Source organism: Ptychodera flava, chromosome 9 (assembly GCF_041260155.1).
Source record: "Ptychodera flava strain L36383 chromosome 9, AS_Pfla_20210202, whole genome shotgun sequence".
In the NCBI taxonomy this organism is placed as follows: Eukaryota; Metazoa; Hemichordata; class Enteropneusta; family Ptychoderidae; genus Ptychodera; species Ptychodera flava.
The window spans coordinates 12,806,603-12,950,781 of record NC_091936.1 but is presented as its reverse complement, the minus strand read 5'-3'; the positions used below and the strand labels follow the sequence as shown (position 1 = coordinate 12,950,781).

General features: G+C 38.7%; 4 protein-coding genes and 1 long non-coding RNA gene across 5 annotated transcripts; all 5 read right to left on the bottom strand.

The window, feature by feature from the left end:
• Nucleotides 1-27,266: 27,266 nt before the first annotated feature.
• LOC139140881 (uncharacterized) lies at nt 27,267-31,025 on the bottom strand. Its single transcript, XM_070710353.1, has one exon. It carries the CDS (start codon nt 31,023-31,025, stop codon nt 27,267-27,269), a length of 3,759 nt encoding a protein of 1,252 aa, XP_070566454.1.
• LOC139140034 (uncharacterized) lies at nt 30,899-91,809 on the bottom strand. Its single transcript, XM_070709026.1, has 3 exons — nt 91,681-91,809; nt 31,761-32,360; nt 30,899-31,183 (listed from the first exon to the last, which is right to left on the bottom strand). The coding sequence occupies exons 2-3, from the start codon at nt 32,358-32,360 to the stop codon at nt 31,166-31,168; spliced, it is 618 nt and encodes a 205-aa protein (XP_070565127.1). The 5' UTR covers nt 91,681-91,809; the 3' UTR covers nt 30,899-31,165.
• Nucleotides 42,946-85,857, bottom strand: LOC139140033 (uncharacterized). Its single transcript, XR_011553933.1, has 5 exons — nt 85,742-85,857; nt 74,853-74,989; nt 64,850-64,981; nt 48,526-48,630; nt 42,946-48,054 (listed from the first exon to the last, which is right to left on the bottom strand). It is a non-coding gene; the product is annotated as an uncharacterized lncRNA (long non-coding RNA).
• Nucleotides 91,810-97,271: 5,462 nt separating the features above from the next.
• On the bottom strand, nt 97,272-98,000 carry LOC139140843 (uncharacterized). The gene has a single exon (XM_070710292.1). The coding sequence runs from the start codon at nt 97,998-98,000 to the stop codon at nt 97,272-97,274; it is 729 nt and encodes a 242-aa protein (XP_070566393.1).
• Nucleotides 98,001-100,427: 2,427 nt separating this feature from the next.
• On the bottom strand, nt 100,428-101,828 carry LOC139140824 (uncharacterized). The gene has a single exon (XM_070710261.1). The coding sequence runs from the start codon at nt 101,826-101,828 to the stop codon at nt 100,428-100,430; it is 1,401 nt and encodes a 466-aa protein (XP_070566362.1).
• Nucleotides 101,829-144,179: the final 42,351 nt, after the last annotated feature.

Below are 144,179 nucleotides of genomic sequence, written 5' to 3'. Positions count from 1 at the left end.
GTAAAGTAGGCCACTGGACTCCCTAAGTTACTCAGTTATACTCCGTAAGCGACTGTCCACGCTCGTTAGAGTACGACAGTTAGGAAGTGACAATTTCCCCAAACTACTAGAAGAACCGCCAGGTGCAAAACAACCAGAAAAAAGGTTAACCAAGTATTGAGGGGGTGCAATACACCCATGAACCACAAAATCAGTGTAACACACTCCCCCAGGTTATACAAAACACCAAGTGGGGAGGCGGGCGGGTGTGCTGGGTGAGTATTTCTACATAGCAGAAATTAGTTTAGGTATAAACTACAATTCTGCTTATTTGAAATACTCACCCAGTTACTATCGGGAAAAACACAGAATCCCACAGACCTTAGGAGGCGGGGAAACTAGCTATTATTACCTGTTGGCCTACAGAAAGCGGACCAGAGAAAACAAACCGTCCGATTCTGATGCCATGTCCAGAAGATGAGTTAGGTGAACGCCATGTACCTGCACGAAGGACATCGTCTGCAGGAATACCAGCCGAATACACCAAGGAAGCAGAGAGAGCACATAACCTCATGGCTGTTACTCTGGTAAGGCGACGGTCAGTTTCTGAACTTTCATTTTAAGTCCAACGGACCGTTTTTGTAATCCAATTTGAAATGGTCGACTTGGAAATGTCTTGTGAGGAAGCGGGGGAATAGGTAGAAAAAGTCTAACTCTCCCCGCATCGAAAGGACTCGGTTCGTTTTAAATACCAACGAAGACAACGAACCGGGCATAATCGGCGCTCTTGAGGGTCTGGGCCTGTCAGTGAGTCAAGAGCTTTAATAGTAAACGGGATGGTTTTAGCACCCAGTACTTGATTCTTAGCCAAGAAACCCGGTCTAGTACGCAAGACTGCTTCTGTCTTGGTAATAGTCAACAACCTATCTGTGGCACCAAAAGCATGAATTTCGCTCCTGTGACTGCCAGATGCTAATGTTACAAGAAAAACAGTTTTTAATGGTAAGTCCCTTTAAACTGATAGATTCCATGGTTCAAAGAGCGGCCGCTGTAGGCCACTCAGAACCAAGATAAACTCCATTGAGGACCAAACGCCGCGAAGAGGGTCTCTAAATTTTGAACTTCTTGAGCATTGCAGTTAAGGCTGCATTGTGACTAAAATCCGGCCCCTACACTTCTGATCGTTGCTGCGATGGAGGTACGATAAACCACCGTCCCTCCACCCACCGGTCTGGAAACGCGACACGTGCGCTATTGTTTAAAGGTGTTAATTGCTCTACCGTTGGTACGAAGCGCGTTACGGATGTAAATGCTTGGTGGGACGCCATCAGTAGCGTTTGGCAACATCTTGCGGTGCGGAGTATTTTTATTTATTGTCATGTCTTTGCTCCTCAGGTAACTTTGTTACCATAGCCAGGATTTCTGCTACAACAGAGAAACTGTGTTTATTGAGAGTAATTTCTTTTTAGATTTTCGTCTATGATTTTCCGTGTTTTTCCGTCGAATTTTCGCCCACCAAATTTGACCTCGCTAGGTAGGAAGAGGCACCTTATAGTACGAAAGTTTCCCCCCTTTCACTTGTAGAAATAAGAATAAATCGAAACGAATTTGGCGTGATCAATCAGCGATGGGGATTTTAAAATTGGTAGTATGCGTTTTTTTGTCATTTACTCTGTTCTGTTGTTAAAAAACGCCCGAGTTTTCGACGATGCATTTGTTGTTAAAAATCAAGATGGCGGCCACCATACGTCGGCCACGCGTTTTTTGAACAACGAAAATTGCCAATCAACCCGTAAAATTCCCCGTGAATTTTGACTTGCGAGGTGTATACCTTCCTAAAAGTTTATTTTCTAGAATCGATTTTCATCCTAACATTACTCGAAATTTATGCTTTCGATGTTTCGGAATGCTGTTGAGTTTGCCGCGACGCCATTTTGAAACTTTGATCGCGCACGTTGGTTCTTCGGTACGAAGTTTTTTCCTCCTTCCATGTTTGAAGTCTAATCACACTCAGCATATTTCAGTCATTGAACATTAAATTTACGATATTTTACGAATGGTGAGACACTTATTTTGATGTTTTTTCGTCCGAAACGATGATTTTTGGGCTAGTGATTTTGTTTGTGTCTTTGTTTATCTGCTTTTAAGACTTGAGGGTACAATCGCGTACAGTTGTGTAGCGGCAATTCCTTGCAAGCGTAATCTGTTTTGGAGGCCAAAAGAGTACGCACACAGCTTTGAAAAGAAATGTATTTTTATGTAAAAAAATTTGAAAGAACCTTGAGGCTCCCACTTGAATATCAAAACGTTTGTGTTACAATATCGACAAGTTTATTCAGCAAAATCGCTGTAGTGAATAGCGCAGTGCATTCTGGTCATTTTGGTTAAAATTAGCATATTTTTCATGCAAATTCACGTACTTGTCACCTTTAAGGTGTCAGAGATTCACGGAGTTTTTTAATTGATATGTTTACCCGTAACGCGCATCGGAACAAAGAAACAGGAGCTGTTTCCAGACCGGTGGGTGGCGGGGACGGTGGATAAAACGACAAGGGGCTCGGAGGAGAATTATATGTCATTATGTAAAAAATAGAAAGAATTCAGCTAATTGGCTAACAGAGACTTTGAGCGGATCAACACTCTGTTTACCACACCAATCACAGAATTTTGACCACTTGTCCTCGTAAGTTGCCAAGGTGCTGGCTCTCTGAGGTCTAGCGATGGTGGGGCAGCTGCTCGAGAAAATCCGCTCGCAACGAGGGATTGCTCGACAACTTGAATGCATGAAGTTTGAACACGCCTGGGTCGGGATGACCAGCTGTGGACCCTGGAATAGTAGGTCCTCGCGGAGGGGTAGCTCCAGAGGGCGCTCTACTAACAGATCCAGCAGCATCTGATACCTGACCGTTTGGGCCATGCTGGTGCTACTAGTATCACGGTGGTGACCTCGTCTGCTATTTTCCGTAGAACTAGTGGCAAGAGAGGCAATGGAGGGAACGCATACAGGAGCAGGTTCCTCCATGACATTGACAGTGCGTCGACCGCCAAGGCTCTGTGGTCCAGGGACCGGCGACACAAACAGAGGTAATTTGCGTTCATGAACGTCGCAAACAAGTCTGCCATGGGTGTTCCCCAAATTGCGAAAATCCTGTTGGCAATTTCCTGGGGAATTTCCATTCCGTTGGAATCACTTTCGATCTCGAGACAGGGTCGTCGGCAATGTGATTCCGTTGCAGGCAGGTGACGAGCCCGAAGGCGGATGTTGTGTTCCTTGCACCACATGAATAAGTCCCATGCCAGGTAACACAGCGTTGGGGATCTGGTCCCTCCCATCTTGTTTATGTAGGCAACCACTGTAGCATTGTCTGTATTGACCAGGACATGCTGGTTGGTTACTGACAGCTGAAAGCGTTTGAGCGCCAGGAACACCGCTTGGAGTTCTAGCCAATTGATGTGGCGCTCCCGTTGGTTTCCAACTGCCCGATGCTATCAGTTCGTCCAGGTGCGCTCCCCACCTGGTGGTGGAGGCGTCCGTAAACAAAAACTAAGTGAGGGGTGGTACCTGCAGGGGAACGCCCTTCAGCAAATTCTCTGTGTCCAGCCACCACCCTAGGTGGGCACGGAGAGCTGGTCTCACACAAATAACGTGAGTAATTGGCTGTCGAGTGGGGCGCCAAAGTGCGAACAAATACAGCTGAATTGGTCGAAGGCGAAGGCGCGCCCAGGGGATGATTGCCAGCATAGAGACCATCATGCCGATAGCTTCCAGCAGGAGCTTGACCGGGATAGATGGACGGGGCAGGATAGAGTTGATAGCAGCTAACAGTCTGTCCCCTCGTTCCTGGGTTGGGCAAACAATCCCTGATGAGTAATGAGCCTCATCCCAATAAACACCATGTCGCATAAAGGGTTGAGAGTTGACTTCTCGACACTCAGGATGAACCCAAGGCGGAGGAGAATTGACCAGACCAGGGTGCTCAATGTGTTTCGAGTACGTCTCTTCTTTGATGGGGTATTAACCAATCGTCGAGATACGGATGTGTTCTGACGGAATGGCAGGGTGAACCCTCTTAGCTCCAGCACTATTCTGGTAAACACGAGAGGTGCTCATGCTAGGCTGAATGGGAGAACTATGTACTCGTAAATAATTCCGTTTATTGAGAACCGCAGGTACTTTCGAAAGTCCTTGTGAATTGCGATATGAAAGTACCGTCATGAGGTCTATGGAGACCATCCAATCGCCGGGCTGTACCGCGGCTAGAATGGACTGAGTGGTTTCCATGGAGAACGATTCTACTTGCAGAAACCGATTTAGTGGTCTTAGGTTGAGAATCGGCTGCCACCCCCCCCCCCCCCCCCAGTCTTTTTTGGACGAGGAAGAAATGGTTGTACGGGCTGTCTACAGAGGGATTTACAATTCGCAAAGCGTTTTTTGACATCAGCCCTTGCACTGCTTTGGCCATTGCCGACGAGTATGGGCTTGTCTGGCAGGCGAAACACAGAGGGTCCCAGGCCAGAGGGGGGTTGGTCGAAAGAACTGGTTTGTACCCGTCTTGGACCACTGACAATACCCAATGATTGTTTGTCACTTTCTCCCACCGAAGTGGCTGAGCGACGGAATGGGTCGGTAGTGTTATTAGGGTGTCAGGAGCAATGACCTTTGGGGCTCGCATTCAACGAAGTTGACGTTGAAAATTGCTTCTCAGCCTTATTTACTATTGTCTTTGTTGTAGGGTTGGGCACGAGTATGACTTAGACTGTGCCTTACCCTTGGGCTTAGACTTCTTTGAGGACTGTTTTGGGCATGTAGCCCCAGTGCCGTCCAACTTTTGCCTGTCCCAACCAAACAGCCAAGCGTTACTCTGAACAGCTTTAGTGGCCTCTTTGGCAAATTCAGCGAGCTTGCCAGCGAATAGAGCCTTAGGATCCAAGGGCACGACACGGGCCCTGCCTTTAAGCTCGTCAGTTAATCGGACCAAAGGGCGATTTTGAAACGCATCACACTCCAATAAGGGACTGGTCAGTTTCTTCGCCTGGGGGGGGGTGCTGGATTATTTTTTGCCGACGTCAAAAAGTGGCTGACCCCCCCCATGCCAAATTCTGAAAACAGGGTGACCCCCCCTATTCCAAATTTCAAAAACAGGGTGACCCCCCCGGTGCGCGACATAGGTAAACAAAAGGTGGACAATTATATATATATATATATATATATATATATATATATATATATATATATATATATATATATATATATATATATATATATATATATATTATATATATATTACATTTTAAATATATTTATATTTTAAATAGTCATTCTATGTTTTGATGAAATTGTTGACATGTCAGTTGTAAGATAGGAATTTCAAAGTGTCAATCTTAAAGTTTGAATACAGTATAATATTTTGAATGAGCTGTATTTTGAATGAGTGAATGTCTTTCACACTTTCTATGCTTAACCAGATGTCCTGAACTGTTGTACAGAAATGGATGTCAATCATTAATATCAAAGAGGAAAAAGCAGTGAATCAAAAACTTTGATGGGTGTTAAGACTTGCCAACATCCAATAAATCTCCTGAGGAGCCATACAGAGCTTTTTTAGCCAAATCTGATGTGTACAGTGTCTGAGAGGACCTTTTCTTGTAACATTGAAACCATAAAAGCACAGCTAATAATGACAAAAACTGCCCTTTTTAACTGTTATTTTGTTCATAAAAAAGCATCTTTCTACAGAAAACCTTTGACACAAAGGAAAATAATTGCATCAATGAGAAGGAAAGATATCTTGTCATTTTTCTATCTCTAAAATAAGTCACTGTATCAAATATATATTGTGAAATATTTGTGCATGTTGCTTTCTCATACTGAATTCTCATAGAGAGAACAGAAAAGTATCAGGAAATTGTCATCCTTTTCATATGAAATGCAGATTTCATAATGGTACACTTTCACTTAGCAAACATCAAGATATCTCTGATTTATTAAAGTATGGCGCCCGAAGGGCGGGCCGAAAAATATGAAACATCCTGATATCTCTGATATACATGTATATGTCTTGTATATTAAAGTCATGCACCTGAAGGGCATGCTAAAAAATGTCTGATATTTTAAAGTAATGAGCTTGAAGAGCACGCTGAAAAATATTGAAAATTATACAGATATCTCTGATGTATGTATGCTTGATATGTTGAAGTTGGTTGTGCTGAAAAATATGACTGATTATTAAAGTTACGCGCCCAAAGGGCGCGCCAAAAAATACAACTGAATGATGAAATTTGTGGCTGACACTAGCATTTTAGGCAATGATGAGCCTTGTCAAAATTCAAAAACACACTGACCCCCCTATTGGGCATTTCAAAATCATGGTGACCCCCCCTATCACCAAAGTCAAAAACAGGGTGAACCCCCCCATGAATCCACCGGCCCCCCCAGGCTGAAGAAACTGACCAGTCCCTAACTGTACATAGCATGACTACATATGGAAAACTCAGTCCAAGCACAAGGTGTTTCCTACGGCGCGAGTCAAATCCGAAAATTGGTCTGGGTGATCAGTGGACTCTGCAATACGTACCAATTGAGCAGCAAGCCAGTCCAAATGAGACAGCGTCCTTACTGTCGCGTTGACAGACTGACCTACTACTTGCAATAAAGTGCGGTCAAACGCGACAGATTTAAACGAGCCAGCTTGATTATCAACCTTACTAGCGTCTGCATCCAATTTAGGGAGGCCGGCTGTGAATAATGAGTCATGCGTCTTATATCTTTTATTGCGCATGAGGTGGGACACTGCTGGTAACATACCAATAGGTAATTGCAGGGTGTTAGCATTGTTTCCCGCAATCTTGTTCTGAACTTTTGTTATTGCGGTTTTAAAGCGCGAGAGAGTTAGGCAAAGAATGAGGTTCTGTCTGTTTCTCTGTTGGGTTGACATACGACAACACGTGAGATTCAGGCCGAGGTGGCGGGGGAGGTGGAGGACACTCCTCCCAAAATGTCTCATAGATATATCCGTAACAACGACTGAAATAACTGTCTGATGTCTTTTCAACGGTATCCTCGACATAAAACTGCGATTCCTCTGCGTCCCCTTCCCCTCGAGTTGACCTAGCATCGCTTGCAACTGTTATGTAGGTCATTTCCCCCACACTCATCATGACCTGAGTTCAATTAGTCTAGAAAATTCTCAAGGTCACTGCCCTTAATGACCTCACAACCTTGAATTCAATTAGTCATGTTTGGAATGTTCTGGAAAGTTGATTAGTTGTGTAAGAGAGATAATTTTAGAACAGTAATTAGCATGTCAATAAAGGTTCTAGATTGTTCTTATATCCCTTATGTAAGCACATGTGTATAAAAGGGACGTACACAGCTTCCAGTCAGACTTTTGGGATCGTGTCTCTTGTGTGTTACTAAACTCCAGCAGTAGTCATTCTCAAGACTTTCCAAGACCTTCACTGCCAACGCTGGATTTATACTGTGGACTTTGTGCAGCTTCAAGCGTGCAAGCCAAAGGACTGTTCATTCATCCGACTGACTGTTACAACTCTGAGACTGGAGCTTTGCCGTCCCAGCTGAGATAAGTAGTCTGTACACTTTTAAAGCTTGTACTCTATCCCTGACTTAGCAATTAGTTTTATTTTCGTAATAAATTTTGTTTAAAACGTTAACTGCTGAGTTCACCCTTTTGTTCGTTTTCTCTGCACGTAACAAAACTGATGGGGGTGCGGCTGCGTCAGACTCGTGACTGTCCAATTCGCCATCCTCAGAGGGAGCGTGGACGGACACACTGTCAAGGTCGACGCCAATATCACGAGAGTGCGACGTGGGCAGTAAGCCATCCTCGCTTTCTTCATCGCTTGACGCTTGGGTCGAGTGGCGCTTATGAGCGTCATGAGATTGAGACTTGCTCTTTCTTGCAACAGTGGGCACCGCCTGAGAGCAGGTTCTAACCGCTGGAGGTTGCCCCACTGTGCTAGGCCGCCTGGTACGCATCGACCCGGTGGTCCCGTCACAAGGGACACCAGGACAACTCACATTCGCAGGAGACGTATGTACGCGTTTAACACCAGGACGTTCCCTGCCAGCGGAAACCGACTTATGCGTCGAGCGAGAGGCAGTCCGTTGGCCTGTCAACCGGGGGGGGGGGGTAACTCCCATAGATGGCTATACGGGGAGGGTCCGCGCGAAAGGGATCGTTTTTTTTGCACTGTTTGGTATCAGAAAGGGTATACTTTTTCACGAGGTGTTTGGTATGAGAAAGGGTCCGGTTTTCAACACAAACTGACAATGTTAAAAAATCATGCTGTCAACACTGGAACCCCATGTATCTACATCCCAGATCTACCATCAATATTTCCGATCTGTCGGTTTGACTGTTGGTACCCCTGGTACGCAAGGCGAGTGAGTCGTATCTGTATACGTATGGTATTGTATGGTATCAGATAGCTGTGGGAAACGCAGCTATCTGTTAGCGGGGTAGCGTGAGTTGCTATGCAGGTCAAAGGTCACCCCGCCACTCACATAGCAACTCACGCTACCCCGCCAAGAGATAGCTGCATTTCCACAACAAGGTATCAGAAAGGGTAGGTTTTTTTTGCTCAAAACTGGTATCACAACAGTTTTGGGTTTCCATGTTCGTGCGGAGCCCCCCCCCCCCCCCCCCCCCCCCCGTACTATTAGCCATGGAGTTACCCCCCGGGCCTGTCAACTGTGGCGGTTCTGCACTGGTGTAGGCCCCTTGGGGTAAGTGCGTTCACAGGAAGCCCTGTACCCACTTTAGGTTCAAGTTGTTGAAACCCTGGCTGCGAACATCATCCTGACTGGGTTATGATACGGTAATAGCTGTTGCCCAGGGACAACTGGGTTAAAGTAATTCCTACCCCGGAGGCTGGTAAAGTGCTGGTTTGTTGGAAATTCCCTTGTAAAGGCCTTGATTTTGACCATTAGGGGCAAACATCAACCTTGGTACTGTGTAGAATATTGGTTGATGTTAGGATGGCCCATCTGATCCCTAGGTTGGGCAGAGTATGATTGGCCTGCCCCACCCTGTTGTAGTAAAAGTCCTTGGTTCACTTGAGTAGCATACATATGACCAGGGACCCCACCTACTGTAGCCTGGTTGAAATTAGGATGACCTAATTGTTCTACAGCTGGTGCTATCCCGCTCTGCTGTGGGATTGGTCCTTGGACAACCTGGTTAGTATGCATAGTCCAGGACCCCCAGCACCGGAAGCGGCTTGCCCAGAGACAGGCTGTGTGGTCTCACTTGGCACGAAAACGGCCTGGCTAGAACCCCCGGTAGAAATCAATTGCGCTGTTTCACCGGGATTAACCATGCCTTTGGTAACATTCAATGACGAATGGACATCACGTACCTGTTGTGGTCAGACAAAGCCTCCGTTGTCTTAGGAGGTCTTCCACCCTGAACGGAAATAAATTTCTGTGTTGGTGTCACCAGCCGTATGAGCACGGTGCATTCCAACCAAAACTCGCGACTCAGAAACTGAGGGTCACCCCAGGGATGTCCGGGGTGACGTTCGTCGAGCGAGGGGGAAATTAGACAATTCGTCCTGTGTCCAAGTCAAACAAATGTCACAAGGTTGACTCCTTGAGCATTCTCGACAACGTGAACACAAATCATGTCCGTCCTGCAGTGAGAACTGCTGCTTACAATCACAAGTTCGATAGGAGAAAGCCATGACAAAAATCGGAATGAGTGTGACTCAAAGAACAGTTAAGAATTTTCAAGGAACACTGAAAATAGGAACGCTAGAAAACATACACTGTACAACCACTCGGACGTGAAATAAACGCCGATGAAACAATACAGTACAGAGTGTCTAAGCTATACGGAACACGTGGCGTAACACAATAGCCCAAAAGGCTGACACGTGAAAACGTTCAAGAACTCGTTGAAAAACAAAATTAGCGGAAAAAGCTAACTGGAAAACAAGGGATAAGGTCCCAAAAGGGAAATAGTCACTTAGCTGTCAATCCTGAGCGGAATAAGGCAGCCACGGCGACGACAAAACTTGCGGGAGCCGTACGGAGCTGTCATAGACAGTCGTGCAAGAATTATAACTCAGTAACTTAGGGAGTCCAGTGACCTACGTCACAGGAAGTCTAGGCAGGAAGTTCAAGTTTTTAATCTTGCATAAATGGAGCCCCAAGGGTTATTTCCTGATAGTAACTGGGTGAGTATTTCAAATAAGCAGAATACAGGTTTCAGAGTAAAGGTTTAATGCTAGGTCATCTTTAATTTTCCCATCAGTTGACATTAAATTTTCATTCCAATTTTCATTCCCACTCTGGATAATGTTTTATAGTTTCTACATTTTTTTGTGTTTCTAAAATCTGTAATTTCACTGCTTTGCAGACAAGCAACTTTACATATCAGTTGCTAATAAAGTTAATCATATAATTGTTTCTTCTGAAGCACCTTTCCCTGAAAGCTCTTAATCATTTCAAAACCATCTCTAAAGTGCTGGGGTGAGCAATAATTTTTGACTCACTAGCCCCCCCCCCCAGCCCCTCACCCCCCGCTAGTAGCCAAAATAATCGACTAGACCAGCCACTAGCCCGCCATTGAGGCTGTGAATTTCATGAGGTTTAATGATGGGTAAACTATCTATGGTGTGCAATATACATGCACTGTTCCAACTGCATTTTTATTTTTTAACACTTTCACGAATAATGTCCTCTAGGTGTGATTCAGCTGTGTTTTTAGTTTTGTGTTCACTCAAATGTCTCTGCCCTGTACCATGAGTCAACCAATGGTTAACTGCTGTATCAGCATTGAAATCAACAAGGCTAGAGCCTTCATATACAATGTGGAACTAGTGGGCAAGTCTGTCGATGCATCCATTGCCAGTACCGCTGGGTTCAAAGTAGAACAACACACTGTAACATCGACGTAGGGTGGATCACATCACAAAGATTGGGCGTCATTAGAATGATCAGCCTTATCAATGTTCTGGAATACACTATTCTTCACAAAATCATGCTTCAACAAGTCATCGGTCATTGCAATAGGAACCAGCTGGTGGCCTGACTACAATAATTTGTAAACAAAGCCTGTACGTGCTGTGTGGCTGTAGACTGATATGCACTTTTCAATTATCTTGGCAATGCTAAGGCCCCTCTAGGAAACAATAATGTCACAGGAAGTCACATTGTGTCAGTCACCTCATTAAAGGTCACTCTTGCTTTTAAAGGGTCATAATCATCATAGTTTCATCCAGAGGTGATTGATTTGAGTCACTCGCCTGACGGCTAGTAGACGCCAAAAACTACTTTTCTGGTGGTCAAAATCACTACTCTGTGAGCTCAAGCTAGTGGATTTGCTCACCCCAAGTGCATAACAGGGCCGTAACCTGACAGAATCTTGATAAGCTAAGGTGTAGGTAAATTACTAATCTTTTGCTTTCACTATCCTCAAACATATTTAGGGACTGGTCAGTTTCTTCAGCCTGGGGGGGGCCAGTGGATTCATGGGGGGGTCACCCTGTTTTTGACTTTGGTGATAGGGGGGGTCACCATGTTTTTGAAATGCCCAATAGGGGGGGTCAGTGTGTTTTTGAATTTTGACACAGGCTCATCATTGCCTAAAATGCTAGTGTCAGCCACAAATTTCATCATTCAGTTGTATTTTTCGGCGCGCCCTTCGGTGCGTAACTATAATAATCAGTCATATTTTTCAGCACGCCCAACTTTAACATATCAAGCATACATACATCAGAGATATCTGTATGTTCAATATTTTTCAGCGTGCTCTTCAAGCGCATTACTTTAATATATCAGACATTTTTCAGCATGCCCTTCAGGTGCATGACTTTAATATACCAGGCATATATATCAGAGATATCAGGATGTTTCATATTTTTCGGCGCGCCCTTCGGGCGCCATACTTGAATAAATCAGAGATATCTTGATGTTTGCTAAGTGAAAGTGTACCATTATGAAATCTGCATTTCATATGAAAGGATGACAAATTCTGTTCTCTCTATGAGAATTCAGTATGAGAAAGCAACTTGCACAAATATTTCACAATATATATATTTGATACAGTGACTTATTTTAGAGATAGAAAAATGACAAGATATCTTTCCTTCTCATTGATACAATTATTTTCCTTTGTTTAACAGGTTTTCTGTAGAAAGATGCTTTTTTATGAACAAATAACAGTTAAAAAAGGCAGTTTTTGTCATTATTAGCTGTGCTTTTACGGTTTCAATGTTACAAGAAAAGATCCTCTCAGACACTGTACACATCAGATTTGGCTAAAAAAGCTCTCTATGGCTCCTCAGGAAATCTAATGGATGGTTGGCAAGTCTTAACACCCATCAAAGTTTTTGATTCACTGCTTTTTCCTCTTTGATATTAATGATTGACATCCATTTCTGTACAACAGTTCAGGACATCTGGTTATTTATTATTTATTTATTTATTTATTTGTTGCATCCCTTTTTAGATCAGGGGCTCACTAAATAAAAAATTAGGAGCTGCAAAACACTGATGAAAAATAAATTTCAAGTACAGAGATAAGAAGCAGAAAAAACAAAACAAAACAAAACAAAAAACACAGCAACAATAATAATAAAAACTAGAATGCTAACAGCTAGTACAAAAATTCCTTCTCTTGTCTATAGCTTCGACTAAGAATTGTTTAAAAATAATATCAATTTTGTAGCTTAATTCAGGGTTGTAGTTTTCAGTTGAATCTCCTAAATACAAACAAATCAACCCTTTTCTTTCAATGAAATCTTTATATAATTCACTTCTTTGTCATTCAACAGAATTTCTTCTGTCTTAGCCATTAATTTATTTCTTTCAGTTGAGAAGTGTTGACATTTAAACAAGAAGTGTTCTAATGTCTCATCTTCTTTACCACAACATGGACAGGTATAATCATCCTCTCCATTTTCCCATCGTCTCGTTTCACATTTTAACCCCAGAGTACATGACCTTGCTTTGAACTTTAATTGGGCACCTTTAAAATCATTCATAGTTTTCAAATATGATTCACATTTTAATTTCTTTTTAAATTTTTGGTAGTGAGCTAAGGTGGATTTTTTGGTTGTGTTGTCTCTCCATGTCTTTTCATCATCATCTAAAATGATTTCTTTAATGCTTTTGTCTGTGAGGTTGTGGATAGTTGTGATATTTAAATTAGTTTGTATATCGCTGACAGATTTTGGCCAGTTCCAACACAACTTCTCATTCTGCCCTGCCTGTGAATTAATTAAACACATGTGATTAAAAATTTGTTTGGTCCATCTGGAGTTGACCATATTATGTAATCTTTTGTAATATTTCAGTTTCATGATATTTAGTTTACTTCTCATTGTATTCCAGCCAAGGTCACCAAGTACTGCTTCATTAGCAGTGTGTCTGCAGGCCTTTAAAATAAATTTGCCAACCAAGCGTTGCATTCGCTCAAGACTTTCTAAGTCTGTTGTGCTGAGAACGAGTAGTTCCCCAGCATACTCAATTGATGGACGCATTATGTGATTCCACAAGGAAAAGCCAAAATCAATTCTATTTATATCTCCATGGTTACCAAGAATTGCCTTCATCAGAGGAAATAAATTATCAAATTTTTCAGAGATTTTCACAAAATGAGTGTGGTCAGATAGGTTGCGAGATATCCAGTAGCCAAGGTACTTATATTCAGTTGCCTCTTTTATCTTCAACTCCCCAATCATCCACTCTTTCTGTTTATCAACTTTCTTATTTACTATTAGAATATTAGATTTTTCTTCATTGATTGACATTTTCCATAATTTACAATATCTATTTGCAATACATAACATGGAATTCATTTGTTTTTCATTTGGCGCTAATAGAACTACATCATCAGCAAAAAAGAGGCCACAGATAAGTTCAGAATCAATACTGACACCAAGAAATGATTCATTTAATAATTTCTTGAATTCATTGATGTATATTGCAAATAGAATTGGTGCTAAAACGCATCCCTGTCTGAGACCTTCATTTTGATCAAAATAATCAGTGTCAATATCACCAAAAGAGACTTTGCTTTCAATGTGATCATATGTGTGTTTTATCACACGCCAGAGCTTCCCTTTGATCCCATTATTCCATAGTGCATACCAAAGTCCCTCTCTCCAAACACTGTCATATGCTTTTTTGAAATCTAAAAAGCCATGTATGTATGTTTATTGTTGTGTTTGCGAATTGAAGCTATTCCCTTTAGGATGAAAATTTGATCAGCTGTTCGTCTATTCTTTCTGAACCCTCCTTGAACTTCACCTAGGGTATTACTATTTTCAACTATATTTGTTACTTCTTTCTCAATTATTCTGTTATATATTTTACCAATTACTGAACTCAATGAAATTCCTCTATAGTTATTCAGATTCCTTGAGTCACCCTTTTTGTGTAATGGTATAATAATATTTCTTCCCCAGTCTCTTGGCACAACCTCTAAATTGATGCATAAATTAACAGTTTTGTTAAGGAATCAATTATAACTTCTCCACCCCCTTTAATGATTTCATGGGTTATTTCATCAGGACCACAAGCCTTATTATTTTTTAGATTTATGATAATATTACTGATATTTTCTCTAGAAATCTGTATTTTATCCATATTTTTTGCTGAGTCTTTCTCAAAAATATCCACAGACTCAATTACTTTCGTCTCAAAGGACTTAGATTCTTGGTACAATTTATCATTTTGATCTAAATTTTGTTGGTTCCGTTCACCTAGATGTTGCCAATAGTTAACCAAAACTCTTTTAACTTTGTCTTTATCAAGTATAAGATTTGATTCTTGGTCAAGAACTACAGTTGTGTATGATCTTTGTTTTGTTCCTCTCAGCAATGACCAGTACTTGCGATTAGATTTACCCCCTGATTTTGCAACATCCACACACTGTTTTACTTTAAATTCAATTTGTTTCTTTTGGATTAATTTTTGAGCATTCTGTTTATCTTCTAAGTATTGCTGCCACAGTATCTGACCTTCATTATCATTATTATTATCCCTATCATTATTATTATTATTTACCCACTGTCTATATCTGCGGTTTGACTCCTTTCGTTCATTTATTGCAGTTTTAATTTCTTTATCAAACCATGGCCTTGTAGTACTTTTGATAATTTTCTTGCCAATAGCTTTATGACAAGCAGTGACAGTATTATCTAACCAGTGCTTCCAAATTTTATCACAGGCAGTCTGTTTATTGTTTTCACTAGTAGCTAACTTGACAACATCATTAAAAGACTTAAAATTTAATGCAAGCTCATTTTGAAAATAATTCCAATCAGTATCACTGTTTATTTTCCACTTTTCAGTAATGTTAGATTTGACATCTTTCTTCATGTTAGGTACTATGATATTTGTACAAATTATGTTATGGTCACTACCTATATCAAAAATACGTTCATCATCAACAAAAAATTCATCTATAGTATACTTAAAGTCATTGTTTGTTAACATATAATCAATAACAGATTGTTGTGTATGTCTTGACCATGTCCATTTCCCTGTGCTAATATTACTATTATTGAGAAGTGTCAAATCAAATTCGTCAATCATGGACATTAATTTTTCACCATTTTTATTTGAAACCCTATCTCCTGATCGATGTCCTATTCTACCATTGAAATCCCCAAGTATTAAGAACTGTTCATTAGATTCTGTTAAGTTTATGATATTACTGTGTAATTCATGATATAGGTCATCTACTGTGTCTTTCATTGTGTTTTCAGGAGGAACATAAACTAAACCTAAATTTAATGATTGAGATTCTTCAGTTCTTACTTTTATCCATAGTCGTTCAAACTCATCATTTTGAGATTGAAACAAATTAGGATCAATCACTTGTACAGTATTTTTTATAAAGAATCCTATCCCTCCCCCACCTTTCTTAATATTTAATTTACGATTTTTCCCAATCCATTTGAACGCTCTTAAATTTGGCTTTTCATTATTTTTTAAGAATGTTTCTGTCCCTCCAAAAATCTGTATATTTAGTTCCTTAAATAATTGGCCAAGCTCATGTTGTTTTGATTTAAGACCTCTGAAGTTGACATAGCCAATTTGAAGATTTGTTAAGTTAAATAGCTTGTGTGTTCTGTTTTTGCGTCTCACCTTGTTTTTGCATTTTTGGTGTTGGTGACCTTGGCTAGGATCATCACAATATGGTAAAATAAAATCGTTATTTTGAGTCTTGGAATCTCTCACTTGTTCAATGATTTCATCTGATAGTGTCCTGGTACGTGTGTTCACAATCTTGTCCTCTGTATTTACATTTGATTGCTCGAGAAAATTAATTAAAGAGGTACAGTCTTTACTGTCACTGTTTTGTTTGGCTTCTAGTTCGGCACTCTCTTCCTGGCCAAGACATTAATAGCTTTGGTTATAGTTTATATGGCACATTTTAGCTTTGTGTCCTGGAGACCCACAGTTGTAGCATTTCAGCTTCATTCCATGGCGACAGACGCGTTGTGTGTGGCCTGGTTCTCCACAGTTAAAACATCCCTGAAGTACTTGATTCTGACGGCATTCATTCGGTGTATGTCCACTCCGAATGAATGCCGTCGAATCAAGTACTTCAGGGATGTTTTAACTGTGGAGAACCAGGCCACACACAGGTTATTAAAGCATAGAAAGTGTGAAATACATTCACAGCTCATGCAAAATACAGCTCATTCAAAATGTACTGTATTCAAACTTTAAGATTGACACTTTGAAAGTCCTATCTTACAACTGACATGTCAACAATTTCATTAAAACATAGAATGACTTTTTAAAATATAAATATACCGGTATGTAAATGTAAAATATAAGACATACACACATATAAGACATATCTATCTATCTATATATATATATATATATATATATATATATATATATATATATATATATATATATATATAATGACATGTCCACCTTTTATTTTACCCCTATTATATATATATATATATAATATATATATATATATATATATATATATATATATATATATATATATATATATATATATATTATATATATATATATATATATATGACTTATGTCCACCTTTTATTTTACCTATGTCACGCACGCCCCGGGGGGGGGGGGTCACCCTGTTTTCGAAATTTGGAATAGGGGGGTCACCCTGTTTTCAAAATTTGGAATAGGGGGGGTCAGCCACTTTTTGACGTCGGCAAAAAATAATCCACCGCCCCCCCCCCCAGGCAAAATAAAACTGACCAGTCCCTTAAATATGCACCTCTCGGTGCATTAAACTGTTACGGTTTTTGTTGATTAAGCATATGATGTTGTCTCTCCTTCACCTTTAAAAGGTCAATATTTACAGCACCACAAAGATAAAATAAGGTTTTTAACCTTTACTGGTACATGGTGTAAACTATATCAGAGCAGTGAAAATTGCAATAAAATGTATTTATTCACTGCTATGAAATTCACGTTCTTCAAAATATCTGACAGCACATCTGTATTTGTCAGTTTGATGATTGTTTTACAATGTTATGGTTGAACTTTTTTTATTATTATTAAGCGGACAAAGGAAAGATACAGAGACAAAACAGCTACACGAAGCTGACAAAAAAAACTAACAAGCAACAAAGAGAGACAAAGGACAATGGTTGAACTTGAGTGATGCATCCCTTAGAGGCTGCTCTATTATCTGTCAATATATTCTTGGAGCTCTGCAATTTTAATAATGAGCATGTTATATACATCTTTGGCCAATGGAGGAATAATAGCAAGGACCAGTAAACAAACCACAAATTGTGAGAAGACAGTTTCATAGAAGTAAATGTTAACAGTAGCGATGTTCAAGTCTACCCAAACCACCATATACCCTCCTTTAGAATAAACACTCATGACATGTTAAGTAAAATTGTGAATTGTGATGAAAGCTATGTTGCTACATTATTATAGTATTACATGTGTGAAAAATTCTAGGATAGTGTGCCCTCTAAAATACACCATTTTCAAAAAGTTTTAGTCAAACAAGGATTCATAAAAATATTTTCCATATCATTGCTATCCGTAGACCTGTACATGTAATTAGATAATTTTCTTGCTTCACAAGTGGGTTTATTGAGACTGTGGTGTCTCATATTGCATCAGAATGCACACTGTTCTAAATTTACTTGCTGTGCCCCTTTCACGCTACGGCCCTGTATGCAAACATGCACACAAACAAACACACCTACACACACACACACACACACACATATGGGGACCCGTCTACACCTGCCTTCCCCATCTCTCTCTTTCTTCTTGTCATTGGACGGGTTAGCTTTTTGATATAAACAAGCATGTCAATAACCTATTTTAATTCTAATAGCTTCATGAAAGCTGAAGTGGTTTAGCATTTCACTACAATATCTAATTTTACAGTTTCAATTATTTTTATGTAACATGGTCAATCAGAGTCCAGATCCTCTATCTTTATGCAGCATTATAGTACATGAACAATCTATATTACAACTTCCTCCTGATGATGTCATGAACTTTGGCATATTGGACAAGGCAGCATCAATCTTGTCATTGCAGTATATAGCTGATTCTTGGAAATCAGTTATCGTCAGTCCACTTACAGATTTTACTCGACTTAAAGCTACATATGCTTGTCCTGGTGAAAATATTTTGTCTAATGACACAACAGCTTCTTCTATGGTCAAACCTTGTACTTTATGCACTGTGCTTGCCCACGCAAGCTTTAGTGGATATTGACGCCTGATATTGCCACAGTTATTTATCCTGTCTTCCTCAAACTTAATTGGTGTGCTTTTTTCAGGTATAAATGATAATCTCTCTGTATGACTTCGAAGTTTTGCACCAACTTTTTCATTGTCAAAACAAACATACACAGTAGATGGAAAGCTTTCACCAGATTTCACATGTATGTAGGAAACAATGCCAAAAACGCCATTCACAAGACCATCGGACACATCAATATTCTTCGTCAACATCACACGAGCACCAACAGCCAATGTCACACTCTTTGCCAAATTGGTATTGTACACTTTACGATGCTGCCCATTCACTTTGACTAATTTCTTTGTTTTGGGATCTCTGCAAAAGTCCTGTGCCTTAATACATATTGCATCTGAACATAAAGAGTGAAGTTTTGTAATGTTACATTCATCAACTTTTCGGTTCGTTGCAAAAATATGAATTCCTTTACCCTCCTCACCAGTTTCACAATTTCGAAGCATGTTAACAACATGAGCATCTAAATCCTCAGATTTCTTTCTTTTTCTGATTACATTCAGAGCTTCAGCAAAGTGAGAGTCTTGCTGTCTCACTATATCAGTCAGTTCAGCAATGGAGAAATAATCATTCCAAAGGTCAACTCCTTCATTGTTGGCATATAATGCCTTTCCCTTCACTGGTGGTAATTGGTAAAAATCACCTACGCCAATCACTGCTACACCACCAAATGGAGAGTGATCACCAGTTTGTTTGATTTGTCTGAGTCTTCCATGCACATAACCAAGTAGTTTCTTATCAACCATAGAAATTTCATCAATAATGAGAACGTGAAGACTACCAAGCTTGGATCTCAGCGTGTTTACACTGAGGCGACGGGTTCCCACAAGGCCGATCACAGGTCCAGTAGGCAAAATTTGTGATGATTTTTTCCTATTATTATCATAAAAATAATTATGAATATTAATAATATGAATGTTACAGAATATTAAAACTTTTTACACACAATGTCGTCTAGTTTGTGTAGATGCCATCTGGAAACTCCATTGTTTTGATAATTATGATTATGAATAAATTATGATTATGATTTATAAAGTCATATTTTACACATTGTAATGTGCTTATGTGAACAACCCTCTGGAAACCCTCATAAAGTTTCACAATCTATGCCAAAATATACAAGTGACACCATTGCCCAGGTTTAGTCTACGGCGAGAGTTACCATTGCCCAGGTTCAGTAGACGGCGAGAGTTACTACACAGTGTATATAATGAGAGGTAGCCAGCTCCACTCGACAGTAAACTGACATACCCATGAATTACCTCCGTTTTCTTCACGTCTGCATGTTGATTCTCAAAATTTCTCCTGGTGTTGGCAAGTCCATAAATCAGCCATCAAATCTACCTAGTTTTGGCCACTTAGACGGAAAATTTGTGAAGTTTGAGGCTGCGAGAAGGTATATATCGCCAATGAAATGATGCTGCCTTAGCGGAATCGACAGCATCCGGGATCTTTTAGGGCCGTTTGCGAAATTTGAATGTAGCCGCCAAGCGGGGCCGAGGGCGGAGCCATGATTTAACGTTATTAGATATGCTGACATAATTGATCGTACGGCCAATGAACGCTCGTGACCTTTTTTACACATGAAAGTTACACTTACACTGTACGATTACTTCATGGTCTGTCCAAGGATGGAGGTGTCTCAAGTCAACGGTCCAAGCTATGTATGTGTGATTACAAACGGATGACGGGTTGCAGATGCGTTTGTTTATGATAGATACCCGGTTGACATTGTGAAAATATGTCAAGTTCAGCGACTTGGCGAGGAGACCTCAAAACAGCGTACGTACGTACAAACACGCAGTCACCTTCCAATTGAACTTGTGATTTTCAGAGATTTACAATGAAAATACAGGCAGCGTTGACTGTCGTCTATTTTGCTGCCCAACAAAATATTAAAAACACAGTCACGGACGTGTTTTACAGACAAAGCACAGACAATGTACCTTGAAATCGATATCTTTTTTATTGAAAAGGCGTACGCGTGCTGGCGTTACGAGGACCTGTTACTTTTTTATGAATATGTTAGACAAATATATCCATGTCTTGCAAAAAATACTGAGAAAAAGTAAAATTTTAATAATATTATCAATAGTTTTATTACAGAGCTTCCGTTAACGCAACATCCTGCGTATTTCAAGCATGTTATTACTTTGAAGTACGCAAAGTAAAATGACGTCTGCGTAATCCGATACGCATTAAAAAGCGCAGTCTCTGTAACAAAGACATGAGCACACGTAGTTTCCCTTCAATGTGAAGTTTATCCAGGACTAAAAATAAATTGTTTGCTGATAATTAGCAATATTTTGTCCTACATCCTGTCAATCACGTTTTCCTTCAAGTCTGTACCAATAAAAATGTAACAAGTTCAATAGAGTTCGTCGTTATTGCAAAAAAAATGTTTTTTTTTTTCCGCTGCGCCCAATGCATACTTGTAAACCCTGAAGATCTCCTAGTCGAATATCAAGTTTAAGTTAATGCTACGCAAACTTAAAAATAATAGTTTTTATGCCGGTCTGCAAACTTATTCCAGATTATTGCAAAATTGGCCATAATTGCAGCCGTGATTCCAGTCTCATCTGTCCTGTGTGAGCGCGTGGGTTCAGTACCCAAACAGGATTACAAAATCGAAACGTAGCTGTCTAAGTGACTATGCCTGATCTAAATGATCTGATGGTGATAACCATGGAAGGCCCGAGCCTAAGTGAATTTGACTTCAGAGCAGCGATGATAGGTCAAATAATTAGGCTTAGTATTGGTAAGAAATGAAAATCGTCGACAAAAATAGAACAGAACAAATTGTGAAACTAATATCAAAGAAAAACATTGTCACTGATGTTGTTTATTGAACACTTATTCATTGACTTTTGAACCGGTTTTCGATATCGCGTAGACAGCTGTTATATATAGGTACTTACATGTAGTCATGTTGTACGCATTTTTGGTACATTTTACGCAAATAGAAAAACAATTTGCGAACAGCCTTACGCAGATTTGGAAATCCTAACCGAAGCTCTGCAGTTTTATCACACTCAGAAACTGAAGCGAGGACTTTCTGTCTTCGGGAAAAAACAATTGACGCTACATACGGATGCAGCAGGGTCTATGGAAAAAACACTAAAATTTTGAAACGAGAACGGGCAAGAAAATGTCAGCACGTTTGTAAGCCTGGAAGTGTTAGTCGTGTTCCTTGCTATTCAAGGTATTTGTGGGTACGGTGTGCACATGGCGGAGGTTCTTCGGGAATAGGTGGATACCGTGGAAACCTAGCTGTGATATCGCAGCGGCGAACGTGCGGAGGAGGGGCAGAGGAGTCGGTCACAGTTGATGACGGTGTGCTCACTATCGTCGGAAGTTCATCTGGACGTTTGTAATGGACGTACGTGATGACGGTGTCATCAAATAATATGGATAAGGTGTATATATTAAAATGCTGGCAAACACGATCGCAGCAATCTATATTGAGCTGCCTGCTGCGGTGTTTGTTCAGTTGATGCTGTCCCCGTTTCGCTGAAGCTACCACCTCCATTGATCGCATACCCAGTAAGCTGCTTTGGAGCAACCTTACAACTGCTATAAAGTTCGAAAAATACACCGTCCGACTAGAGAAATGAAACTCATTCCACGTTTTGATGTTGATCAGACACATGTACATTCGGGTCAACTGATGAGAGGTCTAATCAAAGGTCACGAGCGTTCATTGGCCGTACGATCAATTATGTCAGCATATCTAATAACGTTAAATCATGGCTCCGCCCTCGGCCCCGCTTGGCGGCTACATTCAAATTTCGCAAACGGCCCTAAAAGATCCCGGATGCTGTCGATTCCGCTAAGGCAGCATCATTTCATTGGCGATATATACCTTCTCGCAGCCTCAAACTTCACAAATTTTTCGTCTAAGTGGCCAAAACTAGGTAGATTTGATGGCTGATTTATGGACTTGCCAACACCGGGAGAAATTTTGAGAATCAACATGCAGAAGTGAAGAAAACGGAGGTAATTCATGGGTATGTCAGTTTACTGTCGAGTGGAGCTGGCTACCTTCTCATTATATACACTGTGTAGTAACTCTCGCCGTAGACTGAACCTGGGCAATGGTAACTCTCGCCGTAGACTAACCTGGGCGATGGTGTCACTTGTATATTTTGGCATAGATTGTGAAACTTTATGAGGGTTTCCAGAGGGTTGTTCACATAAGCACATTACAATGTGTAAAATATGACTTTATAAATCATAATCATAATTTATTCAAATCATAATTATCAAAACAATGGAGTTTCCAGATGGCATCTACACAAACTAGACGACATTGTGTGTAAAAAAGTTTTAATATTCTGTAACATTCATATTAATAATTTATTAATATTCATAATTATTTTTTATGATAATAATAGGAAAAAATCATCACAAATTATGCCTACTGGACCTGTGGGCCGATCTCACGTTTCCATGTTTGTCGGTCGGCAGCTGTCAGTTTGAGCAGTTATGGTCTGAACTACCCTGAGCTGACATGTGATCTTTACTGTGTTGATGTATTCGAGGTTCGTACAGCCTAGGGAGCCGTATGTAAATGTCGAATACTATTTGCATAATAAAAATATTTTTATTACAAATTTGAGAGATTACAGACCGGGAAATTGACTGTTAGATACTCAGATGCATTTTTCATCGCACACGACTCGCTCTCTGCCAAAACAGGAACTGCTCTGGCTGAGACCTTGTCTTGCGATTGTCCGATGCAATCAACGTTGTAACTCGATCTTTACCCCAAACGCAAACGTGTTAGACTCAATCATTCACTTCACACAACCACACACAAAAGTACATCGTACTCACCGATAGTTTGCGAGTGAATGTTTTTTTGTTTCGATGTCAACTGTGTAATAAAGGGTTGTAATACCGACAAATGTTCAGTCCGTGCATAGTCAGTTCTGCGGTCCTCTGCAAACGGCATTCACACATTGTGCTCTCGCCAGCACACTTGTCTGTACCGTGGGTGACACAGTGGTAACTGGCAAGTGAGGCAACAGTTGATTGTCTCATGAACACGATTGGGACGAGTTCCATGGCCTACTATCCGTCCTGCACGTCGACACATCACGCAACTACGTCTTCCGTCCGGATTGCGACCCATTCGATGACCAACTCTTTCCACATTGGTAGGAATGAGACGTAGTGCCGTCAGACTAGTTCCTCTTGGGGGACGTTGCCGAGATGAGAAATTACCGATCAGCTGTTTTGCTACTTGGGCGCGAAACATGAGCTGATATCTGTATCTCGATCCACTTTGACCGTATCCATGAACTGATGCCATGTTGTGGAAAGCGTTCATGAGTGCCTTGTTCAGCTCGTGGTAAAACACAGCTCTGTGCCACCGTGGCGATGATCGACCTGGCGTGTAGTAAGCCAGCTGTTGATTGGTCAAGTCAACACCTCTGAAGTACTGATTGTACATTACAGCAACGTTCGGGCATAGTACTTCAATTCGTTCAAAAGCACCGGTTCTTTATTCTTTACATCGGCGCCTCACTAGTGCTCGATTCGGTCTTCGTGCAGAGACTGCAGTGCTCATAAATTTCACCATTTTTGTGTCTTTCCAGGCACATACTGTCATTGCGCCGTCTTGAAATACCAAGAAACTATCACGTGGTTATCGCTCTTCGTCGTCAGCATCAGGCGGTACGACTTGTGGATCATAGTTTGCGGCATTCTTTACTTCATCGGGTAAACCTAAGGTGTACATTCTGCAGGTTCCCGTGGCAGCAATATTATGCACGTAGAGATGGTCAAACAACGGGGCAGAAGTGTAATATGAGTCCATAATGACATGATGTCCTAACTCATAGTAAGGTCGAATCAGCCGGGAAACAACTTTCCCAGGTCTATTTCCCCTGAAAACTCGGGGGTCGTCTGCAGCATCGGGATCAAGTGGGTGATGACAGTTATCAGCGACAGGTTGATGGACTTCGTCCTTGAAAACGTAACCTAGCTGTGGCGGACTCACTGAGAGTGTAAACTCTCATTCCACATTTGTGCGGTTTGCCTGATTGTAGAGAACATTCTTTGAGCTGCCCCAGTAGGGGATGACTCCTTCGTCGATTGCCAGTTCGCACATCGGGCTCCGGTGCATTCGGCTGTTTGCATTCACTCGATCAATGACATTTCGTACTTTCAACATCCTATCCCGTTTCTCACTTATTTTTTGGGCTGTATACATGGCTGTGTTACGAGCACAGTAGGGCTGTGTGCTGTAGTATAAATATCGCATCAGTAGCTTGAAGCGATCACGGGAAAAAGTTCTCTTGACGAAATTATGACCGAAGCAAACATGGTCCGACCAATACAGCTGGATTTCAGGCTGCCAGCAAATTCCGAATAGCACCATCACTCCAATGAATGCTCTAATTTCGACAACCTTCAGTGTCCAGGCCAATCTTTGACCTTCCCTTGCATTTGCCCTTTTTCTCTGTCTGGCGTAACGATTAGTGCATTGGGTAATGATTCTTGTCAGATCCTTGTCGAATATTTGCACAAACCATACCACTTTTGAAGCATCGTCTGGCAGCAGGTTATTTAGCCCTGGCTCTGGACCAATGATCTCCGGTTATAGATCGAAATTAACAGTTTGTTGGTCTGTGAATGGTCTGTTCACGGTACCACCGGCAATACTTGTTTCATGTAGTATTCCTGTCTACCCTCGATTTCTTGTCGCATCATGGCCTCTCACTGCCTGAAATACACAAGCGAGAGAAAGAGATGAGCTTTAATAACGCATGTTTGACGTCAGCGACAACAGATGTGCCGTCTAAAATTACTAACGTTTGCATACAGTGTAAACACTTTGAGGTCACATGAACGGACGCATGTTTCCCAGGCAGAGAAATAGTAAACACCGCCGATGACAAATAACATTCACTCGCACTTCATTTTTCATATGTATTTCATGATTCTATTCAGATAATAAATTCATGAAATGCATTTTTTCTTTGATATGTAAATAACGAACACCCCAGGTTGCTACACATTGAGGTATTTTCTCACTTTGGCCAATATTTTATGGATCGTTCTCGAGAGAACAGATTGTCTGGTTATTGATAAAACCAGATGTTCGCGCGATCCGACGGCTGAGCGAGGTCGTGCAAACCTTAGTAGAAAGGAAGCAGTCGCCGCAGTGTTAAAGGTACACTAGCACCTGTTCCAAATTTTCCACAGTTACCATGGAAAAAGAAAATCTAACCAATCACAGATTTAAGCGGGTGGCCGCTTTTTAAAAACAGCGCCCTCACATTGGCATTTTGAATACCACGGAACGCCCCTTTGACCATATATGGGCATATTTAGATTACAGGTGGCTGTATACCTTTTATTTTTTCATCTCCAAGTGGTTGGTATGGGAGTTGTGCATCAATAGCTATAGAGAAGGTACTGTGTATGGTATTTGCCCCTATATTAAACGCAGCGACACCAGTTGGTGCTGTTAACAAAACTGATACATCATCTGGATTTGGTAGAATACGAGCCAAAATTCGTGATGCTTCATAGTACACTGCTTTGATTAAATGCGATTTTCCTGTGCCTGCACCTCCTGTTAAAAACATGTGAAAAGCTTCAACACTATTTCCATTGACTTTCTCTAGACACCATTGTCGCACTTTGTAAAATATCTCTCGTTGTGTATTATTTAAAGATCTTAACAATATTACAGCTTCATTCCTTGACATTCCACACTGGTTAAACACTTCCGAACCTGACACTTTGTTTTGTTTCTCCAACAAGTCAGGTATAGATTCATCATTTTCTCCTTCATCTGACACATAATTGTCCTTCCTTTCTTGCAAACATTCTAATCTATCCATTTCAGACTCTGGATGAATTTGAGCCCATGCATCTTCCAAGTTATCACTTGTTCGAAGGATCTCCTCAGCTGAATCTAGTACATCAGCCTCTTTCTCAAAGAGTAATCTATTCCTTTCAACGATAGCCTTCACAGTTTCTACAGGTTTGCTACCACACTTAACTGCACCGGTGTTATAAAACTGTTCATATGAATTAAAGTTGTCAGGTTTTAACTGGACATCACCACGATAAGGCAAGAACAGTTGAAGAATACTTTGGTAATACTTCTCTGGCTGTTTCACAGCTGAAAACCTTGCATATCTCACAACAGCTGGCGCAGTTCGAGTTCTTTTCTTCATGTGACCAAAATCATTTTTCAGTTTAACTACATTCTTCTTAGAAAATGTATTTGTCACCTCTGATAATGACATTATTCTGTACTCAGATACAAAACTAGCTAGGCACATTTCATCAAATTTCTCTTCATCTGGTCTGTTCTTATAACGATCTACAATACTGGTCATCCAGATTTCTTCTTCATCAAGATCACCTTCTTCACTTCTAATTTGTAGAACTTCAAGAGGTAAACTCATTTTGACAGGGTTGTCCCCTATTGGTATAAACTGTACTTTTCTTGATCCTTCTTTCAACCTCAAGTTGCATACTCTATACACAGCTTCTTGTGCACTCACCTCTCGATTATTAAGATATACAAATCCAACAATAAGCCCATTTCTCTTTCAGCTTTAGAAATGTAACTGATGATGTAAACAATGCAACTATATGCATCCACAACAAATTGAATATCCATATTACCATTCCAACATCGCAATAAGTCCTCATTGTATTGGTTTACCCATACATCACTTGATTCCCTTTTCAAGACCACACTGGTTTTCTTAGTTAATACACTGCAAGCTCTCTCAAACAAGTCTTGTGTAAGTCCAATGCTAGTAAACAAAGAGACTTCAGGTAACTGAGCATCAGCATCAGGTCGAGCAGAAGGTGGTCTGGGAAAGTTGAATCTACACTCAGTACCATGTTTTCTACAAGATTTTGAATGCCGTTTACTGTGTTTTTGAACACTGTTTACAATTTCGTAAAGTTCTTCATCATTTTCTGCTGACGGCATTTCACAAGTCACATATGTGTCTACAAATGAAGTGACTTCAACATCATCATCTTTATCTACTTTTGGTGCATCTTTCACCCAAAACAAGCAATGTGTATGTGGGGAACCACGTTGCTGGAACTCAACTCGATAAAAGTAATCTTCAATTTTACCTATAGGTTCTGCTGGTGACATAATGACATGCCTCAAAAAGTAATGAAATCTCTGATCAAACATTCGAGCAGCTGTTACAGGGTTATTTCTTAAGACAGCACATTTCTCTGACCAATCTAGCTCTTCTGCTGTGCGACTATCACCTTCTGCTTCAAGAATACTATCAATCATCTCAGGCCATCTCATATCAGCTGATGAAAATGAGCAAAACCATGTTGGAATACCCAGCTGTCTTACCATTGCAAAAAGATCTTTCTGTGCACTTTGCCAAAAAGGTGGTGTTCCACGGATTGGTCTCAGAAATTTGTAACCCTCATCATAATTCAAAATCTTCTTTAGTGACTGTTCATCAGTCAAAGTTGCTGCTGTTATATTTTGAGTACATGTTTTGCTAGACCCTTTACGCATTGCAATGGACACATTTGACAACACTTGTTGTACCTCTGATAAAAACTGAGAATAAAATATGAAATCTGTGTTTCTAGCAAATCTGCTATCCACATTCATCAAACGACTGTGAAGATATCTAGCAAGTGTGATTCTCACTTCACGATTGTCATGAAAAGTTGGTGACCCAGTGGGATACAATACAGGAAAACACTTAGCTTCATTACTTTCATCCATCAACATTTTTACTGGATGATTTCCTTCTGCAGGAGCAACACAGTAGATTTTGTCAAAATGCTGATCAAGAACTTCCTGTGCTATGTCAACAGGTTGAAGACATGTATCAACAAACATCCCTTGTTGTTCTTCCCTACTCTTTTCGTCCTCTGCATCTGTATTCCCTGCACTATCCCGTGATTCTGTATTCTCTGCATTATCTCCTAACTTGCTATTTGTAGCATAATCATGTGATTCTATATTAAGAGCATCATATTTTGGTTCTGTTGTCTGTCCACCACTCTCATCTCCTATACCATCATCATCAGAAATACATTCATCTACTTCATCAATTCTGGACAAGGGATTCCTCCAATCTTTATTGAAAGAAATACCACTGTACCACTTATTGTTCATTGTTAGGTACTGAAGTGCAGTTTTGATTTTCAAGTCATTCACATACAGATATTGATAGTGACCTTTGTAACTCAGTTTTCGTTTCAATTTAATCCTAATCATTTGATCATCTGACTCCTGCCGTGGCAAAACAGATGTACCTTTTTCTACACTTGATGGAACACATACAACAGGTCCATGCACACCATTCTGACCACCTTTTGGTAGAGCTAACATTTTCATAAATGGAATATGCAAAGCAATCAAATGTTGCTCTAGAGAATTTAAGCATTTTAATTCCTGTGGAATAGTCATTACATGAAGATTATTTGCTGCAGCTTCTGCAGGCATTTTCCCATTCAGCAATTTCCGGTGACAGGTGTAACATATCCATTTTAATTTCTGTTGTTTCTGTCTCAAATACAAACAGTCATTATCACATATATCAGAGCATTCGTGAAAGTCAAGACACCTCTTTGCAGTCTTTGCTGTCATGCCTCCTTTCTTTGAATATACTTCTCTTTTACACTGTATAACTTGATTTTTAAAAAGTTGTCGATAGCAAACTGAACATACGTAGTTTGGGCCATGGACTATTTCATTCCGAAACATAGTTATAACACTTTTGATGTTCTTCTGTTTAGTTGCTTTGCACTGCCGAGAAGCAAATACTCTACATTTAGTGTCATCCCTGTATCTTTCACTATCTTTATACTTTTTAATGTACCTTGCCTTCACTATCTCCCTGTGATTCTCGTTTTCTTTATATTTCTGGATACTTTGTGCCTTTACTACTTCTCTATGACACGTATTCACTGCGTACTTATCAATACTTCTTGCTTTGACAGCTTCCCTATGAGATTCATTTACACTATACTTTTCAATACTTTGAGCCTTTACATACTCCCTATGGCACTCATCTTTTCTGTACTTCCAAATACTTTGTGCTTTTACATCTTCCCTGTGACTTTCGTCGTTTTTATACTTCCAAATACTCTGTGCTTTTACACCTTCCCTGTGACTTTCGTTGTTCTCATATTTTGCTATACTGTGTGCTTTTATAGAGTCCCTATAACATTCTTTATCCTTATACAATTGTTTTGCTTTTGCATTTTTAACTACAGCATTCTGTATGTAATGGGTATTCACAGCAATTTTCTTTTTAGCATGGAACTCCAAGTCACTCCAATATCGGTCTTGCTCGTTTTTTCTTTTTCGCTTTTGTATCTTAGTACTATGTTTAGTAACTGTACATGGTCGTTTTCGCATCAAGAGTCTATTTGCTATCGATGTAGAAATCTCCTCAACACATACTACATTGTCGTCACACTTCTGTTGTTTACCATCTCTTTTTCTACCATCAACATGTTTACAGTCTCCTACATCATTTACATCAGCAGTTAAACTCCTCTTAACTTTACAATGTCTACCCTTTCCTTTGACTATGATTGTATTCTGTGATGTACTCCTCAAATTATGGCTGCATTCATATAGCGAAGTACTGGGAGGCTTAACACATTTCACAAATTCATAATGTACTTCCATACAGTGTTTCAGAAATATTGATTTACCAGTAGTTATGTTGTTCTTGTTAATCTGAGTGCTTGAATATTTCAACCATTTACCTCTACTAAAAGTGAAAATATCTGACTTTAAAAGGTTTGCAGTTGCTAGTATCTCTACTTCAGTTGCCCATGTTCCTAAATCTTGCATATGAGATTTTACAAGGTAATCATCAACTGACTGGTATCCAGATCTTAAGTGGGAATAGAACACTGCACCATTCTCTTGAAGATGCTTAACAATGGCCACTCGCATTATATTGTGATTATTCTCTGTACCAGACAATGCATATGATACAGCTCTAAAGAAACAATTTCCATCCTCCTTGATTGTCTTAGTTCTACAAGGGTCACCAATTTCAACACCTGGACCACTGTATAAATGTGTATCATTTTCATTCTTAATACCGAGTTCACTGCACAACATCTCACAAAGCTCAAAATCCAAAGGACGATATAACTGTGGTGTCTCTTCAACTCCAACAACAGCCACTTCGTCATCACTACTACTTTCTCTATTACTTACATTGGCAACACAGTCAGATTCAATATTCACATTAATTCCAGTCACTTCAAACTGTTCATTTGTATCAACACCCATAGAAACAGCTAAATTACAGCAATGTTCATACACTACCTCAATACTGCTCAATGGTATCAGTACGCTTGTCCCATCAGGTGTAACCATGCCATTTGAGTCTCTTGAGTGACTGTCAAATGCATAGAAAATGTTTTCTTTCTTCAATACGGCAAATACAGCTGCTCCAAAATTAACAAAACATGCATCATATTGAGTTAATGTCACTACTAAAGCATTGTACAAAGACATAACAAAACTGTCTACATTGACATCTTGACCTATTAGACCAGTGACAGATTCTCCAAGACTTGACTTAAACTGTGTGTCAAACAACTCAATAGACTGTGGTAGTTCTGTGACTAAAAGATAAACATCCATCACTGTTGGTGATTGCTGCAAACAACCATACAATTCATTACCTGTTTGCAGTATTGTATCCATGTCACATGTATTCCACATTTGCACATTTTTTATTTTACTGTACAGTACAGAAACATAGCTATTAGCAACACACTGTCTCCCACTGTTCTCACCAAATTGAGCATGACTTTGGTTAAAACTGCCCTGCACTAAATCTGAGCATTCGATCTTTATCTTTACCTTGTCACTGTCAGTCATTTTATCAACTTTAATGTCACTTTCATTTACTCTCACTTCATATTCAGTATTACTTGCAGTTTTCAATGCCATATTACTTATGTCTTGCTCTGTCTTATTTCCTTCCTTATATGAAATAGGTCTTTCCCTTGTACTTACATTGTTAATTATAAATAGCTTTTCCTCTCCTTGATCATTAGGCACTATCTTCCTGTCCAACGCAGCATCATCAATGTTACTAACATCAGCAATGGCAATATCTCTTATGTGTTTGTCATCCTTCTTGGAGTCCATAGCAAGTGTATTACAAGTGTCATTAGAATGTGCAGATAAACTATTGTCATTCATAACATCAATAATGATGTCATTTCCAGGTTCATTTTTAGTATCATTCATAGCTTTGCTACTTTCAATGTTATTTTCAAGTTCATTTGCCATGTCATTTGAGTCCCGAAGGACATTTCCAGAGCTATTTTCCAAGTTATTCAGGTCCCGAAGGACATCATTTTGGTCAAATAGGACACGTGGGCCCTGATTGACAATGGTGGTGGTTGGTGGGATGTGACCCGTATAATCAGAGTCCCGAAGGACAACATTGCCAGAGTTATTTTCCAAGTAATTCAGGTCCCGAAGGACATCATTTTGGTCAAACAGGACACGTGGGCCCTGGCTGACAATGAAAGTGGTTGGTGGGACACGACCCAAACCCAACCTCTTCTTCAGCGCATCACTCCTCTTCCAATTCTTCTTGCGAGGCATCTGAAAGATATTTCAACATAATATTAGCATCACAATACACAACAAAGACTAATAAGATTTATGCTTGATAAAGAATTTGCACGTTTTGCCACTTTTTTTCACTTTTACCTCATTTAGATATTTTGACCCTGAAATGACAATTTTAACAAATTAACATCTTCAACATTGGGTGCACCTGTATACCAAATACTACAATTATTGATGCTGCGGTGTTTTTAAATGTTCGTGTGGACAGACACACATTCATACATAACAAAATAGACAGCCCGACAAAGAGACTCCACAACTTTTCATTTTTTAAATACAAACCTCAAATGTCACCAAAAAGTGGTAGTCTTAGCTAGTATCCACTTTGGTACAATGCACTGATTGGTTTGCAAATGCTACAACATGAAAACCAGATGTACACTGACAAGCTTAACATTATATTTATAAACATTTTTTTCTAATATTATATTCATAAACATTTAATTTTTCCAAGTGGATACTAAATTTACTATCTACTGAATATAAAAGAGACCACACACCCCCAGGCTTGGCAGTAGGGTTTTCAAGTTAATGGCTACAATTTCTCAGTGTGGCTAATTTGGTCTTTTTGTTGTTAGCCACACACACTAAATGCTAGAAAAACATGTCATTGACGATAACCCAGTCCTCACTTGTAATTGGGAATTTGTCACTGGAAGTTACTAAAAACTGAAGTTGATATGATGCACATGACAATAGAAATACGGGTAACAAAGCCACTGTCTGTGACTGATGCCCATATTGGATTTGATTGTAAACAAGTAGAGAATAGTAATAGTATGAATGCCATTAGGTTTTGTCATTTTAACCAAGTTTGACAGAATGAGGTATGTCATGCCCTGCCTCTTGAATGTCCGAATTCGACTAACCTGTAAGAAACTGGTTCAGGTATGTCTGAGTACTGGTTCTTGACATCCAAAAGTCAGAACACTAGATGTGAAACAACAATGCCCTTATGTACATTGAGAAGAGAATTCCTATAATTAGCTATTGGTACTGCTAAATGTGCCTTCCTTGACTGTAGAAGCCTTTGTATAATCAACATCTGCAGCAAGTGTCACCATATTTTAAGTGCGGTCATTCAGGATAAACATCTCTAATTACAAATCCCTATACATAGATCTCTATAAACTTTTACGTTACTAGAAGATCAATATCTGTATCATGTTTTATCATTTTTGATGCAGCATTTCTGAACATGTCACACTAATTAGGAAAATTCATTACATTTCCAAATTAGACATTAATTAACCTAGTACTGATAAATTTCTTTATACACTGCTAAAGCAACATGAGCTAAACATCTATACCAACTTTAAACAAATGTGATAAAGTACTTCTTGACATATCAGCCTAATTACAAAATTACTATTATTAAAGTTCATTAAATATGCAAATTGTACATATGTACATACATATATATATACATACATACCAAGAGAAATACATACAGTAATACTAATTACATAAAGAAATACAAACACACATACAGACGTACATGCATACATGTATAACAAACTTACATACAGATTACAGAAGCACTCATGCATACATACATAAAGTATATATATATATATATATCTATATATATATATATATATGTGTGTGTGTGTACAGACAGATAGCAGACATATAATATATACAAATGTACATATGTGCACACATACATTATATGTATGTACACGTATAAATGTTCACATACAGAGATATATACATTCATACATACATATATACATACATACACATACAGACAGGCATACATAAGGACATACCAGCAGACAGACTTACATACATACATACATACATACATACATACATACATACATACATACATACATACATACATACATACATACATACATACATACATACATACATACATACATACATACATACATACATACATACATACATACATACATACAAACATACATACATACATACATACATACATACATACATACATACATACATACATACATACATACATACATACATACATACATACATACATACATACATACATACATACATACATACTACATGTTAGCACACATACATTATAAATATGGCACGGCAGTGATGTAGATAATAGCCGGTCACTGGTCAAAACGCCCGGCTGAGCTCAGCTTGTGACCGGCTATAAAACACACGGAAAAATGACAGAAAAATCATGAAACAAAGCTTGTGCATTTGAAAGAAAAATCTTTACCCATTCACATTTTTATGTAAGTTTAGGTAGTTTGAAACAAATTAAAGAAAAGCGTGAAGAAATTTTGAGTAAAACTAATCTACAATGTTACAATCCCGATCTAGTGGAGCTTTGCATGCAATAGCTACAGCATGAGCTGAAGTAATTGTCGTTGCATATCCGGTTACCTCGGATAGGGTTTGGTACAATCGGAAAGCAATCGACAACTGTTCGTATTATGCAAATGTACATGTGACTATTACGTTGTTGAAAAGTTGTCGGTAATTCCATATGCAGGCACATTTGAATATCAATATCCATGATGTCTAAGGCAGAAAACTCCAAGAAAAGGAAACCAAACGACCAGCAAAGTATTTGGAAATATGTGGTGGTAAAAAAAGCGGATGAAGCTGGTGAGTCCCTCAGGGACAGCTGTGCAGGGCCGTCGTCTTCGATGAGTGTGGATGATAAACATCGCAAATGCAATGTTGATATAGCCAGTGCTAGTGAGAGTGGTAACGATGTCGATGCCGAAATTTCAAGTCCAGTAAGTTCGTCTGATATAAACAGTGATGAAACCGGTAAAACCCAAAAATGTGAGAGAAAAGATTCAGTTTCTCTGTCAGAGGGAAGGAGGGAAATTTTGAATGCCTTCCAAACGTGTGAAGACTCTGATGACTATAGCAACATTCTTAACTTTTACATGTGCAGTGGCCTGTGTAATGATGTTAGCAAAACTGACGAGTTGTCCAGTAGACGCGGTAAATAAGATTCACAGTTTTGTCATCAGTGGACATTTGCAAGAGATATCGCTTTTGATTACATGACAGATCTGTTGTGGTTGGTTTACATCGAAAATGTTGGATTGTACTGCTTGCTCTGCAAGAAACATGACACTTCAAATCCTAAGAACAAATCAAAGAAATGGAATATCACACCTTCCGTTCGTTTAAGAAGGGAGGCAATTTTGGAGCATGTCAGCACAGAGCAACAAAAACATGCAGTACACAGAGAAATGTTGCAAAGAGTATTGGTCTTTCAAAAGCAGATTGATGAGAAAAAATATGTCAGTGATACTGTACTTAAAAACATTCACAGCAATCTACTGGCTTGCAAAGCAGGAAATTTCCTATAAGAAACTGGTTCCGCTTATTAAATTACTTGAATCACTAGGAGTTGATGAACTCAGTATTTTAATCACAGGAGCAGGCCATTCATCAGGGAAATCCCTTACAAAAATATCCTAAACCAGTCCTATAGGGTCTTATAGGACATCAGGCAGTAGTAGTCTTACAGGATTTTGGAACGCAGTCTTACAGGGAACCCTATAGGGGGTCTATAGGGAGCCCTACAGGGAGTCTTATCGGGAGCCCTATAGGGGTCTTTTAGGGAGCCCTATAGGGGTCTTATAGAGAACCCTATAGGGGGTCTTGTAGGGAGCCCTGTAGGGATCTTGCAGGGAGCCCTATAGGGGGGTCTTGTAGGGATCCCTATAGGGTACACAATATGCTTTACATATTATCATACTTTCTAAGAGATTGAACTCGCACAAGGCAATTAAACTTCTGTAAAAGAGTGCAGAAATTTTGTTAACTAAGGAATAACTCCTTCTGATTTTGCTATCGGTACCAATGCAATGAACTGCAAAACTCACAAAAAGTCAGTCAACTTACAAAACAAGTAATTATAAACATGTAGTTTATTTCTAAAGGAATTAAGATTAACAATCAATCAAAACAGAAATCAATGCAACATACAGGGAGTACAAAATATACAGTAACCTATACATATGAATGCACGGCCTACCTTTGACTTGTCACCTCAGCGAAGTACATTATTAACTGTATAGATGTGTATCTTAACTCACGTAATTTAGAGGTCAGTTAAGTTGATGCTGCAAAATCGATCCTTGCAGTTGTGACATATTAGTGAGTTCCCTTCTCCATAACACTGTTAAAATCTTGCTAATGAACCTTGGATCCTAATGTTCCATGCGATTTGGAGTTGAAGTTTAGTACTTTACATGAACAAGAGCCATGCATGTTCACTGTTGCACTGCCTCAAGTGCAAATGGATAATGCGTGGCTGTACTATTATGTAATCAGCCCATTGTAAAGGCAGGGAACTATTTCCATAACAAAGCAAAGGCTAAGCTCAGTTGACCTTGGATCTAACAAAGAGAGTCTGTACAGTCATGACATGTACAAATGGCAAAAGTAATGTGGTATGTTACTGGCAGGTGTGTAAATGGAAATAGCTTTTGAGAAAGGGTATATGACAACGTGTGAAATTCTACAGACATTTTTTCGTAAGGGAATAATTATAATTATAAACAGTACTCAAACATTACCTGTTCAGTTTTACAGTCCTAAAAGTCAGGCAGAATCATCTTGTAGGGTGTCCTGTAGGGCACAAATATGAGCCTATGGGACTAGTACGAACCCATAAGACATGACACTTAAATCCTACAGCACAGGCATTGTCCTATAAGACGAGTGCTATAGAACGGAGGTAGCCCTATAGGACTCCTGCAGGGATCCTTGGGTCCTACAGGGATCATGTAGGGCTTTTTTGTAAAGGATGTTTATTTCTCTCGGGGAAACAGTGAAAGAGATTGTCTTGAACCAAATTAGGAAGTGTAAATCATATGGGGTTCCAGCCGACTTTGATGAGGATGCCATAATTGCTAAAACTGACTTTCTTGGCATGGATCTATTTTGGAATCAGAGTGTGCAAATGCCAAAATTGTCACTCAAAAAACTAGAGGAGTGCAATTTACTTATAAACAACCTCAAAACTTTTGTTAGCGATGGTGCTAGCACCATGGTTGGTAAACATAATGGAGTGGCAGCAAGACTCCGCCGCTTAAATGCATTAATATTGAATTTTCATTGTATATGTCATAAATTGGCTTTAGCTTGCATGGACACTGAAAGGATGTCAGTTACATCCGAGAGATTGCAAACACCTTAACTCATGCCTGAGCTTTTTTTGAACATTCCCCCAAAAGAACAAACGTGTTTGTGAATGTTCAAACAGAATTGGCAAACATGAGTTTATCTGAAAAGTGTAAAAACTATGTTGGTAAAAATATTAAGGAAGCATGTGCAACAAGATGACTATCCTTTGAAAGTAGCGTAAAAAGTGCATATGAAAACTATGTTGGTTTGTTGCATAATTTAAAAGCCCTCGGTAGTGATCCTACAGCACTTGGGTTGTATAAAAAATGAAGAAACCAAAGTTTCTGGGTGCACTCAACATTTTAAACTCAGTTTTACCTGTTTTGAGTAACCTAAGCAGAATTTTTCAGACTGGGGCTTTAATTTGTTCTCATGTTTCGCCTGCATTAAGTATACACTAACCAGTCTATCCTCAATTTCATGTCCAGTACACAAACTGGATCAAGATTTAAAAGACAGGTTGTCCTGTCTTGACCTGGAGCTTTGTGACTTTGTAAAAAATGAAATTTCTTCTCTGCACACAAAATATATTGAGTGTGTAGAGAAAACATTGAACTCAGATTTAATGATAGTCTGAATATTCTCACCAGTTTCCACATATTAAACCCACTTGAGCTGCCAAACCCTGATTCATTGTGCAATTCTGAGTTAAGAAATTATGGAATAAGTGACATTGAGACTTTGGCCGACCATTTCTACCACGAAGAGCCAAACAAAGATATACTAGCCCAAGGACTTCAAGCTGAATGGGGAAAATTTAAGTTTGATATGCACAGTATGCAAAAACAGACACCCAGTGAGGTGAAAAACAAGTATGCAGTGAATCAAAATGACAGTAACAGTAAAGGGAAAAAAGTACTTGGTCCAGGTTCTAGCCAAGGTTATGTTCCAACACCAATTGAATGGACTTTAAAAAAGTGTTCAACATAAAACCAGAGTATGGATACTTTTATCCAAAGTTAGCGGAAATAGTGGAACTAGCTCTTTCTGCACCCACCACTAATGCCTGGCCAGAACGTGGGGCAAGTGCTCCGAAAAGAATTAAAACCAGGTTGAGAAACAGACTTTCAAATAACATGGTGAATTCTTTGCTGCACACAACTGTCAATGGACCAGACTTGCATTCTAATGAAGCCAGAACTGTTGTGAAAAAAGCTGTTCAAAAGTGGCTAAGTATTAAGCCAAGGAAAAAACTAAAACAATCAAAACTTCATAGGGAAGGAACAGAGACAAATGACATGAAACAGACAAAAAAAAACACATGTACAACAATGGTAGATCAGAGTGTTCAGGTTGGGGAAGAGGATATCCTAGAGAATTTGATTGATGAAATTCAACAAGCTAAAGCAGTATTTAATGATCTGTGCAATGCAGATTCAAGTGATGAGTCTGGATTTGAGGAAAGTGAGGGAGAATATTGACACTTGTCTTCAATAATTGACAGCATAATCACAATGAGTGTATCTGGCATGTCTGTAATAGATTCACTGTGAAATAAAAATTGTTACTCCATGATTGAATGGGTTGATAGTACTTTAAGTTAATTTTTTTTACCCAAAATGATCAAAAAAAGCTTTAAAATGAATACAAATTTGATAATTACAGGGTGTAAAATAGTGTCATTTTCATTGGACAATTTCAAAAATTTCCGAATCCGTGGGAGGGGGGATACCCCCTCCCACACCCAACCCCCGTGGCTGCTTCGCAGCCGCTTATGACCGCCTATAAATTTTCCTTGCCCACCTATCACAAAACATATCTACATCACTGCCATGATATGTACATACATACATACATACATACATACATACATACATACATACATACATACATACATACATACATACATACATACATACATACATACATACATACATACTACATACATATATACATACATACATACATACACATACATACATACATACATACATACAAGCAAGCAGACAGACTTACATACGTACATACATACATATACATAATACATACATACTCCTAGTTGATCTCATATATGCAAAGGTTAACAGAGTATAATGCATCTTTACAATTGGTATAATTACTTTTCAGATCAGGGAACCATCAAGGGATGTCAAACATTTGGACATGGAATTTCCCACGACAGCATTAAGAGGAAAATGGCACATTTATTCCATGGTCTACATGTATTTTCACAGTCTTGTGACATAAATATAGCCTAAAAATGCAGACATAAATATCCTCCTCATTATACGAGAGAATCATATTCACTAATATTTTATTCTACAAAGACATATTCTTATCTTAATATTTATTCTCATATATACAACAAATTCTATGTCTTAGGACTAAATGTCGTCTTCAAGATTACCAAAATACCATAATGCCATGCAAACCACAGGTGTGAGGGGTCACTGTCTGTGTCAAGCAGGGACAGATGTGTGTAAAGCCACAAGACTGTTACATGAACTAGACAACTCCTACAATCTCAACTGCTCCCTGCCTTCTAACTCAATAACCAAGATTTCACTGTTAAAACACAAACACAAGTCTATTATACACACAGACAAGCCTGTGCTGAATCTGTTCACAGTGTCAAAAAGACAACAAACAATTTAGAACAAATAACACTGACACCCATATTGCTGACAAGTGTTGTTTTTATTCCCATACCCCATCTTTCTTTGAGCTATGGCCAGTAGTTGGTGAAAATGCATAATTCATATATTTGAAGCTACACATGTAACCTAAACATGTAAGCCAAACATGTGTGACTATACACACTAAAAGTCAACACATTGGACATTTCAGATGCATTAGCGTAAAATAAAATGTGACTTGAGACCCTAAAGCGTTAGGTCCATAAAAGTTTGGTCAGCATCTTTCACATGATGGATCTGCACAACTGGCAAGATACAATTTGACTTATCTTGAACACACACACACACACACACACACACACACACACACATACACGTGTACTATGACTTGTGAGACGCCAGTTATAATGACACTTATGGGACCCCTATGTTGCTTTAGTGTTAGAACCACAAAAACAAAATAATTCTAAAGTATTCCAGTCAGACTACACATAAATCATAAAAGTTTTTAGAAATAAGCATAAATGACATTTCTGTAGCAGTGTAGATTTATGAAGCCATCCTGGGCTGACCTGAATTGTGGATCCAATGGGTGTGATTTATATGCACCCCATAAGCAGTAAAAGTGTGGCCATTTTACAATATAGTACATAGTAAGGCCTTTGAGAGTTTATTTTTCTGCATATGTCAAATTTGACAAGAACCACATCAACTTCCATTGTTGTTGCTATTTCCTTGGCAAAATATTTAGGAACTTGATTGGTTGTCATCCACTCTCTTACTTTATCATTTTCCTGGAGTCTCTTAGTACCGCCTTTCTCTATATAGTCAGAAGAGTGAACATAGGGACATAGATGAAAAGAAAGCACTGCAGCAATGACTAGTCAATGTACATCACCAATTTCACCAATCTACTTTCTTAGAATCCTTGCCTCACTAACTTTTGTGCTAACAGTCCGTGTCTCACTCAAAAGTCTTCATATGCATTGAATGCTCTGCTGTATCTAAGAAGTTATGAAATATATATATCATAAGCTGGAGATGATGGTATATTGGTTGACAAAAAGGAAAAGTTTATAATTTCAAAATTGAATGTGATATGCAATGAATTTAAGAGGAAAAGTGGGGACATTTATACACTCATGGTATTTACAGTACGCAGTAAGACCATATGTGTGTATTGTAAGAGGAAAAGTAGGGCCATTTATACACTCATGGTATTTATAGTACACAGTAAGACCATGTGTGTGTATCTGTAAGAGGAAAGGTGGGGCCATTTATACACTCATGGTATTTATAGTACACAGTAAGACCATGTGTGTGTATCTGTAAGAGGAAAGGTGGGGCCATTTATACACTCATGGTATTTATAGTACACAGTAAGACCATGTGTGTGTATCTGTAAGAGGAAAGGTGGGGCCATTTACACACTCATGGTATTTATAGTACACAGTAAGACCATGTGTGTGTATCTGTAAGAGGAAAGGTGGGGCCATTTATACACTCATGGTATTTATAGTACACAGTAAGACCATGTGTGTGTATCTGTAAGAGGAAAGGTGGGCCATTTATACACTCATGGTATTTATAGTAAAAAGTAAGATCTTGTTGTGTGTTTTAAGAAGAACATACCAGATTAAGAATAAAATGTCACTTCAACCTTAGACAGCAACCAACTACACACATGATGAATGATTTGTTGGTCTTATTTTTGATATCAGTTGATATGTTATCGTTGGCAGAAAAAAAGGTGTTTCATCCTTGACATCTTTCAACCAGATATGAACTGAAAATGCTCACGTTTGATCACAAATACAAATAGCAAATTTGTTGATAGGAAACTTTGGAGAGTCTCTTCATACAGTTTTAGATAGGTACAAACAATATTCTGGCGTTTTCTGGAGTTTGGAGCACAAACTCTTGATTTGCAATGTGAAAGGTCTCTCATATAGTTAACTATGTACACAAACAATATCGACAGGAAGTTCATGGCGTCAGAAGCAAGGGTTTTGATTAAAACTGTGAAAAGTCTATTGGTACAGTTTAATAAGTACACAAATAATATCTCAAGCAAGTTAAATGGAGTTCGGAGTAAAGGTTCTTGATTTTAAGTGGTAATTGCTTAAACCCATTTAATATGCAAATTAGCTTGTAGTTGATAAAAACCTGTAACAAAGTCACTAGATACAGTTTAATATTTACACAAATAATATCTCTAACAAACTTCATGGAGTTCAGAGGTTTTTGATTTTGAGTGCTAATTACATAATCCCATTAAATATGTAAATTAGCTTGAGGTTAATTATAAACTATGAAATGTATCTTGATACAGTTTTATATGTACACAAACAATAGCACCAGCAAGTTTCGTGGAGTTTAGAGTACAAGTTCCTGATTTACAGTGCTAATTTGTTAAATTGATTAAATATGCAAATTAGCTTGTAATTAACATGATACTGCCCAATGTCTCACTTCTCAATAAGAATTTATTTGGCATGATGCTTCTTGAGCTATATTGCTATTCAGATAATAGCTGGCATGGTAAGTTTCAAGGTGATTGGTGCAGTAAATCTTGCAATATAACACTATAGTCATCATGCTTCCCATACACAACCACGTATCAGAAAAATTAAACTGTGATAGCTTCATTAACATGAAAACCACGCCCATCAAAACCTTGTAAGTTTTAGCCATTTTGGTTCTGAACATGTGTACCAAGTTTGGTTGAAATCTTTTCAGCCGCTCTTGAGATATCGTGTATACACACAGACAGACATAGCTAAACCATATGCTCACGTGTGAACACGTGAGCAAAAAATGATGCAGCAACATAGTTTTCTAACTTTTTTTATTTTTCAACCAACAAGAACGTACAAAAAGCATGAAAACAACATAGGAATGAATGCAGCAATATATGCACAGCAGTGATGCCTAACGGGATTTTGTTGCACAGCAACAGTTCTGTGGTTTGATTTTTTGTGCACTAATGCATAATTTTGACAACTCAATATAACAGTGAGATATCTGTACAGCTTTTTTTCACTTAAATTTTCCTCTTGAGATGAAGAAATAAAAGGTTCACCGGGCAGATCTATATTGACATGAATGAGGATGAGAAACAAACTTTTCTTTTGGCTGTACTTGAAAAACAATATCAGGATATACTGGTATAAACATGAATAACTATTAATCATATATTTTTACTGCAAATTGCCGACGAAGAAAGAAATTTTCACAGCCGTAATTTTTCTGTTTTGGAACAAGTCATCGTTGATGACACAGTCCCCACTTGTTAATGGGTACTTTGATTACAGGTCCTGTGATAAAAATACTTTGATACAGATGGCACTCAATGGCCAAGAATGAGTTCCATGGTAATGAAAAACATAAAAACAATGAAGGCCACTATCCTAAGGTCATTAAATGAGTCAACCGGGAATTAGTTGACAGGATGTTGCAAAACATTTTTTCATACTATCCTAACACTAATAGATTATCACCGGTACCATATTTCATAAAGTTTAATGCAGTATTTACAACACTATGAGATAAACATCTGTATCAAGTTTCATCTAATTTGACGTTGTATCTGTGGATATATCACTCTAATTAGGAAAGTTCATTACATATGCAATTACAAACTAATTAAAATGACACTGATAAATGTCTTTTTCACTGTTAAAGCAATGTGACCTTAACATCTGTACAAAGTTTCATGAAATTTAATGCAGTATTTCTTTACATATCAGCCTAATTATGAAACTTCAATAATTGACATGATACTGCTACATGATGTGAAACAAATTGACGAGCATGTATGAAATATGTCAATGTCCTTGTACCAACTTTGAATGATACTGGTGGAAATATGTCTGAGTTATGGCTCACTACATGAGAAAATCGTAACCGCCGCCACGCAGCGATATTTGATCTTACTGTTTAAAAAATCAACACGTATATGTATGACATAAGTCAATGTCCAGGTAGAAACTTTGAATAAAATCAGTTGAGACTTGCCAAAGTCATGGCTCTCGACATGAAAAAAACCATAACAAAATTGCCACCATGCGGCCATATCGGACCATATCGAGAAACAAATCAAAGTACATATTTATATCGAAGTACATATGTATACTATAAGTCAATGTCCTTGTACCTACTTTGAATAAATTTGCTTGATACATGTCTAGTTTAGTTCAGGACATGGAAAATCGTAAATAAAATGGCCGCCTGGCGGCCATATTGGATCGTATCACAAAACAAATTGATGTGCATATCTATGACATTGGTTAATGTCCTTGTACCAACTTTGAATAAAGTCCGTTGAAACATGTCTGAGTTATGGCTTTGTACATGAAAAAATTCTAATAAAATGGCCGTCTGGTGGCCATATTGGATTGTATCGCAAAATAATCTATGTGCATCTGTAGGTCATAGTGCTATGCCTTTGTGCCAAGTTTGAACAAAATTGGTTCAGCAGTGTCTGAGAAACTGTTGATGACGGACGGACGGACGGATGCACACACGGACGGACGCACACATGGACGGGACCCAATCTATAAGTCCCCGCCGGACTTCGTCCACGGGGACTAAAAAAATAGTGTCAGGGACACTGTGCTCACATGTTTTAAATTGGTACATTCGAGAGTGAGATAAACCAGCAACCTAGCTTTTGTATCCTGAAAAGTTCTTGCAGACACATCAAAGTGTGGGTACTGATGAACGTTCACTAGCTGATTTGAACTATTCATAAATATCTATAATAAGATAAAGATGACATCCGGCCTAGAAGCTTAATATCATTTATCCTTGGCACTGGGCGTGGGCGGCACGTCACATTGGAAGGTGTTATCAACTATCAGTGTACATACTTAAGTGGACAAGCGGCCTTGGGACCAATATAGACCCTTTGTGATATATAGGACAATTGAAATGATGACACCCCCCTAGGAACCTCCATACCAAGTTTCAAATGAATTGGACCAGTGGTTTCAAAGAAGAGTTTTAAAACCACAAATTGGAAAGTTGCCCAAACATACAATTATGCAAATTTCATCACACTTCAAACAAATATGACAGAGGTTACCCCTATGAACCTACATACAAAGCTTAAAACCAATTAGAGTGCAGTTTCAGAGGAGATGATTTTTTTTTACCAACAATGGGAAAAATTGCCCCAAAACTACAAATATGCAAATTTCATCACAATATCATCAATTCCGACTTAAGATCACCCGAAGAAACCTCCATACCAAGTTTGAAATAAATTGGAATTATGGTTTCAGTAGGAAGATTTTTTTAACAAAAATGGGAAACATTGCCCAAAAAATACAATTATGCAATTTAATCACAATATTTGAACAAGTCTGACTGATGTAACCCCTAGGGACCTCAATACCAAGTTTCAAATGAGTCAGACTTGCGATAACAGAGAAGAATCTTTTTTACCAAAAATGGCATTTTTAAAATCTAATTTGCATATTTTTGAAGAAATCACCAAAACGAAAATATCATCCGGGCGTTTACACATCTTGCATTCACACTCCAAATATCAAGTCTATAGGTACTGCGGTTCTCATATTATTTGAGTGGACAGACATGACATACATACATACTGATGCCAACTTCAGCCTATACAATAAGCTCACATTGGTAAAGCAAAGTAAGCTATAAAAACTTCATCAACTCCATGAAAACTAATACATAAAAATGAAGGAACAAGAATTCGATAAGGCTAAATGTAACTCTCAAAACTGTTTTACATGTGAAAGACAACCTATTTGAAAAAAAAGTGAAGAGTATGGTACATCATATATTTTTTGTCTATGTTATCAATTGTGAGTTACCACATGAGGGCTCATCACATGCTAAATTCCTGAAAACGTTGGTTTTGCTGTGTTAAAAGACAAAGCGTTTGAACAATTTTGAGAGAAAAAATTGAAGAGTACAGTACTTAATTTAAACATTTAATCAGAATTCAAATTTTGGAGGTACCTCATTTTGTTCATCACATGGTTAATTCCTAACTCTGTTGGTTTTGCTTTGTGGAAGACGAACTGTTCAGACAGTTTGAAAGATAATAAATGTAGAATATGAAGAAGATGGTATTCACATATTTTGTTTTTCAAACTTAGGATTTTGGAGTTACCTCATGAGGTATATCAGATGGTAAATTCCTAACTCTATTGGTTTTGATGTGTTCAAAGACAAACTGTTTATAATTTTTTGGAAGATAACAAGTGAAGACTATAGTGCCACTGGTAAACATTTTCTTTTCAAAGTTAAAATTTCGAATAACCTCATGAGGTTCAACACGTTGTAAATTACTAACACTGTTGGTTTTGCAGTGTTCAATGACAAATCATTTGACCTTCTGAAATTTGAAAAGATAAGTTGGTTTTGATGTTTTCAACGACAAACTTTTACAACATTTAAAAAAAACGAGTGAAAAGTATGGTACTTCATGTAAACATTTTAGTTCAGAGTTAAAATTATTGAGTTACCTAATAAGGTTATCACATGGTAAATTCCTAACTCAGTTGTTTTGCTGTGTTCAAAGACAAAGTGGTGGGATTTTGAAATTTTGAAAAATAACAGGTGAAGTGTATGGTATCTGCTGTAAACATTTTGTCAAGAATTAATATTATGGCGTTACCTCATGAGGTTAATCACATGGTAAATTATGAACTCTTTTGATGTGTTTAAAGACAAACTGTGGACATTTTTGAAAGCTAACAAATGTAGTATACGAAGAATATGGTACTTCATGTATTTTTACCCGAAAAATAATAATTTTTGAGTTACACCATGAGATAATCACATTATGAATTCCTATCTCCTGTTGGTTTTGATATATTCAAAGTCAAACTGTTTGGGCATGTTTAAAAGATAGCAAGTGAAAAGTTAACATATTTTTCCAAATAAAAATTATTGAGTTACCTCAAGAGGTTCACCACATGGTAAATCTCAACTCTATTGGTTTTGCTGTGTTTAAAGACAACCTGTTTGGACATTATTGAAAGATAACAAGTGAAGAGTATGGCACTTCACATACTTTTTTTTCAAAGTTACAGTTTTTTCATTACCTCATTAGGTTCATCACATATAAAATTTCTAACTTTGTTGGTTTTGCTGTGTTCAAAGAGAAACTGTTGGGAATGTTTGGAAGATAACAAGTTGAAGACTAATAGTGATTCATGTTGACATTTTTTCAAAGTTAAAATTTTGGAGTTGCTTTAAGATATTCATCACATGGTAAATTCCTAACACTATTTGTCTTGATGTGTTCAAAGACAACCTGTTTGCATATTTTTGAAAGAAAAGAAGTGAAGAATATGGTATTTCATATCCTTTTTTTCAAAGTTACACTTTTGGAGTTACCTTATGAGAGTCATTGCTTGTCAAATTCCAAATTTTGTTGGGTTCTTGATATGGCCAAAAAGAACCTTCATGAGGAAACTCTAAAAAGTCTAATTTCGAAAAGAAAAATATATATGGTACCATATCTTCACTTTTTATATCAGAAAAATGTCAAGTTTGTCTTCGAACACACCGAAAGCAACAGAGCTAGGAATTTACCATGTGGTTAACCTCATGGGGTAACTCCACAATATTAACTCTGAAAAGCATTTTACATACAGAAACTCAGTGTCAAGGTAATCTAACAATCTGAAAGCAAAACAGCTATCATATCATCATTATACGTCTTCTACAATTTTTTCTTTGCTTTCCTCTTATATGCTATTGCTCTGCTTTTTACATGCCATTGCAGCAATTTCAAATTTCTGTTGCTGAGAACTTTCTCATTTGCTAAGCATAATGTTCAGCTTCGGCCTTTGTGACTGTTTAATTATCTCTGATGTGAGACATGAAATAGCTGTCAATGGCGGCTCCTTCTGCTTCAGTTCACGGTACTTACTGGCCAACAGGCTTTTTTCGAACTATAGTGAGGAAATATAGAGAAAATGGTTCATAAAATCAGGCCTCAACAAAATTCAAATATCTGTATTTCTCTGAAGAATGGGACCCTTCCTCACTAAAATGTTGTAGGGGTCCTAGTGCGAAATCGGGAATCTGTAAAGCAAAATGTGGGGTTAACGCAATCCCTACATAAATACAAACAAACCCCACAAGGCAGCTCAATATGTTGCACACCAGTATCTGTTTGTCTTTAGCTGATTTAACGGTTGTGGGGTCACAGGTTCATGTGGAAAGCTATTTTCCCCCTAGGTATTACACAAGGAAGACAATCAAATAATATTAAACTCTATGCTATGCACATGATGTTCTGTTGATCTACTGTTACATGCTCAAGGAACAGATTTGTGATGTCACCTTCATGGCAAGTCATCCAATAGATGTTTACTGGTTACAGGTACATATATGTCAGTATATCATTGACTATCACTGACCTTCAGAAGTTTCATCATGTTCACATTGCTTCTTGTTCTTTTCTGCAGAGGACTCCATATGACTCCCTGGGTGGATAGTGTTCCTTTGCATATTCTCACCCGCAACTAATAATCATAGGAAAGAGCACCATCATGTAAGACCATGCAACACATAATACTGAACTTGCTTTTTGCAGATAATTTGCACTAGCGAGCGGCTCTCTCTGTGGCCTCTCTGCTAGGTGACTGATGCCGTATGTTGTGGGTTCGGACCCGATTGAAACTAGCCGTAGTTGACCCGTAAATAGCTATACAAAGGATATTCAAGATGAAATCTTAATTTCTTATTGCCATCTTTCCGACAGTAATCATAAATATCTGAGAGTGATAAATCATACTGTCACAAATTAATTTCCAATTATATGACTGCCACAGATTCTGTATATCCCTGTATTTTATGGAAGTATTTAGCTGTCAATTGATATGTCAATCAATCAATCAATCTATCAATCAACCAATCAATCAATCAAAGCAATTTATAAGTGCTAGAATCAGTTACACTGTTATTTTTGAAGGCACTGAAGTTAAAATACGTGAATTCTGTTACCATTGGAAGCAGATGGCGCCTAGTCCTCACAAAGTAGAGCACAGGGCAGCACTTATTTTTCTTATCAAAGTTAACAGGCAGGCCACTACCTTTAATTGCTTGGTATTTTCAGTTTTTGTGGGTGTGTGTGGCAATGCCATTTTCTTGTTCTCCTCCATAGTGAATTCCAACATACCCAATTTTTTACAAGTCAACATATGTTGTGTCAATGTATTAGTTTCGTTGTTCTCATTTACAAATGCCATCAAATCTGGAATGATGATTTTTCAGACCTGATCTGTGTCAAGAAGATTAAAGCCCAGTAACTCTTGAAAAACTTTCAAGGTGTATTGTCTCAGTTTTGTGTGTATTATAACAGTGGCCTCTTGTTGTATTCTGCAAACAATTGCTTGATGTAATTTATCAACACACCCATTCTGTAGTAATCACCATTGTTATTGTTGAAGTCATTGTCAATGACATAGTCCCCATTCAGAATTGTGACATCAGTCTTCATAGAGCATTCAAATGAAGTCTGTATAAGGTGTAGCAATGTACTGTGAATCCAGTGATTGTTTTCATGTCGAGGCATCAATAAATAAGTGTAATTGGATTGTATCAAAAAATCCATCAATGTGTATATGTATGACACAGGTTAATATCCTTGTACCAATTTTGAAAGAAATCAGTTGAGACGTATTGAGTTATGGCTAAAGGCATAAACAAATCATAACAAATGGCCAGCTGGCAGCTATTAATTGCATCATATGACAACAAAATTGACAGGTACATGTATTACAAAGGTTAATGTCCTTGTACCAAATTTGGAAGAAATCAGTTGAGGCATGTCTGAGTTATGGCTTAACCCTTTTCCTGCCAGACAGTATTAAGACTAAATATTACTTCCCCATCAGCCAAGTCAGTAAAAAGCGGTATTGAGCCAAAAACATGAAGTATTTTCACACACTTGGCTTGGTCTGTTATAGCATCTTTAGTAAAAAAAATCAAGTTTATAGTATTGATGTTTTCAACAGCTTTCAAATGTACAGTATTATGTTAAAATACACCATAATGTTGTGTTTCATTAATTTTAACCATCTTGACCTGATGGTGAAATATGGACTAGGCAGGAAAAGGGTTCTGACATGAAAAAATCGTAACAAAATGGCTGCCTGGTGACTCTATTAGGTCGGATCACAATAAATATCAACATGAACATGTATAACATAGGTCTATGTCGTTGTACCAACTTCAAAAGAAATCAGTTGAGACATGTTTGGGTTACGCTGTGGGTTACGGCTGGAAACATGAAAAAATCGTAACAAAATGGCTGCCTGGAGGGCATATTGGATTGTATTTTAACCAAAAATAGAGATGCATATGTATGACATAGGTCCATGTCCCTGTACCAATTTTGAAAGATATCAGTTGAGACACACTGGGTTATGGCTCAAGACATGAAAAAATTGTAATGAAATGGCCACTGAGCGGTCATATTGGATTGTATCAGAAGAAAAATCTACAAGCATATGTACGACATAGGTTAATGTCCTTGCACCAAATTTGAAAGAAATCAGTTGACACATGTCTTGGTTACGGCTCAAGACATGAAAAACTTGTAAAAAAATGGCTGCTAGGTGGCCATCTTGGGTCATATTGTGAAACTATTAAATCAACGTACATCTGTATGGAGTCTGGTGCTATACTTGTGCAAAGTTTGAAAGAAATTGACCAAGCCTTGTCTGAGATATCTGCGTGAACAGGGGAAGGCATGCATGTGTGCGGACTTACAGACGGAACTCAATCTATAAGTCCCTGGAGTTCGTTTGTGGGACTAATTAATGAGGTATATGATAGTGTGCCATTAGGTGCCTTAACCTGCCATACCGGTATATGAACCATTTAGTCCTTTTAGTTATTTAATTATTCACATTTATGTGATATTAAGGCTAATGACCTTTGACCCCAGCATAATTGATGGGGTGTATGACAGTTCATCATAAGGTGCTATAACCTACCAAATATGAACCATCTAGCCCTTTAAATTACCTAGTAATTCACATTTATGTGATATTTACGGTCAATGACCTTCGACCCCAGTTGACATATTGGCGAAATGGTTTGTCCATCAACGCTTCCGCACTCTCGAAGTTGGGTCCTTCATTTCATGCATAATAAGGGATTTCCTTCAAATGAAGGGCGCCCTCTCTTTAGTTTCGATGACCGTTACACCATTTTTCACGGCTAAATCGGCGAAAAAACTCTGCAAAAGGTTAGTATTTATGGAAATTTTCCATATCCTTGCCATTTATATTGCCTCCAGTCGTGACCTATGTAAATTTTTTCAACAATCAGGGCAAATCTTTTATAGAAATCACCAGATACGATTTTTGTAGACATGTTGACCTCGCCTTATACAGCACTACGTCGCTTGCGTTGGCAAGACATTTAATTCAATTTGCAACCAGGTTTGGTCGGATTAGAATCTCATGACTATGATTTTCTGCAAAGTTTTGGTGTTCAAAACAGACAAATATGAACTTAACACGCCTTTGAAATGAGGTCTGTTTGGTGTTAAATACCGTTAAATCCAATAAATATGGTGGCCATGCACACGCAAACAGCTTGAGACGCGTTGGTATCACATATCATTGCGTATTTTCAGTATCCCAGTTGTTGTAATCTTTTATTTTTTGAGCAAAATTTGTGATCAAGAATATATATAATGATGGCTTTGTTTGTTTAAGTATGATCCAGTTTCCGAAATACAAGTGTCTTTACATTTTGTTGCAGATATACTGTGGCTGCTAACCTACCACAGCCCGTTCTGGCAATGGCACATGGCTTACAATATTCACCGGTATTTTGTACCTGTATCTATGTTTACTAACAGTTTGAGTTTATGGTAAAGTTTGGCCACAAGAAATTCACGTACTTTGAAATCATTTGTCATAGTTTTGACAAATAAGAAAGCAGTGCAAGTAAGGATGCTTTATTGAGAAGTTGCATAAACTACGGTATGCCATATGCCACAGAGCATGGAAGGTTGCCCCTGACAGAAGTAAAACTTGCGGCAGCAAGTCTTCTTAAATGGAGGGCAACTTAATAATATTACAGGCCAATCGCAAAAGTGGCATATTAAATTTTTTGCCAATTTTGTGACTCAAATACTGCAATATGCAACAGCACAAAGGTTGAACCATGTGAATATTTCTTTGTCCCTGAAAAAACATCTAAACAGTGTACACAGAGCCTGGGTCAAGATTTCAAAAGCTGTTTCACATTGTCAGAAACTCCATAGTCAATGGGTTTTAAGTTTCAAACAGGATGCTCAGTGCACAAAAAACACATTCATTGTCAACGAAATGATACTGTTGAAAAAAGATTGATGCAGTTATGTCATGGAAAGTAAAAGTAACATTGGCCTGCTCTCTGATATTGAAATACGGTTGTCCAGAATTGGCCAGTATGTGCTAAAAAGATGCCACAAGTTTGAAAATCACCATGTAACTGTTGTGCTAGAAGGCAACGAATTTATTCTTCCTTTAAAATCATCGCTTTCATGTGATATTCAGAAAGAGGTGGCCCACAGTCTCGGTTTACAGGAGACTACCATAGTTTTAAGTTATTCTCAGAAGACCAGCCATTGTATTGCTGTTTCAAGTCACACACATTGCACAAGAAAGTGTTTTTGATCAATATCTCTGGACTTGGAGGTGTGAGGTCACATAAAGCAAAAGCTCATCCAGATAAGAATAAGTGTGGTCCATGTGGTAAATGTGGGATAAAAAAACAAACAGATGGTACCATGTTGTGGGAAAACCAGAGGAATATGTCCGAGCTGGTTAAAATCTAGGGGCATGAATGAACAGTATTGTTTCTGCAATGCGTGTCGCCTAGCTTTATATAGATAAAGAATTTTCTGGAAGAGATGGAGGGGATGATGAGAAAGCACCAATAATTGATGTCACAGAGGCCAATTGTTTTATCTGTACTTTAACTGGCCCAGGTTTACACTCCACTGATGTTGATGACAAAAACCTCTTTCTCACACAGTTTAATCTCTACTCCAGTGATATCGATACTTCTGTTCCTGACATAGTGTGTCTTTGTCCAGAACACTACAATAAATGGATGGAAAAAAACTGAAAATACTGCAGCATGCCAGATTGTAGAAAGCGCATTACATCGAATGTGCGGTTTCCGTCAAATGTTGTCTTAATCAATGGCTTCACCCATGATCATGGTGACTACATGAATTTTAGTTTTGATGGAAAAAGTCAACTGTGTGGAAAATGTTACATGCAACTTTACCACATTGTTGAAAAAATGAAAAAAACATCAAGTGCAATCTCTCGAGACTTATAATGACCTTTAGCAAGTCATTGAAGACATTGCCTCCAGTATCAAAAATACAACTGATATCACTGATATAGCCCTGAACAAAATGTCACTTTTTATTGGGCCAAAGTTATTAAAAAAGAGTCTGTCCTTCTTCAAGAGGCTAGAGATCTCTATTGTGAGATTGTAAGATAAATGTATGGATCAAAGGTGATCATGAACAAGATTTGCAGTATTATACTAGTAAATCAAATACATTCTTCAGAATGGAATAGGCAAAAATATTTGATGGCCATATTCAATTTACATCTCTACGTACTGGGTATAGGGTAAATGCAAAATATGGCACTCTAATTCTGCGTCTGGGAGCAAATGTAACTGACATGCTCCATATGCATTGCACTACTTTCACACAAAAAATTGGTTGACAAACATGAGGACACATGCAAGTAAATGGAGCAAAATCTTATAAAGACAACAAGAGATCAGTCTCCAAGCTTTACAAACATGTTACTGGCTGTAGCTGATGACATTAATAGCAGAGTATACAAACAGGCTGACAGTTTCTGTGAAAAGTATGAAACTGCTGATTTATCACAGCTTCAAATCAATGATGCTGTTACCAGCACAAATCCAGTTTTGTAAATTTCTTATTTTAGATTACAATGAACAAAAGTGAAAGATCTGATCTACATAGGAAATCATTCAGCTTGGGTAACACTATCTTTGATTTATAGTCCAACATCATTAAACAAACATAAGCGTATGCTACAGGTGTTCTATAATTTGTGTCACCTTTCATATATTGCAACAGAATGTGTATATCCATTGCACTTCATACTGGCAGACTATATTGACTCATATAGTGGCTCAACTACACTAAGGGAGCCGTCATTATTTACAGCCTGGGGGGTCGCAGGAATTGCTTTAGAAACTCCAAAATTTCGAGTAACCCCCTGCCAACCATGACATGTATGTTTGAGTAACCCCCCTCTTTGCTACAGAAATTTTGAGTGACCCCCTCAAAAAAAAAATTATAAAAAAGAATGGGAAAGTTAAATATCTATACTGTAAAATGGATTGCTGCTGTGACAGGCCCTGTACAGACCCTGATTAAACCCTGTGATACAGGTCTGTGTTGGAAAGAGGTTCCTTGGCTGTGACAGGGGCTGATGTATATGTCTGTATCCAGTGCTCTGATGACATGCAATGTTCTCTCTAGGATTTTTTAAAAAGAGGGCGAAGGTGTGATGCGAAAGTGCCACAAGCGACAGCAAAATTGGTCGCGGGGAGGTCAGGGGGTGTCCCCCCTCCTGCCGCAGGAGCTTTTGAAAAAAAAAGATTAAAATGGTGTTATTTGGTGGCACTTGGGGATTACTTTTCCAGGTTTTTTTTTTATAAATTAAAATCTCAAAGGAACAGAAATCTAACACAGTATTCAAAAACCTATATTCCAGTTCCCTGATTTCAATTATATTTTTTTGAAAACAAAAAAGTAGCAACAGACATACATTGATTCAAATTCAATATTTATTATTATTTTCCTGCAATAAAAGATGGGTTTGTTGTCAAGGCATTCCACTGGTTTTAAACTTTATATAGAATCAGAATTGGCTTGCTTTACACATTTTCCCCTATCGGTAACCTATGCAATGTAGAATATAGAAAGCAGACGTTTCTCATGATGATCAGGCAAGTATATCAATCTTTAATCAGGAAATACTGGAAAATGTACTAAATACTAGCCTCTAACATAAGGCTTGCCACGTCGAATAACTGATCATTCTCGTCTGAAGATCACAATAATGTGAAACACATAGTGTAATGACATTTTAGTTTCTACTTGAAACCACCCGTATTGTGTGTGTATATATATATATATATATATATATATATATATATATATATATATATATATATATATATATATATATATATATTTTTTTTTTATATATTTATATATTTATCACATGGCCCGTATCTCCACCTGTGTGATATATATATGTATGTATGTGTTTATATATATATATATATATATATATATATATATATATATATATATATATATATATATATATATATATATATATATATATATATATATATATATATATATGACCAAAATTTGGTCAAAAATGAGTGACTTTGTCCTTTAATGGCCAATATGAAAATGGCTAAATTCCATGTTTGCTGTTTTGTTATTTTTGCCTGTCAGTCACTGTTATTTTAAACAATGGTGTGCACAAGATGTTGGTTTTGTTGTTTACTTTGCAGTTCTGAGTTACATAAATTCATAAGATTTCAGAATTTTTTAGTATTATAGCTGCTGTATTTTAGCATGATATGCTCAATATTGATTCAGTTTGTCAGCCTAGCCTGATGACACTTGAGCAGTGGTGTCATTATTTGTGTCCAGTGAAGTCTTAAACTGTTTTTTTTTTGTGGTTTGTTCCACATTTACAAGTGTGCTGACAACATGGAAAATTGAGAATTTCATCAAACTTGTGCAGTAAATCAAACAATGAATTAATTTAATCATAGAGTGTATCCTATGGTGTTCCCCAGAACAATCCACCCCTACAAAAATGGAAACAAGAATACCAGTACTCAGTTATCTGGTGATTGGTTTACTAAGTTTAAACAGTGTAAGAGTTAAACAGTATATTAAACCATTATCATAACAATCAAAATGCATATTGTGTAGGCAGAGAAATCAGGGTTTCCCTTTTATTAAAAGTACTTATCTATAGCATAGAATTATCCAGATTTTTGTCTACAAGATTAGTTTTACCCATGCTGGTCAAATGTGACTGACACATCATTGAAAGTATTCTTAGGTAAGGCTGACATCCATATCTAGACTTGTTCTTGTCACAAGCAGAAGCAAATAAAAAAATTTGCTGACATCCCTTGCTGGTGTCCATCTATATTGCCCTGTGTTGTAAATTCCCAACTAATTTTTGAACGTTGAAGATCCGATCAATTTGTAATATTATATTTTTTGAAACTTTACCAAGTCCTAAAGATTTGGAAAGAGCACGTAGAGATGGTAAAGCAAAAAAATGTACAGCATATATGAATCAATTGACCTGCAAACAGTACTTCCAAAAGAAAGTTGGATGTTTTTTTTTGGTGACGAAAAACTAAGCGGTTATTGGTGAATTTTCTGTGTGGAGAAATTCCAGACTTTCTGAAGCCCTACCTTGGAGTTGACAAGGAGTTTGTCATTGCAGGGGGTTTTGATGGGCAAAAGAAAGACAAAGCAATAATTGTGAGTGGAAATTACCCTTCTCATGAATACCCTGCATATTTTTCAAATCATGAAGAAACTGATACACGTATATGGCGCCATGTCCCTGTTTAAGTAAAAAATAACATACTCATATACTCGCCAGATACAGATGTTTACCACATCGGATTACCTCTGATGGCATCTGAGCTATCAGACAGAAACATCTTTATACAGCTCAGTGCACGTGCAGGTGATCAGTCACATGTACATTTAAATAAATTAATTAAAGCCTAAGCAAATGATCCAGATCTTGCTTAAATTGATCAAGACATAAGAGCAAAATGTCTCCAAACTCTCTATATCACATCCGGTTGTGACTTTTTTGTCATTTTTGTTGGCTGTGGAAAAGCAGCATTTCAGAAAGAATTTTTCCAATATTCAGAATTTGTTTCTGGTGCAATTGCCTCCGCGACCTTAGGCACTCTTGCAGACACAGAGTGTGGCACCTGGGAGAAAGACCTAGCTGTCTCTCTTTCTTTTAATTGGAACTATTTACTACCAGAAACATCACAGTGAGTTTGAATCACAACATGACAGCCCATATGACCAGTTTAAAGCCATATGACCAGTTTAAAGCCATGAAACGAGATGAAACATTTGACACTGAATTGGAATTACATATTCAGTGGCTTGAAAAAATCAGAAATACCATCCAAGTTAGAATTCAGAGGGAGGAGGATCTAATTCCAAACCCAACAGCTTTAAAATACCATTGGCTCAGAACTTGTTTCATCTCTGATTCATGGTCACAGTCAGAAAGGGGCCAGATTGTCTTATGTGGATATGACAACTCTGGCTATGTTGTCAATGGTAACAAGTTATCACCCATATGGGATTCACCAGAAAATTTGTCCCAAGTACAGGAAAGGATGGCATTCTATACCAAAGGGTGTAATGTTAAAAATCTGGGTGCAAAAATAAATTTTGCAAATGTACAAAGTCAAATAATGCCTGTGGCCCAGGGTGCAATTGTTTAAATTGTGCCAATACTGGAGATCAGAGTGACAGCTTAATTGATGACATTGTTTTTGACAAAATCAACAAAGGGCAAACCACAGAAGCATCGGAAATCAAAGAAATTGATGAGATCAATATCAAATATGATCTTGCTGAAGAAAACATGGTTGAAGTAGTAGAATACACAGATGAAGATGACAAAGAAGAAGATGGAGACAGTTCCGATGACTGATGTATATCCTGATCAATTTTCTGTCATTCACAAACTGTTGTCTGTACAATTACTACCATGGATGTACATCCATGTTACTACCAACACCAAGGTGGCTGATCATTAAAACAAATGATACACATGTGTATATACATAAAGTTCAACTGCGTTCTCATTGAATTTAAACAATTTTAATTTAGACTGAAAAATGACTGCTTCTAAGCTTAATAAATTCATATGTGTAATAGGTATGTCATCACGTATTCACGCATGGAGCCGATAGTCCGGTACGGTATACCAACACAGCGTGAAACCCACACAGTACATGCTGTACTGCATACACTTCCCTCGGCGATGTTGCCGTGCACAAATGGTATAAAAACGGGTTTCATGTTATAAATTCACTAATAATTCCTACCAAGGAAGTAAATAGCAAAACAAGTATCATTGTGAAGAATGATAGCCTGGTATCTTCAAATAAACAGTCGCTAGAGCAAAATACTCGTCGACAAGTTACTTCCGCATTTGCCCCTTCTCAGTGCTGCACGCCAGCATTAAACACTGCGTCGTTTTCGTTGGCAAGGTCAGAAAGCATTCAAACTTCCAATCAGAATGCAGATATACACTATGAATATGTATACAAACTATGAACTCTGCACAAGACGATTTTACTTGGGGATATAAACCAAATTTACATACCCGAGTATGTAGCCGAGTTCAGCTGAGGCAGCAGCGAGAGACCGTACGCAAAATTCACAAGATAGTTGGATGGTTAGGTGGGGAGCCTCTTTCACAGTTTTACATAAAAATGAGACTCAGTAACGTTTGGTCGCTTTACTTTTGATCAAAAACCTACCAAACCCATCAGACAAGGCCCTACTCTTACGCAGAAAACCAAAGCTCTCAAGCGTCGACTTTCTCTTCCGCGTTTGAGACTCTTTCTTCTCTTTCGCGTTTGAGAGAAACAAATGTCGGCTTTATTCAGCAATGGTCGGCTATTCGTGGGCGTAAATTGCTAGACTACATATAGCCACATCGGCACTTCTGAAATGTTATCTCCGGCTTGCAAGACAACAAAAATATCAAAATATTATCATCAAAACCAGAATTTCGGGGCTAGAGAGCGAAACATCGCTGAAAAGTAGCTGGCCAAAATACGGAAGTAGCCGGTCAATTTGGCCGGCATCTGGCTAAAAATGAACACGCTGCAAACAGAGGGGCTTGTTGCGATGGACAAGTAGCCTTTGGCTCTTTGACCAGAAAAATAAGTGAGTGTTCATTGATAATTCAAAGACTGGATCCGTTGACACCAAAGTTTGCTAGTGACTTTCATTGCATTGCATGCACCTTTCCGCAATGCCACTCATTGAGTCTGAACTGAAATTGAAAGAGTACGTTTTAGTAAAAGTCCTGTTTTGTTGTGCTGATTTTCGCTACCGTTCTTTCTTTTATAAGGTTATAAACATTCATACAAAGCGAAAAATCTTCAGTTGTCTACTTTCGATCGTACAGAGATATTGTGCGACAGGAAAACTTTAGTTCAAAGGGCAATGATCTTTGTGAATGTACCCTCAACCAGCTAAAATAGCTTTCTATTTGCAAAATCAGCGTACATTAATTAACAGCATTTTATTGAAAGGGATTCTATAGTACCATTGTTTTTGTAAACTCTTAATGCAATTTTATGAACTAAATGATGACCTCAAAGTAACAGCAAGTGCTAGACGGCACTTTTAACGCTGGTCGGAAATCCTGAATGCCGGACAGGGGAGCCATCATCAAGTCAGGCGCCGACTGGCATTGGCCATGCTAAAAGTAGTTCCGGCAGTGCTAATGTTCTGTTTACTCTAAAAGGTAATCTGTTCGCATATGTTGACATAGAGATAAATCCTCTGGTACTTCTAAGTTAATGGAGCGTTCCCCTAATGCTTGGATTGTACCTGCGGATGACCAAACCTCATTAACATATTATTTGCATAGTTTAGAAATATGCAAATTTCGGACCCAGATTCGAGAGTGTCTGCATGTGCACCAAAAATTAGTGCACTAGCCTTATTGGTTTGCCTAGAATTAGGTATGTACATAATCTATGAGGTATATGTTAATTTGCAATAGGTGCTTTAACCTTTGAAATATTACCCATCTAGCCCTTTAAAGGTATACAATCACCTGTAATCTAAATATCCCCATGTATGGTCAAAGGGGCATTCCTTGGTATTCAAAATGCCCATGTGAGGGCGCTGTTTTTAAAAAGTGGCCACCCGCTTAAACTCTGTGGTTGGTTAGATTTTCTCTTTCCATAGTAACTATGGCACAATTGGAACAGGTGACAGTATATCTTTAAGTTACCTAGTAATTCGCATTTTTGTGATATTTAGGGTCATTGACCTTTGACCCCAGTTGACATGTCGGCGAAATGGTTTGATCCCATGCTTCGCACTGTGTACCAAAAATAAGCACTGTAGCCTTATTGGTTAGCCTAGAATTAAATACCATATGCATAATAATTAAAGGGACATTATTTGTATCTTTTGACTTTTTTTTCATTTTTTCGATGACTGAAATCCCCGGTCAAATCAATGGAAGACCTAAATTGTGACTATGGATGGCTTCAAGGATATGTGAAACCACATTCTTGCTCTTTACGGCAAGGTTCAATGTTGGTAAGGGCGTCAGCGCGATTTGAACCAACCGCCATGATTGAACCCCTGCACATAACCAATATTACTACGCATACGTCAACCATCAAAGTACAGCTGGAACATAAAAGGCCTGTGACCTACATACTAACTTCAGCACAATGGATATCGAGGAGCACACGGCGCATAAACAAATGCACGTATCACAAACTACTGTCAAATAGTGAAACTAAGCAGGGCATTTGCTTTTAAGTTTCAATTTAGTATCGATGACACGGACTGTGAAACAAATGAAACCATAGACGCAATTGGGTCAATGGTAAAACTAAAACGATCGATGTCAGATTGCTGTGGTAATAGTGAAACAGGTACAGAGTAATGCATTTCCTGTGCATTTGATCGTTAGCAAAACTTCGTCAATTTTTAAGGGTTTTAGGACATTTTCTTGCCAATACGTTGGTTCGTTTTACAAACACGACATGATCACTTGTTGAACCTGGAAACATCGCACTCGGACTGAACACTGCACGGTGTGTAGCATCAGTGACATTGTGACACAAGCGCCGGGCGAGTACTACAGTCATTGATACTGCTCGCGATTGGAGTCATCTCTCGACACACAAGATCTGTTTGAAAGTTGTTATTCTCTGTGCATCGTGTAATTAATTGTATCAGTTGAATCGCATTTCGAACCAAAAGTGAGTACATCACAGTTACAGTTGCCTAGACCCATTCGCTTACGGCCTCTGTGCCTCCGACCCACTCCAAAAAGTGGACTTTACGTAAGAAGCGCAGCTGAGCACATCATGTACCTACACGAGTAAAGCCCTGCGTACGGCCTCCACGCCCTATAACGCTGGGAACACACAGACCTGTACGCAGGGCTAATCATGTACCAAGGCGAGGTGGGTATGCTTGAAAACAAAACTCAATGCAAGTTTTGGATTAAAATGGGTTGTTTTTGGTGGAGAAAACTGCACGCCGCAACCGAGGTGCTGCCAGCGGTTTGGCACAGCCCTGCCACGCAGAGTTAGCTTTCACCCAACAATGTACCGGTACATAATGTAAGTGTCAGTCGCCAAAGTACCGGTACATTGCTCAATTTCGCGATCACCTCGACAATAACCTGACTGTCTACTGAAGTTAATATCCCGTCATTTTACTCTGTTTTCACATTTCTATGCACAAAGGCTTTGGGCAAGTCTACATATGCATATGGAGGAACAAACGAGATGAAAAAGATCCGCAATTATAGGCCTTGTCGTTGTCAGCTGGTACTGGTAGGCATTTGAAATGCCCATTCTAAAATGTGCTCTGTAGCAGTAAAGAATGGTGTATCTAAGAGCAGGATTGGCCGTCAAGATCTCCATCAAAAACTGACCGTCAAAATGTAACTGAGCAAACTGGATTAGTAATAGGGAATCCCGAAACTGCAATACTGCACTTTTGACTTTCACTTTGTGTGGTTTATTTTTTTTACACGCGGATGCTTACAGCGGCCCAGATAGCAGTTTGCAGTGTGGTTACTGATCGCAGGTAAACCTGCCAACTCTGAGGTTAACAGTAACCTCCATAAACCTCAGACCCAAGGTTTTTCTATAAGGTGTACGCAAATGGGATTGAAGTTGTCTATGGTCGGCTACTGCTTGTTTGCAACAATATGAGGTCAAAGATACAAATAATGTCCCTTTAATAAGGTATGTGACAGTTAACCATTAGGTGCTGTAACCTACCAAATATGAACTATCTAGCCCTTTAAGTTATCTGCTCATTCAAATTTGTGTGATATTTAAGGCCAATGACCTTTGACCTCAGTTGACATGGTGGCGAAATGTTTTGACACCATGCTTCGCTATGTGTACAAAAATTAGCACTCTAGCCTTATTTGCTCTAAAAATTGAGGTAATAAAACTGTGTCACTGCATCATTTTTCCAATATGAATACGATGAGAAAGTAAATTTTTATTTTTTGTGGCCCTTATACAAGGAAGTCTACAGAGAACTGTCTTATACATAGAAGTCTATGGAGAACTACCTTTTACATAGGAGTCTATGGAGAACTGCCTGATAAATGGAAGTCTATGGAGAGTGAAACTAAAGAGTCCTCTAACACGGCCAAATTTAATTCCATATTCCATTGTGAAACAAATTAATTGACGTGCATCTGTATGGGGTAGGGTAATATCCTTGTGCAAAGTTTGAAAGAAATTGACCAAGGCATGTCTGAGATATCTGCGTGAACGGACAGACGCATGGACATTACAAGATCTAAAATGAATTAAAGTCTAGACTAAAATTCATTTGTCAATAATAATAGTGGCCATTACTCATGTACAGGCTTTCTTAAGAAACTTATGATTGAAGCTTTTGTAAGGTATCAATAGTAGAACAAGAAAATGGAGTTGAAACATGTAAGAAAAATACTGAGAAAATAGCAAAACGTTGGCATTGCTTGGGCTTGAAGACTAATATGCCTTCAAGTCTGCTTCAGGGAGCAGAACAAGAAACTGGTTTATGCTACGTAGAGAAAAAAATATACCGCCAAGGGCATGCAGTGTGATGCTCTCATCAACAAAAAAGGTATTATATGAAAGGTATTAACTGTTCAAAATCCCAATAATCCTCACTAGAAACCAAGTCAAAAGTGCTACAATGTTAGCAGAGATTAGGTAGCTTTTGAATTTTAAATTGTTACAGTTGAATCTGAACTACTGAACACACAAACTACCCTGAAACTTGGCTGAGCACTTAGCAATATGCAGCAGAGTTGCCTAAACCAAAGTCTGTTTTACTGCTTCAGAGTTTTAGACAACTCAGCAGGTAGCCCTACTGAGTCAACTGATAAGCGGCTGTTGCTATAAACCATTTACCACTTACACAGTCCAAACACAGTTGACCATTGAATGATGTACCGTATTCTCAAAGTAACCACAAATTATTGTTTTACTCACAGTATTTACTTCCCCCTTCAAAAATTCTTCCATTTACATTTGTAATATTGCCAGTCAAAAATGGTTTGACCAACATAAACAGATCAGTTTACTCAGTGGGGCTGCCTACTGAGTTGTATCAGACTTCCCACACCCACACACTAGACTTTGTTTTGGTAAATGTCTTGGTATAAAGCTGAATGCTCTGCCAAGTTGCTAAGTAATTACTAACTTTGGTGTTCAGATAACAAGGGCAAATGCTGCAAGCCGCGAGTTCAGATAGAACACAATCTTTCAACTTGCTGGTGAAATTTTTTGCATCAAAAGCTGAAGCTTTAGAGTAATTTTAAAGTGTATTTTTAAAAAATAGCGTCATGGACACTGTTCCCACATTTGTTTTGAACATTTGTTCACGAGTGTTATGAATTAGAAATGTAAGATGAGAATAGCAAACAAGATCTTGAATGGAAATTCATGAAAATTATGTACATTTGCCATTATGTTATTGTGTAACTTTATAATTTATATAAATTTCACTACAATTTTGACAAATCCTACTGAGATCACCCCTATGGTCCACATTACCAAGTTTTAAATGAATTGGACTTGCACTTTCAGAGAAAAGACTTTTTACCAAAATCAAGAAAAAACCATTTCACCATAATTTCAGGCAATCTGACTGATATCACACCTAGGAACCTCTATACCTAGTTTCAAATGAATTGGACTTGTGGTTTCAGAGAAAACAATTTTTTGACCAAAAGTGGCAAAAAATTGCCTCAAAAACACAATTATGTAAATTTCACAACAATTTTGACAAATCAGACTGAGATCACCCCTATGAACTGTGATAACACATTTCAAATGAATTGGAATTTGGACTTGCGGTTTCAGAGAAAAAAGGCTTTTTTACCAAAAAACAGGGAAAATTGAGCAAAAATTACAATTATCAAATTTCAACAACATTTCCTCTTGTCTGACTGACATTATCTTTAGATACCTCCATAGCAAGTTTTAATGAATGGGACTTTTGGCTTGGGGCCTGAGATGAGCAACTGATAAACAGTGTGACCATACAGTACTGAACATCACACCAGGCCTACATATACACATTTAATTAACTCTACATGGTGTTTTTATACACATAACTGTTAGTTGTTTAATTACATGATGAAACTCCAGTGAGATAGAAATATTATTTATGTGTCGCTGTAGTTGTCACTACTATTTATACACAACAATGACATAAAATTATACCTTTTAACAAACATGTGTTATTCCAAAAAATTTTGATCTTACAAAATCATGCGAGTTTTTGAAAGATATCACTTTACCTTCATTTCATTGTACTCATTAATTAACAGAATCAAATTAAACATTTATACATACCTTAATTCTGAACGGAGTATTGGGATGACAAATTGTAATAACCGGATGATAACTACACTGGATTCAGACAACGACACATCATCCAATACAGTATCTACACTGTCAACCTGCACAGGAAAGGTTGCGAATAGCCTTCCCGAGTAAAAAGCAAAATCAGTGAGAATGTACTGGCCTAAGTGGGTAGCTGTAAATTTCACAACAATTTTGACAAATCAGACTGAGATCACCCCTATGATCTGTGATAACACATTTCAAATGAATTGGAATTTGGACTTGCGGTTTCAGAGAAAAAAGGCTTTTTTACCAAAAAACAGGGAAAATTGAGCAAAAATTACAATTATCCAAATTTCAACAACATTTCCTCTTATCGGACTGACATTATCTTTAGATACCTCCATAGCAAGTTTTAAATGAATGGGACTTTTAGCTTGGGGCCTGAAATGAGCAACTGATAAACAGTGTAACTTGCCAATTTATGCATGAACAAATGGCTCTGACTTTTTGCCTGATGAATGGAACAATACCTATCTCAAAAATCAAGTCTCACTTAACCGATAATGTTGATAAAACAAAATAAATCATTGCATGAGTAAAGCAAATACTGTACTACAATCACTCCAACTATCCTGTACTTTGAAAGTACAGTCATGGTCTCTTATCTACACTTATTGACATAACTATAGATCTATATGCACACTACAATCACTCCACTATCCCATATTTTGAATGTGCAGTTATGGTCTCTCATCTACACTTATTGAAATAACTATCTACATGCACACTACAATCTATTCAAATATCTAATATTTTGAATGTGCAGTCATGGTCTCTCATCTACACTTATTGACATAACTATATACATGCACACGACAATCACTTCACTATCCCATATTTTGAATGTACAGTCATGTTCTCTCATCTACACTTATTGAAAAGTATCTACATGCACACTACAATCAATCTAACTATCCAATATTTTGAATGTAGAGTCATGGTCTCTCATCTACACTTATTGACATAACTATCCACATGCACACTACAATCACTCCACTATCCCATATTTTGAATGTGCAGTTATGGTCTCTCATCTACACTTATTGAAATAACTATCTACATGCACACTACAATCTATTCAAATATCTAATATTTTGAATGTGCAGTCATGGTCTCTCATCTACACTTATTGACATAACTATATACATGCACACGACAATCACTTCACTATCCCATATTTTGAATGTACAGTCATGGTCTCTCATCTACACTTATTGAAAAGTATCTACATGCACACTACAATCAATCTAACTATCCAATATTTTGAATGTAGAGTCATGGTCTCTCATCTACACTTATTGACATAACTATCCACATGCACACTACAATCACTCCACCATCCCATATTTTGAATGTGCAGTCATGGTCTCTCAACTACACTTATGAGACATAACTATCTACATACACACTATAATCTATCCAACTATAGCTATCTTATATTTTGAATGTACAGTCATGGTCCCTCATCTACACTTATTGACATAACTGTCTACATGCACGCAACAATCACTCCACCATCCCATATTTTGAATAAACAGTCATGGTCTCTCATCTACACTTATTAAATAACTATCTACATGCACACGACAATCACTCCACTATCCCATATTTTGAATTTACAGTCATGGTCTCTCATCTACACTTATTGACATAACTATCTACATACACACTACAATCTATCCAACTATCTAATATTTTGAATGTACAGTCATGGTCCCTTATCTAAACTTATTAACATAACTGTCTACATCACACAACAATCAGACTATCCCATATTTTGAATGTACAGTCATTGTCTCTCATCTACACTTATTAAATAACTATCTACATGCACACTAAAATCATTCCACTATCAGATATTTTGCATGTGCTGATATGCACTCATCTACACTTATTGAAATAACTATCCACATACACACTACAATCTCTCCACTATCCCATATTTTGAATGTACAGTCATGGTCTCTCATCTACAATTATTGACAAAACTATATACATACACACTACCGGTACATCACTCCAACGATCCCATATTTTGTATGTACAGTCATGGTCTCTCATCTACACTTATTGACACAACTATCTACATCTACACACCAATCACTCCACTATCCCATATTTTGAATGTACAGTAATAGTCTCTCAACTACACTTATTGACATAACTATCTACATGCACACAACAATCACTCCACTATCCAATATTTTAAATGTGCAGTCATGGTCTCTCATCTACACTTATTGACATAACTATCTACATGCACACAACAATCACTCCACTATCAAATATTTTGAATGTGCAGTCATGGTCTCTCCATCTACACTTATTGACATAATTATCCACCTACACACGACAATCACTCCAACTATCCCATAGTTTGAATGTGCAGTCATGGTCCCTCATCTACACTTATTGACATAACTATCCACATACTGGCTACAATCTATCCAACTATCTAATATTTTGAATGTACAGTCACGGTCTCTCATCTAGTAGATCTACACTTATTGACATGACTATCCACAGCACGTTACAATCTATCAAACTATCTGATATTTTGAATGTACAGTCATGGTCCCTTATCTAAACTTATTGAAGTAACTGTCTACATGCACACAACAATCACTCCACTATCCCATATTTTGAATGTACAGTCATGGTCTCTCATCTACACTTATTGAAAAGTATATACATGCACACTACAATCAATCTAACTATCCAATATTTTGAATGTACAGTCATGGTCTCTCATCTACACTTATTGACATAACTATCTACATGCACACTACAATCACTCCAACATCCCACATTTTGAATGTGCAGTCATGGTCTCTCAACTACACTTATGAGACATAACTATCTACATACACACTATAATCTATCCAACTATAGCTATCTTATATTTTGAATGTACAGTCATGGTCCCTCATCTACACTTATTGACATAACTGTCTACATGCACACAACAATCACTCCACTATCCCATATTTTGAATGAACAGTAATGGTCTCTCAACTACACTTATTGACATAAATATCTACATGCACACAACAATCACTCCACTATCCAATATTTTAAATGTGCAGTCATGGTCTCTCATCTACACTTATTGACATAACTATCTACATGCACACAACAATCACTCCATAATCCAATATTTTGAATGTGCAGACATGGTCTCTCCATCTACACTTATTGACATAACTATCCACATACTGGCTACAATCTATCCAACAATCTTATATTTTAAATGTACAGTCACGGTCTCTCGTCTAGTAGATCTACACTTATTGACATGACTATCCACATGCACGTTACAATCTATCCAACTATCTAATATTTTGAATGTACAGTCATGGTCCCTTATCTAAACTTATTGAAATAACTGGCTACATGCACACAACAATCACTCCACTATCCCATATTTTGAAAGTACAGTCATGGTCTCTCATCTACACTTATTGACCTAACTATCTACATGCACACATCAATCACACCACTATCCCATATTTTGAATGTACAGTCATTGTCTCTCATCTAAACTTATTGACATAATTATCCACATACACACTACCGGTACATCACTCCAACGATCCCATATTTTGAATGTACAGGCATGCATGGTCTCTCATCTACACTTATTGACAAAACTATCTTCATGCACTAAACAATCACTCCACTATCCATATTTTGAATGTACAGTATCTACACTTATTGACATAACTATCTACATGCACACAACAATCACTCCACTATCCAATATTTTGAATGTGCAGTCATGGTCTCTCATCTACACTTATTAAATAACTATCTACATGCACACGACAATCACTCCACTATCCCATATTTTGAATTTACAGTCATGGTTTCTCATCTACACTTATTGACATAACTATCTACATACACACTACAATCTATCCAACTATCTAATATTTTGAATGTACAGTCATGGTCCCTTATCTAAACTTATTGACATAACTGTCTACATCACACAACAATCAGACTATCCCATATTTTGAATGTACAGTCATTGTCTCTCATCTACACTTATTAAATAACTATCTACATGCACACTACAATCATTCCACTATCAGATATTTTGCATGTGCTGATATGCACTCATCTACACTTATTGAAATAACTATCCACATACACACTACAATCTCTCCACTATCCCATATTTTGAATGTACAGTCATGGTCTCTCATCTACAATTATTGACAAAACTATATACATACACACTACTACATCACTCCAACTATCCCATATTTTGAATGTACAGTCATGGTCTCTCATCTACACTTATTGACACAACTATCTACATCTACACAACAATCACTCCACTATCCCATATTTTGAATGTACAGTAATAGTCTCTCAACTACACTTATTGACATAACTATCTACATGCACACAACAATCACTCCACTATCCAATATTTTAAATGTGCAGTCATGGTCTCTCATCTACACTTATTGACATAACTATCTACATGCACACAACAATCACTCCACTATCAAATATTTTGAATTGCAGTCATGGCCTCTCCATCTACACTTATTGACATAATTATCCACACAACACAACACACCCTAACATCCAACTATCCCATAGTTTGAATGTGCAGTCATGGTCCCTCATCTACACTTATTGACATAACTATCCACATACGGCTACAATCTATCCAACTATCTAATATTTTGAATGTACAGTCAGGTCTCTCTCTGTATCTACACTTATTGACATAACTATCCACAGCACGCTACAATCTACTCACTATCTGATATTTTGAATGTACAGTCATGGTCCCTCATCTAAACTTATTGAAGTAACTGTCTACATGCACACAACAATCACTCCACTACACCATATTTTGAATGTACAGTCATGGTCTCTCATCTACACTTATTGAAAAGTATATCTACATGCACACTACAATCAATCTAACTATCCAATATTTTGAATGTACAGTCATGGTCTCTCATCTACACTTATTGACATAACTATCTACATGCACACACAATCACTCCAACATCCCACATTTTGAATGTGCAGTCATGGTCTCTCAACTACACTTATGAGACATAACTATCTACATACACACTATAATCTATCCAACTATACTATCTATATTTTGAATGTACAGTCATGGTCCCTCATCTACACTTATTGACATAACTGTCTACATGCACACAACAATCACTCCACTATCCCATATTTTGAATGTACAGTCATGGTCTCTCATCTACACTTATTGACATAACTATCTACATGCACACAGCAATCACTCCACTATCCAATATTTTGAATGTGCAGTCATGGTCTCTCATCTACACTTATTGACATAACTATCTACATGCACACAACAATCACTCCACTATCCAATATTTTGAATGAGCAGACATGGTCTCTCCATCTACACTTATTGACATAATTATCCACCTACACACGACAATCACTCCAACTATCCTATAGTTTGAATGTGCAGTCACGGTCCCTCATCTACACTTATTGACATAACTATCCACATACAGACTACAATCTATCCAACTATCTTATATTTTAAATGTACAGTCACGGTCTCTCTCTAGATCTACACTTATTGACATACTATCCACATGCACGATACAATCTATCCAACTATCTAATATTTTGAATGTACAGTCATGGTCCCTTATCTAAACTTATTGAAATAACTGTCAACATGCACACAACAATCACTCCACTATCCCACATTTTGAAAGTACAGTCATGGTCTCTCATCTACACTTATTGACATAACTATCTACATGCACACTACAATCACTCCACTATCCCATATTTTGAATGTACAGTCATTGTCTCTCATCTACACTTATTGACATAACTATCCACATACACACTACTACAATCACTCCACTATCCCATATTTTGAATGTACAGTCATGTTGTCTCTCATCTACACTTATTGACACAACTATCTACATGCACAAACAATCACTCCACTATCCATATTTTGAATGTACAGTCATGGTCTATCTACCTTATTGACATAACTATCTACATGCACACAACAATCACTCCACTATCCCATATTTTGAATGTACAGTCATGGTCTCTCATCTACACTTATTGACATAACTATCTACATGCACACTACAATCACTCCACTACCAATATTTTGAATGTACAGTCATGGTCTCTCATCTACACTTATTGACATAACTATCTACATGCACACGACAATCACTCCACTATCCCATATTTTGAATGTACAGTCATGGTCTCTCATCTACACTTATTGACATAACTATCTACATGCACACTACAATCATCCAACTATCTAATATTTTGAATGTACAGTCATGGTCCTTTATCTTAACTTATTGACATAACTGTCTACATCACACAACAATCAGACTATCCCATATTTTGAATGTACAGTCATTGTCTCTCATCTTCACTTATTAAATAACTATCTACATGCACACTACAATCATTCCACTATCAGATATTTTGAATGTGACAGTATGCATCTCAATCTACACTTATTGAAATAACTATCCACATACACACAACAATCTCTCCACTATCCCATATTTTGAATGCACAGTCATGGTCTCCCATCTACAATTATTGACAAGACTATATACATACACACTTCCGGTACATCACTCCAACGATCCCATATTTTGTATGTACAGTCATGGTCTCTCATCTACACTTATTGACACAACTTTCTACATCTACACTACAATCACTCCACTATCCCATATTTTGAATGTACAGTAATGGTCTCTCAACTACACTTATTGACATAACTATCTACATGCACACGACAATAACTCCAACTATCGCATAGTTTGAATGTGCAGTCATGGTCCCTCATCTACACTTATTGACATAATTATCCACATACACACAACAATCACTCCACTATCCAATATTTTGAATGTACAGTCATGGTCTCTCATCTACACTTATTGACATAACTATCTTCATGCACTAAACAATCACTCCACTATCCATATTTTTGAATGTACAGTATCTACACTTATTGACATAACTATCTACATGCACACAACAATCACTCCACTATCCAATATTTTGAATGTACAGTCATGGTCTCTCATCTACACTTATTGACATAACTATCTACACGCACACAACAATCACTCCACTATCCAATTTTTGAATGTCCAGTAATGGTCTCTCAACTACACTTATTGACATAACTATCTACATGTACACAACAATCACTCCATTATCCTATATTTTGAATTTACAGTCATGGTCTCTCATCTACACTTATTGACATTAACTATCCACATACACACGACAATCACTCCAACTATCCCATAGTTTGAAAGTGCAGTCATGGTCCCTCATCTACACTTATTGACATAACTATCCATATACACGCTACAATCTATCCAACTATCTAATATTTGGAACATACAGTCATGGTCTCTCATCTACACTTATTGACAAGACTATCCACATGCACGTAACAATCTATCCAACTATCTAATATTTTGAATGTACAGTCATGGTCCCTTATCTAAACTTATTGACATAACTGTCTACATGTACACAACAATCACTCCACTATTCCATATTTTGAAGTTGGAGTCATGGTCTCTCATCTACACTTATTGACATAACTATCTACATGCACACTACAATCAATCTAACTATCCAATATTTTGAATGTACAGTCATGGTCTCTCATCTACACTTATTAAATAACTATCTATATGCACACGACAATCACTCCACTATCAGATATTTTGCATGTGCTGATATGGTCTCTCATCTACACTTATTGAAAGAACTATCCACACACACACTACAATCTCTCCACTATCCCATATTTTGAATGTACAGTCATGGTCTTTCATCTACACTTATTGACACAACTATCTACATGCACACAACAATCACTCCACTATCCCATATTTTGAATGTACAGTAATTGACTCTCATCTACACTTATTGAAATAACTATCTACATGCACACTACAATCTCTCCACTATCCCATATTTTGAATTTACAGTAATGGTCCCTCAACTACACTTATTGACAAAACTACAATCTCTCAAACTATCCAATAATTTGAATGTACAGTAATGGTCTCTCAACTACATTTATTGACATAACTATCTACATGCACACAACAATCACTCCACTATCCCATATTTTGAATGTACAGTAATGGTCTCTCATCTACACTTATTGACATAACTATCAACATGCACACAACAATCACTCCACTACCCCATATTTTGAATGTACAGTAATGGTCTCTCAACTTCACTTATTGACATAACTATCTACATGCACACAACAATCACTCCACTATCCCATATTTTGAATGTACAGTCATGGTCTCTCATCTACACTTATAGACATAACTATCTACATGCACACAACAATCACTCCACTATCCCATATTTTGAATGTACAGTCATGGTCTCTCATCTACACTTATTGACATAACTATCCACATGCACACGACAATCACTCCACTATCCCATATTTTGAATATGCAGTCATGGTCTCTCATATGCACTTATTGACACAACTATCTAAATGAACACTACAATCTCTCCAGTTGTCCTGTATTTTGAATGTGCAGTCATGGTTATAGGATATAAACTCAAGCCTACACAAATCTGACCATCTGTAAAATGTTTATTGTGTGAGTAAAATGTGTGTATCCACATAGAACATCACACCAGGCCTACACAAATGTAATTTTCTAGATACATGCTTACTGTGTGAATCCTACACAGCATCAATTATACATGTTTATTGTGCAAGTAAAGATAAGTGTCAACATAGGGCATCACACCTGGCCTACACAGCATATTATATTAAGTATTTATACATGTTTATTATGTGAGTAAAGATGTGTTTCAACATAGGACATCACACCAGGCCTATCGGTACACAACATTAATTATCTGTACACGTTTACTGTGTAATCAAGATGTGTGTCCACATTGGACATCACACCTGGCCTACACAATATTATTAATTATCTGTACATGTATACTGTGTAATCAAGATGTGTATCCACATAGGACATCACATCTGGCCTACGCAAATCTAATTTAATCTCTACATGTTTAATGTGAGGGTCAAGATGTGTGGCCACACAGGACATCACACCAAACCTACACACCATTAATTATCTTTCATGTTACTGTGTAATCACGATGTGTGTCCACATTGGACATCACACCTGGCCTACACAATATTATTAATTATCTGAACATGTATACTGTGTAATCAAGATGTGTATCCACATAGGACATCACACCTGGCCTACGCAAATCTAATTTAATCTCTACATGTTTAATGTGAGGGTCAAGATGTGTGGCCACACAGGACATCACACCAAACCTACACAACATTAATTATCTTTCATGTTTACTGAGTAATCAAGATGTGTGTCCACATTGGACATCACACCTGGCCTACGCAAATCTAATATAATCTCTACATGTTTAATGTGGGGGGTCAAGATGTGTACCGGTACATGTTTACTGTGTGGGTCAAAATGTGTGTCCACATAGGACATCACACCAGGCCTACACAAATCTCATTATCTCTATATGCTGTGTAAGTCAAGATGTGTGTGACCATACAGTACTGAACATCACACCAGGCCTACATACACATTCAATTAACCCTAAACCCTACATGGTGTTTTTGTACACATAACTGTTAGTTGTTTAATTATATGAGGAAACTCCGGTGAGATAGAAATATTATTTATGTGCCGCTGTAGTTGTCACTACTATTTATACACAACAATGACATAAATTATACCTTTTAACAGACATGTGTTATTCCAAAAAATTTTGATCTAACAAAATCATGCGAGTTTTTGAAAGATATCACTTTACCTTCATTTCATTGTACTCATTAATTAACACAATCAAATTAAACATTTATACATACCTTAATTCTAATTCTGAACGGAGTATTGGGATGACAAATTGTAATAACCGGATGATAACTACACTGGATTCAGACAAGGAGACATCATCCAATACAGTGTCTACACTGTCAACCTGCACAGGAAGGTTGCGAATAGCCTTCCCAAGAAAAAAGCAAAATCAGTGAGAAAGTACTGGCCTAAGTGGGTAGCTGAATTAGCGTGGTTGGAAAAACAGAAACTGAATAGACTACAACATACACAGAATTATTCAAATTCACAACACATGTAATTCTATCAGATGTGAGATTGTCCAAATGAAGTTTCTGGTGACTGTAATTATCTCAATAAACAAGATGAAATAATGGAAAATTTCAATTGGAATGTTTACATTAAGTTCTATTCTCTACAGAACCTCTCCCCATCCATATCGGGAGATATCTCAGATAAATATACAGCATTCATCACAACAATACTTCTCTATTAAACTTTGTACATTATTGGAGCCCTGGATGATATCATTCTATTCAGATTCTTCCAAAAAGTCTAGTGTGGTGCTTACATTTTGTCAGAGAATCTCAAGGAAACCACTTGTTTCTGTACCCAGAAAACTGCACATTGGTGGACGGTCAGACACAGTGCTATTTTTTTGGCAAAAGAAACTCCTTTAAGCCATGAAACAGATTTACAGCCACAGTAGCTGTAACTTTTGGTGATTTTCAGCATTTTTGTTCTGTATACCGGTATTTACTGAACTAGTTTATTGTTAAACGTATAAATCATGTAGAAATGTCCACTATATAGCTTATCAGCACAGCTCATATGTGTATAATGAACATTGTTATTGATAAATAAATTTTAGTCCGGACTAAAATTAAAATGTAAACAGTAACAATGCATTCTACACACATACACTTTGAATTCACAAGCTGAACACTGTGTATTTGTATATCTTTTGTTTGCATTGAGCGTCCGCTTAATACACATTACGGTTAATAGGACCTGTCTTTAGTTTTTTTCTTTTGGCATTTGGTCATTGAACTGTCACAAGGTCTTCAGTGTTTTTACCTGCAAGATAATGGTTTAGACCTGTGACATGCTCAATGGAGCCATTTTTCCCATGATTCAATTTTACAGGACGTTTAAGAAGCCCAGCAAAAGCATTTGTTTTTTATGATTTTACGGAAACCCTATGATTTAAAGTTGGTGGAAATGACTGTATTGGGTAACAGCCTCCCCTAGAGGACATTTAAAAAATACTGCCAATAAGACGGTGTCACTCCCATATGATCAGAGTTGTTGTATAATAACTGTGGCACTGGGTCACATAGCCCATGGTGAACTGCATTAAAAATCAGTCAATAGGATTCAGAGATGTTTGCTCAAAAATGGGAGAAAATGACCCAAAAATACAATCACACAAATTTACTTCAATTTGAAACAAAGCATATCTAAAACAAGGAGTTTTGAGTATTTACATTTCTTGATGGATTTCACAGAAATATTCTTCCAAAAATAAACTTCCAGTTTGAAGGAGCCACGCTGGCCCAGGAGGCGCCCTCTTTGTCCAATGTAAACGTCCCCCTATTTTCTGGCTCATGAATATTAATTAGGCCATAATGGCGCGCTCACTTGTCGTGCAGCGGAAGCAAAAACGACTCCGATTGTTGTGAGTGTTTATAATTATTGAAGCCAGGTATGTATATTTACATTGATACTTCAAAGAGTTTGTTAACTACATGTACTTTCCCTTGACAAATCTGGCAATATTCGATTCGGCAGGTTGCCAAATGTCACTATTTCTCACTGCTATTGCCGGTTACCAGGCAAACGCTAACTTCATAGCAACAACCACCTTCCCAAGAAAATCGTATCAAATTGATAGTTTTATCATACCATGATTCAAAATTTTAAAATCATACAATTGTTGTTTGATAATTTCTGAGCCTTACAACTATAATTTCAATCACTATTGATAACTTTTGTTGAAATCAAGTCAGGCTGAAACTGCCGTATTCGCCGTGCAGTCAATGAATATTGCTACTCCATTGACGGCTATGGCAGATTACACATCGATTTCACCGACTGTAGAAAAGATGGTTGTTTTTATAACGCGAGTGTCGAAATTCAAAATTCTGAAACCAACAGTTGTTTTTAAATTCCCAAATGAACTGAAGGACACTAAAATTTCGCCATTATATAGAGAAATAAAAAAACTGAACCTGAAAGAATTTTCATATCTTGATTACTGCGCTCGCGTCGAAATGGCCACGCGTATATGCGCTTACGGACCTGCATGCATACGCGTGTCGCCGTGTGTCCCTTGGGAAATATACTATGTTAATGGCAGCGATTATGAATAATGACATACCGGTATGTGCAGGGACTCTTTTTCCCGGCAAACACCTCGCATTTGATCGATGAACTGTGTGAAACATGCAGTTATTTTGAGTTTGAGTTCAGCCTGTCAGTGCGGGGTAGTATCCCTCTTTGACCAACGGCAATATGAAAAACTTCAGCTCCATTAGTTATTACAGGTTGACGGTCACCTATATAAAGGTTTAAATATAACTGACGATTCTATTATATAGTAGCAACCTTGGTTATTTACAACTTAGAGATGAAAGTTTAATACTTCATATCGCTTCATGAAACATAAAGCATGTTATTTTTTCCTTGTATGTATGTATGTATGTATGTATGTATGTATGTATGTTAGCTGTGCATGGCAGGGTTGTGTGTTACCATCATTATACGACCTCCGACCACAGGCTATGGTGGGAGGCCTCATAACGCCGGTAACACACAGCCCTGCCATGCAGAGCTACTATGTATGTACCAGGGGTATGTATGTATGTATGTATGTATGTATGTATGTATGTATGTATGTATGTATATTAGCTGTGCATGGTAGGGCTGTGTGTTACAGGCGTTATACAGCCTCCCACCACAGGCTGTGGTGGGAGGCCACATAACGCCGGTAACACACAGCCCTACCATGCACAACTAAATGTATGTATGTATGTATGTATGTATGTATGTATGTATGTATGTGTATGTATGTATGTTAGCTGTGCATGGCAGGGCTGTGTGTTACCAGCGTTATACGGCCTCCCACCACAGGCTGTGGTGGGATGCGATGTATGTATGTATGTATGTATGTATGTATGTATGTATGTTAGCTGTGCATGGCAGGGCTGTGTACGTGTTACCGGCATTATACGGCCTCCCACCACAGGCTGTGGTTGGAGGCCACATAACGCCGGTAACATACAGCCCTGCCATGCTGAGCTAGTATGTATTAATGTATGTATGTATGTATGTATGTATGTATGTATGTATGTATGTATGTATGTATGTATGTATGTATGTATGTATGTGTGTGTATGTGTGTATATATGTATGTGTGTGTATGTGTATGTATGTATGTATGTATGTGTGTATGTATGTATGTATGTATGTATGTATGTATGTATGTATGTATGTATGTATGTATGTTAGCTGTGCATGGCAGGGCTGTACCGGCGTTATACCGGTACGGCCTCCCACCACAGGCTGTGGTGGGAGGCCACATAATGCCGGTAACACACAGCCCTGCTATGCAGAGCTAGTATGTATGTATGTATGTATGTATGTATGTATGTATGTATGTATGTATGTATGTATGTATGTATGTTAGCTGTGCATGGCAGGGCTGTGTGTTACCGACGTTATACGGCCTCCTACCACAGGCTGTGGTGGGAGGCCACATAACGCTGGTAATACACAGCCCTGCCATGCAGAGCTAGTATGTATGTATGTATGTATGTATGTATGTATGTATGTCTGTCTGTATGCTGTGCATGGCAGGGCTGTGTGTTACCGTCGTTATGTCTCCTCCCACCACAGCCTCTGGTGGGAGGCCGTATAATGCGGTAACACACAGCCCTGCCATGCAGACATTAGGGGACGTTTCCATCTAAAAAACAATGCATATTCAATGCACATTCACCCTTGAAATAGGGGTTTGAAGGGCTATGGAGCTCCTAATTAAAGTTATTTGCCATCTCCTAAGCTGTTTGCAATATGTGATTAGAGATAGCAATTAAGTGGGTGTACAGGGAAGACATCTTTGTGTTACACACTTCACTCATACAGATAATCGTTCGCCTTGAAGTTCTTTGAACATTGTACCCTAATTTTCACAGAATAGGACCTATAAATATACTACACGCCATATGTTAGTTCAAATTAATAAAAGTGGGAACAAATTCCGATGTCCTGAAATGATAATACTGTTGTCAAGGTTTACACGAGACTGAGTTTGTGCCGCTTCGCTGTACAATATATACCTTGCAATGGCATAAAGTAGTACCGGCCAAGCTATTGGTATCTGAAGTTGTTGACTAAGCGTTATGTAATGTCTGATTATATCTGTTATCATATACCCATGCCCATATTGCTACATCTGAGTGACGTTCAATGTAAAATATCGGCCGTGATACTTCACTGTAAACGTCGAGATATGCACGATGAACGTCATCAGTTTTAGAGTTTTCCCGAACATTAGCAGTTTGTTGGTAAACAACGTAAACAACAAAATGGCCGCCGCTCCCCGCCTGGGAAGCGATGTCCCCGACGTAAAAACTTGAAGGGCTTCGAGGAACGCGGGTATTTCTGGCTGCAAAATACGGAAATATCAGGTTGAGTCTTGAAATGTTTTCCCATGGTATTTTTTTGGTCAAGTTCTAGCAAACATTCTGCCGTTCGCACGGCGCCGGCACTGCTGTGCACGGTCTCCACTGAACAGGTAGTGAGCGCGTGGCGTGACAGCGATGTCGCGCGTGCGACGACTGTTGACATTGCAACTCTAAAGGTAAACTAACAAAATGGCGTCCCCTCTCCGCTCGAGCTTCGTGCCGTACGACGATCGAAATCAGGATAGATTTAAAGCTGAGCAGTTTTTGATCGGTATACAGTTGTAATAGCATATTGCACCTTAAAATGTTTCTTCTGTATGACGATTTTTGTATCCCGGTGTCTTTCTTCTTGGGTTTCATTGAGATATGGACGACTTGCAGCGATGTCGCGCGTGATGTTGACATCTTCGTCGTATACTTTATGAATGAAGCCTGTTCACATAAACATTCTGATATTTATGCGCAAGGCGCAATAAAGTAAAGCCTCAAAATTAAAGGTTTTTCGTTCTATTAGTTAAAATTCCCTAAAATTATGGGCATGGGTATATGATAAATCGGTTATTACCCAATATCGCCTGTTCCTTGTGTCGTATCAGCATTCGTGTCATTTGTGCTGTGTCAGACACTCGACTTCGTCTCGTGTCTGACCCAGCACAAATGACACTCATGCTGATACGACACAGGAACAGGCGATATTGGGTAATAACCTCTAAATATAACTACTGTAGATTGCATATTATCAGTGCAGAAAGAGCTCAAAAAGTGCACAGTTTTTTAGATGCAAGCGTCCCGTCATGAGCTAGTATATATGTACCGGGGGTATGTATGTATGTATGTATGTATGTATGTATGTATGTATGTATGTATGTTAGCTGTGCATGGCAGGGCTGTGTGTTACCGTCGTTATACAGCCTCCCACCACAGGCTGTGGTGGGAGGCCACATAACGCCGGTAACACACAGCCCTGCCATGCAGAGCTAGTATGTATGTATGTATGTATGTATGTATGTATGTATGTATGTATGTATGTATGCTTGCTGTGCATGGCAGGGCTGTGTGTTACCGGCATTGCATGGCCTCCCACCACAGGCTGACAGGTCACATAACACCGGTAACACACAGCCCACACACAGTATGTATGTATGTATGTATGTATGTATGTATATGTATGTATGTATGTATGTATGTATGTATGTATGTATGCATGTATGTATGTATGAACCGGTATGTATGTATGTATGTATGTATGTAAGCTGTGCATGGCAGGGCTGTGTGTCACTTAGTCAGAAAACAGACAGGTTCAGGCAGCAGGTAAGATAATTCTCTTTCTCTCTCTCTCTCTCTCTCTCTCTCTCTCTCTCTCTCTCTCTCTCTCTCTTTCTCTCTCTCTCTCTCTCTCTCTCTCTCTCTCTCTCTCTCTCTCTCTCTCTCTCTCTCTCTCTCTCTCTCTCTCTCTCTCATGCACACACTGTATATATATATATATATATATATATATATATATATATATATATATATATCACAAATAAATTCAAGTATAAAGTAATAATATCTGTTGTTTAAGTTTAATGCAGATATCATTACTTTGCACTTGAATTCATTTGTATTTTTATTTGTAACGTTCTACTTTTTGCATGAAGCACTGTACTTTCCAATGAGACTGAAGCACTGCACTTTCCAAAGAAGACATCTGTATACATATAAAAAAAAAATATATATATATATATATATATATATATATATATATATATATATATATATAAATGGATATTGTGTTTTTGTGTGTGACGTTTGACTGTTGTCTTACATCTTACAGGTCTTAATACATAATTCAGAGAAGACTAGAACTTGCATTATTGCTTTCTTCAAATTTCGACACAGATTACGTAGCAATGATTGCATAATTATTTCTTTAAATTTATCTGAAGTGGAGAGGTATTTTTCGATTTGACTAGGCGTGGTGGAATTAATAAGAGTTTGCCACAGCCCATCAAGTGCTGGCTGTGGGGGTTTGTGATACTAACATTGCTATGCTGACAGTTAGACTCTGCTGATGCTTGATGGATAGCAGAAGCAGCAAGAATTGTCTGTGTTCGGCGGACATGTTGAGGACTTCGAGATACAGTTAGACACTCACTGTTGTTGGAAAGTACAGTGCTTCATGCAAAAAGTAGAACGTTACAAAGGAAGTTCAATATGGGGTTGGGTCTTAATACAATGGAGGGAAGAGAAGCCAAGCATTTGCGCTTACTTGAATACAGTTGTAATTCAACACCCCAGAACAGATGGTCTCTCATATTCAGGCATGAATACGTACTACTGTATTGGCTACACACACAAGACCCCTGTTCTGATAATTATAGGGGGGGTCATATGGGATTGAAAGCCATAGAGAATGCCAAATATATTCCAGACAGATATTATGATGACCCGAGTTACTGTTTTTGTGGCAATGAGAAGCAGTGTTCCTCTGAATCTTGTGAAATTTGCAGCTGCAAATTTATGGGGGAAATTAAACGGTCTGCAGTGAGTGGGAAAATAAGTAAAATTCTGAAAAATACATTGAAGTGATGAGCTTTGGATGTAAAATTGTGCATGCCTTCACAGTGTAAATTTGAATGGATATAATAGGTATACAAAGATGTTGATAAGTTTTGCCTATATAAGTTAGAAGCTAATTGTTAAACATTTTGTAGGATTATTAGAAAATCATAAACAGCTGAGAATGAAATTTTTAAACAGTTAAGTGTAAGATTGAATTCAGTTTTTGTCTGAGAATGATCTTTGTGGTTTGATAAATATATCAAAGAATTTCAATTTTTTAGAATTAAGTGAGATCATAATTTAGTTTCACAATCACTGCTGAGCCTATATCCAAAGGTTTTTGAAGTAATGTAATTTTAATATTTTGGCTGCATTTTAATTGAATTGTAAAGTCTGAATTTGTAAAATTTAGTTTAAAAAAATTTCTTCATGGGACTGCAAAAGTTCACTTCATTTGCTGAGTTGAACATTGCAGCAGAGCTTTCAAAGAGGTGATACTTGAATACATGTTTGACCAATGGTCAAGAAATAAATGCATGTAGTGTTTTTTATTGACAAGTTATCTTGTTAATATTTAGGATGCCTTTCATTCTGAAACCACCATTGTATGTAAGGAATATGGACTGTAATTTACTGTATGCCACAGTTAACTTTCAAGCAAAGTAATAAAGATCACAAACTTTGATGAAATATCAAATTGTTTTTTTCTTTTATTTCTGTATGATTGAACATGTGCAGAAACATCTGCTGATTTCATGCTTTGAAAAAAGGCCAAAAAAATGTGAACTCTTCACTGCTATGAAATTATTTCAAAACTTGAACAAGAACGTCAAACCTCAGCAGTTCAAAATTTCTCCAGGACAATTCACCATTCAAACATGTTGAGGAACCCCATGTTTGTTCCAACAGCCATAGTGGAAGTTGATCGTCGCTGTTTCTGATGTCTTCCTATACCGCACGATCATGGGCTTGTCATCGGTACAGATAACTTCCATATGCTGAGCCTTCGCTGACCTCAGTAACAGCTGCTGATTTTCGTAGCTGGCTCCACGGCCAAGGATAGTTGACTTTGTTCATGCAACCAGGTAAATTTCAGAGTTACTGTACACGGTGTTTCAGACTCTTCAATGCGCATTGCATTGCGGGTTGAATACAGCCGAATGAGCTCAAACACTTCTGCTGGGATATTTCTGCTGAAGGTTCCCTTCCATGGATTCCGCATTGAGCAAGAGGGTTTCAATTTCTGGGTCACTGCTGATCGCCAATGTCTCATTTCACACTCAAATATTGGGTACACCTCTATCTGGTGGAGCTTTACCTTGTCAGCTGTGATTTTATCATGTTTCTTGATTGCAGGGTCAACATTGGCATCTAGTTCATCGAAAAGGCCATGTACCGGTAGGTCACAATGGAAATCGCCCTTGCTTAATTCTCATAAGCTCAAACTTTGCGTTGCGTAGCTTACGCTTGACAGCTGTAGCGATGACTAACATGGGCGCCGCCATATTGATTTACAGTAACTACGGAAAATGACCTCAGTCATGACCCCAATATAGGTATACGCGCTCTGTGAAGCATTGGACAAAACAGGGCGCTGCTGGGCCGCAGTGAACATACCGTTATACTTCATCTCTTGTATAAACACAGATGGCTGTGTGCTATCTATCAGCTGAGCTTTATAAACTGTCAATTTCAATGTCAATACCCCTTTCAACAACAGACTTTTTGAAACCAATATTTTAAAGCCATCAATTGGACCTCTTGTATTATAGCAATCATGGTGATATTAAAAAAAGATTTTGCAAAAGACAATGCAGGGGTTTCACTAAGTTTTGAAACAGGGGGCCATATGAAAATTACAGGGGGCCAAGCCATACCAACCACCAAACATGTGGATGTTTGGTACGTACCCCCACCCCTCACCCACCAATACACGGTTCCAAATTAGCTTTTTACAAACTGGACAAAACAGCTCATCAACCACAAACGGTAAGTTACAAGTTTTATTTCAAGCATTGCTTACAGAAATATGTCATTATGATCATCTACAAACAGGGTTCAAAATTTATTTTTTTGTTTGGTGGTCAAGTTTGACCACCAGATTCAAATTTTGGTGGTCAATTGCAAAATTCTGGTGGTCAAAAATAATTGTCATTGTCAGAGTGTAATTCTTGTGGAGGTCAGGGTCCATAGGGGTGAATAGTGGGCTGACATCTTGTTCTGGAACCATTCCACTACGCTGCTACTCTGTTATGTTGGTCTATGTTGCATGCCAAGTAAAATCCACTAGAAAATTTTCAGTATTTTCACAACTTGAAATGAGTGCATGAGTGACTGACTGACTGTAAGTTTTGACAGAAGTACAAACTGAGTAATCAAGAAATGACAATTACTGCTGATAACATGACAATTATTGCATTTTTTTGACTTATGAAGTTTTGTCAGAGTTTTGTACAATGAGATGTTATGCAACATTTGCAGACTTAATCACAATAATCATGGCAGTAAACAGTAAAACAAAGAGAGACATTGTCTATCCAAAGGAACGCCTCACTTGGGTAGATTGGAGTGGGGTTGAAGGACTGACATTAAACCAAAGTGGAGGGACTGTGATTGAACAGACAAGATGTGTACTAGATAACTGCTATATCTATCTCTGAGGATAATATATTGTTTCTGGATACTCCTAGCAATAAACTGTGAGAGGAATGTAAGACTTACAGCTTTGCAGCACTAGTGTGACCTCCGAAAATTTGGTGGTCAACATTGACCACCCACAACAGAATCTTGTGGTCCAAATGAGATAATTGGTGGTCTTTTGACGCATGACCACCGGGTATTTTGAACCCTGTACAAAGGAATCTGCATCCAGCCAAAGAACTTTAGCAGCTATTGTTATCTCACTTGTACAATTTAGGATGCAGTTTTCCTCTATGGTTTACCACTGAAAATAGTCATTTCAAGTGATTGTTGGTAGAACAGAATGAAAATTTCTATGAATTTTGACTTTGACCTTAGTACACTAGCCCTCAGTCGCTCCGCATTTCTACTTTATTTACATTTTTCAAAGGATCAGGGACCAACATTAGACAGCCTGGATCTACTTTAAAATCATCAACGGCAGCTGTTGTAAAAAAGTGTTCGTTTTATGAAAGTGTTCGTTTTTTGGAAACCACACTCAAAAATGCATCGTCTTCAACACAAAAAGCATACAAGATATGAATTCAGAGATGTATTGGAAGCCATCGATGCGGGGTTTTTTGAATGAATTATTGCGGCTTTTGATGCAGGAAAGCAGTCTTCGAACTTTAGCGATAGGTGAAGGCTATAGCAGCCATGGCCGGTTTATTCCATTTCCGGACTTCCTGCATTGCCGTGTATGACGACTGTGCTACAGCCAACCGCTAAACGTCACAGTCTGCTGAAGTTTACACCTTCATTTATTCAGTTTTGATATTTATATGCCCACGGAGTTAAGGCAAGTCAAACGTAAAGAAAATAATTAAAATCCGAGAGCGAACGTCGACCACCAATGCCAAGGTGTTGTTTACATTTTACAACCCTAGGCTAGTGGATCGCTGTAGGGGCGAATGCTGATGCATTCAGAAGAAACATTTCCTGATAAATATTCATAAAACGCCGCATAAGTATCAATATGATCTGAGAAATTGCCATAAACGTAACTGTACCTTTCGTCATCAACCTGTCTGTATTTCTCCATTTCGACCCAACTGAATCACTTCACTCACATCTCATGGCCGAGGCAATGTTGCGTTATGGCACAAGCTCAATGACCTCTAACCTCCAGCCAGCTGTGTACGTTGTATCGACGTATTCCGTGCACAGGCGCTCCTTAGCTGGGTCGTCTGCTAAGTAGATCGATTTTCGGATCGATCTATTGATCCCGTAGTCGATATGCCCGCCACTGCAACCTAATTAGGTTAACCTATTTAGGTTGCAGTGGCGGGCATATCGACTACGGGATCAATAGATCGATCCGAAAATCGATCTACTTAGCAGACGACCCAGCTAAGGAGCGCCTGTGATTCCGTGCGGTACTGGCGGTACCTAGTGCTGTAAGCTTAGCGAGGCATTGCGCGATCGACAAATGCGAACGAATGAACACAAAATTTTCATTGAAAACACCCCAAAAGTGTTGAAAAACAAGTAATTAGACATTAAGGATACAGATCATTGTAAGCTTTTGGCGACATGCTGTTTGTTACTAGCTATTCATTTCTGTAGGAAGCACAACAATTACACGATTTTCAGGTAATAACAGGCGGCCGTATGACCGGTGGCCGGCTTTTAACGAAACCCCCGTAAATACTGTTCAACTTTAGTTTCAAAATCTGTTGAGTTTTACAGTGTATTGCATAGAAATAAATGTGATTTAGTCCAACATGGTAATTGCTTAAGTCAGAGTATACATCGACCATATACAAATCGGCATTTGTCTGCAAATTTAGACAAAACACTCAGACTGTACTGGCAATATGACAATGTTGAAAACTGGGCTTGGTGTCTATCGAAACCGACGACATTAACACTGCAAGCAAGCATATAAAATGCTTGCAACTCCTGCATCAAGTTGAGACATAGCCGCAGAATGAACCGAAGCAAAGTTGTCTGCATTTTGATGCAAAGTGCCAATGTCGCGCGCATTGTCCTATATTTAGAAGCTAGTTCTGTCACAGAACTGTGCTCAAATGATGACCATGCAACATCGAGCAGTTCCTCGTATATAGACATACACATCGGGTATCAAACTTTGCTATTACGGACAAAAATGAGATTGGCGACATGCTGTTTGTTACTAGCTATTCATTTCTGTAGGAAGCACAACAATTACACGATTTTCAGGTAATAACAGGCGGCCGTATGACCGGTGGCCGGCTTTTAACGAAACCCCCGTAAATACTGTTCAACTTTAGTTTCAAAATCTGTTGAGTTTTACAGTGTATTGCATAGAAATAAATGTGATTTAGTCCAACATGGTAATTGCTTAAGTCAGAGTATACATCGACCATATACAAATCGGCATTTGTCTGCAAATTTAGACAAAACACTCAGACTGTACTGGCAATATGACAATGTTGAAAACTGGGCTTGGTGTCTATCGAAACCGACGACATTAACACTGCAAGCAAGCATATAAAATGCTTGCAACTCCTGCATCAAGTTGAGACATAGCCGCAGAATGAACCGAAGCAAAGTTGTCTGCATTTTGATGCAAAGTGCCAATGTCGCGCGCATTGTCCTATATTTAGAAGCTAGTTCTGTCACAGAACTGTGCTCAAATGATGACCATGCAACATCGAGCAGTTCCTCGTATATAGACATACACATCGGGTATCAAACTTTGCTATAACGGACAAAAATGAGATAAACTCAGTTATTTTTCTGACAAAATTGTTCACCGAAATTGTACCCCTACTAAACTTGATCGCGCTGGTCAGGAGTCATCGATCGCTGGTTGAGAGCTGGTGGCACATATTTAATTAAAAAAGCAAAATCGGCGAAATTTTCAACATTAGTTCAAGTTAAATATGATGGTTGTACTAACCTGTAACGAAAGAAGCTCTTTGGACCTACGACGTGTCCCACAAGCACACCACACAGCGCAGGAGAGGCAGATCCCAGACGTGTCGAACTGTACGCTTGCAAGCAGTATAGCAATATGGCGGACGTGTTGACATCACCGTTGTCGAATGGTGGCGCTCGTTCAGGCAAACTACGGGTGCGTAGATCCTGGCGAGGCACGCACCTCACACACAAAATTTCACACTCATTTTCCCGGTGCGTAGAAAAATGAGGCCAGTCGATAAAAACGTTAGTAAGCACTATTTAGGCAGTTCTTAGGCCATTGGAAGGCTAACATTATAAAGCCAGGGCTTTTGGCTTTATTACGCAAGTCTGGTCTCGATAAGTACGTGAATTCCTTACTACATGGTCTCGATAGTACTAGTACACAAACGCACACACACACACACACACACACACATATATATATATATATATATATATATATATATATATATATATATATATATATATATATATATATATATATATATATATATATATATATATATACGAAAATGGATTATTTGTCAATGCAGGCAAAGTATAGTGCTCAATGCATTTCTGCAGGGCGGTAATACTGAGAATCTAGGAACTTGTAGTTGTCACTCTACAGGCTGTTTCATGCGCTAAGCAATCATCAGGAGTGAGGATATTGCGGGAATGGGACTGTTTATATTGTGTTGCACGTGAGTATGCATATTCAAATAAGTTGATGCGGCCAATGGCAGGTCAGTTATTAATGAGGAGGAATTTGCTGCGGTGTCTGCATTTTGAGAGGAATTCTCATCATTTGTTGAATGTTGATTTGCTGTCTGAATAAATTCTATGGAGTTTTTCTGTATGCAAAGGTTGCAGCGTTTGGTTTTAGAATAGGGGGGAGCTCTGTCGATAATTGACCATTTGATATCGTAGTTTCTGTTGTTGTCTTTGAGTTTCCATATGAATTTTGAGAGTTCTGTGCTATTTCTGTGCTTGGGTGTTTTGAATGTGTACTTGTGATACGTGTATCTTTGTTTGAAGGTTGAGTCCGTGAGTCCAATGTAGTGTTTCTGATCGTTGTTTGTGGTGACAGTGGCTTTGTATATTACTGAAGAGGTGAGGCAGTTTCCTGAAAGTGGACAATCGTCTTTTTTGCGGCAGTTGCACAACTTTTCTTGTTCCCTGTCTTTATGTAGTATTTGGTTGTTGTGGGCTTTGATTATGCTGCCCATATTTCTGGAGCAACTGTAGCTTACTTTTACGTTGTTTTTGTTGAAGAGCTTGTGTAGATGGTGGCCGTCTGGAAAGTGGGTCTTAATCAAGTTCAGGAATTTTCTGCCGATGTTGGTTTTCACTGCCTTGTTGAACGGGGGGTTGTACCAAATGATTCGTCTGCTTCGTTGTCTTTTGTTTTCGTTGCTTGGTGACGGGGGCTCGTACTTCATTTTGTATGTGTGTCCACTTTGTTTTCAGGGCCTTTACGAAGTCGGGGCTGCTTTCTTGAATGTTGCTTTACAAGGATTGTCTAGATATGCTCTTCTGCCACTGAGGTAGGTATTTGTTCCAGGATTGTGGGCGCATGGCAACAAACGATGAGAATTCCTCTCAAAATGCAGACACCGCAGCAAATTCCTCCTCATTAATAACTGACCTGCCATTGGCCGCATCTGCTTATTTGAATATGCATACTCACCTGCAACACAATATAAACAGTCCCCTTCCCGCCATATTCTCACTCCTGATGATTGCTTAGCGCATGAAACAGCCTGTAGAGTGACAACTACAAGTTCCTAGATCCTCAGTATTACCGCCCTGCAGAAATGCATTGAGCACTATACTTTGCCTGTATTGACAAGCAAACCATTTTCGTAAACTGCTCCCAAGTAGAGTCGAGCACTACAGTCAAGACTGGCATCCAACATGGAACAAGTAAACTTCGGATATTCAATGAAAAACATCCCAATACCATCTGTGAAGGAATACAAGAAATGGTTGATCGAGAAAGTACTACACTTCCTCAAAAAGACAGAAGACACCGAAGAGAGGAGGGAAACATTTGCTTTAAAACCAGTAAGTACCCACCCCAAATCGACGAGATGAAGGCCTTTGAAGACGACGTCCGGAAATGGTAGAAAATGTGGAATTCCGTGATGTCAAATGCGATTTCCAAAAACGACTCAAATAAGACTCGAAAATGCTTAGAAATACTGATAAACTTATCATCCCGGCCGACAAAACCACAAACTTCTACAAAACATCCAAAGAATATTACGATAAACTCCTGCGAGAACACCACCAAATCATACAAAAAAGTGAACGATGATAGCATCCAAGAAATCGACAAGGCAGCCAAATCCATCACCGAAAAGCTACACATTGAAGATAGGGTTAAAACAATAGCAAAGAAAGAAGCTTTCATCACCCTAAAAGACCACAAGGACAATTTCACAAACAAGCCAACCTGCAGGCTCATCAATCCATCCAAAGCAGAAATCGGCACCATAAGCAAGACAATTCTTGACCGCATTAACCAAGATGTACTCTCCAAAACCAATCTAAATCAATGGAAAAACGTCAAATGTCATAAACTGGTTCAAAAGCATTCAACAGAAAGCAAGCAAAAGTTTCATCGCCTTTGACATTATAGAATTCTACCCGTCAATCACAAAGAAATTGTTAACAGAAGCTATCCATCACCCATGGAAATACACCGTCATCTCCGACGAAGAAGAAGAAATCATAATGCACTCAGAAAATCCGTACTGTTCAACAATGATTCCGTATGGACCAAGAGAAACTCAGAAGACATGTTTGACATAACCATGGGGAGTTTTGACGGAGCTGAGATATGTGAACTCGTCGGATCGTACATCCTTTCCCACCTCAGCAAGAAACTCGTAATATTCATCCTGGAAAATGCCTCTTACCAGCCAGACAGCAAACCAAGCAACCAGCTTCTCTTCCACAGCCCGCAGACTGATATAGGAAAAACCGCTGGTGGCTCCTCAGAAATACGGCGGGCAGTTTTTCCGCCAAAACAACCGATTTTTAATCCAAATTTTGCATTGATCTTCGTTTTCGAGCACACCCACCTCGCCTAGGTACACGATGTGCCCAGCCGCGCTTGTAAAATTACGGAAAGCCTACTTTTTTCTCTCTATGCGAGCGAAGCGATCGTATCCGCCGCCATTGTTAATCTCATTCAACCCATGAGCATTCGGGCGAAACAGTATAGCGCCACGTACGGCGAGTATTTAGAGAAAAATAAATCAAAGAGCAACAAAAAACAAAGCGAAGAAAGCTAGAATTATTAACAGCTGAACGCAATATGATAGTTGAGCAATGCAAAATAAAAAATAAATAAACAAACAAGAAATGCCCGTAATACCCGTCCGAGCTGAGCGATGACGTCATAAGCGTGTTGCAATGCATTCTGGGTATTTAAGGTAAAATTTATGTGTAGCATGTTCTATGGTAGTAATACCGGAAATAGAGAAAGAACAAAGAAAGAAAGAAAGAAAGAAAGAAAGAAAGAAAGAAAGAAAGAAAGAAAGAAAGAAAGAAAGAAAGAAAGAAAGAAAGAGAGAAGGAAAGTGAGCAAAAACTAACAGTTCCAGAGCTGGTCTCTGGAACTAATTACATGCAATACACTAAGGCCTATGTGCAGTCAATAGTGTAAACACTCCTTACAGCTATTTTGCTGTGATCATCCACAGTTGCTATTATCACAGACAAAGAGACAAACAGTGCCAATGCATCTTCCTCAACCGATTAAACGATGGCCTAAATAAACATGCCTGTCCTGTTCATTACATCATTCAGTGTAATACTAGCACAGATAACTTTTCAAGCCCTTACAATCAATGCAATTTATTACAATTAATCAGCTGAATTAACATGAAGATGACACAATGTAAACTGGAAATATCTTAAGGTTTAATTGATACATTTGTATATTGATACAATGTAAACTGGAAATATCTTAAGGTTTAATTGATACATTTGCATCCTGTTTCTCGCTTTGCCTGCAGGAGACTGAGCTGTAGCTATCAGCAACACTTACCGTGACAAATTTTGGTTTCCAAAAACTGCAAGACAACAAAAAGCAACAGAATTATCAAATCATCAATTTCAGTTTGTAGTACACTGTTCAATATCATAGTACACAGAAACATCACAACATCACTCAAACGCAATTATATCACTACGGGAAAAAGGCCTTCTAATTGTTCAGTGCAGCGCCGCCATCGTTAAGCTCTGCCATTGCTATTGTCAATAGCAACAGATTTTCAAGATGGCGGCGCCAGAAAGAGAAGCTGCAATTATCGAGTTATAGTACTTATATATCTAAAAACAGCAGTAAATACAGGAGACGAAAAGTAGAAAATGATACTGCTGTATTTCTTTTTGCTAGATATACTTCCCAAGATATGTCGGATTATTGAAATACACCTGCAGACTGATTATACAGTCAATGTTTACAATATCGCGCAACGCATGTTGATGTCGCCGAACACCAGCAATACAAATGCAAAAAATGAACAAATTATGTATGCATTCAAAAATCGAAAACCACACAATGGCAGCATATTATCTCCAGATAATATGTGTAATTTTTTATTTACATAGTGGCAGCAATAAGCATAAAGAGGCGAGCGATGTAAATGGGGACGGTAAAGCATTGCAGCCGGTGAAAACGCCGTTGTTATCTATAGGGTATTCTGCATGTAAGGCGCTGAATTACTTGCGTCTGTAACAATGTAAACTTTAAAAAATTAAAGCAAAACTTCAAAAATCTTAAACCATACAATTGAAGTGCACAACATCAAGATTATTTGTGTATTTTTTTAAAGTCAATAGCTGAAGGAATAATAATCTCCAAGCGAGCGATTGATTCGGGACCGGTGAATAATCACAGCCGGTAAATATGCCATTGTATTTGTATGGGCTTGGGAGTAATAAATTACGTCGCCGAATCACGACAGTAAAATGTAAATTTAAATAAAACCAACGCAACAGCAAAACATCGAAAATAATACCCTTGTAGGACAGTATCTTAAGATTATAGATTTAGATTTTTACATTCATAGCTGAAGAAATAAGTATCTTGAGGCAAGCGATCGGCACGGTAGCGGCGAAGAATTTACAGCCGGTAATACTGGGTGCGGGAGGGAGTAACGTATACGCGTACGTCGCCAAATCACGAGAGTAAAATGTAAATTTACACGAAACTAACGGAATATCCAAACATCGAAAATAACACCCTTGTAGTACAGTATCTCAAGATTATAGATTTAGATTTTTACATTCAAAGCGGGTGAAATAAATATTTTGAAACAAGCGATCGGCAATAGCGGCGAAGCTGGTAGATCATCAGCGCCCATTGTTTTCTATGGGCGCGAGTAGTGTGTTGCCGAAAAACAGAAGGCGGTAAAATGTAAAAATACAATAATTTGAGCCAATATTTAAAAATCGAAAACGATACGATTGTAGAACGACATCTAAAGATTACGGATTTAGATTTTTACATTCGTAGCTGATGAAATAAATATATTGAAGCAAGTGATCGGCACGATAGCGGCCATGAATTTGCAGATAGTAGACGCCATTGTTTTCCTATGGGGCGCGGGCAATGTGTTTTTTGTCGAACTACAGACGGCGGTTCAAGTGTAAAATCACAAGAATTTAAGCATATATTTAAAAATCGAAAACGATACGATTGTAGTACGGCATCTCAAGGTCTCAGGTGTGAATTTTTGTATTTATGAATGAAACACTAAAAAAATTGAAGCAAGCGATCCACAAGCTACCGACGACGGCGCAAAAACCATTGTTTACTATGGGAATTTTTCGTATCATTCATCCACACTTGCAATACCTAAAACTCGCCGGTTCAATTTTTTCATTTTTCGCACGAAATGGAAGAAAAGACAGTCGTTCGGATGTTCATCGTAACAACAATCGTATTGTTTTCGATTTTAAAATTACGCCCTACTTTTCTGGTACGAATTGGTTTCAGGGCTTAATTAGCAGTGGTGCTGTACGCGATTCGGACATAACCGCTTGTCTGTGTCAGCATAATTTTGGCAGAATTTTCGTAATTTATTTTATATGTAAGTAAAATACTTACATATACGTTTTCATGTATATGTATACTATATATTTAGAGAATCTTTAGGACAATGCTAGCGTGAAACGGCGGCAATAGCGTTATATATTTCTGACGGGCGTCAATGTCCATGAGACAGCGTGTCACTGCCGTAGTGGGCTCATGAATAATTCATTAGGACGACTACGCGTGAAACAAATTGGCTGCCAAAAAACCCGTAGTTAACCGTTCCCAGTATATCACATACATTTCTCACACATACTGATACATTCAGGATAAAAGCTGTACAATAGTGTATTTAATATATCTTCACATCACCACAATATCTTGTAAACAGCAATCAGACCCATAGTACAAGTACACATGTAGTTGACACACAACTTCATTTTGGGTTGTTCAAACTTGGATTGTTGAAATTTGCATAAGTACAGTTTTTTGTCAAGTTTTTGCTCTTTTCTCTCAAATTAATCCCCTTACCAAATCTGTTGACCGGAAAGTGCCCGGTATGTGCCCGGTTTGTGCCTGGTATGTGCCCAGTTTGTGCCTGGTGCCCCTTTTCACTGCCTGGAAAGTGCCCGTTTTATGTGTACTTTGATTTTTAAGCAAACACAAGTGACCGTTAACTGCACGTTTTTGACCGGAACAGGACCGTCATTAGGACTTAGTTTTTTTTTAACTGACTTTTACGACTGGAAAGCGACCGGCGTTATGACTTAGTTATTTTAACCAACATTTATGCCCGGTTTATGCCTGGATTGCAATGAAATAGAATTTCTTTATTTTTTATGACCGTTTTGTGCCTGGTTTGTAAATGAAATTGAATTTGACCTTTGGGAATGCCCGGTTTATGCCCGGATTGCAAATGAAACAGAATTTAAATATTTTTTAATGACCGGTTTGTGCCTGGTTTGTGAATGAAATAGAATTTGACCATTTCGGAATGCCTGGGAATGGCCGGTGCAAATAAAATGGAATTTGACTCCTAATAGATGACTGCTTTGCACCTGGTCTTCAAATAAAATATAATTTGAATATTTTCCCTTACTGAAAATTTACAGCAAGTTTGCAGCAAATATGCAGCAAGCATAGCTTGCAGGAAGGAGTTGCAGAAGTTTACAGCTAGCTATGACCCTCCCGCAAACCCTTAGATCAGTTTGCAGCAAATTTGTAGTAAATGGCTATGTTGCTGCAAATTTGCTGCAAATAAGATTATTGCTGCAAATAGGGAGCAACATGCTGGACATATTACCAACTATTGCATTCCCAGGGAGTACAGTGAACCATTGCAGTTCGTGACAGTTAATACTCAAGAAAACAAAACTGACGTTTCATTTATATTTTATATTTATGTGTTTTTATAACAGACAATCCACTATAACTGGTAGATAATGAACAGCTTTAAAAGCACAGTTCAGCTGGTGAAAGTGACAATCTGGTTGGGTAAATCATGGTTGGATCGACAACTGAACTTTTAGGAAAACATTAAATCAGGGACTTGTCTGTCTTGCAAGTTAACCCTGTATTTTCTGTGAATGATACCAAAATGCAAGCAGTTTCGAACGAAATATGCGTCTGATCTGATTACTTCTCGGCGATTGATCCGGCGCGCGTTTTTCTGAGCAAAGGGTCAATCGTACCGGGCAACGCATGGTGATCGAAAAATCGTGCTCCATCGTGCTCCGATGACCGACTAAAACAGTTGACCCATCTTTGTAAAGCTTGAAACATTCTCCATACTGCAGATGGCAAGGTTAAATTGAAATTTGACCAAAAATAGTCGATATTTGGCGACAAATAACTTACTGTGGATTAACAAGGTCAAATGCTGATTTCTAGGAGCCGTACCCGGCCAGGAAATTCATCCAAATTAGTAATTTCCAATGTACTAACCACTTGTGTCGGTCACCATCTCGGCCGCACTGAACATTGTGCGTAACGTCTACAACTAAAACTACCAGTGCTAAAAATAAAGGGCGAAATCAAGCCGAAAAGTTCCAAACTCGTTGCAATGTACGAGCCAAGGTTAGCATGGTTAAGTATTCATGACGTTGGCGGCGGCAGGTTCGCTGATTGGTCAATCGTTATATCCTCTCTATGGACATAACCCGGACTGTGTACAGTCTGTGCCCCGTCATCGTGAACAAAATCTCGCCTTCTGATGACATGGATTGATGTGAAGGCTTTTGTCCATGTTTTCAGTGATAGACTAATATTGCCGAGCACAAATTTGAGGTTTAATTACACTCCATCCCGAGCTGCTTTATGAAAATCCAATATATGCCACTTCGCTAACTTCCAACGCGTCCTGTTAGCCCTCTATGAGCAGCGAGCGTGACCAGCCGACATGTTTACTCTCTGAGGTCACGGTTCATCAAGATCAGATCGCGCATTGATATTGATACTCAAAGAAATTTTACTCTGTTTTGAGTCTTTCTATGGTAAAAATATCCATTTTCATTAAACTTAAAAATTAACTTCTATATCAAGTATGAAACATAACGGATTGGCGCAGATGTAGAGTCAACTCCAGCGTTTCAAAACGGGACTACATTATCAATCGCGTAATAATTTATAGATCGCACTTCCGTGAATGTCATTAGGCTTTATTGGCGTTAAGTTAGATTTTAGTACCGTCAGCTGTGTACTTGTGATCAGGGAGTTATCTAGTGGACAATTTCGTGATATTTCTATGGAATCGCTAGTCAAATGATGTCATAGAGTTGCAAAAACGTGTATACAGTAACAGAGACAGACGAAGTTCTAAATTTGTGAACGCAAACAGCAGTAAAGATGCCGACTATATTTTCTATGTACAAACGGCACGGAGAGACCTGCAACCGGGAATCGTCTGCGAGCCTGTGATATAACCGAGGTTACGTTGGTATTGTCGGTTATGTGGTAGCGTGTCGGGGCCGGCAAGGCTGGTATTCCAATGATGAAGGGATGTAAAGACGACTGGAAACAGCGAGTACAATATAATCTAAGATGCTACTTTATTACACTAAGCTCTAAGCTACGTACATAGAGTGATGGTAAGCTGGAGACTGACTTGAGTACACGTGGGCCAAGAGAGATATACATGCCCTCATGAATAGTAATGACAGCTCATGAATAATAATCACATGACACTACGTCACATTCCTCCCTCCTTATTTTGATGGAGACAGGGAGTCTACATCACTAGTACGGCAAAATAATTCAGAAAATCAGCAAAAATCAAAATGAAATAATACAATGCTAATACTACTGAATCTAAAGGAAAGTACATGACAAAAAAAACTACTGACTAAGTCGGGTACAGCAACCTGGGCAAACACCATTACTATAAGGGTTGAAAATTCAACATGCATTTTCCAAACAGTGTATATCAGGTCACTACAGCCCTTTCACTACATCATCCATGCACTTTCACACACTACCGTACATCCGAGCTCCACATTCGCGACAATGCGTCCGCGTTTGTATTTTCGCTGCCCTTCTTGTACTCAATCTTAAATTGATGCTCTTGCAGTATTAAACTCCATTGCAACAACCTACGATTTTTACTACACATTTTGTCTAACCAAACTAATGGATTGTGATCTGTTTGAACTGTAAACTCTCTCCCGTACAAGTAAGGATTCAAAGCTTCCACAGCCCAAACAATGGCTAAACACTCTCTTTCTATAGTTGGGTAATTTCTCTCCCTGGGGAGGAGTTTTTCGGCTAATATACTGAACCGGATGTTCCTCTCCCTTGTCATCATACTGACACAAAACCGCACCAATACCATGGTCAGACGCGTCTGTCTGCACCACAAACGGCTTATTATAATCTGGAACCGCCAGAACTGGTGATGATGCTAAAGCATCTTTCAGCTTCTGGAAAGCATCTACACAGCTCTGAGTCCATTGAACATTGGCTGGGCTATTTTTACATGTCAGCTCAGTCAATGGGGTCGCAATGTCAGAGAAATTTGGGATAAACTTCCTGTAGTATCCTGCTAATCCTAAAAATGATCTGACATCACGCTTTGTCACTGGTGTTGGATAATCGACAACAGCATTAACCTTATCTGCCATAGGTTTTATTTTTCCACTTCCAGCACCGTAACCAATGAAAGAAACCTCACTGCCACCAAGATAGCACTTCGTTGGTCTAGCAGTTAGTTTACAACTACGTAACCTCTCAAATATGCTACGCAGGTGTTTAACATGATCTTCCCATGAATGATCATGTGGACCCAAGTCATCCATATATGCTTTTTCTCTGGGCTGATTAAACGTCTTATCCATTATCCATTATCCTTATCTTATCCATTTCATCCCAAATGGCATAACAGTAAACTCATACAGTCCAAAAGGAGTGATAAAGGCAGACTTCTCCTGAGCACTTTTGCTCAGGGAATTTGCCAATATCCCTTTGTGAGATCGATCGTCGATATATAATTCGATCCGCCGATTTCCTCAATCATTCATCTGGTCTAGGCATCGGATATGCGTCAGATACCGTGACCTTATTTAGACCTCTATAATCAATGCAGAATCGAACTCCGCCCTGTTTCTTCTTGACTAAAATGAGAGGCGAGGCATAGGGACTCTTTGATTCATGATAATTCCAGCTTTCAGCATTTTCTGCAGTTCCTCTTTAACTGTCTGTTTAGCTGCCTGCGGTAGACGATATGGTTTCTGACAAATTGGCGTTTCGTCAGTAGTTATCACATCGTGTTCTACCTGATCAGTACAACCGGGCACGTCAGTTAAAACATCACTGTACTCTTGCAGTAAGCGTAACAGTTCCGCACGCTGATCCGCAGTTACGAATCCGCAATTACTACATCTCTCCAAGTCTCTGTGCTCTGATCCTCCGGTGTGTAGTACATAGAGTTTTCTATGTCCTTGTTGCACACAGCATCAACAGTGTCAACAAAATACACCGTTTATTTCTCTTCTTTCCATGCTCTCAGCATGTTGATATGATAAACCCGCTTTGGTTTTCTACGGCCACCTCGCTCAATTTCGTAATCAACGTTTGAGACTTTCCTCACCACAGTAAATGGTCCTTGCCACTGAGCACTCAACTTATGCGTGGAGGAAGGTAAGAGTACAAGTACTTTATCACCGTTCTTAAAAGAACGTTTCCTTGCTCCCCTATCGTACCACCGTTTTTGTCGTGCTTGGGCTTTTTCCATGTTCTTTTTGACAATTTTTCTCATGTCGGCAAGCCTTTCTCGCATCGTTATTACGTATTGCGCTAAGTTTTCCTCCTGTGAACCTTTCTCAGTCCACTGATCCTTGATCACAGCGAGTGGTCCTCTTATACTTCGACCATACATTAGCTCGAAAGGTAAGAAACCGGTACTCGCTTGCGGTACTTCTCTATGCGCAAAAGAAGGTACGGCAAATATCGGTCCCACTCCTTCGGGTCTTCCGCTACGAAACGTTGTAACATGGCCTTGAGCGTTCCGTTAAAACGTTCCGTTAATCCATTGCATTGTGCGTGATATGGGGACGTTCGAATTTTTGAGATCTTCAACTTCGCACACATATCAGTCATAAGGCGTGACATGAAGTTTGTACCCTGATCTGTCAAAATTTCACCAGGTAGTCCCATCCGACTAAAAACTTCGATCAACGCTGTCGCAACAGTCTCGGCTTCCTGGTCTGGCATAGCCAAAGCCTCTGGATACCGAGTTGCATAATCCACGATGACTAAAATAAACTTATTTCCACGTCGAGTTCTTTTCAATGGACCCACAATGTCCATTGCAATTAACTCAAACGGTATATTTATAATAGGCATCGAAATAAGAGGCGCTTTCTCAGACGCTCTCCGTCTTGCAGATTTTTGACATGGACTACAAGTCCTGCAGTATTCTGCAACATCCTTAAAAATACCGGGCCAATAATAGTATTGTAGCAGCCTTTGTTTAGTCTTTTCAATGCCAAGGTGTCCTGACAGAGGTATGTCATGTGACACTCTTAACAATGCATTGCGACATTCCGCCGGTACTACAATTTGTCTAACTTCACGCACCTTATGTGAAGAAATCCACTTACGATACAATAATTTCTCGTGCCAGAAAAATCCAGTTTGATTTTCTGACGATTGATTTGCATCTGCATGCTCTCACACCTTTGTAAGAGTAACATCGGCCGATTGAAGTTCTCTTAATTTACCCTGATCTAATCTTAATATTTCAGCATATTCCTGCTGACATTTTAATCCAGTGGAGATATTCTTGGACACTTAAGAAGTGACATCATCACTTTCCTCGTCATCACTGATGTCACTCAGATCTGATGAAGTCTCATCAAACGGCTCGTCAAGGGCTGATGCATCATGGGAGGTATCATTACACTCACTCTCACTGTTTACATCATCCACTTTCCAATCGTTTAAATTGTCCTCATCAAACAATCTAGAGATACCCAGTGAATCATCGTGTTCGTCACGTGACCCATTTACCTCTTGGATTTCATTGACCTCGTCAATGTGTTTTGAAGCACTGTTACTTTCATCAGATGATTCTACTTCCTCATCGAAGTCATCATCACTTTCTTCTGCTTCACTGAGAGTCGGCAATTCCTCAACAGGTATTGCTTTCACGCCAGACGCCATTTCATTTCGCTTAACTATAGCCTCGCGCTCGTCCTGCGCTTTCTTTTGACGTCTTGTGACCACTAACACACGGCGATCCTGCAAGGCAAGCGCGTCCTCACCTAGCAGAACGTCCTTAGGTATACCTTTCCATACCCCATACGTAAAGGTCCAGTGAAAATTTCACTTTCGATGTGGGCTTTGACAACAGGCGCCTCGTGCACTGTTTCGTCTGCAAAACTAATATTGCAAGTCTCTCCAGGCAAATAGTTAGATTGTTGTACGACCTCTGGCTTTACCAAGGTTTGACAACAACCTGTGTCCCTCTGTATACTCACTGGTTTACCGTCTAAACACCCAACGTAAGTATTTCTCCCAAGTAGATAATCGTTACCAAATATCATAGCCTTTGTCATCCTGACTTTTGACATGGCCAACGACCTTTGTCTTTGCTGAACCTGCATTTTTATCAGACTTTTGTTCGGGACAATTTCTTGCCAAATGACCAGTTTCCCACAAGTATAACACGCAGCTGAGGGCTTTGACTTCTCACCACTCTGAGATGAGTTATCAAACTTCTTTCCCTCACCCTTTTGCTGCTTGTTCTTATTGTTAAAACTTTTGAAACCCCGCTTCCGCTCAGTCTGATCGCTAGCAGCGCCAGAATGTGCAGATTTATAAGTCTCACCAAGTTTTACCAACTCCTTATAGTTTTCAGGATCTCTTTCCTTCAAATATGTTTGCATTTGCTTGGGCACGCCTTCAACTAATTGCTCCATTATAAATAGTTCACGTACCCGTTCATATTTTTCTTCACCGCTTAAAGACGGAACCCCACTTGTTTCCATCCAGCGGTCAAAAGTATCGGCAACAATATCACCCCACATACAGAATGTCTCCTCATCTGTATGTTTGCAAGCTCTGAATTTAACTCTGTATGACTCTCTGGTGAGCTCATACTTCCTAAGTATAGCAACTTTGACCTTATCATAATCTAGGGCATCGTCTTCTCTCAACCTAGAATATGCCTCCTGGGCCTTACCTACAAGAGTCGGAGCTAATTTCTTTGGCCAAATCTTCTTAGGCCAACTGTACGTTCGAGCTAGCCTCTCGAATGTACGCAGATGTGTGTCCACATTGTCACCTTCCTTGAACTGAGGGAGCTTAGCAGTCCAATCATTGAACTCACGATCCGTATCAGGCGACTTTGCTTTCGCTTGTTGTACATCTAATTCTTTCATTTTCAACTCGTGTTCGCGCTGTTCCCTTTCTGCCTTTAGTTGAATTTCACGAAATTGTTTTTCTTGCTCAAATTTCTGTTTTTCTGCATCTATACGCATGCGTTCTCTCTCTAAATGCTGCGTGTGATTTGCCTGCTCTTGTTTATACAGATTCAATTTGAGCTGAAGAATTTCTTTTTGGTGCAACAGGTTTTCAGCTAATTCTTTTCCACTTAAACCACTTGTTGCGCCATAATCATCGACAGGCTCTTTTTTAACTTTAGGGTCTTGGTTTTCTGTCATACTGGAAAGTATACTTCATGATCACCCTCCGTATCGGACATACTCATTCATTCACTAGCACACGGCTGTAGTAAGAGATATACACTTACCTGGTCACCCCTAGAATGCAATGGTATCAACCACCAGTGTGTCGACCCCACCCAGTCAGTGTAAATTTCTTAATTGAATGCAACTGAATGATAGTGTTTCCCACGGCTTCTTATCTTTGTTTTTCACTGCTAATGAAAGATACTCAAGTGCACAATCACAGAAATGCAAATTTCTTGTCGTATGATTTGCACAGGTACTTAGTTAAGGGCGTTCACCCCAGAAAAACAACCTATCTTTAGATCGTTAAGACTTTGTTTCAATAAGTGTTTATCTTAGTACTTACAGTCTTTTGCGTCAATGGGTGTGTCTTCCCGCGTATACTGAAAGATTAATTAAACACTGAAACAAAAAGATTGTGAAAATTCTCTGCACACAGAAATTTTCAAGAAATTTCAAAGTCATAAAAAGCAAGTCCGGTTGCTTCATTGACAGTGTCCACGGCAAGGTTCAATTAAGTTCACTTCACACAAAAGTTCTTTTGTCTTCTTTAATTGTCCCCCGTCTTCTGTCAGCTTGCTTCTGCTGGCTTATGGTTGACTTCTCTTTGACAGTGCTCACAAAATCCAACTTCTCGTCTCTGGTTTATCAGCTACGTCCACACGGCAACGTCTGCACCAGTATTAAGTTGATCAGCAAATTCAGTTCCACTGGAATATCTCAGGTATCGGAGATTCTGCTATGATGGTATGTCCACATACCAATGCATACATAAAAATGACGACAGTCTCCCCCTGCAGATAACTTTCCAAAGTTCCGGCAGATATTTAACTTGCTGCTTGTAGCAAAGTCAGGTTACAACAACCATAGAAGCGTTCGTTCCGAGTCTCTCAGCTTTTAGTAGCACACAGTTATTTGTCAAAATTCCGAGTGTGTCTTACACACGGCTTATAGTGTCTTTAAAGTACTCACGGTTAAACAACCAGGTTTCCTCCAAGTCCGTCTTGAGAATGTGAGTTTAGAATCACAACCGCTGGCACCAATGTGATATAACCGAGGTTATGTTGGTATTGTCAGTTATGTGGTAGCGTGTCAGGGCTGGCAAGGCTGGTATTCAAATGATGAAGGGATGTAAAGACGACTGGAAACAGCGAGTACAATATAATCTAAGATGCTACTTTATTACACTAAGCTCTAAGCTACGTACATAGAGTGATGGTAAGCTGGAGACTGACTTGAGTACACGTGGGCCAAGAGAGATATACATGCCCTCATGAATAGTAATGACAGCTCATGAATAATAATCACATGACACTACGTCACAGAGCGTTCACAAATGTAAGTCAATGTACCGTCCGTCTGTACGTCGCTATCATGTTCTGTAATCCTTGTATTGCTATGTTTACCTACAGATAAATTTTCGTTGAGTACTGATTCATGCTGATTCTGATTCACTTTCGTTTCACAACTGATACTTACAGTGATAGCTGTGGAAATGCAGCTATCTGTTGGGTCGGGTAGCATGTGTCGCTATGCGGGTAATCAACAGATCAAAACGTCTACTCCGCGCACGGTGGGGGGGTGTTGACCTTTTGATGACCCCTATAGTGACGCACGCTACCCTGCCAACAGAAAGCTGTGTTTCCACAGCTATTACAGTAAGTGCTGAGATTTTTGCAGATTGTCACCATCGTGTATGTAAACAACATACGGCGACCTGTCCGCTGTTGGACATTTTGATCATTATTAATTTAATAACAATCATAAATATTTATGTATTTTTCTACTTCCATTTTTCAACTTTTTTGTCTCATTTTCAAATAATAATTGATTTATTTCATCAAATTGCGATGTTTACAATGTTTGGTCAAACGGTAAAGACTTACACTCTTCCCTGAATGATTTGTATTTTTCAGAATGCATGAAACTTCTCAAGCCAAAAGAAAATCTCTTGAAGACACTTATGTGGCAAGAAATGAACATGGCATATAAAATAAATCATACCACAATTTAAATTTAACCTTTTTTCCTCTGTTGTCTTCTTTATATGAAACATTAACTTTATTTGCGCTGACCATTGTTTCTTGTGAAGCTGATATTTCAGAGCTTAGTTGGATAAAACACATCTTGTGCTGTCCACAATCGGCCTAAGATTTGTCAGGTTTTCATTCTTAACTGTGTCACTCACATTAGCCATGTCTACACAAGTTATTTTACAACATCTGTGTACATATCTGATCTGAACTTATTATATTTTGGCAGAAGATAAAAATGATGAAACCTGTACAATACAAGAAATTTTGCTGTCACTTAATTTGTCGCTTCTTCTGTTTTCAGTATCTCTCGTCTATATAATAATGTATTTAATTTTCTTTCTGTTGCTGAAATTAGTAAAAGTTTATTCCAGAGCTGACTACTGTGAATCATGCCAACTTAATCTTATGAAGGAAATTTTGCATGTGTAGTTTCAGCAAAGGTGCAGTAACATGCAAAAGAATTTGCCGGGCACTTTCCAGTCATAGGAAAAAACGGCGTAAAACGGGCACCAGTTTTCTTTCCAATTACCAGGCACTTTCTGGTCACCAAAAAAAACGGGCATAAGCCGTGCGCCCGTTTTCTGTCTGTTTTTGGCCATAACAATGCACTTTCCGGTCATAAAAAAAGGGGGCATAAAACGGGCGCCAGTTTTGTTTCCCAATACCAGCCACTTTCCGGTCACCAACACAAAACTGGGCATAAACCTTACGACCATTTTCTGACCGTTTTTGGCCATAATCGGGCACTTTCCGGTCACAGAAACAAAATGGATGGCTGTTTTATGACCATTTTTTTTGCGACAGCCGGTCATCTACCAGCCACCATTTTATAATCCTTACGCCCTGATAAGGGTTTTGCGGACCGAGGTTGTGCGGCAGAAGGGCCCGTGCGCCATACGACCGAGGTCCGCAAACTTTGATCTTGGCCGTACAGGTTTTATCATACACCTTATTGAACGGTTGTGATATGTTTCAGTATTTATCAATAACATTTTGTTAAAGTTATGGGCGTAAATTAAAAAAAAACATGAGCCACGCAACTTTGCGGATTAATATGTACGATGTTGTCATTTGTTCTGTTGTGGAACGCGTCACGAGCTTGTTCTATGCGAACGCCAATGTCACTACAGAGTGAGCATAGATGAGTAGTTGATCCTGCTCGCTAAAATACACTTTCTCAGCAAAACATTGAGAGGAGACTATCAAGCACTTGTTTTAAACCAATTTTGATCGGAATAAGATTCGAACTGTCTACAATTTGCTTCAAAACTACGAGCGAAACGCATAGAAACGGGTTCGTATCTCGCGCTGACGTGCTTTCGAATGGATTGTACATGGATAGCAACGCGCGTAGCACCGACAACGAAAAAGTTCGAAAAAGCGCGCACACTACCTTATTTAGGCAAAGTGTGCATGGGCGTGATACGGCAACTTATTACACACCTGTAAGAGCGCCTTTTTCCCATAGGTTTACATGGGTACATGAATCTAGGTATATGATAATAGCGGGCACAAACAGGGTCCGTTTCGGGCACATACCAGGCACTTTCCGGTCAGCAGAACGGTAAGGGTCTTCCTCTGTATAATTCCTCATCTGATTGGTTTGAAACTTGATTTGTATATTCCTAGTGTGGTATTAATCTCAATTAACATTGTCCTTACATACAAAAACGTACTCAAACTACCATGTTGTCCCTACCATACATACATTTCTAATACTAAACACTACTTTATGATAAATGCACATTCAAGATCACTTTTCACACTCCATGCTATAGCATTATTTATTACACCTCACGTATTATTCAGGTACTGTAATTAGCTTAGCCTCTCTCACGTGATATAGAACAAAAAGTGATAGAACATGGTTAAGATGATATAGCCCTGTCGCGTGTGCTGATATAGCCCTGTCGCGTGCAGTGATATAGCCCGCTACCACGTTCTGGAATACCGCGCGTCCTTTCTGCGCGTACCACATCATCGCGTACATTTGCTTGGTATTTTCTGTAAAGCAATGGCTTTTGAAAAGGTACAAGAAATTAGCTCGACCTGAAGTACACGACGATGTTTATTACATTAAACGAGAAAAGCTTGAACAACACTGTCTTCGTTTTTAGACGTTAATTCAACTTCATGTAGCATTGCGATCGAGCAACAAATAGAACGTTTTACTGTGGCGAGTCTCGATCGACACTTGACTGCATTCTGAGCAAAGTTTCGAAAGAAAGTGTTTGTTCGGTGTAATAAAATTAATAACACACGCTAGCACGGGCAAGATCACGATTTGTTGCCTGCCCTCGGGCTGGTGCTCATGACGGTAATATTGATGATACCCTCGCCTTCGGCTCGGGCATCATCAATATTACCGTCATGAGCACCATCCCTTGGGCGGGCAACAAATCGTGATCTTGTCCTTGCTGGCGTGTGTTATTATTTAAATGTCTTATCACACAATTTCCAACACAAAAAAGGCAACTACAACAGTATTCATCACATTTAATGACAGTTACCCTCACAAAAAATCAACAGCTTCTGACCTTAAATTTCTTACAAAATTCATTTAAAATTTATTTGTCACTTTCTTTGTCTTTTATGTAACACACCTGTTCAAAAATCTCCCTTACACTCAGCATCATTCTAGGACAATTGCTACAAATAAGCCATGCCTTCTTAACACTGCAGTATTTACCAAGAAACATATAGCACTTATGATAAAAATATTTCTCACGTTAACTTCAACAGCAAACACTGTCCTTCAGTTGATTTTTAACATTCCATAATCGCTATAATAATACAAAACATTCTCTTCTTACCTGCAATATTTGATGACTATACACATTGCTGATGCACTGAGATTTTAAATCTCTCAATTCTCAAAAAAGGACCACATACACATGCTTCTGCACACCACATCAATATACAGTCAACAGTAAACACATGACTTACTCAAGGTAAGTACTACATTTGTGATTAATAACAAATAGTCCAATATCTAACACTGCACGTAATCAGTTCTATACACAAGACCGCAAAACATAATACAAATACAAACTACCATACATTGAAAATCAAATTGCTCATCACCACAATCAGCGACTTCAAATTCATCTCAATTTAACCTTCAAAAATATAAAACAGATTAAAACAGCAACCTCAAATTCATCTGACTTTACCCTTTAAAACACAGCACAGCTCTGACAACACATCAGAAAACAATAAAATACCAAACAGTTTGATAAAGAAATGCAACAACACACCAATAAACTATTAATAACATGATAAGAAAGCATCTAAAATCTCTTGTCAACCACTGACACAACAAAAAGCTTGCAACAGAAAACTAACAACAGACAAAACGCACAACCTCACGACACAAATGTACAATATAAAAGCACGTCCACAACGATATCTTTTTTCAAAATCAGTAAACACAAGATGAACACCACCATACACCACAATACAGTAGCAAAATATACGATATCCTGCATAATACAAAACAGTTTACCTGAAGAACTCCCTGTGAAAACAACAGACACTCATATCAGTCAATTTTAGAAACTATAATTTGCACTTTTTGACATCAAGATCAGAAATACAAAGTTGTAGGAAAAATTTTTTGAGAGTGCACGTCAGTTCGTATAGCAGCCATATAGATTTCTAAACTCCCTACCTTTTCGATGATTACAAACATTCCATATTCACTTTCACTTTCAGACAGAATGTTCTCTACTTACTCGCAATATGATAAACATAATTTTCAACATAACTTCATCAGCCAACACAATTACAATCACTCGAATCTGCCCACAAAACAACCCCACCGAATAAACGTGGCACTTCGACACATTAAATGCATCAACAAAGTCAACAATTCACACATCACACGGTGAAGATACAATATTTGTCATATTAGTCAAACTTGCAAATTTATTTCAGTCCACAATAACACAACGTATATACCCAGCGATTCATAACACTGACCTATCGATTACATACAGACTAGCTAACTGTGCAAATGCGACATTATTTCCCCACATCGACCTCGTTCTTGGCCATATTAACGCAAAGATGGCCCAGCAGCCACATGCCTATACCATGGACTACCTCCATGCCTATACTAAAGCCGCCATATTGGAGATCGCAAACCCATCACCAAAATCTCTCTAGCCTCCTTTAAGTAGAAAGATTCCGCGCCAACAAAAAAGTCCAGTCTTAAAGGGATCATAGCTGTAACTTTTGACCATTTTTTCCGCCCGACCACATGATAAAAACCAAGCTAGATTATATCTATCCCTTCCTAATTGTCGATTGACAAGAAAATAAGTCGAAACTAACTCCCGATTGTGAATAACGAACGGTAATAAGAACGAAGTTCGCGGCGCTTGTGTTTACAAAAGGTTAGGCGATCACGTGGTATGGAGCACAATGAGTGATGATATCACTAGCCACGCGAGAGCGGGATTTTAAACGTGATCACTGTAACAATGGAGACGGATAGCATCGGAATAAATGCATAATTATATCCAACTTACGCACATGTGTATCTGTTTTGATTGTGATGTACGTCCACTGTTCGTTTGAATCTGGAGTGCTATTTGTTCAAACTCTTTTTTTTCTGTTGCTTGAGTATGGAAATGCTTTTTACGTTTCAAGTGGTGATGCATAGGTCAGAGTAAAAAAGAGGTAATTTTAGGCTCGGTGCATTAGCCGGACCCGGCATCGGCAGTCGGTGCTTTGCCCGAGCCAGCGCCAGGGCCTGAAACAACTGTCAACGCGTCAAAAAGCCCAAAACGTTGAGCATTTTTCCACCAACTTGAACTATTCATTACCAAAGTTTAAAACAAGAGCATTCGTTCAGTTTGCTTTGTCATTTATCGGCGAACAAGTCAACTAGTTCAATGTAAAGGTGACGATGCGATGCTATACTTCAAGTTAACGGGATTGGGAACGGCTTACACTCGGGCCCGCGGACACCAGTTGTGTAGGTACGTTTGACGTTGACCTACATAAACCGCAGGAATTACTGCTGAAATCACTAATGCATTCAAAACGTAAAAACAAAGACCCTGCCGCCAGCACGTCTGATTCTCTGGATTTACACTTGGTTCAAGTGCGTGATTTGGGAACGTGTGAGTATGGTGAACGCTTGGAATGTGATGATTAGTGTTCTGTTTTCATGTGAAAATGTGAAACGTGTGTCAGCAGTAGTGAGTTAGTTTGTGCCGGGTGAAAGTCCCCTGCAATAGTGTTCACCCCACTCAACGCGTTCTGAACAACACCCAAACACAATCTGGTTCTTTGACTTCCAGTTCTTGCATATTGTACAAAGTCCTAGTCAATGTTTTCGAGCCATGCTTCTAGTTATTTGGCCATGCTTCTAGTTATTATTTATACTTTGTATACCTTGTATACTTATACTTATATTTGGAATTGGCAATAAAGTAAAGTTATTTCTCCCGCGGCGTGTCGATATTCTGTTCGGGTAAATCCTAGCTGTTCATCGTCGCACAATTTTACAATTTTTCCAAAGATGAACGACAGAATGGCCGCCGGCCGCGCCAGTCGACAGGACCACAATGTCTGAACAACGTCTGAGAAATGGGTTGATCTTGAAATTTTGAGGTCAAAATTGGAATTGCTTTGGCGGTGAACTTCGCTATTTCGTGCCACGATCTTTGAGTTTGGCGGGTTGATGTTTTCACTTGACAAGTTGAGCGACAGCTGGGAATATCTTGCGGTAAGACGCGCTCGCGGCTGGGCCTTTGTTTTGACGTGACGTTTTGAACACATCAGTGATTTCAGCAGTATCTTTTGAGCAAAATTTTGGTGGTACTTGTAGTTGAGTCATTACATTTGCTAACTCTGGTTACGTTTCCTAAATATCAAACCAATAAATTTTAACATGCCATGTTGTTTCTTCGACAGCGACCACAACAAGTACAGTGAGCAGTGACAGTTCGCGAGCTCGGGCGCGGGCCCGGGTCACACCATCAATGATCGTTCAGTGTAGCCCACAGCCGTCGACGTCCGCGATGTGTACGGGCTGTTTTATCTGCTTATTTTCCTGAAAGAGTGTTTGCATTTTGGCTAATCACTCTGAAAGGCGCTTTCATACTTTAAAACATTTCCATCGTCAGTATTGCCTATTTCAGTCTCTTTTTAAGGATGTTTATTGTTTGTTTGTTTTTATGGGGGGGATCCTTATAAAAATTTACTTCCGTCGCGAACATCACCACTGACTACGACAACATACAACACAAGTGTACATGCATGGTTACAGAAATATGATTATTTCGCAAATGAAAAAAGACACCATAACTGCATACTATAAGTCATGCAAAGAATTTGTCTACATATTAAGTGACCAAATTTTACCAGGTTACCCGCAACTCAATTTGGTCTCTCAAGTTTGTAAATTTTCAGTGATTTTCGTAATGTTCAAGGGTCATGACTGTGAAGGCTAACATAAACATTTTACATCGTATAGCCATACAGTGGTGGACATGTGAATATACTTGTGTTCCTTGTTTAGAAATGATAAGGGACCGTCTCGGATTGTCGCAGAAGTTCAAGAAACGAAATTTCTTCGTTTAAATCAAACCCCCTCCCACTAACAGGGCATTTTACCGCATAAAAGTTTCCATTTATTTTATTTTCCCTTTTTGAATCTCTTGTGCTGTTCTTTGTCTTTGTGAACACGCAATTTGTACTTGGTAGGGGCGGTAAATAAGCGAGAAACTTTGACAAGGGGGCCCAGGCATGTTCAATCATATTAAAACGACTATGATCAGGTGCATTACAAGTGAGAATAAAGACATCTAGTGGTTAGAGCAGACGCTTAGAAAAAGCACATTTAAAAAAATGATACTTTTGTCTTTGTATAATTTGATGAATGAATGGTTTAGGATACAATGTTACTATCGGTAAATTGTGTTTGTGGCACAAACGACATGGAAACAGTTACAAATTTGTTGGCACGAGTGTGCAGTTTTTCTTTAATTTAAAATAAACACACGAAAACTTGTGATCACAAAAAAAGTGCGAAAGTGGAAGTTCACTTAATGAATGGAGGTCAAACCCCCTCCCCCCCTAAACGAATGAATTTCGCTTTTTGAACTTCTGCGACAGTCTGAGACGGTCCCTAAGGATCGGATATTGCCAAACTGTCGGTTATATTTCCAGCTGTCAATGTGAATGACAGATACATTGTTCGGTCAACCCACTGTACTGGTCGCTTGCGCTGCTCGCTGTAGTGTGGACGCCATGTTGAACCAGAGTTGAACTGTGCGGTACTTCTCTTGCACATGCGTACAAAGTCGATTACATTGCACTCCGTGTGTAAACGTCGTTGAATTTCTCCTCCATCAAGAAATTCACTTCGTCAACATTCTTTATCGCGAGGAATTGATACATGTTACGTACTGAGGTCAACTAGTAGGTGATTCTTCATGATTCACTATGCTTATTCATGTGAATAGTTCGCGGTATTCAACAAAAATAGTGAAAATATTCTCAAAAGCTACAGCTACTATCCCTTTAACAAGTCCTCACACAACAAAGACACGCGGTTTACAGTTAAGGTGTAACTTATGTCTATATTTGGGATTAATTGGCATTACAAAATAAGCGTGTAAGCATACGTACCTGTAGTCCAACTTCAACTATAAGATGAAGACTCAGTTTCGGATATATGACAAATGTCTTCACGCGATTTATTTCACCATATAATGTGAATTTTATGTATATTTAGTGACAGCAGGGGTGACACTTGTTTGATATGTTCAATTCTTTTCTGTAACGTGCTGTAAATGCCACTGACAGTAAACAATCGGGTTCAATTACCTGAAACAAAATGCAAAGCCGATGCATTTTGATTCCAAATCCAGCTTTGGAATCACACTGCATTTTCGATTTCATTTCCATTCCGCCCTCTTGGTGGCGTCATCCCCTAGTCATTTTGAGCAATAGATTCCGGTTTATAAATTGACACGAACAAAACTATGTGGGAACACTGTGCATACCTATTTCTGTATTTTCAAACAGCGAGATGTGTCGAAACCCGGTCATTGCTGCTTGCAGCTATATTTATTAGGGTTTTCACACCATTGGTGCGAAACCCTATAGTAATCGTTCTGTTTTTATAAGGGTTTCGACACCATGAGTGCAAAACCTCTTGTAATAGTTTTGTTTATTAGTCCCCGCTGTCCGTCCGTCCGGCAGGGACTTATAGATTGGGTCCCATCCGTGCGTCCGTCCGTCTGTCCGTCCGTCCGTCCGTCATCAACAGTTTCTCAGACACTGCTGAACCAATTTTGTTCAAACTTGGCACAAAGGCACAACACTATGACCTACAGATGCACGTCAATTTATTTTGTAAAACAATCCAATTTGGGCCACTACGGGCCAAAAGGATGCCTATTTGGGCAGTATTCCGTGAAGCATATTTCCTACCTGAGAGCGCTTCAGTCGCTTGCTATTGACGACAGTGAACATTGTATCAATTTATTTTCAATAGTATATTGATCGACATCTGCTCGCGTGCCGCTCGTGTAATCAGGTCATCTCATGAATATTTCCACATTTACCAATATATATATATATTGACGTAGAAGCCATACCATAAACGTATTGTTGGTTTCTTGTACTCAAATAAAATCGACGACACTTTTTTCAGTTTTGGTAATACTTTTACGTTTTGAACAGCATATTTTCGCGCACTTTTGCCAAGTTTGGCGCCATTGTGAGCAGGGAACGACCTGGAAGTGAGCAAGACAACACTGTAACAATTTCGGACAAAAGATTTTCGATCGATACGTTCACTGCACGATGACAGTGGAGACTTTGTGCCGGTTCGCCTCCGTTCTGTGTTATTTTTTTCAATTTTCTGCAGTTTTCATCGTTCATATTCGCCAAAATTTTGTATACACTACAACAACTTGACAGGTATTTAGTTTGTACAACTTACGAGATGCTTACTGATTAAAATACATCCATTTAAGATCCTTCTTCTGTATATGTAAACGCTATCATATCACCATTTTATTGAGGGAAGGAGTAATTTTCAGTGATCGGAATAAATACAATGCAAATAAAACAAGTTTCGTCAAGAAATTCAAAAATTTAAAACTAATAGAATTTTGTTTATCAATGAGAGGAACACAGCGCCTATTTTGACCGTCATTGTTTCAGAATTGGGGAATTTGAACCAGCAAGAAGTTTGCAATGTGTGTGTACATTAGACGCCATTGTTTTCTATGGGAACTCGAGGTTATTTGCCGTATCGTAAAATGCAATATACATTTGAAAAAACCGTTGGTTCAACTGTGCCATTTCGACGTCATATTTTACAATATTTGAGATCACACATCTCATGAATGTTAACTAAAACTCTATGGTTTTATTTTTTTGAGTTTCCGTCTTATTTTTATGAAAGGACGAGTTAACCATCGTTTGTGCTGTTTGCTGTGTTTTCACGTACTTTTACAAATGACTATTATTGCTTAGGTATTTTAGCAATTTGTTCGTGATATTCTTGCCAAAAGAACATAATTGAAAGGGCAACATGTCAAGGAAATGGGGTATGCAACTTTTTCATCAATATTTTGCTGTACAGCGAGGAAATCAGGCAAAATTTGCTACACGACACGGAAGGTGGAGTTTACTCTCTGTACGCATACTCAATGTATGCGTGGCAAAATGTGTATTGCCCAAAATCAGGCGCCTTTGGGCCGTAGTGGCGTGAGGCAGCCATTTTGTTGCGATTTTTCATGTCTTTGGACCATAACTCAGACATCCTTGAGCAGATTCTGTTCAAACTTGGCACAAAGGCATAACACTATGGCCTTTATATGCATATCAAATTATTTTGCGATACGATCCAATATGGCTGCGCGGCGGCCATTTTGTTTGCGAGTTTTCGTGTCTTTGAACCATTACTCAGACATCCTTGAACCGATTTGTTCAAACTTGGCACAAAAGCAAAACATTATGCACTTCGTATGAACACCAATTTATTTCATGATATGATCCAATATGGCTGACAGGCGGCCATTTGTTTGCGATTTTTTCATGTTTTTGAACCATAACTCAAACATCCTCGAACCGATTTTGTTCAAACTTGATCATATGCAAATATTCCTTAACCAATGTTATTGAGACTTGGTACAAAGACAAAGTACTATGGCATACATATGCATGTCTACTAATTTTTTGCTATGATCCATATGGTCATTAGAAAGCCATTTGATTTCAATTTTGGTGTGATTTTTTTATGTCTTTGAAACATAAACATAGGTCACTGTCCCTCGATGGACTGATTTTGTTCAAACGTGAAACGAAGATAAAATACTATGGCTGCATTCTTGTGCACATTAATTTGTTTCATCATATGATCTGAAATGGCTGATTACAACAACATACCCGATCCCATACCATTTTGAAAATTCCACCAAACCATGTGTATAGTATGTGCTGTCATGACATTAGAGCAGTGAGGGCATCGTTATGTGTGACGTAATCAAAGTTCCTTCAGTGGTCATTACCAGCAGAGATGAGTCATTTATTAAACGTTCCTCAGATAACTTTATTATGCAAGTCACAGGCCTGATGCACCCGTTGCATCAATGTCATTCCAAAGCTACCTAGACACCAAAGATTATAACAAAATGGACAAGCGGGGACTGTGTCATTACGATGACTTGTTATTATTATTATTATTATTATTATTATTATTATTATTATTATTATTATTATTCTGTCGAACTTCTGCAACTACCACACAAAACACCGTTGCACCTACGGACTTCATATTTGGTACACAGGCAGTCGACATGCTAGGTCGTAAAATGACTGTTAATTGATGTGGTTTCTAAACATTGCAGCGCCCTAAACGGTATCACATAATGAAATGCGGAAGTAGTGTGCTGATTTCCCGCGTAATTTTCAAAGTTTAATTTTGTCAAATTGAAAATATTTTGCAGTCAATTCCCACCATATTTAGAAAGTTTATAATGTTACCTATTGTATGATACATTTGTATCAAAATATCTTGATAACTTTTACGGAAAACTGATAATACTTCCTTTGACCTGAAAACTTGACAAATAATAAACATCGTATTTTTAGTATCTTAAGATGTGCAGCATTTTTTTATAAAAAATATTTATTTAGTTTTGAAACTATTTTTGGTAATTTCAATATATTTTGTCAATAAAAGAAAAAATATTTTGAGACCCCCACAGGCCTTTGCAAAATCGCCCCTTATTTTCACTACGAAAATTCCGTCCTTTGTGTGTACAGTACAGTCACTCCTCTGCACACTGCAGCAGCGGTAACCGACTCGATCGACACGTAGACACAATGTCTTCTCGTCACTCAACAGTCTATTCATCACGTTTTTGAAGTCCTACCGCTTTCCGAACCTCCAAGATTTACTATAAAAAGTTTCTGAGCATATCGATCGCTTGTTTTTCGATATTCGATCGTCTACTTGCCATACTCACGCCGTGTCTAGTCTATGCGATATGCCACGTCACTCATGGTATTTGTGCCATCTCGTTCAAGGTCGTCGGGTTTCTTTTTCTTGGGATATCAGATATCCAAAGTTTGTAAAGCTCTGTTGGAAAAGTTTTCCAGTATGGTTTCCCTGGGACATTTGCCTTCCTTTGTCGAGGAAGGTAACCATGTTGTCTCTGGTCGTTTTGTCAGTGGTTTTCGAAATGTTGGGCATACCACAGCGTTGATGCTGGGAGCAGTTGCTGTCATGGTTCTATGGCATGTTGCCTGTGTATATCGAAATACTCAGGTCTATCAGTACCTTCATGGGTATTGTGCCATCTCGTTCCACGTTGTTGGTTTTCTGGTTTCTCTTTCTTTGATATATTGTCAAATATCCAAAGTTTGCACAGCTTTGTTGGAAAAGTTTTTAAGTCTGGTTTCCATGGGCGTGACAAATTAAGAACGTCAATGTCCTTTATGACACAACATCTAACTCTCCTGACTCTCTCTGTCATCTTTTTTCAAACAAACATTGTGTGGTAAAGATGCACAGGATTTGTTGACATTCAGGGCTGGGGGGAAAAAATCAATGGAAGATTACATCTCCTGTGTGATACTTTTCTCCCCATATTAAAAGCTTCTACCGCTTCGTCGTAAGAACTTGAAAACATTTGCTATCAAGCCACTTAATGTCATTAAACAAAAGATGCAAATCAGAGACCAAAAATTGGTCAATTCTATTCTGCGGAAAAAAATCTCATATTCCAAAGCTACAGGTGTTCCAGTAGATGATCTCAGCCAGTTCATTCAACTCCCGAAGGCAATAGCCACTGTAGATGGCCTGCCAGAAAAGGGACAAAAAGCAAGTGTAGGTAAGATATTGAAAGGAAGATACCCGTCTGCTTTTCATTCAGAATTGCCAAGGACTTTTACAGTAGACTGTGTTGTCTTAGAGGGAATGTTTCTAATAAACACAACACCACTTGCATTTAATCACACCTTCAAGGATTATGTGTCGTTTCTGTGTAGAAGGTGGGTGAAACCATACTTCAGTAAAGAAGCACTCAGACACATAGTACCATTTTCTTTGATCAGCCACAACGTCATGGCCTTAATCCTAACGCTATCGAAAGAGGTGAAGACGATGATGTGGTATTTGAAACATTAACGGTTGAGCATGTTCTTCCGACAAATTGGAGAAAATTTCTCGGAGTGCGTAAACACAAACGACTATTAGTTAACCTACTATGTGATGCCATGTTGACATTGTCAAAGCCATACATCTCAGGAGATCAGAAACTTGTAACAGCTGGTGGCTTTGATGGAGTAGACACTGACAGGGCCAAACAAATTGATGCAAATGGTGTCATATCAATCATCATCTCTCTGTACAAATCCAACCATGAAGAGAGTGACTCCAGAGTATGGTACCATGCACTCCAATCACAGTATCAGAATATTCTCATATATTCTCCTGATACTGATGTTTATAACATTGGTTTGCCCTTGCTACACTCTGTTGATAAAAATGTTTTGATACAGTTGAAAGCAGTACCATTTGATAATGTTTACCTCCATATGCCTACACATTTGACCTGTATGAAGCATGACCTTTCACTGACATCAATACCACCAACTGAGCAAGGCAAAGTTTTTCAAACTTTATTTGTCTGCAGTGGATGTGACTACGTGTCTTTCTTTCGTGGTTATGGCAAAAAGGCCTTTTTTGATGCCTTTTTTTAAAATGCAGAGTTTATAACAGGAAGAGAAAATTGCCATATGACCGGTATGCTTAGTGATACACATGATTCAATGGATCAGGGGTTATTGGCCTTTTATAGGTTGGTTGGCTGTGTGTTCTACAGGAAACATCAATCTGCTTTTCCTGGATATGATAGACCTGATGAACATTTTACATCATTCATCAGTGACGAATTGACAACTTTGGACATTCATCACAAATGGCTGGATGATATTAGAAATAGAATATGGGATAGAATAGACTCTGAAGTTGGATTCTTCATGTTGGCTATCCTTGTGGGCAAATGCGAGAGTAGATGATGTACAAATACCCTCAATAACTGAGTTTGGATGGAAAGTTGAGAATGGAAAATTAGAAGTTATTTGGGACTCTAATGAGAACTTTGAAAAGGTTAAGAAAAACGTTGAAATTTGGACAACTGGATGCAAATGTTAAAATCTAAATGTACCAATAGGTGCTATAATGTGTGAAATCTGAAAGTGTTTGTGGACCTGGCTGTAAGTGCCTGTCGTGTGAAAACTTGCCAAATCAACCCACTGCAGTTGACACTACAAGTGATGAATATCAGTTAGCTTTAGATGAAGCAGAAGAAGATGATGACAATTTTGAAGCGGTTGTTTTTAGCACTAATGAGGATGTAATAGTTGATGATGACACAGATTCATTGGTTGATAATATGGAAGTGACTGATGAGCAGTCTTTGGAAATTGAAGGGGAATCTGAAATAGACTATAGCTCAGATTGGAATTCCGAGGATATTTAATGTATGTTGGACTATATGATAACAATTTGTTATTATTGGCTCATAATTGTGCTGCACAATATTAAATGGGGTGAGCTACATGGAAATCATCCCCATACAGAAAATTATGACAATATTTCAGCATGTAAAATATGATTCAGATATTTATTTAGAAAGTAAGGAAGGAATTCTTACATTATCATGGCAATTTTTTTTTGTCTTACGTGATATCAACGGTCGAAGTGTGAGGAGCCTACCGCGTATCGGTACTGAGAACCGCTCGGCTAAATCTCCACTCCCAAAAAAGAGTGGTTCAATAGCCGGCTAAGTTGTTACATTTTTCTGACTGAGACCGCTCCACACTTTGTAGAGTTCGTGAAGCACTCACGCACGCATGCTCATTATCACACATCGCACATACAAACGTTATCGAAGCGAAGAAACGAATTCATCACTTTGACTGGGTGAACGATAACCTCGGGACAATTCTGTCCACCAGCAGAGTTACCAACCCAGGGTAGAAAATACGGCTAGTTTTCAATGGGGTTCGAACCCACAACATATGGCATCAGTCGCCTAGCGGAGAGGCCACAGAGAGAACCACTTGGCTAAATCTCCACTCCCAAAAAGAGTGGTTCAATAGCCGGCTAAGTTGTTACATTTTTCTGATTAAGACCACTCCACATGTTGTAGAGTTCGTGAAGCCTCATGCACGCATGCTCATTATCACACATCACACATACAAACTTTATCGAAGGAAGATACAAATTCATCGCTTCGACTGGGCGAACGATAACCTCGGGACAATTCTGTCCACCAGCAGAGTTACCAACCAAGGGTAGAAAATACGGCTAGTTTTCAATCGGGTTCGAACGCACAACATATGGCATCAGTCGTCTAGCAGAGAGGCCACAGAGAGAACTGCTCAGCTAAATCTCCACTCCCAAAAAAGAGTGGTTCAATAGCCGGCTAAGTTGTTACATTTTTCGGACTGAGACAATGTATATTGTATATGTATATTGTATATGTATACAATGAATGAATATGTAAATTTATATTAGATTCTCTTGTCTACAAAAGATTATTCAAAGAAAATGTTTTAGCATCATTTTTATGAACCCAATACAAGCTTCTTTCAAATCACAGAGAACACTAACATTACAATCATTTTGCAAACACACACTTTGATTATTCGAGTTTGCAGATTTCATCCAATATACATGCAAAAACATAAGAACACACAATTTTATTGTAACCAAAACAACATTTATTTTTTTCTTTAGTAAAAAAAGTAAAAATAATGTAGCAACACACTATAAACCAGACCAAAAACCCTCAAAATGTCACAAGGAACCATTTCTGGACAAGGTGGGTTTTGTGGCATGTACATCATTAGTATAATAAAATTGGGTCTTAGAACACAACACTGTAAATATTGATGATATCGCTGTCTTTTATCATATTCTGAGCTATGCATGTCATCTCCAACTCTTCCTCTTTCCATCTACCAACAGTAACATTGAAAAGAAAAAATAGCAGAAAGGCCTGCAGTATATTGTCTTTTCAAAGTACAGTACTGTATGTAAAACCTACTAAACTTTCTTATTTTGTTTTCTCAATTATAAATCACATACAATAAATCTCATTCTGCCTTCAATTGCATTTTTACTATCAAACAAATTACTCTAAGGGACTGGTCAGTTTCTTCAGCCTGGGGGGGCGGTGGATTCATGGGGGGGGTCACCCTGTTTTTGACTTTGGTGATAGGGGGGGTCACCATGTTTTTGAAATGCCCAATAGGGGGGGTCCAGTGTGTTTTTGAATTTTGACACAGGCTCATCATTGCCTAAAATGCTAGTGTCAGCCACAAATTTCATCATTCAGTTGAATTTTTCGGCGTGCCCTTCGGGCGCGTAACTTTAATAATCAGTCATATTTTTCAGCACGCCCAACTTTAACATATCAAGCATACATACATCAGAGATATGTATGTTCAATATTTTTCAGCATGCTCTTCAAGCTCATTACTTTAATATATCAGACATTTTTCAGCATGCTCTTCAGGTACATTACTTTAATATACAAGGCATATATATCAGAGATATCAGGATGTTTCATATTTTTCGGCGCGCCCTTCGGGCGCCATACTTTATTAAATCAGAGATATCTTGATGTTTGCTAAGTGAAAGTGTACCATTATGAAATCTGCATTTCATATGAAAAGGATGACGAATTCCTGATACTTTTCTGTTCTCTCTATGAGAATTCAGTATGAGAAAGCAACATGCACAAATATTTCACAATATATATTGATACAGTGACTTATTTTAGAGATAGAACAATGACAAGATATCTTTCCTTCTCATTGATGCAATTATTTTCCTTTATGTCACAGGTTTCCTGTAGAAAGATGCTTTTTTATGAACAAAATAACAGTTAAAAATGGCAGTTTTTGTATTTATTAGCTGTGCTTTTATGGTTGCAATGTTACAAGAAAAGGTCCTCTCAGACACTGTACACATCAGATTTGGCTAAAAAAACTCTCTATGGCTCCTCAAGAGATTTAATTATATGGTTGGCATTAGTCTTAACACCCATCAAAGTTTTGATTCACTGCTTTTTCCTCTTTGATATTAATGATTGACATCCATTTCTGTACAACAGTTCAGGACATCTGGTTAAGCATAGAAAGTGTGAAATACATTCACAGCTTATTCAAAATACAGCTCATTCAAAATGTACTGTATTCAAACTTTAAGATTGACACTTTGAAATTTCTATCTTACAACTGACATGTCAACAATTTCATTAAAACATAGAATGACTATTTAAAATATAAACATATGTAAAATATAATATATATATATATATATATATATATATATATATATATATATATATATATATATATGTATGTGTGTGTGTGTGTGTGTGTGTAATTTATGTCCACCTTTTGTTTTACCTATGTCGCGTGCCGGGGGGGGTGTCACCCTGTTTTCAAAATTTGGAATAGGGGGGTCAGCCACTTTTTGACATCGGCAAAAATAATCCACCGCCCCCCCCCCCAGGCCGAAGAAACTGACAGTTCCTAAAGAGAACAAAAGACTACAAACGCAAGTAGGTTAAGGCATGGGCGTCAAACGTTATCATGAATATGCATTAGGGTCATGAATATTTATAAAACAACACTGCTCACACAAGAGATAGCAACAGAAAATCTCTAAAATAACATCACAAACAAAGTTCCTAACTGAAGCCAACGAACCGACAATGAACACACTAGTGTTCACAATAAAATATAGCCCATAAGCACTGTGTGGAACTTGGAACACGTAGAAAAAGGCCGATCATCGCATACAAACAAAATCTATACATAAGCCATACTGAGGCCAAAGTCCACGGCATGAGGAATGAGAGTCGGACACAAAACGATCCAAACATGAGTATTCTTGCTTCCCTGCAAGAAGAATGCAGAGATCAACAACATAGATACAATATAAAGTTAAGAAAGAGATATGCTTATGCTATGGAGGTGCATTTGGTACCTCCATGTTTATGAGACACTAAGGAACGAACTTGTCAGGAATCGTGGGGTCAAAAGGTCACGGCGGGCTGAGACATACTTCATGTCTCACCATGGCTTTTAACAACCCATTTGTTAATTTTCTCACTAACAATCTTTCCTAATACAGACAGAAAACACATTAAAGAACATACAAGACAAGAGGGATGATGTGAGCAGCCACTTTCCAACTTAAAATTACAAATCGTTTTAGTAACAGGCGACGAGGTCATGACCTTTTGGACAGCTTGCGAGATGGCCCGATCGCGTACAAAGCGACCAGTTTTTTTCTTTCGAAAATTCCAACTTGTTGTCTAGATCGCATTTTTCCCCAGAAATTTTGCTATTCTCAAACTTAGCCTTAAAATATCTTTACAACCGTACCTTTAACATGTATGATTTGGTAACTTTCTTTTAAAAAATAATCAAAATTCAAACATATGTAATACAAAAAACAGACGGTCAGTTCCGCCTGCAATACACATCTACAGTCAGTGGGACACTTACAGTAAACCTAAAAATGCCCTAAATGCCCTATTTTTCATCTGTCAACGTCTGTCTTATCACCTCTGTTGTTGCTCTGTCATTTCCTGGTTGCTTTGAGGTTTGTCATGTTTACTAATAAAAGTCGAGCTATGCCAAGTGTCATCATTGATACATACATCTAACTGTGCATTGCAAGTTGTCAATTATAAAGACGAACTAGCCTACCTTTTCTTACACTGCGCTGCCGCGGTGCTGGATTACTTTGAAGGCATGGGTCGGACTTCCGTTGCTCAACTGGTGGCTGAATTTCTTCGCCTTGGTGTGGTCATAGGCCGCCATTTTGATCTACATCAATGTCTAATGTGCGATCACCACTTTCTGAGCGGCTTTCTACTTGTGGTCAAAACAATCCCCCAAAACACCCCCATCTTATAACGGATCAAAGTGTAGCTGTCGTCGGCCGCCATTTTTAAATTCCTGTCAACTTTCGCTCACGATCGCCACTTAGATATCACAAACTTGACGAAGCTGTTCGTATGTGAAAGAGTATGTGGTTGTTTAGAAGGTCGTATTAGGTCCCCCTAGCTTTCTGACTCAGTGTTGTATGGCTGGCATTGCAATTCAGGCAGGGAAAGGACCTGACGTCAACGTATTACAATATCAGGGGTCAAAAGGTCATCTTGCGGCACTTTAGTGCCTAACGGGGTTCCTCACTTGACCGTTACCGCACGTTCTTTTGTTGTACTTGTCGCAACTACTGAGGCAACTATTGTTCACTTAGGCCTACCGCAGTGCCAGTTACCCAAACAGGGACAAACAAAATCAACAGCTAACAAAAGAGATGTTACCGCGAAGTTACCGCACCAGCAGTTACGGCAACTGCACCACAAACGTTACAAGTTATGTGATTCTGGTACTGTTGGACATCGGCAGAATCTTTGTTGCAGCGTGAATGTAAAAAGCAAATCGAAAGCAAAGACATTAAAAACTAATGAATATTACACAAGTGAAGTCGAACTCTAGCTTTTTTCAGGGTGAGATCATCGGTATTTGTAAACAATTTACGATTGCAGCGACTATACCTGTAGCCTTGTGTCACACACGGGCGCCATCTTTGAAATTAGGTATACCAAATCAGACAGCGAGGGCAAATTCTATGCCGTACTATGATCACGAAATATAATATTTGAGATCAAAATGTCAAAAACCAATGCTTACAACATCTTTATAACCTAACACGCTCGTTCAATTTGTTGTAGTAAATTACGTTTTTGAACAATTTACGATTACTGCAACCGCCTATGTGCTTGCATTGATCATGCACACAACACTGTAAGTGACATACTGCAAACTGCACGCTCCCCTGTTCACTCAATCCAACTTAGACCTTTATATAAACTGAATGCTATTATGATTTAAGAAAAAATCGAGCTACAATTATTAGAAATTTTCTGTGAACGGCGTGAGTGTTGTGAAATCAAATTTAAAGCATCGCAGTAAGGTCTACAAATAAATGTTTCGATATCTCTGACCACGGTACGTGTGGCCGTGTTCAACGGGAGAGGTGACACAATGTACCAGCTCGTCAGGCAGCTTCCCGTATGCTGACAGATTTTAAATTGTCTGCCAAGAATTATAAAACGTGCATTAGTATGATTTTTACGGTCTGTTATGCAAGAGTACATATTTTTAATACCATAAAATGGTAAATAGTATATTTGCCCCTGTCTCAAAGTTGATGAGCCTCGTGCATTGTCTATGGGCTGAAATGCAGCCATACGGGAGGTTTGATTGTTAGTTTGTATATCGTTCGTTCCATTATGTTACCACTCCATAACACACGTGAGATGCGTTTTCTCGGTATGGCTGGTTACTATAGAAACTTCTTTCCAAATTTCTCAACTATTACTGAGCCTTTGACTAACTTACTTAAAAAAGAAAGTAAAAGTTCGTTTGGTCAGAACAATGCCAACAGGCATTTGATACACTTAAAGTCATTCTACAAAGTTCTCCAGTCTTGTCTGCACCAGATTTCAGTTTGCCATTCAAATTAGCTGTATATGCTAGTGATACAGCTGCTGGTGTTGTTTTATTACAAGAAGATACTCATGGGATAGATCATCCTGTTTGCTACTTTTCACACAAATTTAATAAATCGCAGAAAAACTACTCTACAATTGAAAAAGAGTGTTTATCTTTGATATTAGCATTACAGCATTTTGAAGTTTATGTTACTTCTTCGAATCAGCCAATAGCGGTTTATATCGATCACAATCCTTTTTTTTTGCAGAAATTAAAGGGCAAAAAGCAGAGCCTGTTAAGATGGAGCTTAATGTTACAGGAGTTTAACCTTGACATTAGACATATCAAGGGCAGAGACAATTTAATTGCAGACTGTTTCTCTCGTGTTTAGAGTTTGTTGTTCACATTTTTAATAACATTTGTAAAAAAACATTTTTGTTTGAAAAATTTTTTTTTTGAAGAAGGGGTGTGTTATGTAGATCATTTTTTCTCACACTCTTGAGTTTAATTAAACTAAAATATTCTGAGGGTCACTGTCTTTCAAGACCTGGGCATTCAATTTAGTCATAGGTGGAGATGTTTTGGAGCAGTGATTAGTAAATCAGTAGAAGTTTTGGATTGTTCTTTGTGTTCTTATATAACCATTAGTATAAATACTTGGGCAGCGTGGTTTTAGTCAGGCAATTTTGGGATCCTGTCACAGACGTGTTACTTCAGGACTTTGGAAACTCCAGCAGTATAGTTTTCAAAACTGTGTCTCACTGCCACGCTGGATTTATACTGTTAGACTTTGCACTGCAGTGGACTTTGCTCTCAAGTCTTCAAGCAAGCAAAAGGACTGTTCACTTTGTCTCACTGCCACGCTGGACGTAGACTTTGCACTACCGTGGACTTTGCATTCAAGTCTTCAAGTAAGTCAAAGGACAGTACACTTTGTCTCACTGTATGACTCTATTCTGGAGTGTTGTCGACCCAGCTGAGATAAGTAGCTTGTAGACTTTTACAGTTTGTATTTTATCCCTTGACTTAGCGACTAGTTTTATTTTCTTTTTGGAATAAATTTTGTTTTTAAGGGAAACTGCTGAGTTCACGAATTTTTGGGGTCTTTTTCATGTAACAGTATGTATGTATGTATGTATGTATGTATGTATGTATGTATGTATGTATGTATGTATGTATGTATGTATGTATGTATGTATGTATGTATGTATGTATGTATGTATGTATGTATGTATGTATGTATGTCTGTCTGTCTGTCTGTCTGTCTGTCTGTCTGTCTGTCTGTCTGTCTGTCTGTCTGCCTGCATGCATGCATGCATGCCTGCATGCATGTCTGTATGTATGTATGTATGTATGTATGTATGTATGTATGTATGTATGTATGTATGTATGTATGTATGTATGTATGTATGTATGTATGTATGTATGTATGGATGGATGGATGGATGGATGGATGGATGTATGGATGGATGGATGGATGGATGGATGGATGGATGGATGGATGGATGGATGGATGCATGCATGCATGCATGCATGCATGTATGTATGTATGTATGATGTACCACATACGATGCTGTGTGTTCATGGTATTATATGGCCTCCTACCACAGCCCTGCTAAGGTCCACAGACAAATTAAAACCAGTGACATGCAGTCCTGATTCAGATGGCACATATAAAACTATAAACGTTTCTTACTACTTTCTTGATATTTTCAAAACCATGTCTTCATCCTTGTTTGCTTCAAGTAATTTATGTACATACAAGGTTGTCTGGAGTCCCGATTGCACTTTCTCTTGGCTATTATGCACCTGTATTAATTCAATTGTTTTCATTACTTATCTATTAAACAAACTGAAGTATTTGTTCATGCCAGACTGTGTTGTTGTTTGTAGCCACAGACAAAAGAAAGGGATATTTTATTCGTCTGTGTTGTAACAGAGGATTAAGATTTATGACAAGCTGCAAATATCTCACATGTTCTAATCATGAACACATGGCAAACAGGGACCTACCTGGATCGCGTTGATTTGACTGTGTTTCTACATGTGTACAGTTTGTAGGATCAGGATTCTGCGTCTGCTTTTCATCTGAAACTTCTGTTTGGGAATATTTACCTTCTGGATATATGGAAAGAAATAAAGGTCAGTGTCAGAAGTTGCATGCCCTGTAAAATGCTAAATACCTTTGAATGTCTTTGCAGTCAATGAGAGTTGATGAATGAACACTATTGTGACATGTATTGTTATTGTTGAAACAAAAATAGGAGATACAACCACTTACATACGAAGTTCCCTGCAATGTTTTGCAAATAACTATGATCAGATATTTCTGTGATTACAAGTTATGAGAAGGAATCTCCCCGGCGAAATGTCAACTGTGGTGTACCATGGTCAACAAGGTATTTGATGGTTTTTGATGTTTGGACTAACTACCATGGTTGGCCATGATATGAGACCACAGTAGGCTTTCCAATATTATGGTCTATCATACCAGCTACCATGGTTGACCATGGTATTTGATGACTGATTGTATTTATGACCATGGTTATCGATGGTCAACTATGGTTGACCATGGTATTTGATGACTCATGGTAGTTTAATTTTGATGCCCAATTTTCTTGATGATCATATTGATAATAGGCTGTATGTATTATACACTCCTATATTTACATAGTTGAGTCTCTTGACATCATTCACAGTTGTTAGAGAGAATTTATGTCATTGCCGGGGAAGCTTAGACCAATTTGCTGTATTCTTGTTCATGTCAGAAGACTGTGGACACATATCGAGCTGAATTTCTTGGAATTATTGACATGGAGGGTATGAAAGCACTGCTGCAATGGCAGGAAGTTAAAGACTATCTCAGTCTCACTCAATGTTTGCCACGAAACATGATATCAACATAGGCAAGGTCATAGGTCCATTGTCATTGGACCTTTGACCCTTTACCATGATGTCACATGTCATAAAGCAATGCATTTGATTGGCTCATTTGACGCAGCCATCTTCAAAATTCACTTCAAATGGATTGTCTGTTTAGTGAACAACTGGAAAAGTAGCAATGTTTTGTAACATCGATTTTTGGAGAAAGTGTGGACTATATTGCTCATCGAACTATCAGGGAAACCCTCAGAAGATGTTGGAGTATGATCTATGATAGAATCTGAAGGCTTGGCTGTTATTGCAGTGGACACTATAATGGAGGCTAAGTTTGCTGATCCTGAATCGAGTCTGTCAAGTTATAATGACAATAGTCAGGGATCATTGGTGTTTTGCAGAGTGTTGTTGAGGTTTAATACCAAGATTTTTTCCATTCTGACAATTTTTCAACCCAAGGTTTAGTTTCAAAAACCATCAAATACCATTGGTCGGTGAGCATGGTTGACCAAGGTTAATAACATGTTCAACCATGTTTGGTGCCCATGGTCAAACATGGTTAACCATGGTTAACCATCTTGGTAAACTGTGGTTGACCATGGTTTGTGACCATGGACAACCATGGTAATTTGTGCCATTTAACAAACATGGTCGACCATGAACTACCAAGGTTGACCATCGTCATATGACCATGAACTAACATGGTAGTCCATAATAGACCACAGACACTTTCACTGGGGATATGTAAAGGAGTGCAATATGCTATATGTAATTGTATGTGGTCCACCCTCTGGTTTATCTGCTTCCCATCCCATCCACATCAGTATTCCAATGCATACTACAGTTCCTCTTAGCTCAGCCTTGGAAGATGTTTATATATTCAAAATTCTAAATGCCTAAGCTTTTGCAACAGCAATCTGTTGAATGCTCAAGAGCCTGGTGTCTGTGGCTGTGATGTCATTATTCAGTATTAAGTCTCATTAAGTCTCATTAATCCAGCGAGAAGAAAAAGTGCTTTCATTGCAGACACATTCTGTGTTCCGTGTTTCTGTTGAAAATGTTCCATATTCTAGTATAACACGAATTCAATAGGTTTCGTCGTCATTTCTGCCTTTATTTGGCAATATTTTGTGGCCGCCATTTTGTTGAGAATTCCATAATTTTTTTGAATAATGGGCGATGTTTGCAAACCCTATGTCCCTTAATTGTGCTTCAACAAGCAATCTGTGAGGAATATTTTGCATCAGGGTCACAGCGGAAATGCTATGATAATGTATTTGAAATAAATTTTCCCATGGTTGAACATGATTCTAATTTAATCTATAGGTAGCATTTTGTATGTGTGATAGGTGTTCGTACTGGGGCAACCTCTTGATTTTCGGGGCACTCGATTTATAACAACCAGTGTGTTTATTATTGTGAGACACAAATCAGCGCCATTTTTCAAATTGTGCCCAGCGCGCAATCGACATCTTCATTGGCAAAATAGACATCAAAGCATAACCGTACAAAACCAAACTTAAGTTTAAGATGCAAAATAATCGCAATCATACCAATCCATAATCCAATAACACTAGGTCAAAATTTGTAAGACAATAGTTGTAAACAGAAACAAAACAGCACAGAACAGATGTAAACAGACGGTACTTGAAAATTACATCCATAAAGTTGAATTATGTTGTTAGGATTGTGATATCAAACCTTACTTCCTACACATTTACAATCGCGGCAACAGGACATAGCTGTTGACTTTATTTGACCAGTATGCGAATAGGGGCTTATAATGAACAACCAAATAGATACTTTGCGAAATCCCGAAATGACAACATATCCACAACCCCCAAATTTTTTTTCAATAAAATTTAATATTTCAAACAATGTCCATGACCACAGCATTGGTTTAATGGGTTTAATGAACGGATTAGGTACGTAATGGAATATTTTGAAGTGACTTCAATCATGGTCGAACTACAAAGTGATAAATGGCGAAATCATGGGCCGCCATGAAATATCAGTATGAACACGTACTCCCACAGTCACTACAGTACCTGTTTAGTCAGGGGAGTTGTGATGCTTCACAGATCTCTCTCGAAATAAAGCCATAACATTTTGAAATTGAGGTTTTTAATCTTCAAACACTAGCTGTCGAAACGCAGCTATCTGTTGGCGGGTCCACATGCTCCACACGTTGTAGAGTTCGTGAAGCACTCACGCACGCATGCTCACTATCACACATCGCACTTTATAGAAGTGAAGAAACGAAATCATCGCTTAAACTAGACGAACGATAACCTCGGGAACAATTCTGTCCACCAGCAGAGTTACCAACCAAGGGTACAAAATATGGCTAGTTTTCAATGGGGTTCGAACCGACAACATATGGCACCAGTCGCCTAGCAGAGAGGCCACAGAGAGAACCGCTCGGCTAAATCTCCACTCCCAAAAAAGAGTGGTTCAATAGCGGCTAATTTGTTACATTTTTCGGACTGAGACAATGCATATTGTATATGTATATTGTATATGTATACAATGAATGTATATGTAAATGTATATTAGATTCTGTTGTGTCTTCAAAGATGATTCCGAGAAAATATTTATTACATCATTTTTATGAACCCAATACAAGCTTCTTTCAAATCACAGAGAACACTAATGTTACAATCATTTTCGACGAACGCAGCTATCTGTTAGCGGGTAGCGTGCGTAGCTATGCGATGGTGGGGTTGACCTGTGATCTGCCGGATAGCTCTGCATAGCAGGGATGGTTTTCGTCCGAGTGCTCATGGGTTGAATGAGATGAACAATGGCGGCGGATACGAACGCTTCCCTCGCATAGAGAGGGAAAAGTAGGCTTTGCAGAAGTTTACAAGCGCGGATGGTCACATCGTGTACCTAGGCGAGGTGGGTGAGCTTGAAAACGAAGATAAATGCCGTTTTGGGTTCAAAATCGGCTGTTTTCGGTGGAGAACTGTCCGCTGTATTTTAGAGGAGCCACCAGCTGTTTTTTTCTATATCAGTCTGCAAGGCTGTGGTGGGAGGCCGTGTGTGTTACCGGCGTTATATACCGGCATCAACCACAGTCACCGCATAGCTACGCACGCTGCCCGCCAACAGATAGCTGCGTTTCGACAGCTAGTTTTTGAAGATTAAGGTAGCTACATACCTTTTAGACACTTTCAGATTTTAATTGTTTTCTCAATTGAACACGTCCCAAACCCCAATAAAGTATACATTTTCTGAAAGCCCTGGTATAGAGCTATCGACCAAGCACAGTACAAGGTTATTATTTGCACAAGAGTCACGTGACAAGCGTTTTGCTGAACCTTTTAAAAACCGGTTTTCTCGCCTTATGCGAACACGCTGCAAGATTTCCGGTTGGAATTTCTTCATTGACAAGCCTTGACAATATCCTTCAAACCGTGTCTGGGATTTTCTTTATATGACTTTGTTTTTTTTTTAATGTGCTCTTAAAGGGTTTAGATGAAGGTGCTTTTCAAGGAAAGCTTTCCGGGAAAAAATCGCAGACAAATTTTGACCTAGTGTTATTGGATTATGGATTGGTATGATTGCGATTATTTTGCATCTTAAACTTAAGTTTGGTTGTACGGTTACGCTTTGATGTCTATTTTGCCAATGCAGATGTCGATTGCGCGCTGGGCACAATATGAAATATGGCGCTGATTTGTGTCTCACAATAATAAACACACTGGTCGTATGTATGTATGTATGTATGTATGTATGTATGTATGTATGTATGTATGTATGTATGTATGTATGTATGTATGTATGTATGTATGTATGTATGTATGTATGTATGTATGTATGTATGTATGTATGTATGTATGTATGTATGTATGTATGCATGTATGCATGTATGTATGCATGTATGCATGTATGCATGCATGCATGCATGCATACACATGCCTGCATGCATGCATGCATGTATGTCCCACATATTGATGCTGTGTGTTCATGCTATAATATTGCCTCCTACCACAGCCCTGCTAAGGTCCACAGACAAATTAAAACCAGTGACATGCAGTCCTGATTCGGATTGCACATATAAAACTATATACTTTCTTACTTAACTTTTGGTTGAAATAAACTCGGTTCTGCTCTATGCCTATGTGAATTACTCAACTGCTTACAGTCTACATAATGAACTGCTCTCATGATGTCCCTAATCATTAATTTGCCAGCAATGCACGATCAAGGGCCATTGGCTAGAGCAACAGAGAGGGTGAGCAAGCCACCGTTATGCGCATTTCACCAAACTGAGCCCAAAAGCACAACCTTAATTTACTATGAAAGTGGGTCAGTCCACATGCAAAAACTGAGAGGGCTCTGGAGCCTTCATTGCAGCAGTAAGGATGAATTGCCCAACTTAGCGCCCCCCAGCACCATCTTGATCTGAAATTTCGTCACACCCATCCACCCCTCAGGGGGAGAGGAACCATGTAGATGAGGGCCAATGCAGGCATATTGGCAGCTGCTGGGAAGACCAACAACCTTTGCCGACCCTTCTCTTGTAGTCCAAAACCGTTTAGAGAAATATATGCAACTAATATACCCCTTCTGCTGTAGTTCAAATACCCATTTAGAGAAATATGTGAAACTGATGTACCAGCATCTCTTGTAGTTCGAATACCCATCAAGAAAATAAGTTCAACTAATATACCCCTAACTGACAGCATGACTACTATGGATGATCTGACCAAAACGATTACAGATGTGCCTGACCTGAAGGGTCAGCAGTTTATTGACCTGGATATTGAGGTCCTGTGGGCTCGCAGCTGACAAGTGGAGGGCTTGGTCCAAGGTTATGCCCAAGATGAGTGGCTAGAGGTCCTAGAGGACGCCAAAGATGAGTTTGAGGTCGATTGTGTCTTCTTGGTCTTCTCTTCCTGAGAAAGAGGACCCGCTTGACATTGATATCATAGAAATTGCTGATGGCATGTTTATTAGGGCTGGTAGATTGGCCCTTGATGCTCCCTTGACAGACAAAAGGGTAGCATGTCTACTTGTCGTTCTCCTTGATGGTGAGTTCATTTTGAAACTCAGTTCGTCAAGAGGGCGATTATTCTGCAGGACATTACTAGTGAGGGCATTTACAACAGTGGGAAGTATGGTAGGGGTAACAATCACCATGGTTCAGAGAACTGCATTTTCCTCAAAGCAGAGAGGTCCACATCTGCATGGACGATGTCTTGAAAGCCATCCGAGAAGCTACCCAGAGTCAGCCTTCTAGCTCTTAGGAAGTGGTAGAGGTAGACGACTTATATCCGGCCAGTTCGAACTCCAAAACGGCCATGTCTACAGGACACAGGACACCTATGGCAGTTCCAGAGGGTTTGTGAAGGCATAGATGGCCCTGCAATTGCCAAAAAAGCTTTCTGCAAGAACAATGCGGCCAGTATTGTGGCCAAGGAGAAGAACCACTGAAAGCCGACCCCAGCCAGCTTTCTTCCAGAGATCCAGAAGCTAAGCATGGAGCATGGTCACAGCAGGCTCTGGAACTTGATGGACTACAACATGAGGGACATTGCTAGCATCAACATGAAGGCCTGTTAACCAGTTTCCCTCCCAGAAGAAGGCAAAAGCAATTCCTACTTTGAGCATTTCAGACACCCCACCAACTGTACGACCCATGAAGCCATCAATGCCCTCTTCCCAAGACATATACCCTGGCTTTACTCAAAAGGAGTATCCATCTCCAGCCTGACAAAGTCCAATGCTGAGAGATGGAAAAGGTACTCTTCCGCTGCCAAAGTGGGATTGATTTATTGAGGCCAAGACACTCATGTGCCCTCATCAACCACCCTAAGGACAGCTGGCAGCAAAACATACCGGTACAAGTCACCATCCCAGGCACTGACCGCAGAGAAGAGCTGGTACTGGTTAACTGTACCACATGGTGAATGTCAGGATATGGACAGTGGAATCTGCCATCAAAACTAGCGCCTCAGTTATGCCCTTACGGTTCAATCAAGCCAGGGCCGTACCATTCACGACCCTCAAAAGCTCTGGATCATCAACAACCATTTCCAGTGGTAGAACATTGTCTACCTGGTCGTGTCCCGGGTGGAGCACATGCAGCAGTTCAGATCGGTTGTCTGTCCTCGAGATGAGGGTTCCAAGGTCAGCCCCCCCCCATAGAGTACCAGCTCTGCAAGGCTATCTCAAAGAAGCTCATGGCCTACCTGCACCAGGACCAAGCAAAGGGGCGAGGTTTCACCTGAAGGTTGATCACATCCTGCATCGAAAGGAGGCCCCAAATGTGCTGCCTGCAGTATTGAGCTTCTCTGGGTTTACAAGCCTAAGGATACATAGCAGTTCAGTGTTGACCAGTTAGACTCAACCAGGAGACATACGAGTGACAACATACGGTTGACCTGTCTCGAGTGTAACAGAAACAGAGGGGCACCTGAGGATCCCATCAATCAGCATTGGGGAGTCAGGGTGCACTACTAAAAGTTCCTTGCAGACAAACCCCCTTGGGGTTTATTCTGCAGTACACATAGTACAGCACAGGCTCGTCAGGCTAGGTCACCAAGTGCCCAAACCGGTGAATGGTGAAGGACCAGATGGGATCTATCGCCCGGTGACCACCAACCTCAAGCTCACCAGGTTGGTACAGATAATAGACGCAAGTGAGTTAAGGCAGGGGTCCATATTTTGATGAAATTTGGTACACATACGTAGTTTTGATAGCTCTTTCAGTTAATGTCATTTAAATGTGCATAAAAGGTGTCACGTGATTCTTATACAGACATTTACCCGCCAAAATCGATAGTATTATCTATCTGCATATTTCATCTTGTAAACAACGTTTAAACTTCATTTTCTCTGCAAATGATAACAGAGTAGGTTCAGATCAATCGATAAACATACTTCACTAAGAAAATTTTGGAGTTAATCGCCTGATATTTCTGCCAAATACGTACGATTTGTATGAAACATCAATTCTTGTTTGAATTTCTGTAATTTTTTGAACGAAACGTTACCAAATCGTACATGTTAAACGTATGGTCGTAAAGATATTTTAAGCCTTAGTTTGAGGATAGCAAAATTTCTGAAAAGTAGGGCGATCTGCGAGTTGAAATTTTCAAAAGAAATCTGGTCGTTATGTACGCGATCGGACCATCATCGGACCATCAAACCATTCAAAGGTCATGCCCCTGTCGCCTACTCGCAGTATTATCGAAACGATTTGTAATTGTAAAGTGGCTTCACACATCATTCCGCTTGTCTTGCATGTGCTTTACTGTGTTTTGTGTCTGTATTTGGTAAAGTTGTTAGTGTCAAAATTAACAAATGGATTGTTATTTAAAATAAGCCATGGCGAGACATGGAAGTGTGTCTCAGACCATCTTGACCTTTTGACCCACATTTTGTAACCGGTTCTTTCCTCAGTTGCTTACATAAACATGGAGGTACCAACTTTCTCTCATTATATATCTCTTTCTTAATTTTATATTGTATCTATGTTATTGACATCTCTAGAATACTTATGTCTGGATCGTTTTGTGTCCGACTCTGTTAGTTGATGGTTTTTGCCTTGTTTGTTATGCCGTGGACTTTGGCCATTATCAGTGTATCGCTGATGTTTGGATTTCTTTTGTATGCGATGATCGGTTGTTTGGGGAATAAATTCGTCAATGTTTTGTCCTTTTGTGTATGTTCAAAGTTTCCACACAGTGCTTATAGGCTATATTTTGTTGTGAACACTAGTGAGTGCTTTTTCAATTGGTTTGCTCACTGGTGTTCTAGTTGTGAACTTCGTTTGTGATGTGATGAAGTTTTCTTGTTGTTACCTCACGTATGCACAGTGTTGTTTTATAAATATTCATGAGCCCTAATGCATATTCATGATAACGTTCGACGCCCATGCCTTAACCTACTTGCGGATGTCAACCTCTGAACCTTTAAAGCCTCGGAAGGCTTTTTGCCAGTCAACACTCCTGAAAGTAGCCACATCTCTTGAGCATACTGGTGTCTGAAGAGCTACTCAGTCAAGGTCGATTGAATCGTTCTACAATCCCTTGGTCCTGATGAACATTCACATGCCTATGCCTCACATAATGTGACATTATGCTTTGTAAGTAGCTGAGTTACTGCACCCATAAACTCATCCCCTGGGTCAACCTGAAGCAGTTTGGGCCTCGTCAATGGGGAGCCACGTTTATAAATGTAAAAGAGGGCTAAGGCGACCTCTTTTACTTATTTGGTGGTCAGAGGCTACGCAATCTTAAAGAGATAAGAGCATACTTATAGGTACACTTGCCCACCTTATCATGTTGCAGAAACAGGAGGTTAGCCTGATGGACCATGTTTGGCATGCCAATGTCGATTTTGGCCGCAGAATTGCCCTGGAGCTGGCAAATAGATTTGTCAGATGGTAACCATGTCCGGGCCACATCTTCAGAGGCCTTAGTAGTTGAAGCCAGTTTCTTGATGGCTGCGAAAACTTTCCATTAGCAGCAGGGACTTTGTAGATGTTTGATACCTTTGCTGTCTGCTTACTCTCGGTTGTTGGGAGACTTACTTGCAAGATATTCAAATGCCCCTGAAAAGGCTGGCTGGACCATCTCACTCAACCTTCTGCAAGTTTCTTGCCCTTGAGAGAAGTAGAAAAAGATGGCAAGAAAAAAAGCAATTAAGTTAGTGGCAAGTCCAGTGCCAAGTATATTGTCCCAATCAAAAGAGAAACACCATGAAGCTGCCAACAAGGCCTGCCACAACATAGATAAATTCCCACTCTTTCTGTCCAGTGCTCAATGTGTTGTACTCTTAAAACTTTGGCTCATCAACCATAAGAGGGGCTATGACCCCATCTCTTGAGAAAAGAGCTGCAAGTCCTCATCAATCAAAGACAGCTCTCTCTCGGCCTCGAGTTCTTGGCTCTGTGTCTTGTATTTTCAGTTTTTGATCTGCTGCATCTGCTCTATGTATGCCTCTCTGTCTCGATTGAATTTCTCTGCCTTTCTCTCTTTGCTTCAAAGGCTTCACCCTGGCCAGACAGTTTCCCCTGGTCTCCTGCACAGACGTAAATGAGTAGCTAAAGATGACCCACAAAGCATACTCAGGAATGCAGATGGTAATTGTTTGAGATGACTATGCTGCATCACAAGATGTAAAGAAGTGGAGCAACAAGCTAGGAAACTTGGGATTCAGTGCCCATCATGACAACCCCAGCGTGTTGGTCCTGGCACAGCACACAGGCGTTTCAACTGTAGTAACTTAATTGGAGGAAAGAATACCAAACAATTGAAATTCCGCTCTGTCGAACAGCGCCCTCTAGCGGTCAAACGTAACATATAACAGATAGGAGAGCCCTTGAGGTTATTGTTTTATGGTACTTGTTAAAAGAATTGCCCTGAATAAATTCACAATATATCTTGGCTTATGATTAAAATAAAAGTTGAAATTATCATTGAAATGCAATTTATGATATATATCAGAAGGGAAATCTGAAAAGAATCTGTTAAACAGTATTTTTAGCACACTTTAAGTAGTGGCATTGAGTGCAAATTCAGAGCAAATATTTCCATTTTTTGTATAAATGCATACTTTGTAGAAGTTAGTGAGACAAGAAATAAGATGAGGAGAAACACTCTTCCTCTGTCACTTTCTGAATTGAATTGAATTGCATAGAATACACTGTCTTCTACTAAAGTAGGTACTTCAACCTGCGTTATGATATATTTGGGTCCTGAAACGTTGGGTATCAATTGAGACTGAAGCATTTCTATTTCCTTCCACCAGTGTTAGGTTCTGAAATATTGTTTCAAAAATGACTTATTGTTTGTTTGGAAAAAGTGTATTCTAAATATCAAACATAGAAGGTACACAATGATGTGTTTATCAAAAAAGGAAAAGTGCTGAATCAGCATTTTCCCACAAATGCTGTTGAAAGATGAAGGAACAGTTTTGAGGTTTTGTTCTGTTGTTGTGAAATCTGGCATTTTGACACAAGTTTTTGAAAAGTTTTTTTAAATAATTCTTAATTTCAGTCTTCAGCTAAGATGTGAACATAACTAAAATATTAAATTGCTGGTTTTTTGCATTTCTACATGCAAAGAAATGGAATGTGCAGTTAGGATTTTTTGCGTTGAGGTAAATATTAGCCATTAATACCCAATACACACTATTTTCCTAATAAAATACATTTATATTATATTATATCATTCTTCACCCCATAATGAAATAGTTAAATGACATTTCATCAGAGCAAGGATAAATACTGCATATTTGTGTTGTGTCTGCATTATAAAGAAATTTCCTCAAAAGAGAAAAACATTAACCAACACCTTTGAGGAATGTTGGATATATCATTATAAAAAACTAGGTGTGTATGATACAGTATCATTGCCCACCTATGGGAAAAATATTTTGCATTTTAGAAATAAACTGATATGATATCTTATGTTTGAAGTGTTATTTTCAATACCACATCTTTGTTGTGTCTGCAGTATTAGGTATTAATTTTGCATTTCTGGAATGAAACTCTGAAATATCACTTGAAAAAACTGAAATGGTACGTGATTAATGTAATCGCGGTTTGTGTCATGTCATAAACATGTCTCTTAATTATATGCATCACATCATGGTAGCCATCAGAAAAGTAAACATAAAAAGAACAGACAGTGGCTACACTATGTTAAAATTATAACCCTGACGCTACACTTTAATAAAAGTGAAATTATACAGTAATCAGTTTGCCCTGTTGTAGAACATTCAGTTGGCTACCCACTAGTGTTTATTACAACAGTATGGGTGTTATTATTTGTATTTATCCAAAATGCAATTGATCCAAAAATGTGATTGTGTGAGTCTAAGAAATCCTTTACTAAGTATATATAACCCTCTGTGTTGTCAAAAAATAAAATCACATGCTCAAAAACACTGTACATGTTAGCATGGACACATTCCCATCCTTCTCCAAAACATTTTTGAATTCATTGCAAAGTAGATTTGGAAATAACCCCCTCTGTGCAGTGTGAAACAGGGAATAATTTCTAATAATTTATAAACAGTTGTGAAAAAAAAATTTACATGTTCAAAGTTCAAACAACTGGACGAATAGTCAGCTGACAATTATGAGGGTAATTATTTTAGAGTACCAGCTGTGACACAAAATACAAAAAATATTCTTATGAGAATAAAACGTTAGCTTGAATATATATCTATTAGGTGACATAACTTCCCACCCCTCTGTTTGGTAAACTACTGAAACAGCAAGGCTTATATTATCATAATGACCTTGAAAAGGGCATAGCCAGTAACCAAAATATGGAAGGTTAAATTTAAATTTTTGAATTAACATTGACCGTGTTTCAACTTTGTCACTTTCTTCAACGCATTTGGCAAGTAAGGAATGATCTACCATAGTTACCTGCCAATTGACCTTTGTTTTGCTCGAATAAACATGTCACTGATTGCCACAGAGTTTAAGGCAGACATGTAAATTACATTTGCGGCCGCGATGTCTTAAACTTGTGGCTGCCCATTCAACCATGGTCACTCCACAACCTGATTCTGACTCGGACAGCTATTATTTTAAACAATTGTACACCGTACCACTGTCATATCAGTTACCTTGGTCATATATTATAAGCGGACACACGTTATTTTTGAACAACGTTGAATAGCATTTGTGATCTGACCCAGTTTTCATGATCGGCCGGGACTGCACGGGGAGGCGTCATACGACTGAAGCAATGTAAGAAATTCCGATCAATTCGACCACACTCAACACAATAAAAAATCGACAAAAACCTGAGAAATTACGATTTTGATAAGATTTATTTGATTTTGAGCGTAAATTTGACAGAAAATTTTGAAGTGAACAACGTTGTAGTAACGTATGTACGGCGCATACGTCATGTTCGACCGTCGCGTTCGACGCGTTCACAGCACTATTGCCGTGCAACATACGGCGCTCCATAGGTTTACACGTAAAGCACGATCGAGAAAAAAAAAGCCCAAAGCACAAAAAAATCACCCCTACATTGAGACTACACTAAAAATGCTCTTCCGATAATAAGGAACGTAAGAAAATTGGTTTGGGTAAGATAAATTGATCTACTATGGTAAATTTAGCTGCAAATTTCACGTCATACACCCGTGGCCGGGCCCTTGACAACAATAATCGAACAATGGCGCAATACGCGATGCATACCCAAGCATTCCGATCAAAATTTTTTGACTTTCTAACGATCAAATGCTAATCCATTGTAAAACAAGGTATTTCAAAAGATGTGAAATCAAGCGATTTCAGTGATACTTATCAGGGACTTGGAATTTTGTGCAGTTCACTCCGACTTTCACGACCTTGCCACGCTTCTGAAGACTGAAAATAGCTGTCTCATTCTTTCTCGCATAACTAGGGCCCTCTCGCGAGATGTTCGCGTTCGATTGTTCATATGTCGTTTCTCCAACTAAGTTATCTCATCCCGTACGTACGAAACGCTTGTGAGCAATACACCAGCATCAGCAAGGGGTTTAGAGAGAACATTGGGATGCTTGTGCTTTTCTACACTCCGAGCAAGACAGACAATGAGAGCATCATCAAAGAATATGAGATGGAGCTGGACAAAAAAGAAGTGAAATGCATGCCTGGTCAGCTTATCCCTTTGAACCCAGCTCGGACAGAAATGTTCAATGACGTTATAGAGTACAGGGGTCAGGGTGCAAAGGGTTAAGGAACAGGAACACAGCAAGCTAGTCTTCAGGCTGAGGCACCCTTACAAGATTGCATGCCGATGGCGGCTTCCTTTTTCAATCGAGTGAAACCCCTCTGCTGGGTCATAATAGATCTCCATTCCTTGCTGCTTGGTGCTGCCTCTGCATTGCTCTGGGCCATCATGCTATACCAACTCTTGACAAAAGGTGCAAGGGAAATTATTGAAGTCAACAGGCTGCCTCTCCTGATCTGTAATCAGTAGTGTGATACTGCTGAGGTTGCTTAAAGGCTTAAGGGCATCATGAGGGGGTGCTGATGTAACAGACTACATTTTGTCAGATTCTTAGTTGTCCTTGAGGGGGAGGATTTGCAGATTATCTCTCAGGGAGGTGCAGAGAACTGCCCACAGCTCTGCAGTGGAGGTTGGCCTCACTGCATAATTCTTGGCACTATCATGTACTCCTCCGCATTGCAGAAATCTCCCTCCTGTGGCTCTTTTCTTTGTCCACAATCATCTTTTTAAAACCAAGCAGGGGTGCCAAGCTCTTGTCGGCGCTAAAGTCGATCTTCCACTCTCTGGCCAGATCTAGGTAGACTTTGCCTGTTGGCTTTATTTTGGGAAGGTGATCTTGTCTGGCAGCCCGATTCCCTCAGTTAGGGTGTCGATGTTGTAGTTGCCAGGTCACACTGTCCTTTCTTTCCATTACCCAGTTGAAATGCTATAGAGGATGGTGTTGTTCTCTCCGTCACATTGTACCAAGAGGTATAGAGCGTGTAATGCTGCAACTGAATGACAGTGAACCCTGTTAAATCGATTCTAGGATTAAAGTGGACCACTCCGTTTCCCCTGTCCTTATTAATAACGAAGATGATCATTTTGCTATTTACATATATGTAAAACATGCTGTGACATACACACTTGGGGATAGGTTCAGGTTAGAGAGAGACAGAATGGCCAAAGACAGCTTTGTATTGTGTCCTAATATGACCAAGTTCAAGTAATGACCTTTATTACTATCACAGGTCCATATATACATTGTAGTATGAATAATCATTAGGATTTATGAAAGACAAGCCTAACTAATGACACGCCCAATGCATAATTTGCTTAATTAGGAGAGGAGTTGGTGAGCAGAGCTACACCATACACGTCATTCCCAACATCCTCCCGCAGGCAAGATAAAGTGTCTCAAACTCTAACACAAGTGAATTCACAAATGCAAAAATAACACAAATAAATCTCTAGAGTAATTAAAGCGTCATACTGTAGAAAGAATAATCTGAAAGATCAATGGCGGCCTGGTGTCTAATCATGCCCTATATGGATTAAATCATTATCTTCTTATAATATCTTCTGTTTTTGACACTTCTTAAGCCTGATACAAACTTCAAAGAAAACTCTATTTCAAATCCATGTGTAAACTATACTTAATAAAATCCCTAGTACAGTACAGCTTTGTTATAAGCTGTAAACACAGAAAAATCAATCTTTGCATAAACGTTACATTAGTCTCATATATATGTAAGTTACAATCCAATGGACGTTCATAGCGGATGTCATAATGAAATCACAACTGATATTAGTTCAAAGTTACAAAATATCACAAAGTAAAGGTAAAAATCTAAAACTACAAAGCAGTCACTGAAGATAGTGAGTGCGTGTTTGAAACAAAAATTACTAATACAGAATTGATGACATTTCCTTCAGTTGTTGACAGGCTTTCATAACTGCTTCACAAACTTGTCGTGAACTGTTCACGCTACTATTTGTAGTATGTGCACCTTTGTCAGCATTGGCGCATGTTTCATTATTTTCAACTTGTGAATCAACTTCCAATGGACACAATTTTGTGATAAGTCTACTAGTTTTGCCAGTACGGGTTCTGATGCAAGCGGAACACACCAAACCATCATTTCCTGTGTTAAGTTTTTCAACAATGGCAAGAGACCACCTTATACATGGGGCGGATTTGTGTTCAACAAGAACAACATCGCCCAATTTTATCTGATTCTGAATGGCCCCTTCCCTGAAATTCGATCTCTTTCAGGCAATGTATTGAGGTAATCTTTAGACCATCGTTTCCAGAAATGAGTATGAATTTTGCCTAAATTTTCTGATCTCCTCTGGAGACGTTCTTGGCTACCAAATGTTGGGTCATTTACCTCCTCTTCATCGATTGAGTAGTATGGCAAAGTTGTAATAAGACGGCCATGCAACAAGCGTGAAGGGGTCAAGAGTGAAAGATCGTTTGAATCACTGGAAAGATTAATGAGTGGACGATCGTTTAACGTAGCTTCGATTTCAGCAAGAACTGTCAGTAACTCATCGACTGATACAAACGATCGACCAAGACCTATTGAGGGCCATTTTAGTCAAGCTGATAAATCGTTCCCAAAAACCACCAAACCATGGAGTACGTACGTTTTGGAATGAAAGTCCATTCCACGCAGCAGTTGGCAAAGTAGTTTCGTACTGGTACTGATTTCATCATGTTTTCTATTTCCGCAGCGGCTGATAAATATGTTGATCTGTTGTCCGACATAATTTTGTGCAGCAGGGAGCGTCTGGCGGCGAACCTCCTGAAGACTTGTAAAAATGTCTCACTACTGTGGTTTGTGACCAATTCTAAATGTATGGCTCGAGTAACGGCACAAGATGATAAACAAATGTACGTTTTTTGCCCAGACTTTCCTACTGAGACATACACTGCACCAGTAAAATCCATGCCAGTAACAGTAAAGGGGGGAGCATCGCTCAATCTACAACTCTGTAGGGGTGCGGGGATTGGTTTTCTGTAGGATTTGCCGTACACTACTCGACAGGCAACGCATCTTCTCAATATTGATTTTACAAACGGTCGAATTTGTGAAATCTAAAATCTCTGCTGAAAGTATGTGATTGTTGTCAGTGATCCAGAGTGTTTTATTTGCCAATGAGGGGCGACAACTGGGTATTAATTTTGCGAAGTAATTTCCTCAGGGAAGGATCCTCCCAGTTTAACGGCGCATTGTGAAGCCTACCACCAACACGAATGAAGCCTTCTTTGTCAATAAACAAGCGAAGTTGGTGGGCTAATGAGCCAGCTGATTTCTGTTTATAGTTCAGCGCCTGAACTTCTGTTGAATAAGCGTGCCTTTGAGTGTCACAGATCCATAAACTTTCAGCTGCGTTGATTTCTTGTGAGGTCAAGGGATCACATTAACGGTCCTTTTCCTCGCTCTTCAGATTGTTCACAAATCATAGAACATAGGCACTTACACATAACAGTCGGGTCAAAGAGCTATAGTCAGTAGAATCTATGATTTTGGAGATGACATGAGTAGCAACAGGTCGTTCAGGCGTACTTTTGCTAGCTTCTGGTGTGTTAATTTCATCAGCGACATGTATCACCTGACTATCAAAGACTTCGCAAACTGGCCAATCTCCCAATTTTAGCCATTGTGGTCCATGCCACCATAGTGTGCTTTCAGCGAGTTGTGACGTCAGAGTTCCACGAGACAATAGATCGGCTGGATTAACAGCTGTAGGGCAATATTTGTACTCACTGATGAGTTCATTGGCCTTGATTTCAGTAATTCGATTGCTAACGAAAATTAAGGCAATTTCTTATTGTTTTGCAACCAGTTTAGAACGGCCTGACTATCAGACCACAAATAACACTTGTCAATACTAATTTGTAACCCAGGTTCGAATCCTGGTCTCGGCACCAACAAATGTGGGATACACACTTGGGGATAGGTTCAGGTTAGAGAGAGACAGAATGGCCAGAGACAGCTTTGTATTGTGTCTTAGTATGATAATCTATGAGTTCTGTTCAGAGTCACGTCCACTCAGAACATTATCAACATAGATATTTTTACTTAACACTGCGGCGACTGCTTCCTTTCTACTAAGGTTTGCACGACCTCGCTCAGCCGTCGGATCGCGCGAACATCTGGTTTTTATCAATAACCAGACGATCTGTTCTCTCGAGAACGATGCATGAAATATTGGGCAAAGTGAGAAAATACCTCAATGTGTAGCAACCTGGGGTGTTCGTTATTTACATATCAAAGAAAAATGCATTTCATGAATTTATTATCTGAATAGAATCATGAAATACATATGAAAAATGAAGTGCGAGTGAATGTTATTTGTCATCGGCGGTGTTTACTGTTTCTCTGCCTGGGAAACATGCGTCCGTTCGTGTGACCTCAAAGTGTTTACACTGTATGCAAACATTAGAAATTTTAGACGGCACATCTGTTGCCGCTGACGTCAAACATTGGTTCGTAAAGCTCATCTCTTTCTCTCGCTTGTATATTACAGGCAGTGAGAAACCACGATGCAACAAGAAATAGAGCGTAGACAGGAATACTACGAAACGAGTATTGCCGGTGGTACCGTGAACAGACAATACACAGACCTACAAACTGGTAATTTCGATCTTTTACCGGAGTTCATTGGTCCAGAGCCGGGGCTTATCAACCCGCTGCCAGACGATGCTTCAGAAGTCGAATGGTTTTTGCAAATATTCGACGAGGATCTGATAAGATTCATTACCCGATGCACTAATCGTTACGCTAGACAGAGGAGAAGGGCAAATGCCAGGGAACGGCAAAGATCGGCCTGGACACCGACGACAGCTGTCGAAATGAGAGCATTCATTGGAGTGA

What these genes read in the sequence shown, in the direction of transcription:
- LOC139140034 (XM_070709026.1), bottom strand. Translation starts at nt 32,360, where the DNA reads ATGCCTCGCAAGAAGAATTGGAAGAGGAGTGATGCGCTGAAGAAGAGG.
- LOC139140824 (XM_070710261.1), bottom strand. Translation starts at nt 101,828, where the DNA reads ATGACAGAAAACCAAGACCCTAAAGTTAAAAAAGAGCCTGTCGATGAT.
- LOC139140881 (XM_070710353.1), bottom strand. Translation starts at nt 31,025, where the DNA reads ATGGGTGTTGATACAAATGAACAGTTTGAAGTGACTGGAATTAATGTG.
- LOC139140843 (XM_070710292.1), bottom strand. Translation starts at nt 98,000, where the DNA reads ATGGATAAGACGTTTAATCAGCCCAGAGAAAAAGCATATATGGATGAC.